The 144,179-nt window shown below is 39.8% G+C and overlaps 3 protein-coding genes and 1 long non-coding RNA gene across 7 annotated transcripts; 2 read left to right on the plus strand and 2 right to left on the minus strand.

Moving 5' to 3' along the window:
• Positions 1-25,772: 25,772 nt before the first annotated feature.
• On the minus strand, positions 25,773-27,832 carry KCNA4 (potassium voltage-gated channel subfamily A member 4). Its single transcript, XM_054200995.1, has one exon. The coding sequence runs from the start codon at positions 27,830-27,832 to the stop codon at positions 25,844-25,846; it is 1,989 nt and encodes a 662-aa protein (XP_054056970.1). The 3' UTR covers positions 25,773-25,843.
• Positions 27,833-40,986: 13,154 nt separating this feature from the next.
• On the minus strand, positions 40,987-110,357 carry LOC128909388 (uncharacterized). 4 transcript variants are annotated; one of them, XR_008466359.1, is made up of 6 exons: positions 110,195-110,342; positions 107,436-107,517; positions 104,927-105,094; positions 102,188-102,292; positions 47,902-48,042; positions 40,987-47,113 (listed from the first exon to the last, which is right to left on the minus strand). It is a non-coding gene; the product is annotated as an uncharacterized LOC128909388 (long non-coding RNA). The 4 variants fall into 4 exon arrangements; XR_008466360.1 differs by having other exon boundaries at positions 40,987-48,042; positions 110,259-110,357; XR_008466357.1 differs by having other exon boundaries at positions 40,987-48,042.
• On the plus strand, positions 76,874-78,140 carry FSHB (follicle stimulating hormone subunit beta). Its single transcript, XM_054200996.1, has 2 exons — positions 76,874-77,032; positions 77,649-78,140. Exons 1-2 carry the CDS (start codon positions 76,874-76,876, stop codon positions 77,883-77,885), a joined length of 396 nt encoding a protein of 131 aa, XP_054056971.1. The 3' UTR covers positions 77,886-78,140.
• A 216-nt stretch (positions 110,358-110,573) lies between the features above and the next one.
• On the plus strand, positions 110,574-117,861 carry ARL14EP (ADP ribosylation factor like GTPase 14 effector protein). The gene is made up of 4 exons (XM_054200673.1): positions 110,574-110,741; positions 112,123-112,625; positions 113,595-113,725; positions 115,191-117,861. The coding sequence occupies exons 2-4, from the start codon at positions 112,203-112,205 to the stop codon at positions 115,417-115,419; spliced, it is 783 nt and encodes a 260-aa protein (XP_054056648.1). The 5' UTR covers positions 110,574-110,741; positions 112,123-112,202; the 3' UTR covers positions 115,420-117,861.
• The last annotated feature ends 26,318 nt before the right edge of the window (positions 117,862-144,179 follow it).

Consider the following 144,179-nt stretch of genomic DNA (forward strand, 5'->3'; position numbering starts at 1 on the left):
AATTTTATTTCCAAAGCTGTGTTAAAACTTTGATATTTGTTTATGATTTTGCAATACAGGCTGAATAAATTATAGCCATTTATTAAAACTAAAATACTGAGATAAAATAAAGAAAAAAACTAAGACCAGGAACGAGAAAAGAATCCTTTCAGATTTGAGTGATGTTCTTCGCTATAGTTTCTTGGCACTAGTGGTTACTTTCCAATATATACTGACATCCTTGTCATTATACCAAGAATAACAACAAAAATATTCTTCCCTTTAAAGCCACCTATGAGTCTTGTGATCTGATAGATGGATAGATTCCTTCAAGGCAGAGCCTGAATCTCCTTAGGCTTCAACTTTTACCAGGAGACCTGTTTTCTCTCGTAATGAATTAACCTGCTGTTTACTTAAGCGAAGAACTAGATATCTTAAATGTTCGGGGCATGTCGGAAAGATATTGCCTCCCAACATGGTAAAAGAAGCAAATAAGAATCTGCTGGCAAGCCGCTCCGAATAGATCCCAGGCAGCTTGTCTTGCGATGAAACTTTCACTTCAATAGAAGGCTGAATATCAAGGCTACATAAATCCCTTTTATTCACACAAGCATGAGTCGGTAAAAACCGTCATCCTAAATTCAACCGCGGAGACCAACTCACTGAAGCTTCAAAAAACTTACCTCTAGCCTTCTAGCATACAATGAGTAAAATGCATAGGAATTATGTTCATGACCATGGCCAGGCACGGCAGTAAAGGCGATGCTGAATTTCAGCATTAATAAACTATTAACACTAATGACTACTAGGATTTTAACAGAAAAATTATTTTATTTAGAAGACTTATTAACAAAAACAACAAAACATTGTTCAGGAAACTGAATTAATGTTGGTCCACTGAAATAGCAGTTGCACAGTTTATTTCATTCCTGCCAATGGATCCAAAGTTGATAAGATCCCTCAAGCAAACAGAATCCTGAGGCACAACTGAATTTAAATTTGAGTACAGGATTATGTTCAGTCCACTATTTGATTAACTTAATCCTGATCTTTAGAACTGGCTTCTTTCACCAAGTCATTCCAGACCACTGAGCTGCTGAGAAATAGAACGCTTCTGAAAGTGGCAGTTATAGACAGAAAAGAACATTTTCCACTCAATGAAATCCATGGGCTTCCTTAATGTATGCGTCCAACTGAACTGATTTGATTAAAGTTTTGTTCCATTTTCTTTTAATTAGCCAGGGCAGCTTAAATTAATTATTAGTCTTATGTATGGAAGCAATATCAAGAAGTTCCATGCAGACATCATACAAATACTTAGGAAGCTTAGGAAGAGTGATCTTGATGAATGGACAGTAAGGTGGATAGATAACTGGTTGAAAGACAGAGCTCAGAGGGTAGTGATTAGGGGAACAGAGTCTAGTTGGGGGTCAGTGACGAGTGGTGTTCCCCGGGGGTCAGTACTGGGTCCAGTCCTCTTCAATATATTCATCAATGACCTGGATGAGGGGATAGAGTGCACCCTCAGCAAGTTCGCTGATGACACAAAGCTGGGGGGGGTGGCTGACACACCGGAAGGCTGTGCCGCCATACAGAGAGACCTGGACAGGCTGGAGAGTTGGGCAAAGAGGAACCTTATGAAATTCAACAAGGGCAAGTGTAGGGTGCTGCACCTGGGGAGGAGTAACCCCATGCACCAGGACAGGTTGGGGGCTGACCTGCTGGAGAGCAGCTCAGCTGAAAGAGACCTGGGAGTCCTGGTGGACAACAGGATGACCATGAGCCAGCAATGTGCCCTTGTGTCCAAGAAGGCCAGTGGCATCCTGGGATGCATCAAGAAGAGTGTGGCCAGCAGGTCGAGGGAGGTCATCCTCCCCCTCTACTCTGCCTTGGTGAGGCCACCCCTGGAGTACTGTGTCCAGTTCTGGGTGCCCCTGGAGTACTGTGTCCAGTTCTGGGCTCCCCGGCTCAAGAAGGCCAGGGAACTGCTGGGGAGGGTGCAGCAAAGGGCTACCAAGATGATTAGGGGACTGGAACACCTCTCTTATGAAGAAAGGCTGAGGGATTTGGGTCTCTTCAGTCTGGAAAAAAGACGGCTGAGGGGGTACCTTATCAACACTTATAAATACTGAAAGGGTGGGTGTCGGGAGGATGGGGCCAGGCTCTTTTCAGTGGTGCCCGGGGACAGGACAAGAGGTAATGGGCACAAACTTGAGCATAGGAAGTTCCACCTCAACATGAGGAGGAACTTCTTTCCTTTGAGGGTGGCAGAGCCCTGGCACAGGCTGCCCAGAGAGGTGGTGGAGTCTCCTCTGGAGACACTGAAAACCCACCTGGATGCGTTCCTGTGCCACTTGCTCTGGGTGACCCTGCTCTGGTAGGGGGTTGGACTAGATGACCTCTAGAGGTCCCTTACAATCCTATGATTCTATGATTCTATGAAATACGAAATTTAAAAAAAAAAATGTTTAGTGTAAAGATTGTCCAATTGAAGTTACAAAGCAAGATGCACTGAAATGTATTATTGATATAGTTTCATTGATAGGAATTTTTACATGTGCAATCCACAGTTCAAAACCCGGTGCTTTAAAAGCCATCATGGTCAGGGCTGCATAATAACCTCCACACAAAATTCCATGTAATGATGCTGGGTGTTACGTAGTAGGGTAACGCTGTGCAGTCACTAGCCCGGAGCAGTCATCGCTCTCCTCCTGACTACAAGGACAGAGTCTGTACATGAACCTGGCTCAGGGACAGAAAGGCAAAAGCTTTCAGATATCCGCCTCCAGCATCTATTTGCATAAAGCTAAATACAATCTAGTACACATTTAGATAGGAGTATGTTCTGAGTGACTCAATCAAATTCCACTGAGCTATTCTCCAATGTAAATAAAAGCAAAATCTGGTCTAAATTGTCTATGTGTTGTCTATGCTGCTAGAAAATACAGGCACTTCTCATGGACAACTGGACTGTTGAAAGTTCTTGGCATATTTGTTCATTGTTAAAGCCGTTAAATATGCTGACCTAATTTGTCTTTGATGGTTACATCACCCTAAGACAACTGAGGACATATCTCACTTTCCAGTGCCACTGTTCCAAGCTGTTCCGTAGCAAGCCCCAGTAGGTAACAGGCACTGTGCTGCACCATCAGAGTCAGTGCTGTCTGAAGAAGAGCTGTATATGTTGTTTTGGCCAGAATAAAAATGTATCTGCAAATTGCCAAAGATTCAGTGGTAAGAACGAAATATCCTCTTTTTTTTAAGACAAATACACGTAAGAAGAAAGAATACTCTCCCCCTTGTTGCACACAGGTACAGCATTTCTTCTTCTTTCTATCAACCATGGCTGTTTTGTTTCTTTCTGACTGGTGAGCCAAAGTTCCAAGCACAGCTTTTAAGTCCTTTTTCCACCATAGCTGCTATTTTCTTTATAGCAGAAGAGTTTACTTGGTGGATACAGCAATTCTGCTTTGTACTGTGGTAGCCATACTGTACTATATATTGTAGCGCACAGCTTGCTTATTTTACCGTAGCAACTGCAGCCAGATAGCTAGTATGTTAAAAAATACTGTCTCCTAAAAGAAACGAGATAGAATTAGTAGGACAGGAGCTGTATGCTAGTACAGTTTACAATTAAGCTCACATACCACACTTGTAAATTAGTAGGAAGAGGAAGCACAGCTGACAATTAAAACGTATTGCTTTTAACGCAAGAGGCTCTCTTACATGTGTTCTTCAGCATCCATTCTTTTCCTTTCAGTTTGTACTGAGAGCTTGGCATTCCAGGCTGTGAAGTTTAAAAAAGCTGACCTTGAAAAGACAGTCACATTTATTTTTGAATGTTAGTTTAGTTTCACACCCTGAAAGTGGCTTCCTGCCTTCCAGATTTTGCTGAGCGTTGTATGACCAGCCATGCCTGAACTCGCTGCACAGCTCTCTTCAGGCCGCACCACAATCATTAAGGACCTATCCATTTACGGCCTGAATTACAAAAAAAGTCTGTTTTACTAACCCATGCTATGATGCTAATCGTCTCCACCCTCCTTCATGAAATGATGATGTGCTCGCTCACACACCTTACTGCTTTTCGAGGTGGCAGGCCAGCTCCTCTGCGGCAGAATTTTTCTAAGATCTTCCTCAGCATTGGAAAAAGGGCATTTTTACCCCCCCCCTAAGCTTCATGCAGTGCTCTCACTGATTTCACACACAGGTAGGTATTTCCAAGACCCACCTAGGGGGGATCTTTTTCCATGAAAAAGCTGGAGCAGTCTAAAACGCTGCACGCACCATGCAGAAAACGCACAGCACGGTGCTCCCTTGCAGCCTGCTAAACCGTGAGAATGTCTCTTCATTAAAGCAATCTGTCGGGCTGACATTAAGGGCGAAGGGGTTGCTCTATGCCAACATCAACTTGTAACATTTCCATGAAACCTCCCTAATAACAGTACTATTACTAGCTACACAGTAATTTTGACAGGCATTGCAAGAAGCGAAACCATGAGTATATATACACAGTGTTCTACAGGGAAATGAGGGATTGTGTCAATGATGTTGATACAGCTGGAGTTGTGAAATATGTACATTACTCAATGCAGGCGTTAACTTCGTGCTCTCAGACTTTCCCAGACACTAAAGGTGCTGGGCTAAAGCCACTCAAATACAGACAATTCCCAAAGATGGCTGTTCAAACACAGAACACTGTTCCAATTCCTGGTGTTTCCAGCTAGCTGAAAGCTCTGCACATTTAAGCATTTGTTTCAGACAGCTGTGAAAGAATCAACAACACATTGCATGTTAGTTTATATTTCTTTCACACATATGCCAATTCAGAAAGGCTTACTTGGAAAGCATTTCTCCGTCTTACAGAAAAATCACTTATTCACAGTTTGAATGGACCTTATCCTCCATTTAGCATCACAGTTAACGTCACATTTAATCATATTTACAACTCCACTGTCTTTAACAGAATTGCTCCTGATATGCACTAATGCAGCTCACAATTAGAGAATCAGCATATGACATAGCAAAATCGGGATACAACAGTTTACCTATTCGTACCTGTGAGATGACCTTTTATAACTTATCGAATGTACAGTCCAAGCTTATCCCAATTATGAAGTAAAACACGCTCACTTAAGCGTGAACTGAAGAATGAGAAGACATAACATAGCTGGAAAATTATTAACTTGCACTGGAGGCACTACCCATTACCTACTGGTGCTACAGAGCAATATTATTAAAAGAAACTGCAAGAAATCCCCCTCCACTACCAAATTCTCAGGGAACAATTACTGCATCTCCTATGAGGAAAAAAGGAAAAGTAAGCGTTAATGACCATGTTTCTGTGCCAGACTGAAAAAAAACTGCTGCTGCTTATGGGGCTTTTTTATTTGTTTTTCACTGCACATAACGCTAGAACGCATATTGTGAGATAATACTGTTATGTCAGCCCTCTCGTAGAATCACAATTTCTCCTCAGCTAGCTGCAGTATTTACACGGATTTATTAGGTCCAAAAGTCTGTACAAGCTTTTCCACAAGCACATTCCCTCAGTAAAAATCAGGCATCTAAAAGTTTCACATAACCAAGGCACGTGAGGTAGGAGAGAGCGGTACAGGAGCTCATGCTGGAGCAGCTTTAGTAAAGCAAATAGACTTCAACAGTGTTGAAACTGCTGGTACCGAAGGCATCAGAGTCCAGCACTGCCGTGCCTTCTGAAGCACTTGTGTCAGGAATCTTTGTGGGCAACCAACAGCATTAGGAAAATTAGTCTGACATCAAAATGAAAATATTTGAAAGCAGGAAACCTTATTGAAAAAAAGAATAAAAATCAAGTTAGCAGTCTCCCTGTGGCTTAATGCTTTCCTTGTGCAAAGGACTTACCTTTACAACTCTCACTACTTCTCCCGCTCCCACACACGCACGTTCAAAGGCAAAACACGCTTGCAGTCCCCCGGCCTTCGGATGGTAAACACTGCAGACACCCGAGAGCTGTCTGGCCAGGGGGACGGCACGTGCTGCATCCCCGTCCCGCAGGTGGAGGCGGCGTGGAGGAGGCGTACGTGGCTAAGTGAGCTCGCTCCAGAAGGCACCGTTATTCAATGGCTGCAGCCGAAACGTTTGCCAGGGTGACAGCGCTGAGCTAGTGCTCTTACTTGGTTCGTTCTTCAGCAAAGGTCTGAACGTAAAACACGCGCCTCAGAGGAAGGGGAAATCTTGTGATACTTTTAAAATTAATCTCTTGGTCCTTTAAAAGAGATTCCAAATCATCAAGGCAGCCTGGGGGGTGTCATAAAAGAGGTGCAATGTGGGACTAATGCATCACATCTGCAAGGATATTGAAAGCAGTATTTTTATATGTTTAATTTTCAATAACCAGAAACTGAGTCAACAAGCCATTACGTTAGTCCCTTGTAAAGATGCAAACATTAGAAATCAGGGCTTTCAGGTTCATTTGTCTTTGGCTCGTGATGAAATACTCAGTGTGCTTGATTCTTACCCCAGGTAGGCTGGTATGAGTTCATTTAACTCCACTCAGTTAAATGGAGTACCGCCAATTTATGCCAGCTGATAGTTCAGGACCGTGGTCCTTTATTAAAAGGGCACTTCTAAATATCAATTTATTTTGCTTAATAAAATCAAATGCTACGCTATCTAGCACAACATTTTAGCTTGGCAGAATAATGCTTTTAAGTACACGAGGGTTGTAATTCTCCCCATGAAGGCAGACCGAGCACAGAGAGATCCACAGCAGGTATGAGAACTCAGCTCCACAATACTGACAGCAAAACACTGCAAAACCTCAACGTGGTAAACTACACAGAACACAGGCACGGAGCCAAGCGTGCATCCTTTGGAGATCTCTGTATGACATACAGAAATATGAGAACAGCATGTTCTCACTCATTCTAGCAAACTGGCACAGACCCACTATGAATGGAAATTAATAACTACTACACCCAAAAAAGCCAACCAATTTTTTAGCCATTTTACAGCTCCCCATGCTGCGCCAGTACCTCAGACAGCCCAAGAATAATAGTTATTGGAACCGGTAGGCAATAATAAATAACATTCAGTGGGTAGCATCAGTTATGATATGATTTAATACTGGGCTGAAGTTGCTTTCAAAACCAAAAATATTTATCGATAGCTGGCTACAAACATTGACAACAATCAAACAGTCAGAGAATAAAAAATTGTTAAGAGTTTTCTGGACAGTGTGGTCTTTTTCAAAAGCAAATGCATAGCAGTTTCTTCCAAAGCAACTAGAATAACTGCTGAAGCTGGTGTTTATAAAGTCTGAATAAACTTGACACAAATGGAAAAACTCTGCTTTCAGTCACACACGTACAGCCACTGTGAAGCGGAGAATTTGTCCCCAAGGGAACATACCGTGCCAAAGTAGGAAAGGGCCTCAGAGGCAGAGACATAATCTAACGGCACCCAGTTCTGTTCTCAGCTATACCCAGGTAACTGTGTTTCCACAGCATAAAAAATCATGCCACTTCTTAAAAACAATCAAGTCAAAGAAAAAAGGGTAGTTGAAAACCCAGCGTCAGCTTTTTAAGGAAAATCAAGGGGACAAATACCGTTACAGACTGATTAAAGATTCGGGTAAATAAATATTGGTAGCATTTTTTGGTGGCATTTTTTGGCGGCATTTTTCCCTAACTCTAGTCACACTGTTGAGACATTCCCAAGTTTAGGCAGAAACTGCAAGGTGTTTGTAAGGAATAGATGAGAAAATTCATCCCATAAGGTACAATCAGATTTCTGCCAGAGTATGCAGGAATCGGCATCAATCTCCTAAAAAACACTGGAACACAAAAAGAAAGACATAGAAGAGGAAGAATCAGAGGCAAGAGAGAGGAATAAACTGCAGGAGGGAGTTCAAGTTAAAGCAACAAACGATTTACAAGCATATCCTGTAGAACTGGAAAGCCAGAGCAAAGCACTTCATGTCTTCCAGCTCCATCTGTTTAATATGCTATATATGATATATATATAACATATATATGCTATATATATGTGCTACAATTCTCCTGTGTTTGGCTCTATATTCAGCAGTTCTCCAAAAGTTTTTTTTTCTGTATTTTCCTCTTGTTCATTCTTCAATACTGCAGACCTTTTTCTTTATTCTCAAATCACTCTTTCAGCGCTGCTCTTAGCTCTTCAATTACTGGAATCTTTGTTGATCAATTTTAAAGGCGCTCAGGGAGCTCATAAAATTAATTTTTAAAATCCATCTTTCTCTTGTAAATTAGCATTGCAAACATTCATTCATTCTTTCATTCATTCTACTACTTCACTAGTCTTCTAACGAAGAATTTCCTGAGTATACTCCACTTTTTGTCTAAATTAAAGTTGATCTTTGGAACTCTTCAACATACTGTTTTTTACTGCCTTGAATGTGAGCCGAAAGCACACAAAACTGAGCTTGCCTCAACTTTTACCGAGTTAGCAAGAAAAATTCTGATTCCCTTTTAGAGTCTCTTAAGAATGACAATGCAAGACGAACACTCTGCAGTGTTATAGTCCAGAGATGTGAGCCTCAAAACATTCCTGTGAATTTGAGAGGTTTTGCTGAATCACGAGGATTCCTTTCAAAACACCTTTGATCTTCAAAACTAGAGGAAACTTAAAATTTAATCTGTCCTTTATGCTGCAACGATGACTGCCTTCACCGGCTGACACAGCAAGTGCCATAGGCACCTCGAGGGCTTATAAGCCACCTTGACGCGATGCTGAAGTAGAGGGGTTGAAGCCACAGGTGGGCCTCCTCGCACAGCCTCCAGCACTGCAAAGCAGCCCTCAGCATGACATTTTCAAATATCAAATACAGACAGGGCAAATTTTCATTTTAAATAACCCACAGCGCTATTGACAGCACTGGATGCTGCCCAGACACTAGCTGCCAGGATCCCTAAAAAGCCATAATTAGCCTGATTACTCAGTAAAATGATGACAGTGATAAACTTGCCAATTAGCGGTTATTCAAACACAAAGACCTAAAGAAGAACGACTGTTTCACCAACTGGCTGGAGTATGCCAGCACTGGAACTCCAACAAGCAGAAAAAAAAAAAGCACTGCTCTGGCTTAGTTTGGGAAAAACAACTCCCCAAATGCCGTTAAAAGGTGCAGAAAAAAGGAAGCAGTAAGACTCCACAATTTCCTGGCAACATCCAGCCCCACATGGATGAGATCTCAGCATTAACTTCTCACTCTGGGAAATGAGTGATAGAGCTCAACAGTGTTAGAAATTTTAACATAGAATCATAGAATTGCTGAGGTTGGAAGGGACCTTTAAGATCATCGAGTCCAACCTTTAACCTAGCCTGACAAAAGCCACTTCTAAACCATGTCCCTAAGTGCCCCATCCACCCTTTTTTTAAACACCTCCAGGGATGGTGAATCCACCACCTCCCTGGGCGGCCTGTTCCAATGTTTAATAACCCTTTCAGTGAAAAAATGTTTCATAGTACAGTCCATCAGCTTCAGTTTATGAAACGTTTCTTACTGTAAATGCAGAGAGTATCATATTTAAACCTACTGCCAAAAGATAAGACAGTCTAATTTAAGAAATCGTATTTCGTTCCATTTAGCTTGTACTGCCTAAACCAGATCCACCAATAACTTAAAGTAGCTGCATCGCCTTCCTCCTCAAAACAAACTTATGAAAGTAGTTCTGAAGCCAATCAAGAAGAATCAGGAGCCATTAGACTAGTATGATTTTGAACTGTCTTGTATGTCATCCTCTCTAACTCTTCCATTCACACACTTCAGAGTAAAGATTACATCTGTGGCTGACCACAGTGAATTGCTCTTCTATCCATCACGCATGCATATTTCTTCCACAATACTACACAAATAGCACTTTGCAGTAAATTCACAACAGTTTCTGACTTTCCTGCTTCTGGGGTCACTCTTCCTCACACTTCCAGCTTCTACCACCTACTTCCCCATGCTTTTGCTGAATGACTGAAGAGCTCAGCGCGAACGGGTTTTCTACAGCCTTACAGCAGCGTAACGAACAACTGAGCGTGGCCCAGCAAACCATGTAACAAAGTGCTGCCATCCTCAGACGATGCACTTTACCAAACAGATAGTCATCAGTATTTGCTAGTCTACAAGTGGGCAAAAAATAAAGCATATTGATCCCTATTGCATTAAGTATCTGGATAAAAAGATGCCGCATAAAAAAAAGTGATGAAGACACTATAGCCCATGCTTCCTAACATCCAAGAATTAATGCATAGAGTTGGGTGGGGTTTTTTAACAAAAAATATTCTGAAGTGTAGGTTATGGTAGAAAGAGACTACAACACGTAATCTACGCGATGCGTGGAAATACACAAATATCATAGAAAAACATTTTTAAAAGGTTATATAGTTTACATATACAAACTAATCCAACCTCCAGCATGAAGTACTGCAGCATTACTTCCATTAAATGAACAAAGCTACCAGAGGCAAAGAAGAAGCCACAGTTATGACTGAGAAGTTACTAACGGTAAACCAGTTGTCATTGTATCTATCTATCTGTCCTTATTCTAATAATTATGATCTGGTAATAAAAAAATACTTCAGGTACTAAGTCAGAATAAAAACTCCATGCATAAGCTAGAGCTTGATTACTACAAGACTATTTCCAGTACAAAAAATGGAGCGCAGAGATTTTCTTCAGTCAACCCAGAATTTTTTTTGCAATACCTACCCTTAATTAACAATCTTTAATCACAAGTTGCATTTACACTATTTATGTTTTCTGTAACTAAGCCTCATTCTAGAATATATACTTTGTCTGTGAATCTCTATTCATAGAAAAATCAATATCTAAGCCATAAAATGCAATCTCTTATTTTAAATAATGTAATGGCAAATGCTAACTCAGGATGACCAGTAGCTTCTCCCATTTAGTGACATCAAACACAAAGAAACTATACTTGCATTACATTTCCATTGGTAACAGAGACATGCCAATGGGCTGCCTTTCACCCAGAAGTCGGTTCAAGTGTATTAAAACTTTCTGGCTAGAAGAATCAGACACCATAATCTGTGCCCATGACACTTCTCAACTGTGCATTAGCAAAACTGCACCAGCAGTACATGTTTAAGACACGCAAGGACGAATGCCTGTGCCCGAGTTAGAGAGAGGTTAGGATGTCTCTATCAGGATGCATGTTTGTGGTGTACATGAAAAGTTTAAAACAACGGAAAGGCTACTTTTAATCTAAGCAGGGACTACAGACATTTCTAATCAGTATTTAACACTTGATCATCACCAAAAATTAATCAGAATTTTCTACCCAGTACAGACTGAGAGAAGGTAGTACAATAAGCTTTTTTTGTAGCCAGAAAAAAAAAAAGTCAGAATTATCTCAACCACAGGAACACTCAGTGCTTTTTTACCATTGACTAGTTTGTCTTTACATTTTAAGGATAAATTTAAGGATGTTTTAAAGTATGTAATAGCAACCAGCATTAACACCTATTATTTGTATTGGCTTTTTATTTAAAAAGAGCAATTCTTTTCTTTTGCAACTTATTTCAAGATTCAAATTCTTTTAAGTAGATAAACATCAGTATAAAACACTGTATTATTCTGTTTAGAATTTCACAGTTTGCAGCACCGGGCAAAGTAATTCAGTAAATTTAGAAACTGTCCACAATAACAATGAACTACATATTTAAGCCATCTTGCATCCCAAGCAGAACACATTAGTGAATGATAGCGCTAATCAGAATGCACTAAGGCTTGATATTGCTTTTCATAATTAGAATGATTTTTGTCAGTCATTTTAGGCCAAGTATTTAAGACAGAAAATTAAAAATATTATAACAACCAAATTCCTAAAACCCTGCAGGATTTCTTTTCCTTATTTCTCATGAAAGTCATTTTTCTTGTGTATCTGCATTTCTCTGCAGTCCTCACAAGAACGGCATCATAGCAAGAGAACCAGTACAAAAGACTGACTAGAAACAAAAGTAGAAAGAGTTTCTCTAGCTAGAAACCTTTGTCAAGATACTGAATTCATTCTTACGGCAACAGCCATCATTTTCCAAATCAGATTTCAGCTATTCACTTTAGATAGCATTTTACAATTGCTCTTGAATCTATTTATATTCTTTGACTACTCGTTCTTATAGTTAAGTAAAAGACACCTGAAAATAATTAGTAATGCTATTCTCACTGGTTTACTGTAAAAGAAACTGAACATACCCAATGTAATTTGTTCTCTGCTAAAATTACACTTCCATGGTTAGTTACTGAGTTTTCTTATTAGGTCATATATATTTAAGAACACTGATATCCCACTACTTCGTTTTACTGACAACGGAACATTACCTCTCCCTGTTTAAGGCTTTGTATAAGAAAAAAAACCCCTAACATATAGAAATGCCTGTCCAACAGTCACCTCTTAGGTACCCAAGGGCAATTCGGTTAAAAATGCTTGCAGATACAGACCAAAAAGGAAGCAACCCTCAAGAAACAGGGCTGGTTGTAACAGCACATCAGTTTGGATTAAGAAGAGAAAGTTCTAGCTAAAGGAAAAGGGAGGACTCCTCACCTGGACTGTCATTTGTGGAGTCTGAACTTCCTTTCGTCCCTGTGAGGAAAATCCCTGGCAGTTACATACTCAAGTCCTTTTAGGACAAATCCTGTTACTCTCACATATCTGGAAGAGTTGGCTGTTAAGTGACAAACAAACAAAACCCGTTATTCTTTAAAGTCACATGTAAGTGGGGATTGCCTACTCTTCCAGCACTGTCTCTTCTAGTCCAGAGTCTCTGCAGAAGAAAACAGGAAAGATGGAGTGGACTCGGGAGCAATAGGTAGAGCATGCCCAAGTAGGTTCATGATCTCAGCATCTCCTCAGAGAGTCCTCCCTTCAGGGCCCCTGTAGTCATGGAGAAACCCTGCCAATAGATAGTACTGGTGGTGTGCTGGCCTGCAAGGAGCACCACAGCCTTTGCAGAAACACATCATTTCCGAGTGGGTCACTTTATCACTCATTACTACTTTGGGTTCGTTAAATTTGAAAGTAGCTCCCTGGCCTCTTCAATGAGTGGACATAATATACACTACTCTTTACGTAATAACAAGAGAGAGAGAGAGATTATGAATGGAACCTCCTGGATATTATCATGGTAGATTATAATCAAATCACTAATTGTTTTCTCACAATTTGATGTACAGCACCATATAATATTTTATGTCAATGACAGCCAGTCCACCAAGAGGTTTCCAGTGAACCACACCACACAAAGCAGTGATAAATATTGAAGTCTCAGAACTAAGGCTGTATATGATCAAATCACTTGCTTCTAGGGAATAAAGCTTTAAAACAAACTCTGCGTTTACAAAATAAATGGAAAAAATCCCCATGAACTTAGCAAGAGCAGAGAGAATTAGCAAGTAAGATGAGAAATTCTGCGGTAAATTTAACTACAGCATTTTCTTCATTTAATACAAAACCTTCTTTGTATAGGCTGAAGATATAAAATATTACTGTGTATATAAATCTCAAAACTGAAATAACTGTAGGTGGTTTGGAACAAGTAAATGCTGTATTTATACAATAAAGCATTCAGGAGGCACTTGGCAATATTAGTCAGCCATTGAGCAGGTTCCCTGCACTCTCGTACACTGAATACCTGCCTGCATAATTATGGCTTGTTTTCGTGACATCTGGTGGGGAAAAAATATCACACCTGATATGAAAGATACAGAAATATTTTCATAAAAGAAAATGTGCCAGTGGAAAAGGACTGTTCTGTCCTTTTCATAATAAATAGCCTCACATCAGTAAAATCCAGTCATCCTAAAATATCACTATATCAGATCTGCAGAACAGAAAATAAGTAGGTATGCAATCACACACAATTCCCCAAGATCCATAAAATTCAATGATGTCCTTTAGCTCCTTGTGTCTATAGTAAATATAAAACTCAGGTAACGTCAAATGCATCCAGATGTTTGCTGTTAAGTAAATCAATTTATCATTTAAAGATCTAACCTAACAGCCTACAGCCTTCATTGCTTAGGGGCATTTTATATATATGCATAGTCCTAATAAATCTCCTTGTGAGATGTACTGTACACATTATTCCTAAGAATAAAGTCTGTAGAGCAAACAGGAATAAAGTTATAAGTCCTTCTCCTCTGTTGTCTTCTCAGCGTCATTGTATTAGAGTACCAAACCTTGCTGTCTACAACAGTCTCAACAGTACGGAAAAAAAAAAAAAGTGAATCCGAATTAAAATTAATCTAAAGTGGGAGGGGGCACTGTTCTTTGCTTGTATTAAAACAACAGGAATGCAGAGCAAGAAAATGCCCTTTTGTGGTTTGGTTTTCCGTTTAAGAAAAATAAAAATCACTTCAAGAAAACATTCCACAAACGTCAGGTTATTTTACAATAGCTGATGAACAGGTGTAGAAAAAATATCCCTGCAGCACTGCAGTGGCATTCAAAAGGGTCTGTGTCATCTTAGGCCAGGAAATAGTAGAGATACACTTCATAGTGATCAACACAAACATCCCTCCCTTGTATTCCAGGCCAGGCTGCTCCAGGTCCTCAGCAAAATTGTTTGGAACTGTCTCAAATACCTGAGCTGTCCTGTATGAGCTGTGTCACATTAACATCCGCATAATTCCACTTACATCTTCTGCATTACTGACCTCCTACCTCTCCCAAAAACACAGGCTACTTTTATATGGCCCAATATTGAAGCCAGTGGTGTGAACAGAGATGTGGCCAAGCTCCAAACCTTAGATTCCTACACAACTCTGGTTCTAACTTTTCAAGATCAGGTTCTGCAAAATGCAGCAGATTTCCATATCTTCATAAACAGGGATCTCAATCCTGCAGAACGTCGTGTCCTGCTTGATGTCTATTTCTGTATTTAGATTTACAAGGCAATTTATACAGTTAAATAATTTTTTTTAGATTTTTTTTTTCTCATGGAGCTCCTGCTTGTCCGTATGGGTTGGAGACAACACAATTTTGAACATGTTTCTGTCATAAGTATTTATTTGGGTAATAACATCTAGTAAAACAGAAACATGATCCACCTTAAGTGATTTCGGGCAAGACCACTATCTGTAAATCTATCAGGAAAAGAGAGAGGTGTCCGCACTTTCAAAAGAACAAAGCAAAACTTCTCCACAATCTGAAACACGATGGGTTACTGCAGAAGTAGAGTAATTCCTGTCAAGTTCTCCTTAATCCTGGCATTTAAACGCACTTTCCCCAAGCGCGTGAAACTCATTATCAATGTGAAAAAATACAGTCTCTGATACTAGCCGTATCAGCTTCATTAATCTGCCCTCGGCATTTTTTCTTGCAGCGGGTGAGCAGACAGCATAGAGACCTGGAGCAATGCAACAGAACCTTTGCCTGTCGGACCGGAGCAGTTGCTTCTGCTGTAGCAGCAAAGGTGCAAACGGCACCCCCCGGCAGCTCTTCCAATTCACTAAAAGTGGGACTTCTGCTGTAGCCCGTCCTTCCTCTAAGGACTGTGTACCACTGACATACAAACCACTGCAGCCCTGCCTCAACAGCAGGCAGTCACAGGACGTCAACCGCCTACTTATAAAAAAACAGTTACAAATGGGAAAAAGTCTTTAATCCTTTACAATATAAAACACCAGTCATCCAAAATGGGAAGGTTCAAGATATAACAATTCAAAGACTGGAAAGGATATAACAACGGACCTAGCTCTGAAGGCAGCTGTGAGCCTCTTTAATTAACATTTTTAACGGTAGTTACTGAAAAACAGTAACAAAAAACTCTTGCGTTTGCTCACAGTATGTTGAATTTGTGAAGTTTTCTGTCATTCTAGACTCTTTTATCCTGGAAAGCCACGTGAACTACGTGTTCATCACAGAAGAAGGACCCAGAGAATGCTCACAGCACTGCACCAAACACTGGGTGTTCGGAGAAAGCCGAGAGGTTGCAGATGGCCTGCAGATGCTCAAGGAGCCCCTTCCCAAGGGGAAGAGGAAGAGGATGGAAGGCATTGCTATATATTGACTGCATCTTTTATTTCAGGTTTTTAATCCACACAATTTGGAACGAATGGGGAACAAGGGAGTTCTCCTTCCCTGCTTTGTATTTTCATAGCTTATGACTGTCCCTCCCCTGGGAGTGCCAGTGGGCTGGAGAGGTGATGACGGTGGTTGAAGGCTCTGTGAAGAAGCATGCCTTAGGAAAAGAGGTGGAGTTTTGCCTTGTGATCCTCAGACCTTAACAAACCTCGTTGTTTGGTCTGACAGGGACTCTGGAATTCTCCAGCACTTTTGAGTCTGCAGGAGTGGATGGTCCCACGAAAACTACTCTGTCAGAAAACTCTGCTTCTCAAATATGTGCAGTTTCCCATCTGTGCGCATAAATATGGGAAAAACCAGTCTGGCTTTGTTTGAAACTATGACATTCTGGGTCCAATCTCCTTTTCAACAACTAGTCATATTCAGAACTTATGTACAAGCCCATAAATCACCTCCCACCTTTGGCAAATAGAGTAAGTGGAGAACATCATCCCAGCATATTTTACTACGTTAAGTTCACATGAGGCTAGAGGGTTACTTCCCCCCCTTCTATTTATAAAACATAAAGGAAAACAGGATTTGGGGTAAAAATTAGTAATTTTTTAGACACCTTCTTAAATATTTCAACCACTATCATAATATGATAGTAACAGAGCTGATATCTTCTAATATATACACGACAAATTTCTAGGTATTTCCTATGGCTGAGCACGTTTACCAAAAACCAACATCTGCAAGAGTTCCAACAGTGACACTAGCTATTTATTGAAAGCACAGCAAAAAACCTAATTGTCTCAGTCAAAAGTTTAAAAAGTACTGCACGTGCCTCTTTAACACCTTTCTAGATGTCAGTCCAAATCAGAACATCGTTAATTATTTCCCAGCTTCCCAGAAACAAATGATAGCATCTTTGGGACCCATCCATTCAACAGCTGAAAAACGGCTTTGCCTTTGAAGACATTCTGGCCTATCAGCACAAGTAAGCTGTCTATAAAAAGCAAGCGGCAACACAGTTTAGGAGAATAATCGTAGATGTAACGGCATCAGCAAAGCCAGCAATATAACGTTGAAGAAATAAGACCTGGGGATGCTTAGGAGCCAAAAATCAAGAGTAGCGAAAAGCTCAACTATTGCTCAGTGTTTAAGGCTCTGAAAAATTTACATTTTCAATTTTGGCTGGAGCAAGAAGAACCTTGAGCCACGACTGCATCTTAGTAGAACAGACCTAGACCTAATAAATATGGTTACCAGCAAATGCAAGGTTTTTGTCAGGGCCCAGAGTGCTCTAGTAAGTCTTAACGGTCCTCAATAGCCTCACCTGGTGCCCCCACCCACACCCCCTGCCTATGGGTCCAGGAGACCCATTTAAACCTCATCCTGTGCCTTCAGCCTGCGCCTGAGCTACGCTGCAGGACTGAGCTGTGGGCTGCCCTTGGTGTCCCCGCCGTCCTGTCCTGCTCCCTCGTTCAGGGCGGTGGGACAGACCCTGGCTGGCGAGGTCCCAGCCCTGACGGCTGCGTGATCGCCCTCAGCTCCTGGCTCCCCGGCCCCCAGGAAGGAGCCAGCCCTTGCTGCTCCCTAACACGTTTTGTGGGGGTTTTTTAACCAACTCAAATTGCCATTCAAGTTATGTGTGTTTTCAATGTTAGTCTGACATCAAGAGAAGCTTTTCAGGCATAGAATCAAGCCAAAAGTATGAGGAGTATTTCATTAGAAAATGCTACCATCTAAGATGTCTGACTATTAAGCAACCCTTTTAAATCACATAGCTTTTTTTCAAATGCCAGTACAACCAAGACTCTCCTTGAAAACATCGTGGATTCTCTGGTCACCTCTATTAGGTGCAGTTCAAAACTACAGAAAGCCACAGAAATCAAAAAGGCTGAAATATAGCTAGTTCTTTCCTCACAAAGAAACAAAATCAGTACAGCCAGCAGGGCAGACATTTTCAAAAATTTCTAGTGGTCTGAACGTCTTAATTTCTCGGTGCCCAAAAATGAGACAATTTAAAATGCACTTTTTCTGCATCAATTCAAAAGTAAATCTCTTTACAGTCAATCGATTCTAGAAGTATTTTCTTGTAAGACAGGTTGAAGAGCAACAAATTAGTACTATTCCTTTTCACTAGTGTCTTTTCACATTTTCTACGTATTTTAAAGCTAGGAAAAATTCTAATCCTCCATTAAGCTATGAGTAACAAAAAATATTTTACTAGCTAGAGAAAACATTTTTGCCTTCCAACCTATCATATTACTTATTAGATCAGGTGTTCGCAAATTAAATAGCACCAAAATAACTTCTTCTACAAGATACTCAGACGTGTTAAATCTTGCTGTTCCTCTCTCTTACCAAAATCCTTATAGCATTTTTGTCCTTATTTTTGTGATCCGTAAGTCCTGAATAATAACAGTGCTTATAAGTAACTAATAGAAATAAATGAATACATAAGTAAATCCTGAAGTATAAATTGCTATACGATACCTCTACTCCACTCTCTTCTTGCTTCTTGCTAGAATTTATCTGTTTGTCATTTAGCACATAGTTAAATATGAAGATTCCCTTTAAACATGCAATCAAAAATCTTTTCTACTCTTTTCCTGTGATGAAACCACATTTTTCTCAGTACGTGTATCTGCCGCTAATATTTAAGAAAGACTTTAACAGAAAAGCTACTATTCCTTAGCCTCCTTTAACCTAAAAATATGCAAGATTTCTGCTTTATAATAATGCCTTGCCATTTTGAATGCAAAGAGGGATCATCTTCCTTCACACTTGAGACATTAAAAATATTCAGTGTCTTAAATTCCTGAGTAATTCAGGGCAAATTGAGGGCACCTTGAAAGTATAAGCGCATTAATGAAACAGAACTTGTTTACCCTAAAACGTACGGTCTGTGGAAGGTATAATTTGTTGTAATACAAATATATCTTATTGTATTTGGACAGAAAAGCAAAAGTTACCTTACTTTCATATCAACAGTCCTTTGCAGTTTTTTGTGTGCAGGCTCCCTGTGCTACTCAGGCTCCACTGTGCAAGAAGAAACTGTCACTGAATGACACCCTGAATTCATTACAAAGCTGTACCGACAGGGAGACAACAAAAGGCAGAAATTAAAGTTCATTCACATAGCGGATGAACCACATCAAGGACAGGGATCATGGGCTCTGACTGAAAACACACCTTCACTGATCTAAACAGAACAGAAGTGAGAAACGCGGCTGAATCTACAGTGCGGGGGAAGAGTATACCACAGTGCATCCAACAGGCTTTGTCCTTCGCTTGGACAAGGCAGAGGAGAAAAAGGAACGTCACCTCTCCGTGCATGTGGTTGCATTTCTTTCCAAAGCATATCGTGGGGCGTTGCTCACCTAGCAATGCAGATAAACATTTAGCGAAGCACTTTGGAGCATCCCTCCTCCACATTGCAAGTCTGCGTCATAATCATATCCATATAAACAAGGAACATGGAAAAGCAATTGTCGTCTCGGTTGTCATATACTGCAATGCTAGGTAGAGCACAGGCCACTAGTGACACAAGAAATTTTAGCTTACTTCCATGCAAGAGCATTGGACTCAAAGCCAGCATACTTAAAATAAATTAAAAGTACAAGAGTAATAATGAACAAGTCTCATTTGATTTTCTGATTGAAAGCTACCGTTCATGTCCAAGATGATAACTTCAGCGTCAGTGTATGTTCTCTTACTGAAATGGCTTGTATAAGAAGCATTAGGACTAAATAAATTTAAAAAAAACCCTTATCTTATCCTGACTGCTAAGAACAGAAAAAAGCCTCTCTCTAAAATTAAAGACACCTTTGACATACCTCAGTGAATCTCTCTATCATCCTCCCTACTCTGAACACAAATGCCCCAGGAACATTCGAACAAGAGATTGAAAACAGAGAGACCTAAATCTATCTTGAATGTGTGCTGTCGACTTCCTACGCTCCTTTGGGAATACTGTAACACTTGGGAAACCCGCTCCACGACGGTCCTCCTTTTGACCCTAACACTTGGTCCCAGATTCAGGAAGCATTTTGCAGCCTAATTCCTAATGAAATGAATGGAAGTCAGGTGTCTAAAAGTACATTTTGTGAGTGTGGACCTGAGCCCCTCTGTAGCTTAGGAACTAGCAGGCTCCTCCCCGTCTAAAAGGGTTCCACGGTATTTCAGAGCAAATAATTTAAAAACTGGTTTGCACTCAGATAGGATAGTTGCGGTAGGAGCATGGATTTACCAGACAAGCTAAAAATGTCACCGTACCCTCTCCCACCCCTCTTGCTGCCGCCTGGCGTAACGAGTATCTCCCCAGTTGCACCATGCAGGAGCAGGAGCTGACCCAAGACGCAGCTCCTGCCGCTCCTGAGACCCCAGAGTATCTGGAACAGACACAGGCATGACGTACCTCTCTTGCACTTGTAGATCTTTTCAACCCATTTGCCCCCAATTTGCTTTCAATGGCAGTACCACAAACGCACAAGTGAAGGAAAAAAGTTTTTACTTACCTACTTTCCCTCAATTGGAATCTTTTATCAAATTTTGACATGTAATTTAAGATTTCTCTTCTTCCCTTCTTATATACTTATGTATTTATTTTCCAAAGGACCTGTTGCAGAAAAAGGTCTCGAGGTACATTATAATTATACAGAAAAGGATTAAAAATAACAATTAATTCAACCATCTCAGTAGATAATGCTTTAATGAGTTTTTCCTTCAGAATTAACGCCATCGGAGTTCTGAATACACAGAAAGCATGGAAGCAATATATAAAGTTTCATGTTTGTACCTGGTTGCCAGGTAAAAAACATTTATGCACTTTAACCCAGAATTAATTTGTCAATCGTTTTTTCCACATTAGATGATCTCTGTGGAAATGAAGGAATGTTCATTTTTTCTAAAAATTGCCAATTTTTCTACAAGCATTTGTTTCAGAGGTGCACAAGTACAGTAAATCTATAAACTAGATCTTACTCACTGCAAAATCAGAAGCATTTAATCATTCAGTCATAACAACAGGAAAATGCGTACCCTGTCCCATGTCTCCAGATGTTACAGACTGTTATTTAGGTTTATTTAATAATAAGAAAAATATGTAACTTATATGCTGGATATTGTAAATTTTATTTTTTTTTTTTTAAATCTGTGCTTTTATTTGTTACTGTCTCATGTCAATTAATATTTTTTAAAAAAAATCTAGGCCTGTATTTATAACTGGACACAATGACAGTAAAAGTAATAAGGAACCAGTAAGAAATAGAGGAAGCTAATGACATAGTCTAAAGCACCATGAATAGTTCATATTTCATTTGAGGACTACCAATAAAGTGTAAAGCTTATGCTAAAAATTCATTTATACTCGGAATTAGTTTTACAAGTCTGGGATCACCAGAAAAACACAGTTCATTCTTCAATGCTGTGCAGGAAAGACCTTCCACAAACTAGTTACACATGGAATAGACTTTCTGATACTTTGCTGGTTTTCCATAGCGCATTTATCCTAATATGAACAGGAAGTATTTCGTATTCTTGGGTAGCTTAGCACTGATTTTTCATATCCCAAGTCAAATGACTGTCAACACCTGAAAGCATACTTGACAGGAACTTTCCACGTCAGGAGTTACACGATAATGATCCTTTATTCAAGGTTATGGCCTGATCCCAAACTCTTTGCACACCAGTATGATGCAAAATCATTTTTGCATTCCAAAGCGATTTGAATAGTTTTGCTGACTTAAAACACATTCAAATCCCATTTTTATTGACCACAAGAAATCCATAATGCCTATTAGCATCCCCAAACACCAAGAACGCTGTTGTCATGACTTAGACGTAACCATGATAGCAGTGGGGTTTTTTAACTCCCTTGAGCTTCCAAATTTATTCCGCATTACACGGTCATCACAGAAATAGACCCCGCAACAAAAAAAACTTCCTTCAAATACAAATAAAAAAATTACACTTTCCATCAAGTGGAATTGGCCTCTTGTAGTATCATTCTGAGAAGGCTGAACTGAACACTAAAAAACTTCACCAAGAACTCCCTTGACAGCGAGACACAACACTTCCTTTATATAAGTTTCAGCATCCAGGCTGAAATTTTCAAGGAATCAATGGAACATCATAGAACTCCATGACTTTAATAAAGAAAAAAAAAATATATAGATCTCTGAAGTCAGGCATTAACTCCAATACTTCAGCTGGCAAAACTCTCTCCTTCTGAGTCTGGCCTTGGCACTTAAGATTACTATAAAAAGACTTACGAATTTCTTTAAATAAGTGCCAGCACGCAGTTAAGTATCAGCCTATATTCAAAATCTGATTTGATGCTGCTGTGATTCCATGAATTCTAATGGAACTCCTCCAAATTTTTTCACCACTGCAAGTGAACCTGAAGTATCAAAATCTCTCATTTTGCATTATTTTTAGCTGAAATGTATGTCAATGTGAAATCATTTGAACTACATTAGTAGAACTAAAATGATCCCTAGTGTAACTCCATTCACGTCAGTTACATTAAGAATGCATTTCACCACCATAATTTAAAATGTAAAATGCTCAAGTGACGATGAAAGTATTTTTCTGAGAGTTGTCAGTATCCAGTAACACTGGGAAAGCTCTGACAGAAGCAGCAGTAGTAATTTGGAGCCATAACAGCTCAAATACAGCGTTTCCCTGGCACACATTTTCAACGGAAGTAATACTTAATGGAAATTTCTGTTTCTTGTTAAGCACTTGGGATCTTTGGGTTTCAGCATGTTAGGGGCAGGACTCTGGCATTTTCAAGCTGTGTTGTAACTGACTGGACTGACGGGTAGTTGAATAATCAGGTTATAAACCAGCCCAAGTAAAGGTTTAAATTCTTTCTGTGGTTCAGAATGGTCTGCCAAAGTGATAGCACAATCTATCGTTAAGCTGCAGCAGTTGTTATTTATAACAACACATTACGTAGGTTTACACGTTGCAGGAGGCAGGGCAGGCTCCGCTGTTACCGTGGGACAGGTCTCCCCAGTACTGCAGTACGTAGTGCCAACATGCCCAGAATGCTGCTCTGCCAGCTGCTACGAGGCCCTACAGTGAGACCTTTTCCTTCAGAGAGTAAGGTACTGCTATATGACCACAGCATAACGTAGACATCGTCGCGCTTGTTTGAAACTAAGAAGTTGCGTTCTGATAATAGAACAGCTGAATGACTTGCTGGAGAAGCTACTACTTAAGCAGTTACTTCGTGCCGAGCTCCGCATCCACAGTGTGAACGTATTCTAAGAGTTACTCAAAGTTTTCTTCCTTCTTTCCATTAGACATCTAAAATGACACCTTTTATAAAACACCTTCCCTTTCAACCAGGCAATACTGCAAAGACCTACTACTTCTTTTCGCTCAGTTCTTTATTTACCTAGTTAGTATTTCTTCTACGCCTACATTCTTGCCATGAGCCCTGGTATTAAATGGTCTCTGGTATTACACAGAACTACTAGCAAGCTAGCTTACAACAGAACCCTTGTGCTCTTTACATCATAAACTACTAGCTGTTAAAGAAACACTTTCAATTATGGATTTTTGCCAGATTTTACAGCACGCTCATCCTCACTGTTGATACTGCCCCTGTAGAAAAAAGTATTTAGTATGTTTAACTCATACGAGCTAGAACAAAATGCAATGTTCAATTTTGGCAAATACCTATGTATAAAATTACTGAGTTGTTTCATTCAAAACATAGTTGGAATTAATATCATCACACTAAAAAGCAGCTTTGTTTAACGCTTCACATCAAAAATACAGTGAAGCCTGCCCTATGATTTTAAATTAGGAATCAAGACATTTACACATAAGTTTTGAACCGGGGCTCAGCACAACGCAGTCTTTTGTGTGTGTCTTGGGTTTTATTAGTTCTTCTGCAATGCAAAAGAGGACAAGCAGAGAAACTTCGAAAAGGAAATTCACAGAAAATCCACGAAGGCAAAAATCAACCATTACAGAAAACCCCATGTCTATGGCTCTGTTCAGTACCACGGGCTGCGGCACGCAGCAAACAATGCTTATCTGATAGATTATGCATCATGTTGTAGGCGCCCGATTTGGACTGCTTTTATTGTTGCTTTTCAGCTCACTGACTAGTCAGTCACTAACTAGTTCTCCCCCTGCAAAAATCCTCTACCCGGCTTCAAATTAATATTGCAAAACTACTGTAATTCCGTAGTGTTGGTAAGCCCCTTTTTCTCTCATAATGGCCTGTCCCAGCCCTTAAAGTGCATATGCCAACTTGGTTCAAGTTTCATAATCTGGAATGTTCCACAGTGCCTCTTCAAAAACAGTTCCAGTTTAATTGTGCCTTCCCTAGGTAATTATAAGTCTGAAAAAAATGCCTGTTCTGACTCTATTATTTACGTTGTACGCAGCAACATCTTACCTACTTCAATCTGGAGTCTGGAATGTACTGCAGGCCAGACCATCTTTACCTACCTTAATCTCCTAGGAAGGGCAATGGAAGTTTTTGACACAGAGTAAAATACAGCTGGTCTAAGAATCAGTGAAAAGAAATTACAGAATGTTTTCTCAAGGACTGCATGGGACCCAGCATGTTCATTTTGAATCCCAGAAAGCCTATTTTGGATCTTAAATGTTGCTTCAAATACACATGGGTGAAAGCTGTAATTAAGGGAAAATGCAGTACCAATAATTGCATGTTAAAAGTTAGCAATTCTCAATTGTCAGTACTGTAACAACTGAATATCTTATTACTTCTACCTTCTCCTCCCATACATTGAATTTCTTCAATACTGACAAAGTGCACGTACTAATCATAGACTACGAATGTTAAATTAACCAGGAAAAAGATATGAATCGGGATGGTATTTCTGGAGGGCATCAGTAGAAAACACTGATTTCAAATAATTTTGATTATAAAATTTTACTTCACAATCCTTTTCCAGATCACAGATGTTCATAATTAAAAAGAGTATGGAGTCGATGTAATGTTTCGCCATCAGCATCACATAAAGAAAAAAGAAACAATAAAATATGATGCAGAATTCACTCTTCCAATGATTGTCATTGAACTATTACATTAGTAAACATTCACAGTATGAAGTCTCTTTCGATATATCTCCAGCATATAAAGTAGTGCAAAAAAGCATTCCAGTCCTTTTGCCTTTGCAGTCAGACCAGGTTAAATGATTCTCTTACTTCATTTCTTTCATTATTAGACAACAAATGCTGCAATGCCTCCAAAGAGAGTTATAAAAATAAACAATTTCTGGAGGGTCAGCAGCCTTTTCAAAGTAAGTTTCCAGTTAAAAACAAGCATAATAGATTTCAAGAAAAAAAATTTAGATCTATCTTCTGTAGAATATCTTTTTACAATAAATTTACCATTTGAAAAACAATGACTATGGTATCCAATGATTTATGGTAGCTGCTATTAAAGCACTGATAAATAGATAAATGACTACCAAACTTCATTGCTTCTTACATAGTAAATACCTCTGAATGCCAACTTTTACCACAGAGCTGTTACTAGTGATGTCGACAGTTCATGCACCCACTGTAAAACTGACTTGGTTTTAATAAATTTTTCAGCCTCATGTGCAAAACACTTGCATTCTAATAAAAATATAAAGTCTGAAATTATATCAGATCTAGCAATCCCTTCCTCAAGTTATACCACTTACTTGATATGTAATCCAAGTTTAGCAATGCTTTTTATTTGTATTTAACCATTAAATGGCATACTACTGTATGCTGTGGACTCTTGTTTGCATATTTCATTATTTTCACTGCACTCTTTAATGCATAAATGTATTTGGAAACGTTCAACATTACACATCAGTTTCCACAGAATTTGAATTTACACAGTTTTTCTTCTCTGACTCACTGCTATTCCCCGTGTCCTGACTTTTTTTCTCCTTTACACAAAGAGATTCTTTAACTCCTTCTTCCATCTCCAAATATTCTGATTTATCCTCTGTGGATGAAGATGACGAGCTTCTAAATTTCTTCAGTAAATTTGCTGGGAGGTAAGGGCAACTGACTGCATTTTGCATCAGCTGCGTTTGTTCTTCATTCTCAGTCTCTCTGTGGTAGAAATAGTTAAAATTGGAGACAATCACTGGCACTGGTAAAGCAATGGTTAACACTCCCGCAATGGCACACAGGGACCCAACTATTTTCCCACCCACAGTTATGGGTTTCATATCCCCATAACCAACTGTAGTCATGGTCACTACAGCCCACCAAAAGGCATCTGGGATGCTTTGAAAATGGGTGGCAGGCTCATCAGCTTCTGCGAAGTAAACAGCACTGGAAAACAAAATGACTCCAATAAAAAGAAAAAAGATGAGGAGGCCGAGTTCCCTCATGCTGGCCCTGAGCGTGTGACCCAGGATCTGCAAACCCTTGGAGTGCCTGGAGAGCTTGAAGATGCGAAACACCCTGACCAGACGGATGATCCTCAGGATGGCAAAAGACATGGCCTGTTGACCGTTACTGCCCTGCTCCTGTGCCAAGTCTGTGCCCAGAGTAATGAAATAAGGCAAGATGGAGACAATGTCTATGATGTTCATGATGTTCTTGAAGAAGTATGCTTTGCTTGGACATGCAAAGCAGCGCACTGTAAACTCAAAGGAGAACCAAATGATGCATACTGTCTCTACAATGAAAAAAGGGTCATTGAAGATGGTGTGCTCCCCAGCATCCAGGTGAAGTGACTCATTGGAAAGCCCCTTCCCTGAGCTCAGGGACATGATGAATTCTTTGTCATCTCTGAACTCTGGCAAAGTCTCCAGACAAAAGATGACGATGGAGATCAAGATGACCAAGACAGAGACAATGGCAATGCCTCTGGCTGGACTGGAGCTCTCTGGGTACTCAAACAGCAGCCAAACCTGCCTCTTAAACTCATTCTCCGGCAAAGCTTTGTCCTCTTCCTCTTTGACAAACCCTTCGTCCTCCCTAAACTTGAGCATGGCCTCCTCCCCAAGTTGGTAGAATTTCACCTCCTCAGTGAAGATGTCAAAGGGTACATTGACTGGCCTCTTCAGCCGACCACCACTCTGGTAGTAGTACAGGATGGCATCAAAGCTGGGCCGGTTCCTATCAAAGAAGTACTCATTCCTGAGAGGGTCAAAGTATCTCCCTCGCTTCGCTGGATCACCCAACAATGTCTCCGGGAACTGAGCTAATGTCTTCAGTTGGGTCTCAAACCGCAGTCCTGACACGTTGATTACCACACGCTCACAACACTCGTACTCACTGTAGCGAACAGAGCTGTAACCCCCAGGGCCTCCACCATCATCAGGTGGCTGGTCCGAGTATGAAAACTCATCCTCCCCATAGTCATCACTGTAGTAGAGCTTTCCTTCTTCCTCATCGTCTTCATCCTCATCTTCATCCTCCTCTTCCTCCTCACTCAAGTCCTTCAGTATTCTCTCTTCAGAACCACTGAGGGGCAGCAGCTCAGAACAGGGGAAGGAGGCCCCACAGTCCCTGCTGCCCAGGCGGTGGCTCCTCTTTTTCCCTTTCTTCCGCCTCTTACCACTCTGGCGGTGGGGCATGCTGCTGCGTGACGCGTTCCCACCATAAGAGGAGGATGCACCTCGACTCTGTTCCTGATGGTAGTGGTGATATGGTCCACCTCCACCTGTCGCCCCACCTTCTACTGCTGCTGTTGCTGCTGCTACGGCTGCGGCGGCTGCGGCTCTCGACTGTGCCAGCCGCTCTCTCTCTCGGGCCCGAGCTTGAACTGCGTATCCATAGGGCATGTGGCTGTTGCACCCAGAGCTATCCGCACTCACCATTGCAACCTCCATTTTGCAACTGGTTTTTTTTTTTGATAGCTTAATGCAAAAAGGTTTTCTTTTATATATAGTATAACCTTAACTTTCACTAGAGAAAGTTCAAAGCCATTTGCATTTGGAGGACAGTCCCTTGGACATAGAGCAGAGCAACATACTTGTTACACGGAATCTATGTTTTGGACAACCACAGATCTGCATTTTCTTATTGTCCAGAACATCTGACACAAACTACTGTTTTGCCAATAAGAAAAGATGAAACTTAACCAAGGAACAGCTGAGGCCTCATTCTTTCATCCACCAAGCCCCTTTATTTTCATTTATCTCCCGTGGCTGACGCAGATCTGATCAGAATCATGACTACCTTGCAGGCTACAAACACTGCATTCAGGAGGAAAAAAATATGCAAATCAGAGGGTACCTGCTCTCCACAAATGGTTTTAGTTCATCATTGCAACCAAATGCAAATGCAAACAAATTCCTCATAATTTGTTCCTGGTAATGCTTTGGCCTAGCAATCTTATTGTTTAAAATCATTACTCGGGGAGTTGAAGTTAATTCCAGCCATCACTTCATCTACACAGTGAGGAGGTCTTTGCAAATCCTTTCTTCAGCCTGTCAACAATGTCTCAAACCTGGGAGCAGCACCCAGGGCGTCAGCAGCAGTGGTAAGAGGAGGAGGAGGAGGAGGAGGAGGAGATGAAGACTGAGAAACTGGCTCTGAGGTCCCCATAGGAGATAAGGGAGTGGATGGGTCACCCTTTGGTTATGGTCATGCAGAAGCAGCACTTAACCTGAGGCACATGCACAAACACACAAAAATAAACAAAACAAAAAGGGAAAAGATTGGATTGTTTTCCTAAAAGGTCACACTGATCAAATGAAACTGTGTCATCTATTACCACGCTATTCAAATCTTCCCCTACCCACACTATTCACACTTCTACATTACACACACACCCACATCACATGCACAGAGATTTTGAACGACTCCGTGGGTAAGGATGTGGGTGGGTATGTCATATATATATAGACAGAGATACAAAATCCCCACCCATATAAGCACTTGCATCCATACACAAACACATGCATGCTTCACCAACACATATAAACACTAATAAAAATGCTGCAATACACAGTGCATTCAGGTCTTTGAGTACATACGTAATAGATACACCTACATATATCTCTATGAAATATTACAGAATAAATGTATCTACATAAAGAGCTTTTGTTATATTTGTAGAAACACACAGGATGCACGAATGCTACATTTTCACCTATAACTGATTTGTGTTTCAATCGTAATGAACATCTCACTGAATTTAATTCGGAAACAGGCACATACAATGCTCACTCAAGTGAAAATACTGTGATATGATATGTCAAGAAAACACAACTGCAGGTGCACTGAAGCAACATCTACATGCAAGCACACCCCAAAATACACACACCCCTCCCCTTGAAACAGAAGCCTCATTTATAGCTATATCTATTAATACATGATAGAAGGTGAATATGAACTATTAAATGACGCTATTTTTAAAATCAGACCTACGTGTCATGCAGAAAAGGATCTTAAAAACGCTATTATACTTACTGTTCCTAGGCAGAGAAATAGCAATGCTGTCCTTGCTAGTGTAAGGACCTGGTGAGAGCAGTCCTGAGGAGGGGGCTATGCCAACTGATGCACAGTTGCAGGTGTGTATGGTCAGTCAGCACCACAGGTTGACGAGTTATTTTTCTCCCTTCTTGCTGGATGCATCAAGAGCACCAAGAGCGAGCCAGTGAGGCAGCTTAAGCTGGGGGCACTCTGCACAGCCACAGACGCTGCCTCTCGCCCAGGCATTTGCAGAAAGGCAACAAGCAAGAGTCTTGTTCCAAAAGGGAAAAAAAAAAAAAAAAAACCAAAACCAAAAACGAAGGCGGCGTGTTTGTGTGTGTGTGAGACAGAATGAATGGATAAGCGCGACCACTGGTCTCTCCAAGCCCAGCTTTTGCAGTAGATTTGTAAATCAACACTAAATAATCCGCGTACTAAGCCTGTTTCCACTGATGGGAGCACAGGGTGCCGCTTCTTGCAGTTTCTCCCCCAAACACGTCCAGACGGCAGGGGCTCAGCCAGCACCCGCCCGCATCATCCACTTGTTGTGCCGGGTTTTGGTAATGCTTACCAAAAAATTAAAAAAAAAATCAAAAACAAATTAATAAAAAAAAAACCACCAAGAGGAGAAAGCAGCTCTCTACTAGAAAGCTTTTCTTGCCTGTTGTTTTGGTTTTTTTTTTTAAAGCTGTGGCCGGCGGTCGCTGCGTGCCGGAGCGGCGGGGGTGCTCCCGCAGCCCGCCCTGTTGCTCGGCGGAGCCGCCGCCCGCCCTCCCCGCCCTCCGCGCTGCCGGGGCCGCGGCCGCCCCGCCGCGCCGCCCCGACACCGGCTCCGGCTCACCGGCGGCCCCTGCCGGCCGCCGCCCCGCACTGCGCCCCGCCGCCGCTCCCGCCGCCCCCCGCGTCTCCTGTGAACGACTGAAAGCAGTATTCCAATGCCGGATAACGCCCAGGCTGGGTAACCTTGTGCTCAAAGCAACGCTTACAAAGCCCTGGCTTCTGGTTTTGGGGGAGGTGGGGGTGTTCTTTTAAAGAAGAAAATGACATTGTTGAGGTGGGTGAGGGAATTTCAAAACTAAGTGCAGACCAAGCTTCCCGGAAAGAGGAAAAAGCTGCCCCCTACCTCCGCCCTGCTGCTTCGCTCGCCCCAAACCCTCCAATGGTACAAGCAAAGCAGAAAACGATTCCTTCTGCTCCTGCCCAACACACCCGGGCCAGCTGCGCCCATCATGCAATGGAGCCAAATTAACTTTTACTCCTAATTCTGTTCCTACACGGAAAAGTAGGTCCTGGTTCATGAATAGGGTACCGTTGTGGATTTGCTAGGGTTCTAACACCTCTGCCAAAAATGTGACATCTTTGTTCCCGCTGTCTGTAACACAAGCAGTGTATAAACTGGCTATTCCTTCTGCGCCTAGAAAATCCAAACTGTGACTGATTCCACTCTCTGTAAGCGAGCACCATGAAAATGCAGCTTGGCTACATTTAACATCACAGCTACAATTCTACCATCTCAATAAAACTAAGTGTAGGCATTCCTACTTAACGTGGAAAACAAAAAGGATTTTGGTGCTTTAGAGCCCTATAGCAAGGATCATAGCTAGGATAAATCAAGAGCGCACTCGCTCCAGACAGTTTGCCTCAAGGTGTCTGCAAACGGAGGCAAATTCAACACATGCAGCGAGTTAGGCATTTTTTCATTGCTTAGGTCAAGTCGTTCTCTCCAGTCCAGCATAACAGAGAGAGCCTGAAGACCATTTCCCTTCAGATCCCTAGCAGCACAACCCAGGTTATCCATGTTACCTCTCTGTCTCTACTGCCGACCTGCTCCTACTCTTAATCCCATTCATTTCAGTAGGTGACATATGACTATATAAGCGAGAGCAAAGGACCAACCAAATAAACATACAAAATGTCAGGCATCAAATCAGTTCATAAACATCTTGTCAAAAGTACTGTGAAATGTACAAAACGGCAGCTGGATCTAACCGATTTTTCAACAATCACAATCCTTCAAGTTCTATAGTCAATATAAAGTGAAAGACATATCGAAATTCCTAATGTCACCCCAAACTCCATTAAAATACAAAGTGGTGTCATCACAAGAGCAGTCCAAAATTTTGATGCTCCTGGATGGAATTTAAAAACATTCTAGAAATTCACTTCCCGTACCAAAACCCAGATTCTTCTGCAACTTGGCACAAGAACATACCAAAGACAGAGATCAAACCCTATTATCGTTCAGTCAGAAGGACATGTACGATGCCATAAAAACAGAAGAGATATCATAGGTATGCTTTTTAAATTATTAGAAACACCTAGACTTATTGCTCCTTCGGTAAAAATTAATTCGAGGGGCATTTTCCAGCATTCAGTCACTTCGTTCTCTATGAAGTGTTGTGTTGCTTTTTATCAGTAGGACCTGAACACTTTTTTTATTCCTTTTTGAGATGTTTCAAGGGCTTAAGACCAAAAAAATTTGCTTATCTTGCTTTTACCTTTCTTCCAAAGTTTCAGATGCATTTTCTGGTCATTGTCTCATGTGACCACTAAACTGAAAATTCAGTGGATATCTGAGTATAAAGAAAGACAAGTTGAAACAGACCAATCACGTTAGTATGCCTTTTTTGATCATCATTATTATTTTCAGTTTAATAGCTAAAGCATATTCTTGAGGAAGGATAAATAAACTGTGATGTATGATGGGATACACACATAACACTGTTAACGGGAGAAGCCAAATAGCTTTTTTGTACCTTTTTTTAAATCCATTCTAATGTGATAGGGATCACGTAACTACATGCAATTCAATCTAAATCAGAGGTCTTATTTGATCCAATTTTTAACTGATTTAAAAGCAAAAAACAAGCTTTAAGTATTTACAGATGAATACCGTGACTCATTTCATTCAGATTTGTATTTTCATAGTATTCAAAGAGCAATTTTTTTTTAAAAGATATTACATTCCCTCTGCTCCTTCATATTTATATGGGATACTATTATTGGTAGAACAAAGAGAATACGTACATGTCATTATCTTTGCTAGTACTGTATTAAGAATATTATAGCATAGCAAAGGTTCTGTAAGGTATGCTATCACATAGATTTGTTCCGTTTTACAGTAATGTGGAGGAGAAATAAGCATTGCTATTGCTTCTCTTTGCATACAGTGCCAGAAAAAATACACAACAATTTAACGCATTTTCATGCAAAGGGAACATGAGATGTAAAAAGCCTAATTTATGTTGCTATGCCCAATATTAATTTCTGCTACCCCCCAATTGCTGCAATTCACACCGGCAGAGTCTGGCCTCAGTCCAACACTAATCTTCCTGCTGTAATCAAGAGCTCTGGGCAGCAAATAAGGCTGCACTACAGCTCAGTACTTAACTGCTCTTCTAGACTACGAATTATTGTATTTCTCTTTTAGTCGTCTTTTTTTACTCTTCTGCTCCTTCCTATGCTTGCTTCACTATAATTTCTATTAGCCTCTCAACGCAACTCAGCCAACTTCCCAGAAGATCAGGAACTCCTTTCAAAACAAGTAAAATGTTGCAGCAGTGGGTGCTCAGGATAATCAAGTGAAAAGACTACGGTTGCTATATCATTTCAGATGTGACGAAATATGGTTCAAAACATGGTTTGGTTTTTTTATTATTTTTCCCTGCTGTTCTTAGTTGATTACAGTGCTGGAGATCCTTAGGTACCAAAGTAGCAATGAATTCTTGTCTCCACAACTAGGTTTTCTCTCCCAGGCTTTATATCGCTTTAGGGAGTTCATATTTTATTCATATTTTACTAACCAGGCTCAGTAAGACGCCCCTGTCAAAGAATCTGGCTCGAGTACTGTTCTTTTGAATATGACTGGCACTATTTAACGAGGTACTTAGCAGAATAAAATAGAGCCTATTCTCAGTTTGTTCTTATACACAACGTATATGAATAGCACATCTGTTCATTACTGGTACTGCAACAGGCTAATCCAAGGAAGTTGACACTCCAGAGAACAGCAGGCCTTTTGTACTTTCTTAGGAAAGTACGCAAAACCACTGCCATTTACCACTGAATTTAGGATGAATAGCAGTAAAAATACTGATGATATTTATGTTTGAAGACTAAGTTCTTGTACCGGAGTATGGACCCACTCAGAAACTAGGATAAAAATACCATGTATGGTTTACTTTGCGGCTTGAGTATTTCTCCATGCATTCTGGGCAGACTCATATCAGGGATATTCTGGAAATCAACAATAGCAAAAAAAAAAAAAAAAAAAAAAAGGATAGTATGGAGAGCAAGCATCTAAATAAGGAACTGCTTGAGAATGGAGAGACCTTACTTATATTCTTGGTCCTACTCCAGGTTTCCAAGATACCCATGGCCACATTACTCGTAATGCTGAGCTCCCTTTTCCAGCATATTAAGGATAATTTTCCACCTTTTTTTTTTCTTCCCCTAACAACTTGTTTTTATTTAGAACATAAGAACTTGGATCAGTCAATGCCCCTTCTTACAGATATGCCAAGTAGTAGTGAGCAGTGTGGATTTCCAGTTCGGATACTGTTACTGTAATTAACTCATGAAGGAAATGAGTTAGATTCACAGAATTACTAGAATTACTGTGTCACTGGATTTGCTCCATTTATGTATTCAAGAATCAGTGTATTATTCTGAATATGCCATTTTCAAACTATGCTAACAGTAAATGCAATAATTATAAAACCTGGAAATATCAGGTGCTAAATTCTGGCTTGCATATGTTTTTGTCTAGGTCACATAACATTATGAGGGCATGGCAGGTTAATTTCTCACTGGGAGGTTACCAGGAATACTCTGGAGGAAAATTAGGTAGTGGGCTAATATTTAACATAGCTTTGCACTATTAAGTTAACCAGGCCTTGCAGAACAACTGGAAGGAACATCTGTAGGACAACAGATCAAATTACTGTTAAAATCATGAAGACTTATTAGCTAGAAGTTCAAGTATCTTCTGCTTCAGGAACATGCAGTAGCATAAAGAAGCATGTAAAGAAAGGAATTTTAGATGTTCAAGTATGGCATCAAACATACCTCACATACAGCTTTTTAGGTAAAAAAAAAAAAAGGGTATTTCTATGAACTCAAGATTTTTAGTAGATGGATGTTGCTCAAGTTCTAGCAAATATATTTTTATAACTCTTATTTATGAAAGTAGCACGAAGGGACATGTGCATGAAGGAACTGCAGGATCAAACTAAAAATAGTGGATACACCATTGTATCTGTAAAGCTCCAAATTGCACTAGAAGGGTCCACTTACACTTATTATTACGCTTAAATTAGGTGAGAAACCTAAATTTACTAGACTAGAACAATTCCTACTAAAGATTCTTATCTATAACTACAAGAGTTACATGTTTCACAGCTAACTGTCTTGGTCCATAATTTGACGGTAATCATATATGGCCTCCAGAGGAACCTTTGGGTCAAAATCAGCATAGTCTGCTCTGGCATCATCTTGTCACCCTACTGACAAATAGAGAAGAACCAGGACAGACACCAGATGAGACTGGTGAAGAGAGAAGCAGCAATCAGACTTCATACCCTTCCCATTAGGTAGGTCAACAGGGCAAAGAGCACAGCCATTTTCTTTTGGCCTTTAGAGGTGTGTGCGAGGGAATGCTTTCATGCCACCATTGCACTAGAGGATCATTTTCCTCCTGCCATGATAAAGATACAGAAAATTGCTCCATTTTTTAAGAGGAGACTGATTCTGACAGATCCAAGTTCATGACGTATCAGAAGTATGTCAGAGTATTCAGATATGACGCAAAAATTTTGATTCCACTCTTTTCCACATGCACACAAACACAAACCCTGGAAGAACGTATGGGGTTTTTTTAACCAACGTTGATAGCCTTGCATATCAGAGAAAATGTAAGCAACTTTAACAATGAGAACTATGTTGACAAAAATGAGAATCTGTTCAGCCTTATTCCTAGTGGCTTCAAGATGAGATTCACATGGGTTCTAGATGCCTAGAAGTTTTACGTGCCACATGTACTGATCCACATGGGAAAGATTATAAAACCAACTGTTCCTAAATAAATTATATCCTCATAAAAGTTCATTAAACCTCTTTATTTCAGAGATATTGTTGTATGATCTCAGGGGTGTACTAAGCATGAAGTTAACATAGAAAAAAAATGTTCACAGCTTGAATAAACACAGAGAATTAACCAACCTTGGCAGGGTGTAACAACAGTTATTACTATACAAGTCTGGAGAAAAATAAATTCTTGAGATTATCAGATGAAATAAATATTCTTGAGGCTAATTTTGAACTAGCAAGCAGTTTAGAAAGAATCTTATGGTAGCCTTTATTTTGGTGTGAGGTAAACATATAGTTTTGTTGTTGTCAGTGTATTTACTGAGGAAAACTTTTCCAGAATGGAAATGCCCTTTCTCGAGGGTTGCCACTGAGAAAGAAATTAGTTTGGGGACCAGAGACTAGCTAGGAATTGAGAAATTAAAATAGGTATCGGAAAGGCAATATAAAAATTGCACTAATACTGTTGTATATATGGAGATACTAGAAGTAGCTTGGAAATTACTCCCTTGAAGGAGACCTGCATTTCAGGACATTAAGGATCATTTACAGTGATGCTTGGGAAAGCTAAGGTACAATTAACACAATAAAATAATATACTCCTTATGTCAGATCTAACCTGTTGAATGAATCATCCAGCCTGTTGTCTTTTCTTCAGAGAAAACAGGAAATAGTGTCCTGGAAATCACATGCTGCCCTACCAGTGTTTCTCCTCATGTTCGGGCAGAGCTGTCACAAGCAGGTGAGGGAAGGAGCTGCAGCCAGAAGCACCCTTTCTGTGTTTATGCATCTGGGCAGGTAAAGCTGTAAGATGTAACTGGCATAGCCTCGTTAGTACAGCCCAACACAGAGTTCCCAAAAGTGGCACCTCATCCCTGCAGCCCAACTAAATAGTTTCCACACAGAGATCAGATATAACCTCTAGAGACTTGATATTCTTTTGTACACTGGGGACAGAGTTAATTCCTGAAAAATCCCTAGTTAAAATTAGCTCATTTCTACCCTACTCCTATCCCAGGACAGTCAAAAACCCTCCTTATCAACCCTTAATTTTAGAGAAATCTTGTGGTTCTCAGCTGCAGTTTACTATAGCAAATTTCCTCATACCTGTGTATAAGTTTGGGAACTCTCATTGTGTTATTAAGTGTCTCTGGGCATTGCTTCACTGTTGTTGAACAAAAACAGGAGCAGTTTTCATACGGAGAACAAAAACTAAACTAGTTGTTTATGAACACAATTACCATTCATATGAGATCCTGAAAACTGAATTAAACTTAGCTCTTTTAAAAATTTGGCACTATACCTGTGTCAAAATTCTGTGTCAGAAATAGAATGCAGAAATCCCAGCCCAAATGTTAACCTCAGCATGGAAACCTTGGGTTGAAACTCTGACTGAATGCGTTGCTAAACTCAGCGTTAAGTATGTGGATCTCAGGGTCCAGGTACTTCAGAACTTTTCAGTCCAGCACAGATTAATTTCTTTTCTATATTGAAGTCAAAAGCTTCACCACATTGTTCAGGATTAGACCTGCATAGCTAATTAGTTGGAACTGGAACCTTTAGTAACTAGCAGATAACTTGCTCTGTGGGATACAAAGCTAAGTGTATAATTTATTTAGGAACAGTTTATCATATTCCCCATGTAGATCTGTATAAACAGCACATAAAGCTGTTAAACATCCAGCTCCCATCTGAATCCACTAGGAATCAAATTGTCACCGTAATTCTCCGAACCCATTGACTAGAAAGGTCTAACGCTGAAGAATTTGGTGAGGTTTCTGAGCTGAAGGTGAGCTAACTAGCCCTCTGTACTAACTGAAAAGGCCTAATCTACCTAGGCTCTTAGATCCCCTTACTTGACTCTCAGCGTTTAACAACACTCCCCATAGGAACACAGTAGTGCTTCACACAAGGGATTGTTGATGTGTCAGTTGTGAAGACATCCTCTGCACTAACAGTGCTGTGAACATTCACCCTATGCCTCTGCACCACCCTCTCAACATGCTCTGAAATGGATTAGTTGACGAATATTGTACACAGCCACCAGACTAACAATATAGCAGTTTCTATGCACAAGTAAAAATAGTAACTTCAAGCCAGACCAAAGCTATTCCCGAAACAAACAAAAAAAAATCATGGTCTGTTGGCTGTGTTGTCATGCCATTGTCCTAATCTGATAAATCTCACTAACATAAAGTTTGGCTTTATCTTCGGGGTCTCTTCATAATTCTTCATAATTCAAATGTACAGATACGCTTTATTTATCAATACAAGTATTTGTCAAAACAATGAAACTTACCAATTTAACCCCCACCAAGAATTTTCAAATGGAAGGTGTTAAGAAAGCCCTACAGTGGTTGTCCTGACAAAGTGGTTGGATTGCATTAAACAATGCAGCCTAAGAAAAGGCATCTGAGTGACATAAGTGTGCGTGCATTATACCCGGAGCTGAATTCTGTACTCGGACCTCTTTAGTACAGTTATTTACATACAAAAAGTTTAACTGTTTCAAGAAGCGTCTAGTACTCCTCCCTCTTTTCTGCAAAGTGGAAGTGATCCATTTGCAGTGCGTGTGTATGCACAGGTATGTGGACACCCATATGCCCCTGCATATGGCACCCAACTCACTGTTCTCTGAGGGTTTCTTTTGTGCATCCGTGGAGTTATTAAATGACAGAGCATGGTGTGTGAATCACCTGTGGGAAGAAAAACATTACTCAGGAAAATACAGCATCGTGCCTTAAATAATCTTCACTTTCCTTTACACATATGGCACGAATTCCAACATTGATTTAAACAACAATACAAATCCTTTCTGTGAAACATATCTTAAATTCTTAATTTGCATATTGATCTTGTTGGCAGTGGCAAAGGGAAAAACAAGGGTTAGCTGAAAATCAATCGAAAGGTGGCTAAAGTATAAAGCCCAGTATAAATCTGGAATATCTAAAGGTAAAAATTACCATTTTAATGATCAAAAAGCGAGTAGATCCTGATAATAGCTTTCTCTGAATACAGTCAAAACAAATCCCCTGTTTTATCCACAAATAAAGAGCTTTTCTCACTGCTTGCATATGTAAGAGTCCATTACCTATCTTTAGCTAGGAAGACAGATAAATGAGCAACTACCAGCTTCATGGGGTAATTTATAAAGTCTTGGTTCAGCAGAGTGGGAGTTCTAAATGAATGTTATTTTACATTTGAGTAAATGCCTGACAGATCAGGTTTTTTATGCAATTCTGGAACTTTCTTTATATTAACAACACAATCTGTCAAAACTATTAGAAAAAAAAAAAAACACTGGTATAAAACGGTCCGTTATCTAGGGAAATCATAATTGGTTTTCATATCAGCTTTCCTTCTTAAAGTACCCAAATGAACAAAGTAGATAATTGCAAAGTTCACAGAGTAGCAATTATATTCTGACTATAGCAATCAAGATGCTGACAAACTAAAGACCCTCTATACACATAAATAGGCTGATTTTTGTTTACAGGTGGCAAGAAAGTGCACCTTTAAAAGATTTTTGTGCCATCCCTTAATTCACTCTGCTGAGATTTACACAATTTGTTTGTGGCATTTCAGTACTTTCTACACACTGCACTGAGACTCTGGTTCAACAAGGTAAATAAACGTGTCTCTTACTGAAAGGAAGTGATGACTTCCATTGCCTTTTGTGGACCAGTAGATCCTGATGCTCCTTGCTGAACTGTGCTGTAACTAACTCTTAACATATATGGATCTTAGTATCTTTTTTCCGTTCTCTCTCACATAATGGGAATTTGGCTATAGCTGTTTTTATGCGACTCTGTGTAACTTAAATCATTCTTACCATGCATTTCCACTTCCTCTCACAGTTAGGTTATTTGCCCAGGCATAGCCAAAGCAGTCCAGTTTCCACTGGGCCCCGATATACAAACTGGCATTCGGTAGGTTTTTGTTCCAGCAGGATTGTTTGTTTCAGTCTTGTATTAAATCCAAAGTTCTGCCTCTTACTTCACCTTGCTATGTTTTAATGATGATGAGAAAAATGTTAATCCTTTAAAAAAATAAAAGATTACTTGCTTTGAAAAAATCAGAAGGATGACAGGACAAAGATACCTACTTTCTATTTTATATTTAGCATCAAAATATGTCATCAGTCACCTGCAATTTTCTGTCTTCTGCAGCTTTTGCTAAGAAACTAATATTTATTAAATCTTTGCCATTGTCATTAAACTACAAACTTTGTCACTTCTTTTGAAAAGACATTTTCCTGACTTTCAGCAACTTTCCTCATTTTCAAGGAATTACTCATTGGATCTTTGCCACCTTTCTTTCCATGTTTTTCTGGGGCAGCATAATGAAACAAAATACATAAAACATAATATATCCTACATTAACAGAAAAAAAATTAGTAAAAGATACAAACTGATTCTCAGGCTTTACATTAGCAAAAATTCCAAACAATTCTCAGGTGCAATTCTCTGCCCCTGACTATTCTGGCAGAACTGAGAGGTATTTACCAGGCTGGAGCCTACTCACTGAAAAGTCTGTAAAAATACATTCATTATTTCTGTGAACCTCATGGTAAAACAATGCCAAACACAGTCTGAAAGGCAGGATTTAGAAACAACATCTTCCAAATATGAACAAAAGTGCCCTGTTTTTCTGACAGCACGTATCAGAAAATCCTGGGAAGAAACCCTACCTTAGAAAAACATAATATGTGTGCCAAACTTTTCTCCTTGCCAGTAGTCAAAGAAGTTCCTGTTTTGCAAAAGTATACAGTTCTTTTAGTAAGCACTTTTTTTTCTGCTTTCCTAAAATGGCCAGCACTTAAACCTATTCTGTCTACTGCTTGTTTTCCATAATTAAACTCCCTTTTCATCTCTCTGGCAAAATGTAATTCCCTAGGGATATAAATCATGTAATGATTGGGCTCTTTCCACCCTTACCTCTTATCCTCAGATTCTTCCTCGGTTACAGCAAGTCTTCTTCCCTTTAGGTTAGCCTCCTAATAAAACTTTTTTTAATGCTAAATCTTCATTTCGTATTACCCACAGCCACAGTTCTACTAATGCTTCATTTAATGCGTTGGCGACACTGGAAATCTCAAGTTTTACTTCTACAGCCGCTTCGATAGCATTATTTTTGAAGGGAATTGACACATCATGACAAGGACAGATAACATTTAACCGTTTTATTTAGTCATCAAGGATGCTATTACTCTCTGTTTTTAAGTAGCTTAACTCAGCAGTACAATAGTCAAGTATCACATTCAAGCAAAGAATAATACCGATTCAATTTTCAATTTTTTTCAACTGTTCATGGTGAACTTACAAGTCATAAGGGGATGTTTTACACACCTTTGACATTTCAATGGACCTCAACAAAAAATAACTACAAATAGCTATCTCCATACTAACAAAAGCAGATGAAGACAGTTGAAACCTTTATCTGATAAAGTTCATCCTCACCCAAAGGATACTCTTGAGATCCGTTATATCTGCAAAAGAATACTTTTACTGCACCAAACAGCAAATCATGAGGAAGAAAAATACAGCTGTACAGACTAAACCAAAAAGACTGAAATGCCACAGTGAAAATATAGCAAGGCTTCAAGACTTTTCCCAAGAAATTGTGCTATAGCTCTTTGAAACCAGCACAGCAGGGTAACAGAACCGGCAATACAGCTATCCAGAAAATAGGCTATGAAAACAGAAAATGAGAAGCTACCTTCATGAAACTGTAGATTTCTCCTCTTGGTGTGAACGTATTTTAAAATACAACATATATTGCTTACATGGGAAGCGAGAGTGACAATATCAGCTGTCTTTGAAACCCACTAATGAAAAAGAGAAGTGGTATCAAAATTAGAAACAACCCAAGGCTAAGAGACCCTGTGGACGTACTATAAGTTTCCACATTCACAATAGATTTGTAAGAAGTGGATGGGTCCTAATGCGCAGTAAGTAGGACTACTAGGAATGACAACTGCATATTCTTTTTTACAGGACGGCTATTATTTTCACGCAGTTAAGGAACAGATACACTTTAAGCGAGGCACATTAAGCTGCACCAGGGCTGCTTTATTATAAACTCTGACTGGACCAGTGGAAGTCACTCCTGCATGAAAAAAACGCAGAAACAGAAGTCTGGCCTACCTGTAGCAAGGCAGTTTCTGTCTGCAGTTGTGCTTGGGATTAGGATTTTCAGAACAAAAAAAAAAAAAAAAAAAACAAGAAGAAATAAAAGGAATACTTTTAAGTATTCATAGTAAGCATCAGCATAATTCCTGTATTAAAGAAATATTTTGTTTTGCTCTTGCATTCAACATTGTGAGCCTGTCCTCTGTGATTCACTTTTTGGCTTCGCCTTGAGTAATGAACGACTCGGGTATCACAGCTACTAGCACTCTTACAAATATTTGAAGAGTGGCATTCCTAGGGCTTCATTTCTGAAAGGACTCACAGATTTGTCCTCCTTGGCTACAAAGTTGCTCAAAGATAGCGCTTTCGACAGATAGGTTTTAGTATGTTTGACTTGCTGACTCCCTTAAAAATAAACTGCCTTAGCTTCATAGCACAGTTCATTCACAGAAGCTCCCACGTGCTTATTCTGCCCTCGACAGAAACTGCCAACCATAAAACCACACAGCATTTATAGGACCTGTATTGCATCTGATACAGAGCAGGTGGCAGAACTTCTAGGGCACAGCACAGTTGGCTTTTGTGTTACATTAACTTGCAAATTTACACAAACTGAGGGCACAGCTCTTTTCCTAGTGAAGACACAAGTGCCAATTTTGTTGGCAAAATGTACAAAGGGTGACTCCTCCCCAGTCCAGTCTGTCAAGTGCCTACAGTCTACCACCTCTTTTTTTAACCCAGGATTTGATTCTGTCTCCATATCTCTTGGCTGAAATTGATTTATGATTCAAAATATTAAAGATTTCTCACACGCCAACAGTATTCTGTTATAGTGTTGCCTGCTACAGCATTTGTATGGTAGCCTAAGGATCTCAGTAAAGCAAGATTTAGAATGGTGAGGTAGTATTAGATAAAATAATTGTACCATATCTAAAAGAAAATGGGAAGTTTTTTTTTAAAAAAATATGCCCGTGAAAGAGTTTATGTGCCTCTGTCTATTTTCCCAACCATTTCCCAGTCTAATAAAATACACTAATTGTGCCTGCAAACTTTAATGTACAAAAAGCATTTTTGTGCATTGGAGTTGATGTTTTTCCATTTCATCCCCTATCACAGAGTATCCACAATGATACTTCATTGCTTTGGTGTTTTGTTTTCCTCTTCTAGCTTGTGGCTATGTTATCCTCTTCTAGTTCACTTCCTATTTATGACGCTAATTCACAGATACACAGAGATCATAAAAAGACATATGTGCCGAGATACAACCCAGAGAGTAAAATAAGGGCCAAAAAAAAGGTTCCCTGGGAGAGCATTTCTTGTACAGTTTTAGAAGAACAAGATGCCGTATAATAGAAAGTCTTGAAGGAAACGTCACATGATCCCACAGCATTCACTGATGTACAGAAACAAGCAGAGAGAAGCAGAGCAATGATGTGGTGAACCTTTTAAAAGAAATCATGGATCAAGATGTCACAGAAATAAATTCCGGCTGTGGTCATGAACGCAAGGAATGAAAATACAGATTGACTGTGGAGAATGAACTGGTACAAAAAGGAGAGAGAGCAGTGACTCCAAAGATGATGTATTCAGAAATTCAACAGAGAGGAAGGAAGTCATTATGGACAACTCCGTATGCATTACATGAGAAACCCTGTATGGGCTAAGTATGATTGGAGAAAAGAAGAAATCCTCAGAAACTTTGAGTCTGATCCAAGTACAAGAGTAAACTAACAGAAATCTGGTCTTTAGTGATGCAGTTAGTATGACCTGGCAGCAATTGGCAATCCAATTATAATCAACATAAGCACAATCATAAGGCTGTTGCCTTATGAGTTCGCTAGGGCTACAAGAAGCACATCTTACTTCAAACCAACCCATTCAAGGATAACTGTTGCAGCAATATTAATAGTGGTATCTCCAAAATTCTTGTTTATTTTAGTCTTTAAAAGATAAGACCTTAGGCAGCATACTATGGACAGAAACACATTTGAAAGACTGTAGCTTCCTCATGTAATGACAGAAGGACCAGGGATATTATTTTCATCCAGACTCTCGTTCCATTTACATTTTACAAAGCCACTGAAAAAAATGACATTCCAGTTCTGCAGTCTTTGCATCACCAAAACTCCCACTGTGGTTGAAGGATTTTTAGCAAATCACAAATGCTCAGACCAAAACAGACTAAGTAGTTTTAAAAAGAAAAGTGTTCTGTAAAGTGATTAATATAGAAATCCTCCTTCACTACTTTTTCTGATTACCTAGAATACTGTGCTATAATGCAAAAAAAAAAAAAATTTAAGTCCATCCAGATATTTGGCAGAGCAGCATATAAACCCACAAAGTTTGGAAGAACATAATTTTGACAAATTAAAGTGGTTTACTTAAGTATCCTCAGCTGCTAGACAAGAAGTCAGACTAACAAAACGGCCTTTCCGTGAAACAGTTACTAGAGGCATTTTTCATGATCAAATTATCTTTTCACCGTAAAGGCTTCCTACTGATTTTTGTTAAGAGCTCATTTTTCAAAACATAGTCATGTATCATACTGATACCTGTTTATTTTAGTTGATTTGGCTGGAAGTTTGCTTTAGCATCTTAATGAAACTGTATTCATTGTGGGCTTTCAGTTGTGTTCTTGTGCTACATATATAGCCCCTCATTCTTATTTCCCTTATGCACTTTCTTCCTCCTCAATTTGCATGGTTTGCTTGATGAAGCCACTCCTCGCAGCTGAACTGAAGTTCTGGAGGACATTCAAACTTTGTATATAAGTGGGCGTGTAGTTTTGCTCACAAAATACAAAACCATTCATTACCTCTCACAGGACACTCACAAGGCAAGCACCTACAGTAGGACACCTGTTGGGACAATCCTTGTTATTAATACAGGCTGGGGGATCATGTGATAGAGAGCAGCCCTGTGGAAAAGGACTTGGGGTACTCGTGGATGAAAAGCTGGACATGAGCCAACAATGTGCGCTTGCAGCCCAGAAGGCCAATCACATCCTGGGCTGCATCAAAAGAAGCATGGCCAGCAGATCCAGAGAGGGGATTCTGCCCCTCTACTCTGCTCTCGTGAGACCCCACCTGGAGTGCTGTGTCCGGCTCTGGAGCCCTCAGCACAAGAAGGACATGGACCTGTTGGAGCGGGTCCAGAGGAGGGCCATGAAGATGATCCGAGGGCTGGAGCACCTATCCTATGAAGACTGGCTGAGAGAGCTGGGATTGTTCAGCCTGGAGAAGAGAAGGCTCCAGGGAGACCTTATAGCCCCTTCCAGTACCTAAAGGGGGCCTATAAGAAAGCTGGGGAGGGGCTGTTTGCGAGGGCATGTAGCAATAGGACGAGGGGCAATGGTTTAAACTAGAGCAGGGAAGGTTTAGATTAGACATTAGGATGAAGTTCTTTACAGTGAGGGTGGTGAGACACTGGCACACGTTGGCCAGAGAGGTGGTGGAGGCCCCATCCCTGGAGGCATTCAAGGCCAGGCTTGATGAGGCTCTGAGCAACCTGATCTACTTAAAGATGTCCCTGCTTACTGCAGGGGGGTTGGACTAGATGACCTTTAAAGGTCCCTTCTAACACAACATATTCTATGATTCTATGACTTGAGATAATGAAGCTTAATGGGTTTCCCAGAATGAAAAGATCATTACTTTGAATACAAGAAAAACTGTAGGCATCAAAAGACTTTGATGGTACAGCATTCATAGGGTGATTCTTAGTTACTTACATGGCATTTGTTGCTGTAATATCACCTCAAAAATCTGCAAGTAGTTGTCTTTACAATATTCCTCTGAGGTTAAGATGTCCTATTGAACCTCATCTTATAGTGAGGGAATTCACTTACAGGGAAGCTAAGTGGCTTTCTGCAGTCATAGGAAGCTGTAACAACACAGACCTATGTCTCAGTCAGAAAGTTTATCTTTCACGTAGTATGGCAGTACCCCAGCCATGCAGCCACTCACCTGGTTTAGTTACTGATCACGGGGAGCATAAAACATGAAGTACAATGGGAACATGACCAGGACTCAGACTCCAACCCAGTCCTAGTTTATGACTGTGAGGACATAGAGCAAACTGAGATTAACAATTCTCCTTAGTTTCTAACCTTGGAAAATCAAGCTGCTAAATTCTGAATACACTGAAAAGTTTCTGTGAAATAAAAAGCAGAGCTGTGAAGGTGTTAACAGCTTAAATAAAATGACAAATCCAGGAAATTACTTCAGCCTCTCCAGCCTCTGGGTTTTGGCTTTCAAGGACTGTAGGTCTAGCCATTTTTGTGTATCTATAATGTGCCCCATACAGCAGAATCCAATGTAGCACAAACTATTTAAAAGATAATATCCTCCCTTTTTCCCCCCAAAGAAAAAAACATGGAGAAACCACCTGTGGTACAGAGTGAGCAGACTGCAGTGATTTTCTGAGACCATTGCACCACTCAAATGTTTATTCACCTCTGAAAAGAAGCTGGCAGCCTTTCAAAATTACTTTCTCTGGTCTTCTAATCAGTCCCTTACAGACAGGAATGGAAGAACAGAATCTGTACTAAAAACATATAAGGAGCCATATTTTCTCTCTCTCTCTCTGAGAAGAGGATGTGAAGGCTGGTGGTCTGAATCCCAGTCCTCCATGTGTACCACACGGATCAGACCTGGCAGGCAAGCAGATGGTATGTGATTTAACCAGTTACAGTGAGGAGGAACGCGTGCATGCAAGAATAATGCATCAGCCCTAATTTCTGCTGGTGCAACAAAGAATCAGACCCTCAGTGGAAAGATAACAAAAGAACTGTTTGTCCGTCAATAGCTGTAAAACAGATTCATAGCAAAATTCCCATGACTCTTCACTGCATTCAGAGTAAAAGAAACAAAGAAACCTTTTGGATTCAGAGGGAACTCTACCCTCACATGAAAGAGGAACATGTGCTCACATATTCCCTAACGCTCTAGATATGGGTCCTAAGAGAGTAAAAATATGCTAGATTGTTCTTTGAGAAAGAAACGTTTCCATACATACATAAACTTTACGTGAACTTTTCTGCTGTGGGAAAGTGTTACCTTCTCCAATAAAACAACTCACTCTCTCCCTCTCATGTATATTTCCCCACTTTTCCTTCCATCTTGTGATAGTCCAGTTTCCATATAGCCCAGCAGACCCTGTAAATCTCAGGTAGGACTGGGTTTTTTACGATATATTTGTTTCTAGATTAACCCCAGTGTCCAACTGAATCCCCCTCCAGGCCCACTGCAACATACATGAATTGACGTGATAGAACATGTGAGTTTTATACAAATAAGGAGTTTTCAGAATTTTTCATGCAATAAGAACAATAAGAAAGTATTTTCTATTACAGGAGCATCTCAAAGCCAGCTCTAACCATCAGGCACTGAAAGTGAAATGAAAAATGATGGATCATGCCACAAAGGGCTCACAAGGGCAATATAATTGCAAAAACAATGCCGTGTGGATGGAACAGATCTGGAAGAGAAAAGGGACATACCAGATAACAATAAGCCAGCAATTAATTAAGAAACATTAGAGTATACAAGCTGCCCAGTCATTATCAGATTTTCCCTGTTAGCCTGAGAATAGTAAGTTTTAATAAAGTATATTAAATGCTATTTTCTTTCAGCTGTTTATGTAGTTGTTGACCTTTTTAGCATGTTACAAAAGGCAGCAACAGGCCCTTTTGTTGTAGCCACTGCCGAAAAGCCATATATTACAGATTAATTTGGAAAACTGTACAGTGGCTGCAGGTGTGCAAAACATTTGTTAAAGCTGACATATTGAATGGAGTTACATAAATCCGCATTTCTAATGCTGACGTCTAAGTAATATATTATTTTGTTAAAAAATTGACTTCATTACACGTTATCATTACAGTGATGCTGAATTCACTTTCATATCCATATCATGAAAGAAATACAATTTACCTAGTGTTTACAAGTTAATTTTGTTGTGTTTTCTAGCTATAGATTAATTACTCTTTCATCAGTGTTAGATAGTATTTTTTGTGATAGAGCATGCTTCATTAAAAGGTACAAAAGGAATTAAATGTGAGAGATACAGGTTTAGATTATAATTAAAAAGTATACTAATTTATTCCATGAGCAGAATACCAATTTAGGTTATTTTCAAGGTGGGATCATTATGTATCCCCAGCAATTCAATCAAGGTAAAACCTGATTTATATATCACATTAATAAGGGTACCATAAGGTTAAATATTACAGAAACTACTTATTTATGTTTACAATTACAGCTTACTATCAAGCTCCAGTCCCTTTTTCAGAAGGTTTGTGACACAAACTTGAGAAGCTTTTTATAACATGCAGGAACTCCATCATCTTCAGAAATTGGAAAGTAATGTTGTCTACGTTGCCAATGAATGAAGCTGAAGATGTGACCCTGTAACGACACAGATAACAGCATGGTATGCTCAGGAAAACGTAGGACCATTTCAATAAACCTGAAAACCAATAACAAAGTGAGCTGCGGTGAGTCAAGGCTTTTTCCAAAGGATTGACTGAAATGTTCTATTTGAACTCCCTCATATAAACAGAACTATTTGAGAACTAACAGGTAAAAATCATCAGACTAACTGGTAAAGATGTCAAGATGTTTATTCAGCAGTCATAACATTGATAAGGCTTAAATTCAGCAAGTAGAAACAGAAATCTAACTGGATTACCACTCACCACATCAAAAACAGGCACAGAATTCAAGCTTTTGAATCTGTCTCCTGAGATGAACTTAAGATTGATTAGTTTCCACAGGAAAGCCAACGTAAAAAAGATTAAAAATTTCAGTGGAGAGGTAGGTAGCAGGCACAAATCCTTAGTAAAAAACAGCATTTAATCTTCTTTTTAAATAGAAAATGTTTACTTATTACTTATATAAAAATTGCTTGCTTACTTTGCTTGTATTGTTGCATTACAAAGCAATGAATAAATCAAAGATGTCTCTCTTATGCTACCTTTGTTTCTCTACACCTTAATCCTTTAGTCAGCCTGCCAGATGTCGCATATATTCTTTAAGCTCAGAAAACTACTGTCTGGGGGTTTTTATGTTTTGATAGATAGCCAGAATGTATATATGGTCAGAATATATATATCACATGACTGTAGAGCCCCACAAGTATGCTTTTTTTTTTTTTCATCACAGTGGTTGAGTGTTTTTAAAGTTGGGAAAAAACCACAACAAGTTATAAGGAAATGCTAAGAGAGAACCATGTATATCTACTCTTGATTTCTACTGAAGTTTTCTGGAGCCACATATACAAATTCATTTTTGATTTTCTCTCTACAAAGATTCATGCAGTTAAGTTTTACTGACACGAATCTTCAAGAAGACTGAATTTCAAAATCATGTGGGCGTGTAATTGCAGGTATTGAATTTTGCATTTGTTCACATAAATACATTACAATAGAAGTTGTATCTCCTATACTTAGTTGAGCAACTGTAAACTAATCAGAGTTAGAAGATCACTTGCATATTATGAAATTTACCCCAAAGATCAATGTCAGCACAAGGCCTACATAGCTCCTAAAGTCTGCTATTGCCCATGTAAGGACAATCTCTTATGTAAGGTAATACTATTTTTGTCCTACATTTCATTTTTAGGTGAAGGACCACCTAAAAGATAACTGAAGATGAAACTGAAAAAAAAAAAGAAAAAAAAAAATCTTAAAGGACTCCAAATCTTGGAAGTAAACGATATATAAACAACCAGTAGTATCTAAAAATTAAAACATTCCTAATCTATCCTCAAAATGGACTGAATTCTTCAGGCTGTGTGTGAAGTGATCAATTTTTAAGCTAGGTTCTGTCTATCAGGCCCTTTTCTACTTCAGTGGTAAAACTTGCATGGATTTCAGTAATAGTACCTTTAACGTAGATATTCTTAAAAAAAAAAAAAAATCAACAAGATTTTGGGGTGTCTGTTTATATTCAGTTTGATCATTTATGCTCGGGCTACTTTCTCTTTGAACTCTAACCACACAACAAAGCATTTTATACTCATCTGATTTATTCTTAGATTGTTCCTGAACTAAATGTAGAAAAGAAGTAACAAGTGCTGCACTGAGAGTTTATTATAATCCTGCTGATTTGATGGACTCTGAAACAGCCACTGTGAATGCTAACCTCTCAGGATTTTCAAATTCCATTTGTGCTGAATGGCCATGATGCGGATTTGGAATTCCAAAGTATTTACAGGTCTTTTTTAGTTCCACCTTTATCCATTCACTTGACTTACACTTCCTTTTCTCTGATATATATGCAATGACAGACAAAAAACTTTGAGTTTAAAAAACTAGGAAATCTTGTGGCTCTTGGAAAGGAAAACCATACTACTTCCCCCGAAATTGCTTTGCCTCAATAGCTACTGGATTGGCAAAATTCGTGATTTACTCCTCTGGTTACTTACTGGAACTTCTGAAATTATGTAACACAATGGATCTTTTTGAGATGTGCATCTTTTTCTTCTCCCACTTAAGTTTTGCAGTACTGTTTTCTTGTACCCAAATTATACACCACTATGTGGAACACGTAGCAATTGAATAGTACCACTCAGTAACAGCATAATAAATTCATCTCATGGGTTCATGCCATTAATAAAACCTTCCTCTACCCTCCCATCCCTATTCTTTTTTTGTGGTAAACCAAGAAGTATTAGTAAATACATCTAATGTTCCCACTTTGTCATTTTTTATTTATAAATCAAGATTTGATGCTTGGAGTTTTGAAACCAAGTTTTAATCTTCAGAGACACAGGCGTGCCTAGTGCCTATCAGAAGTAATGGAAAGTTTTCCTTCAGAGGAAAAGATGATGGCATTATTTTTTAATTAAGTGTTTTGATCCTATATGTTCTGGTAATTAGACAACTTCCTCAGAATTCTTGCATTTTTCAGAATGATGCATCTTACAGAGGTTATCATCATTTATAAAGATTAAGAGTATATCCATTTAAAGAAAACCATCTAGGAAAATTTTGATCATTGTCAGAAATATATAAATACGTTCTGTAATCAAACTTTAGACTCACATATATTACCACTTCGAAATATTTTTCTGCTACTTGTAATCAAACTCCATTTTGTTGTCCTCTATTACTTTAAAGCTGATGAAAATGTTAAACAATATTGTTCAACCAATTACTCGTATTTATTTATAGGGGGTTTCCAAAATGAGTCAATGCCTGCTGAAAATTTAAGTTAATTATGTGGGGAGGTTTCATAGTATCATTACTAACTCAAATATTCCAGTTTGGTACTGAGTTCCACTGATTATAGTTGTAAATATAATTGATTGTGTTCCTCTTATACATATTGTTGCAAGTAGAGATACGTTACACATGGCAGGTGATGACAGGACACATTTTAAGCAACAGCCTCAGCTATCTAACCTATTAAAGAGTCTTCATTCCAGCTTACTCTTCAAACTTTATGAGACCATGTGCAAAATGTGTCAAAATTGCGGTTTTGTGAAAGGGGAATGATTGCTCCTTGTTGTAGGACTGAGATCACCAACACGCTGACAATTACAAGATCACCCTTTGTCATTCCTGACCGATGCCAAAGTATTACCTGGCTTGGAATTTGTTGTACATTTTGAAAAGGTGCAGAGGATATCACTAAGATGTCACTAATAATTATTGTGTGGTATGATAGTGGAAAAAATAAAAAGCACCACAATGAGGAAAAGAGTTCACAAAAATGATGCAAATACAACACCAATATTGGAAAGCCATAAGGAGCCATTAATGTTCTTTTCTCCTCCCATGCTACAGCGAGCTGGTTTGCTTTCAGTAATAGTTTATCAAAATTACTAATTGCCATCAGAAATAAGTCCTGATAGATGATTCATGGGTTCAGAGAGTTAAACAGGCATGTTAGTTATGATATTTAGTTTGTGCATAAAAATATAATTTAAAGGGCTTATCTAAGAATGGGTCTTAACTGTGCACAAAAATAATTTCTAGCACTCTGGAACAGTGGTTTTGCAAGTGTAGATCCCATCTGTCTAACAACAACAACAAAAAAAAAGAACTTTTTTTTTTACTAATGAGAATTAATTTCTTGGAAGATAACGGAACCATTGTCTTTGGAGAATCATTTACTTCATGTAAAGAGATGAGTTGAACTTCAGATTAAATTGATAATTTATGATTGCGTGTTCAGACTGCTAATCAAAATGAAGAGGAAAAAAGTAAGGAAGAAAGAGTGAAGGTTTTAAATTTTCACAGCTACCTTCAAAAAGGACACATAAAGCTTAAGTCTGAAAGCTCTAGTTTCATTTTGTTCAGTGTCTTCACAGAAAAGCCAGAATAGAATCAATGCATAAATCAGAGAAGAAAACAATACACCTCCCAATGACCTTCAATTCAGATAGTCGGTTGATTTCAGAAGACCGCACACTGTGAAAACTGATACTTCCAAATAAATTCACTCCTGTGAGTAGTCCCATCGTATATATTAGTGTTAAGTAAACAAAATTTCTTTTTAAGAAAATTGGAAAAAAAAATCACGCAAACATTTTTTAACAATATCTTTTCCTTCAACTATACCGAAAAGTTAACCAAAAGTGAGGGTTTTTTGCAACGTCAAGCTCAAAAAGCTTGCCAATATAGTCAGAATTGAATTATATTAAATGAAATGAAGATTTGTCTGGCTGTACCATATTCATTCTGTGCTTCAGGCCTCCAGCCTGCCATCTTTTTGTAACAGTCCTAAGCCTTTTATCTTACACAACATTCCGTACGTAACCGCAGGGCTGGCTGTGTCTTTACGCATACAGACACAAGTGAAGCGTGCTGCGTGTGATGTGCACTGCCCTAGGAGGAGCTCAGGGAGGGATCGGGCATGACTTAGATAGAAGTCTTTCCCTCTTTTCCACTTTCTGGCAGAGCCATAGGTTTAAACCAGACTATATTTTTAACAAATTATGTCATTCTTGCAGCAAGCCGGATGCTTACATTTCCCCCCCATACTTGCTTACTTGCAGACATACTTCACACAGCAGGCGTGTCTACTTTGCAAAGAAGTAAAGGTCCAAGGCTTTTCTCAGGTTCGGACTCTTTTTGTTTACATACTTTCATGTTTACATGGACTGAACACCAATAAAAATGTTACAGGCTTACACATAAGCAGATACTCCAATCAAAACTCTTCCTACGCACTGTGAGGATGATCTACACCTGACCTGCATCTATCCCAGCTGAAACCAGCACACTTGGTCAGTTAACATGAATGGGAAGTACATAGACCACAGGCATTTTTGTGTCTAACTTACTCTTGACCTTGCAGTTCATCATCATATAATTTTCTTTCCCAGATCTTTGGACTAAAGTGTTTTTTTCTTTAAAGAAATAGTGGACAATTTAGTGATAAAAAATATTTTTAATTACTGTGATAGTTTTCCAAAACTGACACTTTTTTGTGTTCATTTTTGTCCGGTTTTAATGAATATTCATCATGAAAGCAGATGGGTGTGTTAGAATCTAGAATCTTACTCATATCGTCTGACTCAAAATTTATTCATTTACATTCATATTTTACTATATAATCTTGAATTTTTTAAATACACCATTAAATGTTTACTTAAACACAGAAAACCGTGTATTTTGTATTCCTGATCTGAATAAAGGCTCATACCAGTCTTCAACATTTGCATACCTAGGCTTGCTTATACTGATTAATTGGAAAACCTGTCAAAAGAGCCTATTTTCTCACAATTTTTAAGCAAGAAAGCCCTGAAAAACAATCTACATCCCCATTACAATGCAGCATATCTCCCATGTAATGACCTCTGATGCAGGAAAAGTAAATCTGTTTCTTGGTGTTCCATTAAACTCTGTCAAATACATGGGTATTTAGGATTATGTGCTAATTGATGTAGTCATTTTAGCTACAGTCCAACAACGTCAAGTTAAGAGTGCTCTGGAATTGCGTGTTTACAGAGCCAAATTCTGATGCTGCTGACAGCAGATGCTTCAATAGAAATTCCTAATATCTGGCAATATTAGAACTCATGGCCAAAATACCTCTAGAAAGAGAACACAATGCAGAAAGCAATACCAAATAGAACTAATTTTTTTTTTTTCCTAAAGAATAAGCACTGGAAAACTGGCCTTTGGTGTTGAAAGTTCCCCAATAATAATCTGTACCCAATATTGGAGAGATATATGGGTCAGGTCTAATCATTTCTTCTTGCTATGAATATAAAAAATAACACAGTTTCACACTGTGTAAAATTATGGTCTAAAGCTTCACAAGTGGTATGGAAGATACACAATCAGTGGACTATTAAACAATGCAAAATATGAAATCAGATAATCAAAGATTATGCTGTAATGGATCCCAGATTCAGCAATCACGCTAGACACAATTTCATTAACTGTGGGAGGCTATGTAAAACACAAGAATGGACTACTTTTCAGATATAATACATAATTTTATTCAGAGAGAAAAAAAAATCCAGCTCTTTCTGACCACTAATAACAAAACACATCTCAGCATTCTTTTGATATTTATTGCTATTTTTGGATGTTTATGAAGAATTCTGTGAATATAATTCTGGATGCAAACCTCAGACTCAGCATGCCAAAATATTTTAAGTATATAGATTCTATTATGTAAAAGATAACCTGTCTAATTTTCCTTGGCATAATTTGGAAATGGCAAATCCCAAAGTTAACTTTTTCCTCAAAGAGAATGCAATCAAAGTTAATAGCTAACCAAGACTCTTGGACAAGTTATGGCAGTATCTAGATAGGTATCTAGTGTAACAGTGAAGATTGAAGTTTTGGAGTGATTCTTGGCTCAAATAATAATTAAATCACCCAAGTAGAGTTACTCCTCTCGTAGCAAGGAAAGGAAAGGAAATACTCATTACAGTGAATTACACAGAATTACCCATAGATACTGTACAGCGGCAGTCAAATATGACCCTATTATGGAGGGACATACCATGAGTATAACACCCATCAAAGGCAACAGTCTTCTAGATCACTACTGGAGACTTTACACTGAGCTGTCTAGAAGGCCTCCTCTTTAACTCACAGCATAATTTGAACTAACAGAAACAAAACATGCAGTTCACCAGAATAAACTGTCTCAGAAAGTCAATCAGAAACAGTCTTTTGGGGAACTATGACTAAAGAAAGCGCTTTTGAAAAACTAAAGAAATGCAACTCTACTGTTTTGTTTCCCACAATGAAATTCAGTAAGGTATTCACCCTCATGTTCCCTGGAAAATTCACTAGAAAAAGCGGACTCACAGAAAGAAGATTGTTTTTATTCTTTGTCCTACTGACGGAAAAAAATTATTTCATTCTTCAAAACTATCAAATCAGACAGGCAGGCTGAAAACCTTAAAAACGAAAAATTTGATTTTTTTCTTAAACGAAATATTTTACACCCATATATAGAACCATGTTCTGCACTTACAAGCTTTGGTCTGATTTTATATTCTGTAACTCGGAGAAGAATTAGGGTAAACCATTACAGTGAAAATTTCATTCCTACCTTACAATTAATTTGATCGCTCATTTTGGTTTCTCAATATTTAATGTAGTTCTTTCAAAATATACTAATACAAGAAGTGATTAAGTGCAGTGTTGTTTTGTGCATTTCCTGTTACACAGGAGGTTTTATTAATCATAGAATCATTAGGTTGGAAGGAATCTAAAGAGTTCATGTAGTCCAGCCTCCTGCCCAAAGCTAAGTAAGACCAGGCCAGATTGCCTGGGGCTTCGTCCAGATGGGTCTTGAAAATCTCCAAGAACACAGACTCCACAAGCCATCTGGGAAACCTGTTCCAATGATTAATTATCCCATAATGATTTTTTTTCCATATACCTAATCCAAGCCACTCCCTGTTTCCACCTATAAGCACCGTCTCATTCTTCCACCACTACAGGCCTCAGTTCAGAACCTGGTTCCATTTTCGTAGTAACTTCTTAGGTATTGAAATTCATGTTTGTCTGTTGATAAATGCAAAATTTGTACTTGCTCAGACTTCAAACAGAATAAATGTCAATGCCTATAAATGGGAAAGATTACGTTGCATTCAATTTTACATTCTTACCTACTGATATTTCTAAATATTTTGCACAATCATGTTTATATTTTATGAATAATTTTTAAAGTTATGGGCTTTTTAAAAAATAAAAAAGAAAAGGGGGACAGGAATTTACGATTTAGTTTGAGTGACAGATCACAACTAAAGACTAGGTAGTCTTTAACTACCTTAACTTAAAGTAGTTAAACTACTTTCAGTTTTCCCATTACACATTCCCCAACCTAGTATTGCTATTCCTACTCATACGACAACACCAGTAGCTGGGAAGAAAGAAAATATATCTTTAAATATATCTTTTGGAACCAAAGGCAGGACCCTGGCAGAGCCTTGGCTTAAATAATGCCCCAGCAATTAACAAGACAAAAAGACAGAAACTGTTCGACAAATAGTAAACAGATGGTCTTCTGAAGGGAACTTTCACAAACATTTTCAAATCGTTATCAGAGAGGGATTATCTCAAAGCATCCATTCTGGGTACATTCCTTTTTCCATTACATTGTAAAGAACATCTCACAAGCACAGTTACTTCTGGAGCAGCAGAGCATCTCGGAGGCAGATGTAAGCTTTGCCATCATTGGATACTGTGCTGCTGTTTTACTATTTACATGCTTAGAAATTCAATGCACTTACATTCCCCTGGCCAAATTGTTAGAGTTTATGAATTCTTTCTCCATTAATATTTTGTACTTGTTTTAGTGACAGAAAAGCATCCTTGAGCCTGCAGGTAAAACTGAATCAAAGTTTTAAAGTGTCAGAGCTGTGATAAAAGCCTGGTTCTTTAGCAACTATTAAATAATTAAGAGGTTGCAGCAGCACTTTGAAATGGCCCTTGTCAATGCTTGGTAATTTATTTTCATTTCAACACCATAAACCATGGGCAACCCGCATTTCTAGTGTCATTTGAGGACATATTGTAAAGTTCTAATGCTGTTTTGAGGAAAAGACAAAGAAAATACACTGCATTAATAAAGAAGTAAAAGAAAAGTCTTTCTAGTTTAAAATTAGATTCTACAGCTAAAGTTCATTTCCATTTCATGCATTTTCCGTTACATTTTACTATAATGAAAATGAATCTACTTTGTTCTCATCAAACATGAACAGACTGAGAATGAAGAAACAGCACGTCTTGGTTTAACACCCCATACCCTTTCCACTCTTTTCCTAGTTACTGCAGCCCAACCCCTGAGAAACTGGTGAATTTCTATCCTTGATAAGGGAAGGACAATGGATCATTTTGATATGTCTCTGTAGGCTCTGTGAGATAATAAGATGTGAGCCAGCAGAGGAGCAAGCACAGGGTTGACAAATGCAAGAACACATGAATCTTCAAGATAACGGGAACTGCAAAGCTCTTTGGGGGAATTAATCCTTTTCCATTCTGGTCCCTGTAAAAATTCTCAATGTTCTGGTGTTTTCTCAAGTCACTGACTGAGGACAGCTTCTCCCTGGGTATAAACCATTGACTTTATTTGTGCGTGTCATCGAGATAACTGCACATTCAATTAGCCATAGAATTCTGCATGTAATGGCTTGCATATTTGTAAGGTGCCAGTTCTGCAGGAAGTCAGGAAATCTCCACAGAGGTCACAGGCATCAGCAGGGGATCCTTCTCATGGCAGATGGCTCCACCCAATGCTTCTCTGCCATTGTTCACCAATTCAGGGCAATACAGACAGCCTTCCCTTTTAGGAGTACATTGGAATTCAAAACAATACACTGTGGCTCCTACAGACCCAATAGCAATTTTAAAGAAACAAAAGAAAGCCTAATTATGTCACCTAGTTTATATTAGTTACTTTATGGCATCAGGAATGGGAAAGACCTATCAAAAGCTCCTTTTTTTCTATTCATAAAACAAGATTTTCCTTCAGCTTTTGAGAATTTTGAATTAAAGTGTCCAGCTTTCCATGAACGTTATGGAATCATAGAATTTCTCAGAGTTGAAAGGGACCCCTAGAGATCATCTAGTCCAACTCCCCTGCTAAAGCAGGATTGCCCAGAGCACATTACTCAGGACTCCATCCAGGCGGGTCTTGAAGGTCTCCAGAGAAGGGGACTCCACAACCTCCCTGGGCAGCCTGTTCCAGTGCTCTGTCACCATAAATTTTTTTCTCATATTTGATCGGAACTTCCTGTGTTCCAGCTTGTGCCCATTACCCCTCGTCCTGTTACTGGGAACCACTGAAAAGAGTCTGGCACCATCCTCCTTCAACCCACCCTTTAGATACTTGTAAACATTAATAAGGTCTCCACTCAGCCTTCTCTTCTCCAGGCTAAAGAGTCCCAGCTCTCTCAGCCTTTCCTCATAAGGGAGATGCTCCAATCCCTCAGTCATCTTGGTTGCCCTATGCTGGACTCTCTCCAGTAGTTCCCTGTCCCTCTTGAACTGGGGAGCCCAGAGCTGGACACAGTATTCCAGTTGTGGCCTCACCAGTGCAGAGTAGAGGGGGAGAATGACCTCCTTTGACCTACTGGCCACACTCTTCCCTGTGCAGCCCAGAATTCCGTTGGCCTTCTTGGCAACAAGGGCACATTGTTGGCTCATGGATAATTTACTGTCTACCAAGACCCCCAGACCCTTTTCTTCAGAGCAGCTTTCCAGCAGGTCCACCCCTAACCTCTACTGGTGCCTGACATTCTTCCTCCCCTGCACCTGGGGAGGAAGAATATCAGGCACCAGTAGAGGTTAGGGGTGCACTTGTCCTTGTTGAACCTCATTAGGTTCTTCTCTGCCCCGCTCTCCAGCCTGTCTAGGTCATGCTGGATGGCAGCACGGCCCTCTGGGGTGTCAGCCACCCCACCCAGTTTGGTATCATCAGCGAACTTGCTGAGCATACGCTCTGTCCCCTCGTCCAGGTCATTGATGAATACGTTAAACAATACTGGTCCAAGTATTGACCCCTGGAGGGCACCACTGGTTACAGGCCTCCAACTCGACCCTGCTCCATTAATCACAACCCTCAGAGTCCTGTCACACAGCCAGCTCTCAATCCACCTCACTGTCCCCTTGTCTAGTCCACACTTCCTCAGTTTTCTAAGGAGGATGTTATGAGAGACAGTTCAAAAGCCTTGCTGAAGTCAAGGTAGATGACATCTGCTGCTCTGCCCTCATCTAACCAACCAGTTATAGCACCATAGAAGGCTATGAGATTGGTCAAGCATGATTTACCCTTGGTAAAACCATGTTGACCACTTCCAATAACTTCTTTTACAACTAAACCAAAACTAGAGGAGGAACAGATTCAAGTGTTTTCATTCTTAGGCCATGTTTGATTTTTTAAAATGTGAAAACTAGACCCACAATCCATTCAAATTTTCATCAGATTTGTTTGTAATGAAAACCAAATATAGCTATGAAGTAACTCCACTTTTTCAGTCTTTTCCGATAGAGAGACTCAAACAATTGTTGTAGTAATCTTAAATAATGCCATAAAGAAAGAATCATAATAGAGCAAGGCCTTTTTAGCTTTTTTATTTGTTTGCTTCTCACTAAGAACATGGTTAAAGATACCTTGGCAAAGGACAGTGACGCCTCAGTTCAGGCAGAATTCAAGTAGGAGCATACAAACTCTGGAAACTGAAGTAGATTGCTATAAGCCACCACAAGCATAAAGTAACTGCCCATTCTTCTTTTTCCCTTTAAGCAAGCATGGAAATCAAGGTCAAACTCTCAGGGGCAAACGTTCAGCTACTGTCAGTCAACAATTCGCAACCTCAACACTGGTATGCTGGCTACCCCAGTTGATGATACCACTCCACAGCTTAGAAAATATGGAGGCTGAGAAACACTCGGCTCAAGCATTAGAAAAGGGAGAAACTAATATTGTTGTCTCCAAACTTGCTAAATCATATTGTGCACTTGCAGTCCTTTGAATTCAACCTTCTGAATTGAAAAGAAACCCTAGTGGATTACTATTAATTACTGTAAGAGTGCAAGTGGTACACTACCCACAAAAGCAAAATGTTCTTGTGCTAAAGAAAAATACTGCTGCAATGACATCTAAACATGCACAACTTACCTTGAAGAATTTCTAGAAAATAAATTACTAATTTTTCCTCTGAGCTAAGGCAGGTTTCATGGGGTATCAAAGTTGCACATAGATCAGGACAGTAATTGTAGAAAATAACAAGTGCAGTATTTAACTCTAATTGAAAGAGAAGCAAGTCATTCCTAATAAGACAGGTTTGAGCTAACTTCATATCCATGCCCACTATATGCTCAAAACAAGCTTTAATACAGGAATCCAATATATCTGTATCAGGGAAAATGCTTTTCTGATATCAAAGACATATGTTCCCTTCCCTTTCCTTGTCTCAATTTTTTTTTTCTCCTAAAAATGAGGTAACATGAACCAAATACCTTCCTTTAGAAGGAAAGAAAAAATGTAGCTATTGCATGGTTTATAGCTATGTTCATCGCTAAAGGGCTGATCAAAATTTCTTCAGAGGAAAACTGTGACAGCGAAGGCAGATCCCGCACCAAAAATCTCAAAATAGAACTAAGTTTAGGTGACATAATGATGAAAGGACGAGGAGAGGAAGCTGAAGACAATGGAAAAAATAAATGAAAGTGACGAGTGGTGGTCTGCAGACTTAGCACAGAGGAATTCAGGGAATAGCACAAGATGGTACTGTTGGAAATCAGAAACAGTAAATCTGTGCAGGAAGATCATTAGAAATACATTAGAAGCATAAGATACTAGTAACAACTGAAAGACCTATGTCTTTATATTCTCATGGATGCAGCCTCAGTGAAAGGGTCTTCACTGAAATTTCTTACACAAGAAACATTTCTGACCTAAACACTGTAATGCATAAACTACATTACAGAATGGAAGGTAATAGAACTATAGCAAGAAATGCAAACACCAAATTTATAACATTCCTTAAATATTGGTCTTCCCACATGATAAAGAAAAGTGATGGATATTCACAAGTTACTTGTTCTTTAGTCAGAGGAATATCGCAGAGGAAATATCCCATTAGAAAAACAATCTGCCCAAACCCTTCCTTCTTAAGGCAAAAAAAAATTACTTCATTGTTAGAATTATAGTAAAAACAAACTACAGAATAGTAAAATTAGTCTGATTGGGAGACTGCCACTCTTCTTCTGCCACTTTACAGCTGCAATCAATGGTATGAAACTGAAGGGACTGTGAGCACTGCTGTGAAAGTCTCCCAGCTACAGAAATTATTCTTCCTTCTGTCTGAAAGCCACCTGTAAAAACCTAACTCAAAGACTAGAAACAAGCAGACAAGAGTCTGCTACAATATGTTCCTACTAATAAATATGTCATGCTGCCTCCTAAAGCCCAATGTTATTTCCAGGCTAAATTTATTCATTAGCAGGTTCAGAATCATTTATCCCTCAGCCGACTGTGCCTTAGTTCAAGCATTTAGCCATCCTTTCACATGCCTCCCACTGCATTTATAGAGAGAAGACACATCTCTTTCAGCTTTATTTTGCTTGGCTTACCAAAGCAGTTTTCTTGGCCAATGTCTACACTGTCACATTATATAGCCCTGTTCCAGACTAGCAATGCACAAGCCAGCTCTAGTCCTACAACCATAATCTCTGTGAGCATCCTACACTGCCCATGCTAATGAATTACAGGCAAAGTTCTCCATTTCCCATACTCATCCAAGCAATGCACATGCTCCAGCTTAACTTCATCTGATTTAGCTGACCTGTACCATACACACAGTGTACCTGAGGAGGTCTTACCAGTACAACAGCATCACTAATGTCTCCTGTTCTATAAACCTGAGCATCGTGTTTGCCATTTTCCCTGCCCTATCACTGCTGAAACATAATTATCTTGCAGCTGATCAGTATACTCATGTGTTGCTTCTTGTCAGTCATTACACGCTGATGAAGCTCTGGCTGATAGCAGAAATTCTTGCAATTAGTCCCTAACTGCATGACCTTGCAATTTAATACGGTATTTCATCCTGTTTCTATTAGTTCACTTCAAATTCACTCAGCCAGTTTCACCTCATCTTTGAATCAAATTATGTTTTCCAGTTTTAAGACATCAATGAATTTGCCTAATATTTAGAACAGGGTAAAAATGAAAAAAAAAAAAATGCGTAAGATTGATGCTTCCACTATTCTGGACTCTCTCTTTCAGACCACTAATTCTTATCTCATTAAAATTTTCATTATTGCATTGAATTTTTCATCACTTCACAATTCATCTGCTACATGCCACCTTTCCCAGCTAAACAACACTTTACATGGCAAAATACCAAATACGTTCCTGGAGACCTTATAAGTAATATCTGCTGTAGTCTCCTTGCTTATAAAAGAGTCAAAATGAACAAGGTTCCATCTTAATTAGCTTGTTGTTGTTTCGTTATTATTTTCCTTTATGTTTTTGCTTACTTTTTTGGTTGATAAGTTCACAATCCTTGCATACTGTTAATTCAGACTCATGGGTATTACAGTTGTCCACATGTTTTTAGGCTGGGTTGTTCGTGGGGTTTTTTTAAATATAGATGTACAGTATTTTTGTATACCACTCCAGTTTTAACAGACTAAGTACAAGATCCTTGCTAGTAGTAATTTCACATGCCAGTTTTTCCACTGTTTCAGACTGAAGTCTAAGTATGTTGAGTATAACGACTTTCAAGGTACGTTACAAAGTTCTTTCACGGAATCACGGAATCTTCAGAGTTGGAAGGGACCTCTAGAGATCATCTAGTCCAACTCCCCTGCTAGAGCAGGGTTGCCTAAAGCACATCCCTCAGGGCTGCATCCAGGCGGGTCTTGAAAATCTCCAGAGAAGGGGACTCCACCACCTCCCTGGGCAGCCTGTTCCAGTGCTCTGTCACCCTCACCGTAAAGAAGTTTTTCCGTGTATTTGAACGGAACTTCCTATGTTCTAGCTTGTGCCCATTGCCCCTTGTCCTGTCGCTGGGAACCATTGAAAAGAGCCTGGCTCCGTCCTCCTTAAACCCACCCTTTAGGTACTTGTAAACATTAATCAGGTCCCCCCTCAACCTTCTCTTCTCCAGGCTAAAGAGTCCCAGCTCTTTCAGCCTTTCCTCGTAAGGGAGGTGCTCCAGTCCCACAATCATCTTGGTTGCCCTTCGCTGGACTCGCTCCAGTAGTTCCCTGTCCCTCTTGAACTGGGGAGCCCAGAACTGGACACAGTACTCCAGTTGTGGCCTCACCAGTGCAGAGTGCCTTTTTTTCCCCAAAGGCAGTCATAGTAAAATTGTAATTTATGTGAATGGGAGATCTTTTTGGTCAATTGTTGAGATTTAAACAAAGGACATGGATTGTCTTAATTAGGCAATAATTGGATTTTGCTTTTCAAACAAATTACAGCTTTATATCATAAGGAAATAAATTATGTGAGAAAAATGACTGCAAGTTTTAGGTGAAAAAGTTTATTATAGCCTTTGCTCTGCAATGAACTGCAGTATACTATAACTAAGTGGAATTACTGTCAATGAAGCAAACCTTTGCTTTTTTACATTTTTTTCCATCTTTCAGTATTCATCAGTATCTGATATGTATGAGAAAAAAATGGGAATCTTTCCTGTGCTTCAGAAACTTCTCCCATAAACTTACCATGTTGCTGTGCAATACAAAATTAAGGATAATCTCTCAGCTAACAAAGCAATATCTCAACAATTGACCAAAAAGATCTCCCATTTCCATAAATGACAACTTTACTATGACTGCCTTTGGGGAAAAAAGTTTTATGAAAGAACTTTGTAACGTACCTTGAAAGTGGTTATACTCAACATACATACTTTGAGACGTACTTTGAGTCTAGTACAATGCTGTAAAACTTTCCCTGACACTCAGTCTACCCGGGTCTGAGATAAGAGTCATCTTCCAGGAATTAAATGTGGAAGAAATAATTGATGCTATTTCCTGAAAACATCAAGAATTCTTTTTTGTTAATGGTGACAAAAAAGAACATTCAACTATTTGAGTCTGGATCCCTTCCAGTTAAACAAAATTCTGACCTGAGCATGCACACTGGAAAACAGGTATACTATGTCATTTGCATGTAAAAGTGTGGGTATGCTTTTGAAATTTTGTGAGTCTTAACTGCTGCTTGTTGGGAATGTATAATTTCCTTCTAAAAGTTGTTTCCATCCCCATGGGATAGTGGATTGAGACTTGAGAATATCTGGTAGACATTATTGTTTATAAGGCTTAAAAGCAACGATTCCTCCTTTCCCCAATCTTATAGTACCCATGATAAATTTTTCTTCAGTCTCCTTATAAAGGGTTCCTAGATTATATAGGGATCAGTGTCTTACAAAACTATGTCATAATCCTCCAGAATTTCTGTTTTATTCTAAAAGGGTGTGGGAGGGAAGAAATTCAGCAGATAAGGGAGGAAAAAAAACATCATTCAAAATTCAGAACAGCTAAATAGGTCATTCAAGTCTTACAACACTCTCCAGTATCCAGGAGCAGGTGATGACATTGGTAGTCGGGAACAGAAATTAAGAATAGAGAATGCTGACATTTTTTGCAGAGTTTATAGGTGTCATGAACACTGGATTGTCTCTAGCACACGTGATGCTCTATGGGGTAAACCTTAAACACATTATCAAATGTATGAAGGCAAAAATATGTATAAGAATATGCAGAACAGCTCCATATCCTTAAAATACCTGCATTTCACTTAAATACTGCTTAGAATCCCTTAAATAGTACTGAAGGTAGACTAGTCCTCTCACTGTGGCAACAATCAGTTCTCTGATCTCCCTTCTGCATTAGCCAGTATTGGCTAATGAATCACGGTCACTTCAGTTAGACAGCTTCCTCTCTTATGTTCTGCAGAAGGTAACTAATCAGTTGATTTCATTAGCAACTTTGCTCTACTTATAGAAGTATGGTAGCACAGTCCCTGTGATCATATCTGAAGCCATAAAAAGTTGTCTATAATGGGAGTATGGTGTGGACATACGATAAAACTTTCCTTTGCTGATCCCAAAAGTACCTACTGAGCCTTCTAGTTTTTTGTAAAGTGTTCAAACCTAACTGAGGCCTGAAGCCCACCTCCTCACCTTTCCTGTACCCTCAGACATCAGCACAGATCTTAGGGTTCTCAGCCAGCAAGAGACCTGCCTTAAGCATTTTACCAGTTGTCCTGGTTTGAGATAAAACAGAGCCAATTTTCTTTTCAGTAATTTTACTTTTCAGTTAAGCCTCTTCTAACTGACTGAAATTAATGGCATATTTTTCAGACAGTGTCTGCTTCTAGAAGATAATGTCTGATGTTTACAGTGAATACCAAGGAATGGTATGCAGAGAGGCTCTCCTATAACAACCAAGGTCAGCTAACTTCGTTGTTTGCCCTGTTGGAGGGTCAGAAGCGGAAAGGCATAGAAGGATCACACCTGCAGGGAGAAGGAGACAGGACAGGTGACCCAGAACTGAGCAGTGGGGTATTCCATCCCATCTGCGTCATGCTCAGTATAAAAGCTGAGGGATCAAAGGGATCAGCCTCTTTCTTCAATGGCCACCATCCGAGGAGGACTCTGTCTGTTCCTCTGCCTTTGAGCCTAATCTGTGCATTCCTGAATCCAGTTCTGGAATCCAGTTCCTGTCCATCGCTGAGTCCAATCTGGGACTTTCCCAGTGCCTGCCGGTGATGGGATCATCACCCTGGGAGTTCGATACTGGTTTCATATATGTTTGTATATATCTCAATATTTTCTTATTAATATTAATTTCTTTTCTTTTTATTAATAGTATTTCATTAAAGTAGTTTTAGTTTACATTTCAACCCGTAAGTCCCTTATTTTCTCTCCCTTCTTTTCCGGAAAGGGAGAGAGAGATTAAAAGAGAGCATCTGTCATTTGTTTAGCAGCCAGCCCAGCCTAAACCACGACACAAGTCTACCAAAACCACAGCCTATTAAATTACCCATCAGGATTCCATGGGCTGCAATGAAGACACCAGTTCTCCTGTCTTCTTCAAAGACTGCATCTACGGCACTACCACATGATACATTTCCAGGCTATTTAGGAAAGGGCATATTCTATAGCAGAAGTCATTTTCTCTTTCAGTGCCCCACCTGCTCAGCTCTCTTGTGAAGATTTTATGTCCACTACCTATGGAAACTGAGATGTGAAGCAAAAACCTCTGTTTGGAGCTACTAAATCATATGTGGCTGGCAACTGTGGGATTTGTAGTATTTACAGGCACGCAGAAATTTTTATCAGATCAATGAATATATTGACAGTTTCTTTCAGAAGTATCGTTATGTAAAAGTCATTCAAAGAGAAATCAGAATTCAAGACGAGACACATATGACGAACATTTTTCTGAAATTGCCCATTAATCTTCAGGATGCAATAAAAAGTGATAAAATGTGATAGCAAAACAGAACGGATAACAGTGGACAACACCAACAAAATAGGAGGCTGCAAACCATTTTAATGCTATTGAAAGTTTCCTAGATTTTAAGGATTGAAAGCAAAATTAAAGTCTAATAAAAATCAGACTTTCATTAACAATCTGCTTGACAACATTACATTGGGACACATGCAGTACAACTTCAAGTAAACGTTACTCTTTTCCAAGGTTTAGAGACTAGTAAGATGAGTGAGGTTCCCTGAACAGGACATAGAAAGACCGCCTGATGTTAGGAGGAATGCCCCTCAGCCTGCAAGCTCTGCAATGAGTAGGTGGAAATGAGATGGAAAGGACCGCTATATATACATTTTTCTATAAATCTTCTTTCCTTATCCCAAACAAAGTGCATTAGAAGCAGGACTGCATTCCTCCTATCCACTTTCAGAGCAATTCTACGCTTAAGACACCAGCAGGAATGATTATGCTTAATGCTTCACAGTTTCAAGAGAAAGAAAAGAGAAGGCATGTTTTCTTGAGCACAATTCTCCATGCCTCTCATACACAGGGACAAGCAAAATGGCCTGAAGTAATTAATGTCACTGCATTTAATCACTGCTGTATTATCACCACTCTTACAGTAAGAATTCTGAAACTTCTTTTTGCCCCAAAGGCTTTACTAGATCTAGAAGGGACTGAGCACGGCAGGAATCTGGCCAATAGCCAGGAGGCTTAAAGTGCTGTTTCAGTTCTAAACTCTAGCATTTAGTTTTGCCTGCCGCAATGCTGTAAAATCTGCTTTAGCTGTGAAGTAACTTTCAACACGTGAACTTTTACTCAGGAACCACGAGATGGCACCACAAGAAGTCACAACACCTGTTCCATTATCAGCAACTATGATCTTGCTCATTTATATAATTAATAAAGCAATTGAGCAGGATTGTTTCTTTTTCAGGCAGTAATACAGAGATTACAAATGGATTTCTGCTCAGTGACTTTTCTATTCCTATAAAGCTGAGCAGCCAGTGTTTAGACTGATCCATTTCAAACAGCTGTTTCATACCATGCTGAAACAGACACAACATAGATCAATATTTTAAAAGGTGATCAGTGACCGCAGGTATCCAATTCCAAGGTAATTTTAATCACATTTAGAAACTCTTTATTTCACAGGCTGGCTCATTCCACTTGTCTTGCGTGACGCCTGCCCTGTTCTTTCCTCCCACAGCACCATTCAACTCCCCTGCCTACCCCAGTTCCCTGCCTGGCATCCCACACTCCCCCATTCCTGCACAGAGCTGCCGGCCAGGTGGACCTTCACTGCCTTCACCTGCATGGAGGTAGGAGAGGAGGATCCCAAGCCCCTAATGAGAGAGAGAGAAAATTAGTTTCTAGGGACCTTGGCAAGATAAGAGGGACTCCAGGATCCTCAAGGGAACAATGAGCAGTATTTTCTGATGTCAGTCAGGCCAAGACTCTGGCTGGAGGTTCCAGCCATCAAGTAGCTTTACTTTTCTGCCATAAGAAGGCTTTCCATCTTCCGACATCATGGCAGATACAGGAGTATTTACCCCAAAGGCTAAGCAGCCAATGCATCCCACCATAGCACAGTCTGGTGCAGTGCACGCTCTCAGTCACACGACGTGGAAGGCTCCTCCTGTCTATTAGGCCCTCCCAGCTATTTTTTTAATGCCCTTAAATAATAGAGTGCTTCTGATCACTATAATTCACTGAGCTATAATGGTGTTTCACCTTCCTGCTTCCTATCAAGAACAAGATTTCTAGGTTTTCCCTGTGGATTGGAGAGGGCATGAAAGGATGATATTATGTCATGGCATCATAAACTGCTTTGTGCACTTCTCTACCTCCAACGATCACCAAGGAAACATCATCAAATACAGAAGCCATTAACACAATACCTAAAATAACACACCTCCAAATAAGCTTTCTAAACCTCTATTTGTCTGAATAAACATGCTACCTGCGCAAAACGTGTTCCCAAAATGTGCTCAGCCCTCAGCAGACAAAAGATTCTCAATACCCTAAATTAAATGAAAGTGATTTTCTGACTGCTGTCACATTGTAGTTTTTTTAAAAGTCAGTGACATTAAGGTGCTCAGATATTTATTTTTCAATATCTCTTATCAATTATGGATTTTTTTCTGTAGTAAAATGACCACATGGCAGTGTCAGGTCAAATCCTCTAGAAACATGAGCAAAACTGAATTGTTGGTACTCAGAACCGGGATGCTGGAGTCCAAGAGCTGCTACCAGAAAAACAGAGAAATCTCAGTGTCTCAGTCTGGCTAATGCCAGGAAAACATCTGGAGGGATGAGATAAACAATTGTTTCTTCCACAAGAGGAATAACCCTAAGCTCTTGGTCTCACACACACTTCAAGCTCTGCCGCAGGCAAAAGGGGCAACAAGGCCATGGTTCTTCTCCCCTCCCTGGAAGTCTGCTTCTCTGCCACAGCCTGCTTTACTTGTGCCTGGGACTCATTCTGCCTGAGAACAGTGGCATTCCTACAGCACGGTTAATGAGGAGAGAGTATCATATGAACAAAAAAGGCAGAAAGGGAGGGAAAGGAAAAAGCTACATCCTTCACTGAGAACAGTAACCATAGATCCTACTAACCACTGATTTAGTTGAACAGCGTATAATTCTATACAAAGGAACCACAAGTTAAGACTTCAGCTCAAGCCTGAACCTACCAAATTCATACCTACTTTATTTAAAATAAAGCCTCTGGGTTTTATTATAATTGTCTGGAAAAATACACTTTCATCAGAAATTTAGCCAAATACAATACTTGGGGTTTTTTTATTTCATCATTCTGTTAATATAACCTAACAAATAAGGTTTGGTTTTCTTACTGAGCTATACTGGGCCGATACCTGTAAAGCTTTTTCTTTAAACTTCATCTCTGTTTCCTCATTAAAGCTCTGCAATACTGATTCCTGCAGTAGTTTCATGAAGTTTCTTTGCAAATTTGCAATCTGATCACAATCAAACTCCTACAGCTCACAGAGCAACTCCAATCCCCTATATTCTGTGTAATAACAGCTCCATGCCCTAAAATAAAGATTCCATAGGACCGCTGAGAAAAAAATCCTTAAAAAAAAATATTTAGAATCCCTAAAAGCAGCGAATATTGTAGATACAGCTGCTCAGAAAAACGTGAAAATCACAGCTGGAGGTGGCTATGGCTGTACGCATTCTTTTCAACCTACTTTTTCTTAAGCAATTTGACCTAAAAATTACTGCACTTGCAAAAAGAATATGGGTCAGACATCTCCAGCCTAAGACTTTATTTAGTAACCCAAATAAGATGGGCTTTTCATCCATTATCCAAGTGCGCTGAACTGCTCTGCATCAACTTCATCATGTTACCAATGCACACTGTCAGCAAGATTCAAACAAGCCTTATGTTACATATGATAGCAGTAGTTTGAAAATAATTAGCAGGTGCTGTTGCCTATGTGTGAATAAGGCACAGTCCTGCCAAATTTACTATTTTAGAAGAAATGCACATTTTTTCAGAAGCCATTCATAAAATCCACCATAGACATGTTTGCCCTGCTTCTTTGCATGGTTACAGAACATAATAGAACTGATGAATTTTTAAAGGGTCTGAAACATTGTCTTTTTTATTTCTACGGTTAAGAAAATATGAATGTGACAGATCAGTGAAACAAGCTACCTAGAAAATAATGCAATTATTGCTTACACAAACTACTAATGGCAGCCTTTGTCCTTTGGACTCAAGTCATTCTTTAATATTTCTGTCTTGAAGTACTATTTACATAAAATTAAAAAAAAAATGTTGTTATTGATAAAAATCTGTGTAAATTTGTTGTAAACATTGACATGAAAGAAAACCAGAAGGCCCCCTAGCTCAGAAATTGCCAGGTTTGCCACTAGCAAGTTGTGTCAATGAAGCTAAGTATCTCATCTTTCTCTCAAGCACTTACTTTTAGGAAGCATATGCAGTACCAAAGCACTCAAAATGCAGTCAAATTTGATTCGGCTTTTCAAATGAATATTCAGATATGTTTATTTGTTTTTCATTTCGGTTTGGATTTCAAAATTCAGTCATCTCCGGATTAATATGGCTTAAGAGAGTAATGTGCTGATAAGGGTCTTTAGGAATCTAAGATCACTGTCCTCCAAAACATAAGTCTAAAAAAAACCCGACAGATTTTTTCCAAAAATTTACCATTTCTATGGTAATGGCAAATGACAAATTTCAAATTTGTTGAAAACTTGCTCTCCCTCTCCTAAGATGATTTCAATGAAGTTCACCAAAACCCGGGTTTCCTGCCAGCTTTCTCATGTGACTGCTCAGAAGCCTATCAAGCTGGGTTGCTGAGGATATGTAGTATGCTGATCCATACTACATTCCCAAGGCTGGGGAATCCAGTGCTTCCAGTATTTGCAGCTGCCTAGGCAGTCCACGTGCATGCTCTGGCTTCAACAGACATAACCTGAGACAGAAAGACAGCAACCTTAAGCAACTCAACAATGAAAAAGGCTTTCCTTCTACAGGGAATTTCAAACTTTTGGGGTTTCTTTTTTAAGAATGAAATGAAATTTTAAAAAACAAACTGGTCTTCCTCTCATGGATAGTTTTGCTTCCATTCACACTGAATTCTTCTGCTACTTAACAACCCGCGAGTCACAAGCAAATCCAGAGAGCTCTCCGCTACGGCTCAGTGAGGAAGATGACAACACTTAGTACGGTTCCTTCTTTACAGGCACACACACGGCTCAGTGAGGAAGATGACAACACTTAGTATGGTTCCTTCTTTACAGGCACACACATGGCTCAGTGAGGAAGATGACAACACTTAGTATGGTTCCTTCTTTACAGGCACACACAGGCACCGCTTGAATTAGAGTGGAACAGATCTGGGCATGTCTCTGTACTCTGTGCAAGACCAGCAAAACCAAACCATAAGGAATCATATCAGATGCAGCCTCATGCCCCTGTTTCTAGTTTCTTTAACTCGTATCCTCATAAAAGTATTTCTGCACTTTTGCTATCAACAACATAATGGCAGTCCCATACAGACCCAAGAACTGCTCACATAAGAAAAAGGAAAACCCAGCTGCTGGTTATATATTATAAATATATTGTCCATCAGGTCTCTCCCGCGCTTTGTCAACTCTTTTCTAATATGACTAATCTATTTTGTTAAGACCATTAAGATGCTTTCTTGTCCTTGTTGAAAAACACCAGTTGTACCCAGAAAGCCTAAATAAAACAGTAGCGCTTCAGGACAGTCACAGGATCAAAACTGCTACCTATTCATACACAGAGAACCTATTCCTAGAAAAAAAATTTTCATTGGAAGAATAAAATACTTAGGAACAAAGTGAGGTGGTAAAATGAAAGAATGATAAAGAAGAAAGGAAAAAAAAATCCAAACAAACATATAATTTTTAAACTTCATTTGGTCTTGAGCAGAATCTTAACATACACTTCCTAACAGATACCACTGGAGTTATCAAGTGATCTTACATAAGAAGCCAAGATCACACCGTGGTTTTACAAGAGCAAACAGCTGGAGGCTGTAAAAATCCCATCACTAAAAAGGGTAAGAAAATGCAGCTGGTTTGTATATTCAGAAACATGGTATAAAAATCAGCCATGAATGAATTTATATCATGTGAGACAAAAACTACAGGAAAAATAACGGGATGACAGTAACATAAGCATCTGTATTGTTCTTTGCACTGTTCTGTGTTTAGTAAACACTTTTCAGAAGGATTAGTTTCTGCTGCTGTTGACTGCAAGCAAGATTTTCACAAGACTTAGAAAGACTAACAGCTTGTGTAGGTTTTTGGAAACATGGGATGTATAACCTTTGCTCCAAGTAATGGAACCTCGTATCTCAGAAGCTTTCTAAAATTCTGTGCTACTAAATACACAGTCAACGCATTCTGGTGTTTTCTTTATTCTCGAGGGTGAAGTAGTCTGCTTGCATATGAGTGGATATATGAATTCTTCAGTAATGATTAACTCTTTAGCCAGCACTAATTAGTTTCAACTATCCAGCTATGCACTCGACAGGCCCAAGCTCCTTCACAATTCTGCATCAACAGTGCTAGGAAATTAAAACAGTATCAGTAAAAATTGTACTGAACGACAGTGACCAACTACCCAATGCAGTTACCACTAGAGCCAATGAGGGTCTCTCCAATGACCCCAAAGGCATATAGACGGCTAATGCAATGACAGAAATAATCTCCCACCAATAGTAAGAAACAAAAACAACAAAAGAGAAAAACAACATTCCAGTCAATTTACTTAACCCAGGCCTGTGCTGCGGTGCTGTGAAATAGCAACCTCGCATAGGGAGTCCTGAAGCACAGATGCAGAAGCAATTTGCAATCTGTATACTTCAAGGATATCAATTTAGTCAGTCACTGGGTAGCAGCAATAAGGTATTTTGCTTTAAATACCTCAGGTTAAATTTGGACCTGTGCAGAAAAACATTTGGGAAAACACAAAAAAGAGGAGAGGAAGGGTACTCAGTCAAGACAGGCTCTGGGCAGAAGAAACTTGACACAAGCACGTGTTACATCCAGTATGATGGCAATGAAGTGAACAACTCCAAACTTTGGACCAAAAACTCTTCATTCTGTTCTAATCCACAGAAATTTAATTAAGCCATAGATTTAAGCACCTTAAATGTGCCTTGAGACATACTTTCAATGAAAAACAGCTTTCAGATGCAGAAACTATTATCCTCAGAAACATATAACACGGCCTTAAACATGTAACCACAACCATGAATCTAACAAACCTAAAACCACATCCCTTGACACTTTAAAAAGAATATATCAGAAGCTAAAGCTAGTCCGCAACTGGAATAATTTACAGATAAAACCTGTCTTTTATATCAGCCGTGTTTTTTCCATTAAAAGGTTCAATACATCTTCTATTAGGACAGAGTCAGATTTATTACTCATGGTGTATGTTGCACACATATAACCAAGTTTTCCATACGCACTTTGACAGATGCTGAATTTCTCTGAAAAATCTAAAGTACTTCCTTTTAAGCAAGGCAGATTTACAACTTGCAGTAACACAATTGCTAGTCTTACCACCACTCCTCTTGAAGAAAGACATTTCATTACTTTAGGACATATAAGAAACCATAGCTTTCAGTCCTGTATTAGATGCTATTGAAAAAGGAAAAAAAAAAAAGAAAAAAACAAACCACCAACAAAAAACTCACTAAACCACAGAAGAAAAAAAACATTTACTGTTTAGAAGGGAAACAACAACAGAATGTGTCACAGCAGTTCTAGTCCAAGTGATTAGAAAGGGCAAAGCAAGTGCTCTCTTGTGGCAGCAGTGGTAACAATGGCTTGCTAGGTTACAACAGTAAACAGTCCAAGGGAAATAGCCATAGAATACAAAAAAATAACAATATAGAGAAGCCTTTTGTTTCCCCAAGATGCCACTAAGGCATTAACACAGCCATGTGAATCTGACGCTCAAAGGTTGGAGAGTCTTCATCTACAGACTACCTATACTCTCATGAACCAACTCCTTGTTCACGTTGAAGACCAGATCTTCCGTTATAGCATTTGCCAGATTCCCCCACTCACTTCAATAGGAATACAGCAATCTCCGTTGACAGAGGTCTTGGCAATTAAGGGCTAGCTATTCCAATCCAGCTCTTCCCAGTCATAATGCAATTACATTATTCTCTAAATTGAAATGTAAACTATTTAAAATGGAAAGCATTTCTATTTCTCAAATAGATACCAAACACAGTAACACCTACATATAACATTCACATATATGTGAAAATTACAGCTTTCTGGATAAATAACATTTGTTATTCCCTTCACAACTACCATAACCTTTTTTTTTTAATCTAACGGAATATAAACTTGAAAGTATGACATAGTTAGCATATAAACATTTCCCAGAGGTATGAACTGATAATCTTCAAAAAACCACATACTTCCACAGCTTCTTGCCCATCATGAGAAATAATTCCTTCAGCGTATCTTTCTGATGAAAGGTTACAACAGAATTAAAGTCAACCAAGTAACAACTCATCAAATTACCACTCCTCAGATGATAGACTGGTGATTAATTGATTTCAATTTGTAGCTTTCTGTTACCATGCAAATGCATATTCATGTATCCACACAATGAATTTAGCAGAGCTGGTAGCTGGAGAACCAACCTAGAACTGATGATTACAGAAACAACTGCCCTTGAAGTCAGTGCAGGAGGAAATCTTCCTGTTAAAAAGGTTGTATTGTGTTTACAATGTGGCTTCATGAACTCTTCAGTGAGAACACTATGTGATGCATTCCCTGTTAACCTCTCCCCTCATTCCCGCTCCCCAATCAATCCCATCAATTACCCTGCTACAGGTGTTCATTTCATTGTGGAAAAAATTGACATAGATTAACAACAATTGGGTTGGTTTTTTTCCTTTTAATCAGAATGTGGTGAGGGAGCTGAGTGGGCCAGAACAAGGAACTAGGGGAGGGAAGAAACAGCATGGCGGGTGCTAAATTTGCACTGCTTGTGAAACAATGGGTTTAGTGAGTGTATATGACTTCCTCAAACCATGAAACAGATCATTGCAACTGAAAGATTAGATTTTTTCTGTATCGTCCTTTGCCAATGAAGTTAATTTAGTTTTCTTTAATTTGCATAAATTAGTACTTAGAAAAGGACAGATCCTCAGTAGGGATATAATAAATTGTAATCAGCTTTTGTCTGGCATCTTTGGAATTAGTGATTTACAGCAAGTAAGACTCTTCTCTGAGTAGGCAGACTCTGTTGACACTAAGTGACACAAAAGACCATTATCAAACAATCAGAGTTTATATGAGTAATGAGGATGTCTGCTTTCTTGGCTTCTTTATAAATCTAATTGAGCTGCATTGTCATTCAATCAATCAAAGTTATTATTCAGGGGATGTCCAGGAAAAATTTGTGGATCACTTTCTAACTTTGGTGTGATAGCAAATTCATTAACAAATTAAGGTATTGTGGACTGGATGGAAACTGGAACAGATGGCCAGTCTGCAGGACCACAGGAAGGTATGAGACACTTAAGGGGCTCATTTGTAAAAGCCATTTTGAAAAGTATCCCGTCTGCAGGACAACTAATAAGCCAGTGAGAATTTCTTTTCATGATAAAATGCTTTTAACTCTATGTCCTTGCCTAGTTTTCTTTTGTGGATAGATTTCTGTAAAAGTCAGACTGACCATAATAGAACAGTCATAACAAAGCAAGACTGGCTGTTCTGGGCAGATGCTCGTAAATACAGTGCTAGTGTGAGTCATTTTCCCCAGAAGTGATATGTGAAGCTCAACAAAGTTATTTCTCTGTCATTATTCTGGTGAAGAGGCACAAATAACTAACTTGGGAACTCGGGAAGTGAGCAGTGAGCAGGGGAACACTATTCGTAGAATCTTTTATTATCGTGACAAACTAAGGAATGCATTCAAGTTGAGTTTGCATGGTTGCCTGTTAAAAATATTAGCATTTTCCCTGTAACATGACAATACTTGATCTGAGATTACTGAAAACACAGATCTGGAGCTTCATTATGACATCTTTATAGTCCCGTGCCAGAATACAGACATCCCTTACATAAGTTAAAAAAACCATGACCATGTGACAGACAGGAACCAGGACTGCATATACTGGGATAGAAATCTGAATTTTTAATAACCACAGTGGTATTTTAAATGGTAAAGAAAAGTGGAGTTACTCACAGATTAACAAAAGTCACACTACTAGCTTTCTTGGCCCACAGATCAATAAACAAGTACATATACTGCTCACTGGGTAAGACCCAATTCAGAGAAAAGCAATTAAGATTGATACCCCGAAAAACTCAGGAACATGTTCATTAGCCAAGAAACATTCTAGCAATGTCTCTGCTATGAATTACCAGAGGACCAGCTTGCATCCCAAGCCTATCAGGTTTGAGGGCTGACATAAAACACAATTAAAACACCTGAACTTTTCTTTTTCAAAAAATAGGCTTCTCAACCTTCTTTTGAATTGTGGAATGGCTCAGCTATTTCTAAATGCCACTGAATCAAATCCAGTGAAACTTCTAAAAAAACATTGTGACAGTAACCTTCACCATCGCTTCCTAAGTGTGTTTTGGTTTTCTTTTTTCCTCTTAACAAGGCTTGATCTCACTGTCTGGCTGAAAATTAATCCGCTTTCACCAAGTACCAAACTAATGCTTGCTGCATTAATACACTGTAAATCCTCAAGGTATAAATTACACACGATTTAGTATAAAAGGTAAGCATAGGGCTTTCTTTTCACTGCAGCTGTTACCAGGAAGGCAAGTAGAATACAGGTAAGTTTTCATCAGATCCTGATCTAGAAATCTTTTTTCAAATTGCAAACACTGTATGTAATGACTTGATTCTGAAAAATAGATTATCCTTTGCTTCTCTCTCTTGCTTCTTTTTCTTTCTCCTTAAAGACAGGACAAATTTTTTGTACAGAAACTTAGATAAAAATATTTAATTGAAAGCAGTATTGTGCTCCACTATCATTATTCTGCAAAGATTGCTGACATGCCATTTCAGCCACTTAGGAAAATCAAACTCCTTTAACAATAAACATATGGATAGATCTATGTAATGGCCTTATCCTGTGTTCTCACTGATGTTTCTGAAAGCTTGCTATTATAGAACCACTTGAGGATAATGTGAAGACTCAGTTTCTCCCTGTTTCTGTAATTATTTCCTGTTGAAAATAACTATACCCGTTTCTTCAGGATAGATGTATTTTTTTTGCTTTATACACAGGATGAAGACAGTTAATTGTTACGTGCTTTTATTTTGCTGGAAAGCAATTTGTTGCAATAGCTGTCAGCTCACCAATATTACTATAGCAGTGGAAAGAGAAGAATGTGAATTCTGTATTACAGTGAACGCCACGTGGTGCTCAGGATACTGCTTCACAAGGGTGAGAATCTTAAATTTAATTTCAGGCACCGGAATTAAATATTCCAAGTGATGTATAAATAACCCATTTCTCCAGTCCATAACGAACACCTAAGCAGGATGAGGCTTGTGAAAGAACAGGCTGAGTAACTGCTAGGCTATTTGACAGGAAAGTAGATACACAGCCAATCTGAACCACAAAGGGAAGAGTGAAAAGATGCTAGTAAAATTCAGATCTTTAACTGGCTGCACGCATTATGTTTATAATGTATAAACAGACTTGAAAGTATTACAATCTGGATTTCTGCCTTGTGTTCAATTTGTGGTTGCAAACAGATACAATAAAGCAGTCATTACTATGTAGACTCCTCTACTTTTCCAACTGATTTGAAGAATCAAGCAATTGACCTGCAAGATTGGTGATGATATGACACAAATTTGCCATATCGGTCCTCCTGAAATGAGAAATCTAAGGCTCTAGGTGAAATTGGAAGAGTCTGATCCAAATTCTTTTGATCTCAGTGGGATTTTCCCACTGGTTTAATTAATTCTCACACCAGGTCCTTTATTTTATAAAAATTTGGAATTCTACCCCATAACAAATTTCAAAATAGGTATTTCTTTCTTGTAATTTTCAGGATCCAGTATATAAATATCCACCAGTATCATCCGTTCAGCAAACATGTACCTTCAAAGAGGTTGTGTATGAAACAGTGAAGCTCCCTGGCTGTGGTAATCATCCTGAATCTTTTTATTCATACCCGGTAGCTACGGAGTGCCATTGTGAGACCTGCGACACTGACAGCACTGACTGCACTGTGAGGGGACTGGGGCCATCCTACTGTTCCTTCAGTCAGAATGGAAGTAACCAATGAGGGCTACTTGAGATGGCAGTTCGGCTTTAAATGTTCACTTCTAAATAAAGGTACTGATCGGGCTTAAGTGGAAGATAACAGGCAAGGCTATTTAGAAACTGACAAGATTGAAACAAAGATATTTTTTTTTAAGGCCAAAATGGAGAGCTACCGACTAAACTTCTCTTCGGGCCTTCCCTACTTATCCCATCAGTTTCCTTAAAATCATTTTCATAGGTCTATAGAACGCTGCTTCCAATTCTTTCTGCCCTTGCCTCCTCCTCTTCTCTATTATACCTTCATTCTTTATATTCCTGTATTTCCACTGCCTAGTTCATTTAGCTTATTCTATGCTATCCTACGCTTTCAAAAAGTTCCCAAGTTCCAAGTCTTTATTATCCCTTGCTTTCCATCTCTCCTCAGAACGCGCTTATTTAAAAAGCCTTGCCTCACTGGTCTTCTTACAACGAAAATCTGTGCCCTCACTTACTATTAGTTGGGCTGTAAATCTCTCTCAGATGAGACCCTGACTTCTTTTTGGCGAAATACTTCATATAGCCATTATGCTCTGTAAATAATAACAGCATGTTTAATTAAGAGCCAAAATCTTTGTTCAAATGTTGAATGTCACCCGAACCCTTATGCTTTTTCAGTAAGGCTTGTTAGATCAGGCTCTGTGCCACAGTAACACAAATAACATGAACTCTAGCTCATACCTGGATAACTTGAAAAATTAATCATCAGCTGTCTACTTTCACCTGAGTAAACATATCCTAAGTTAAACAATTCTGAAAATTTTGCCACCTATCAGCAACACTGGATTTCCTCTCATTATGCAACAGAATGAGAATTTTTTTAACACTATTTAACACAGGAGTCTCAAAAATTATTTAGGGATGAGTCCAGAGGCACCTGATCTCAGTAGTGCAAACATGCCTTGAAAGTAGTCATTTCTGAGAATGGAAGTTCATAAAGTTCTGCAGCAACCTAATTCTGCAATGGCCAATATGAAGTTGGGATGGTCTGGGAGCAAGCTGGAGGACTGACTGAATCAGAATGGAAAATTATTTCACATTATGGGGAAAATTATCTGAAACCTACAGAATGAACTCCTATCAGGAAAATGAAAAGATACTATTCTTCATCAGAAACAATATCACCTACACAAACACAGAACGGAGAGCAACTGGTTCAGCAGCAGTTCGGCACCAAAGACTTGGAGGTTACACAAGCTAGGTATGACTCAATGCTATCATTGCTGCAGAAAAGTGGGAATGTAAGGAGTAGAGCCTACAAGACACAACCTACTTCCACCACTCAGTTCAACACGATGAGGGCCTCAGTTGAGTTGTTATTTCCAGCTTTGGACACAGAACTTCAAGGTGTTGAAAAACTGGAGAAAATCAACAGAAGAGTAATAAGAATGGAGTGATGCCTAAAAAACATCCTAGGAGAAAAAGATTTAAATAAATGCGGTTGTTTTGCTCATGGGAGGTAACACTTAGGGAGGGAAATTAGTGGAACCTTTTACATGCTTGAAGACTGTTACAAAGAGAAAAGGAACAGTCAGTTCTCCATGTTCATAATGAACAGAACAATTAATGAAAGATTCAGAGTAGTCTAAATCTTCTGAAAGGTAGAGACAGCTAGACACTGAAACAAATTGTCCAGGGGTTAGGGAAGGAAGGAAGGGAGGGAGGGAGTGGGTTCTGTGGAGCAGAGACCGCTACAGGTCTTCAAGAACACATTGAACCTGTTAGAAAAGAGAGAGAGAAAGTTAATTTGCCATGAGTCAAGGGACTGAAGTGGGTGACCTCTTGAGGTTGTGTGGCATGTCTGCTTTGGAGACACTTACAGATATGTTTATTTGAAGGGAATTTGTCTGTTACTCTGGATCTCTCTTATAATAGACAATAGATATTTTAACTTATTTTATTTTTAGCTTTTGTACTGAAAGATATTAGTTCTCTTAACTTAATTTTATTTATAAGATTAGTCCACATGGACATTTTCTTTCATCTAGTGGAGTTTCGAAAGTGGTAAAGTAATAAGTAAATCAAATTGCCTCTCACACATTTCTGTTTTAAACACAAGTTGCCTTCTGTTAAAACTAAGGATATTATTCGTATAAGGAATTGTTCCATTCTGGATGAGAGAATTTTGAATTAAAATTGCAAAACAGAGTACCTTGTGGTAAAAAAGTATGGGAAAAGTTACGTTTTCAAAATAGATCTGTAAACACCTGTATTGTTGCTTGTACATTTTGGAATAATAAAAATAACTTTGTTGCACTTCTGTTATGTATGTCTTGACATGCCGACTAAAAAACTTGAGAGTCCACCTGCCCACTTCACATCAAATGTTTTCTTCCCCCCCATAATCTTTTTCATGTAACTAATACACCCACCTGAGCCATATTTGCATTATATGGCCAAATCACATCAAACAAAAGACTGGTATATTTCAGCTTGATCCAGTAACGCGATGATTAAACATAGTTGTAACACAAAAGAACCGTGGATGAGAAGAAAGTTTATCATTAATATTTTATTTAAACTATAGGGATTAGAACCTCTCCAGAGCTGTGTCCACATCTCTGTCACAAATTAGCTTGCATGTGAAAACAAAAATCATACAGCTCTCATTTCATCTGTCAGACAAATGCATCACTCGTTTTCATTTTGCAAACAAATCTCTTCAGAATCTCAAATCTAAACCAGTAACTAATGTAGTCAAAAGATTGTTGAAGTTAATATCAGAATGCTAGCAAAAAAAATACTGATCACGCATCACTACAAGCTTCCAGACTTTCACACATCTTAGGTACAAACCCTGAGACAAATACCAAAGATGCAAAGAAAAACATGCCCTCCATACAAGCACTAACCCCTGCCAAGGAAATTGTAGCCTTTGGGAATACCTCTTTCGAACACCGTCTTAACCCCTGTCCAGTACCTAGATATGAGTTCTACCCAAATCTCTTCCATAAAGCTGGCCTTTTGAAAAATGGGTATATCATACATCAAAAGCTTTCTGCTTTTCCAAAGATCAATGGGGAACAGCAAACAAATAATTTATCAAATTTATCTTCTTTTTCTAATCATAAGTGATCACATAAAAGGCTCAGGAAACATCTAAGTCCCACATGAAGTCTTGCTGTTAACATCAGTGAGTTTTGAATGCATGCCTCCATTTATATGAAACTAGCGTTGGTATTCTGTTCTGAAGTAAAAATCTGTTCCAAATCATGACAACAATTACTTGTTCTACAGACTGATGGCAAATATTTCACTGTCAGTAGTTTCACTGACAGAAATTCAGAAATTCTTACAGATAGCTGGCCTGTCTTGAAGATATCTTGGAATACCTTTGATATTTTGCCAGACTCTTTTCATTGGTTCCCAGTGACAGGACAAGGGGCAATGGGCACAAGCTAGAACATAGGAAGTTCCGTTCAAATACATGGAAAAACTTCTTTACAGTGAGGGTGACAGAGCACTGGAACAGGCTGCCCAGGGAGGTTGTGGAGTCCCCTTCTCTGGAGACTTTCAAGACCCGCCTGGATGCAGCACTGAGTAATGTGCTCTGGGCAATCCTGCTCTAGCAGGGGAGTTGGACTAGATGATCTCTAGAGGTCCCTTCCAACTCTGAAGATTCTGTGATTCTGTGATTTTGTAAGACAGACTTTGACTTTATCTTCTCAAAGTTCACTTTCCCTTCAATGCCAAATAATCACGTCATTAAACTTACTTTTACATCAACATTCTTTCAAAAGTTTAGTGAAGGTACATGCAGGCCACGAGTGTGGTCTGAGGTCCAAATCTGCTTCGAATTATTACTGAAGAAAAATAGTGAAGAAATAATATGTATGCGCTTTGCCTAGCTCTATCATGACGAATGAATGGGAACTCTGTCAAAAGGTGAAAGTCTCAGTATGACATGCTACTCTAAATACTGAATTGGCGGGTAAGCTTTTAGAAACATTCCTAATAGGGTCAGAAGTAGATTTTCAAAAATTCCTACCATGGGCCTAACTCTTTCCATTGAAATCAATAGGTAAAATGCTTTTCAACTTCAATAGAACTATTCTGCCAACAGTGAACTTTTCAAAAACCGCGTATTAATTCTATTTTTAAAGGCAGAGTCTGCAAAAAGACCTTACATGATGCCAGACTTTACCCACCAGCCTACAGACTAACTTTAGAGGCAGTAAAAACTAAAATGGACTGAACTATCTATTTATTTACTCGCAGTTAAGTAACATTTTCTCGTCTTGCATTATCCTGAAAGCAGCAAACCTGGAAAACTAATTTATAATCCCCTGGTGAAGGCATACAGCATAAACACAATACATAGTGTTGAACTGTCCCTTAAAGACCTTTGAGAGGGACACTTAATGCAGATTCACTGTGTCGTAATTAAGTTTTTCAAATACTCAGATGTATAGATAAACTGCATGAAGATTATTCATCTCTGCTGCCACATCTGTGGGTGAACTAATACTTTCTGTCATTTATTATGCAGACAGTTTGACCTTGATCTTATGAGTGTCTGTGCCAGTAGTACTGGAAGCTGTCCAGACATCAAGATGGGAACACGAAGTGCAGGAGTAGTATTCATAGTCCTACTAATTGAAATGACCGTTTAATCCCAACTGCCTTTTTAGGTAGAAAGCACACCCTGATTTTACAGACAGGTGAAGAAATACAAATTCCTCACCTTGAAGCCATTAATAAAGTATCAACATATTAGCATCACCCCACTGTTGTCAATGCTCAGCTATTATTCCCTGCCTAAGTTCTGTAAACCATTCCTTCTAGCTTAAAACAGGTTTACACTTGCTGTTGTAATTTTAGCATATAACTGGGTTCACAATATATTTTTTTTACCATAAGCAAGAAATATAAATGTCCTCTCCTTCTATTAACCCCATTAACGAATAAGAATTTATTAGTCATCCACAAATCCTCAGATAAATGTAGCCTGAGACAGGTACTTACAAATAATAGGTGGAAAACAGGTATGACAGGACTCTGGCTTGTCCATGTCAAGTTGAGGCTGCACTTGGGCTATTTGAATGGGAAGAAGACAGTCAGTGGAGCATGGCGTTAATATGCTGTGCTTCCCCTTCACCCTCCCACCTCAGCAAGTGCATTTTGCTTTGTCAATATGCAATATTTAGCCACACACTTAATTTTCATTAAAAAATACAACTAGCATCTTAGTTGAAACTAAAAGAAAAACAAAAACAAAAAAAACCAAACAAACAAACGAAAAGAAAACCCTACAAAAAAAGAGAGCTAAGCAGCTAACCTGAAAAATTCATTTGGAGATGGCAGCCTTGAGATTAGTGGTTCCCCTCCACTCGGGCAATGGGATCTATAAAATTTTTCTGTGTATCATCTCATGTTTCTCTTCAATTTATGTTATTAACATTAGCTATCAAAGCCTTGGTCTTTCAACATGACTTATACTGATAGACATTACAGCAGCTCACAAGGCTGCGGTCTCTGGGAAATATAGAAAACAAGACAGGAGCAGGGTTACAGAAAGGACATACTTTCAAGAAATCAAATGTCAGTGTTTCATTATGTGTAGGTGGGGAAGAGAAAGAATTAACTAGCTGTGCTCCACAGTCATTAACCATTAGTTTTCTTTCATGTAGCAACTCTGAGAGGCAAGAGGCAAAGTCTTCTTACTTTACACTGATGACCCCTTAATTCACTGAAAAAATACTGGGGGGAGGTTTTGTCACATGTAATACTTGTATAGTATGACATTATTCTGTATGAAAAAGAAAGGTAAATTCTGGATCTAGTATCTTTAGATTACATCTGGCTCTAGTTATATACATTGAATAATACTATTGACAGAGATATTCAGTCCAAATATGAGTTTAACCCCTAAAATATGTCCTTCTTAAGATACCAACATTCAAGACATATAAGGCAATCTAGCATTATCCAATGGCTTGTAGACAAACCTTTGAACAACTTAAGGAATACAATTTTCCTCTCGCTTCACGTGCTTACATTTATAGTTTCATTCAAAAATTACGCTGTCTTTCCTTATCTCCTCCTCTCATTATACAGTACCGGCAAGTCAGAATGTTTTTGTGAGTGCCGTGGGAATTCCCAGTTAAAATAATGTGATAAGGAAGAAAAATGTTAAGAAGTCAGTAAGAAAACTTTTTTTTACAACACTGTCAAAATTTATGTCACAGTCAGGCAAAGGGTTATGGATCAGATTTATGCCCTGGTAATACCTGCCTTTTCAAACAGGTGCTTAGAATCATCAACAGCTCTGTAACACAAAAGCAGCGCACACACTTCAACTAGACCAGTGACTGAGAAATAATAAGGCAGCTTAAAATTAATTCTGCTCCCACTTCCAAATAGTACCAAAGACAGCTCTGCCAAGCAATGGATCTGGAATAATCAGTTAAATTTCTTTCCTATATTATTTCTCCTTTTCAAATAAATATTAGAATCTTCATGACAATTCTAAATCACATTTGAGCTAATGCTTTAGATGGGAGACTGATTTATACCATCAGTGTGAATGGATAGAAACTTTACCAAACTGGCTTTGTTTATGCAGGCTAGCCTCAAGACAAGTAGATCCTGATCTACAAGTATCTGGATGTGTTCATATACTTGGATTATTATGTCTGGAACTTGAAACCACTTTACACTGTTCAGGGACAATAACCAAATCTATTCCTGTCTATGCACACTGTAGTTACTTAGTATTCATTATTCAGCTTGTACAACACATGGGAGACTGTCACTGTATTAAGCATTTCTCTAAGCAGATTTTAGAGACTACCTTGTCAAATTCCAATATCCAGATAATAAATTCACTGGAGACAATGAAGGTGCAGCAGTTTGACAAAGACTCAGTTTACCTCAATACAAGCCCCAGACACCACCTCTAAGAACAAGCACTGTAGTTAATAGAAAGTGTATTGTCTGCAGTGGTCTTCTAGACTCATGAGAACCACTCCAAGAATATTTATTTTCATCTATTTAACACTATAATATTTTAGAACATTTATTTTAAGACTATTAGGATAGCTAGTGGGATTACAGAGTATTCTGACATAGCATCTGAAGATCTGTTTATTTTTGCTTGTACTGTGTAGACCAATATCGCTTTAATAATCAAAAATAAAATAGCACAAGCGCAAGCCTGGGAATGAACAACATTACAGCAGAATAACTAAGCCTCAGTTATGAATTTCAATGCTTCAGGGGTTAAATACTCAAGGGTTTGTGATGCCCTTAAATAATTCAGTCTACGTCCTTTCAGTAGATGTCTGATCCATTAAATATTCACTAACACTTTGAAGACTGGAATAGTGTCAGATCTCAAATTAGAAAATTTCCTTTTCATGTCACTCTTGCGTTAATTTCTGTCATATTATTTCAGGTTATTTGCCACATGTCAAACTAGGTAATATTAATAGCATAAAAAAGGATCTTCTCTTTCTTGAAAGAAACAAGCAATTCTGCTTTTGACATACACAACCCCCTTGACTTCAAAATAGGAAAAGTGATGTGCCCAAGGATATGGCAATCCATAAGGGAGACTTCAGGACCTCCTGACTTCTCACTCCAGCAAAACTACATAAAAACACAGTTTGAGGCATTATATAATTGGTAATATTACTATACTACACCAGTTTATTAAAAATGTATCCTCATACTTGAGCTCAAAATAAAATAAAAGCTTTCTGGCCATGACAAAAGGAAGAAAAAAGGCCTAAGTGCCAAACCGTAACCCTACTTCTAGATGAAAAGAGCCTCACGTAGACCTGCCAGGTTTCAAAAACAGAGAACTGAACTGGGAAATCCCTTCAGTCTTGGTATGACATCACTATATAAATCCTTGTTATGTTATATGGCTCCAAAAACATTACACAAACAGCTGTTCAAAAGCACTGAAACAAGATCTTTCACACATCAGGAACTTTGTGTCATAATTGGATTCTCCTGCTTGAAATATGTTACATTCTTGCAGTGAACATGTCTGTGCTAGGTAAAGGATTTCCTGCTTACATCAGCTGATTTTTAATGAGAAATCCATGCAATTTAGCTCTTCTTTCAATTTGTGAATTATTTCCAAGTAGATGTTGATAACTGTTTTGTTTGCAATGGATAATGCCACCCAACAACACTACAAAGCAAGATGACTTAGTCACATTTCTTCCTCATATCAGTGAGGGGGGACAGTAAGGGACCTATTTTCCCAATACATTCCAACTATTGTGTGAGTAATGACATGGCAATAAATATTGCTAGCCTGTTTGTGACTAGGACTTATTACTGTGAACCTGGACACGCTGCAGAACATTTGACAACCCAAATTTATGTCAGTGAAAATAAAGAAACTAAAAACACTAGAGATTTCACAGGTAAAACAAATTTAGTAGTATCACTGTGGCACAAAACAAAAGACCCTCAGACATTGCAAAACAATGAGGCAAGAAATCAATCACAGAATCAAAAATGTTACCAGCAGGAATTAGTTGCATAATACTCTCTAGTCAAGCATTCCCTCCCTTGCAACCTGGTTTGTCAGGTTTCCTGCGACAGGGAAAGCCTAAGATGTCTGAAAGAGAGGTATTCAAGAAACAGGTATTTCTTAAATTTCACATCAGTAGATTTATACAGATGGAGAGCAACGTACAGCACAAGCTTCTTCCCAAAAGAAAACAAGGGATAAAGGAAACTATAAATTTGATGAATTAAACAGAAATGGACCATATCCTCACAAAGAGACTTTTCATTGTTTATCAACTGTTACGCAGTTTAATGACTGGTTCCAATGACAATTACTGCATCTCTGACTCAACAGGTATGGACATTGAAAAATATATCATGCTGGATCCAACAGCCCAAGAGAGACAAGGCTTCTGCAGCTCCATACGCCCAGGTCCAACCAGCAGCAAGGCTGAAAACATACGCCCAGTAGGCATATGCACAGAGAACACATATATACATTATATTACATATATACATGGCTGGCGACACAGATCAGCCCCCCCCCCCGCCAGTGGCTGGTACTTGATTTCATTCACTCCAGGACCTCCAGTCACTGGTACGCAGGAACATGGCCCCTCTGGAAGACAGGACAGACCATGCTGATCAGGTGCAAGGCATGGCCAGACAAGCATACCAACCAGTGAGCTGTCTACACCACACCAGATCTTTTTATCCCCTTACCTTTTCCCATACTTGTTGCTCCCCAAATCACCTAAATCTATCTCTTTCCCCACCTTTGATTTTTCCCCTAAACATTCCATAATAAGACCTGTGCAATCCCTAAATACTCTTCCCCTGCATCCCATAATGTGTCACATATCCCTAAGTGGCGACCTCTCCCGGTCTGAAAGGTGCTCCAGTATTGACTCATCTTGATGGTGTTTCACACCTGGAAACTGGGGTTGAGGGGGGCAGTCCTGAGGAGGGCCCAGACAGGGGCATTGCTTCCTCTGAGTCCTTAATTTGGGTTCCTGCTGTCTCTTTGTGTCTCTGTGCTCCTCTGGGCTTACAGAGATGAGCCTTTGATGGGGTGACAGCTCTCCTGTGATGGGCCTGCTGGTAGTTGAGCAGAGCATTACTTCGGCACGCCCACCCACCATTGTCTCTCTGTGCTCCTTTCTGGGTGTGCAGACAGGCTTCTATCATGTAACGTGAGCCAGTAATACAGCTGAGTATTTATGAAACATCAGTTCATGCTGTTCACACTTACTCAGAAGTCAAATTAAAAATGCTAGACATCGTCTGTTTGTTAAACACAGGGATGTATACAGTCTCTCTCATGAAGCCAACTGTCATTACCCTCTAGGTCTCACTAGGCTTGAACCCCACGATGCTTTAATTGTTTAGCAAAAGTCCAAGAGAAGAATAGTCTTTCTTTGGCGTCAATTTAATGCATCAAGGATTGCCAGCCAGACAAATCTTACTGCCCTTTCAGTCTCTTAATTGATGCTCAGGATTTCAAGATGTGTAAGGCTTTTATGTAAAAATAAAAATAAAAAAAACCCTACTTGAGTATTTTACATTTGTATTTAGAAGTTTTAATGAAACAGCTGCTTTCCTCTTCTTTTCCTTACCACATTTTCTGGCTACTGACAGTAGCGCAGAGAGGCATTCTTGCACATTTTCGATCATGACGTTGCTAACTCTTATCTACTCCAAAGAAAGACTTTTGAAGAGGAATTCTAGTCACTTCTTCATGTCAGTAACTTTGTTCTCATGATGTAACTCTTCACATGATAAGCACCTAAAATCACAACTACTTTTCCAAATTGTGTGCATAGTGTTACACTCACCTTATTCAAGTTTGCAGATTCAATGTTTCAGTATGCATATATCCAGTTACTCAGTAGTTTTGCTCTAATGCAAACTGGATGCATTCTCACTTTTGGGCACACATAATGGCACACACAAGTTTGAAAGTCAAATTTTCAGTAACTGATAAAGGTCAGTGATGTTAGGTACCAAGAACCATCATTAGTCATCTTCTGCTTAAGATGCTAAGCGGATGTTCTCGATACTGCCTTTGACTCAAATGCACAACAGCATGTGTCTTTTTTAAAAGTCCTCAGCTGAAGGACATATGGCAAAAGCTAGTTAGTGCACGGCATGACTATAAAATGCTCAAATTCTGCAGTGAAGAAGACAGCATAAAAACCTTCTGAAGGACTTACAACTCTGGTTCTCTTTGGAAAAAACTATGTTATATGAGTAAGTCCCTCCAGATCAGAAAAAGGTACCATAAAGTTTATAAATAAGCTATCACTGATATTTTTAAATGCTTTTTAGCTGGCTTTCCACCTCTGCTGAGCACAACGCTGAGTCTATTTTACTGCTCTTTGAGCAAGAATAAAAAATATAAAAATGAAATTGATATTGTGACAAGAAGAAATGCACATATGAGTAATGAAACTCACAAAGTCTGTTTTCAATGTAGAACAAAAGATAATTTCCCCTTTCACCTCTTCAGCTCAGACAGCCTCTGGCATTTATTGAGCTCAATGTTTTGATTTCAAGTAATGTTTTTCTTTGCCTGGATGAGAATGACCTTCATGTGGCACCTGCGCTAAAGTAAAATTCATTGGGAAACCAAGGCCAGACAGATTTTCCTGGTGAACACTTCAAGTCTCCAAAACAAATCATGTTGTAATTCTTCATAGCCAATACTTTCAGGAATGCAGCTTTAGTTATCTAAATTAAAATCTCCACAAGTCAGGTTTTCTACATCTAATTTACTCTTTAGTACACTAGAATGTCCTCAGATAGCTCAACAGAATAAGCTATGAGTCTGTGTAACAGTTGTCTGAAGTGAGGTTCTGAAATTCCACCTAGCTTGTAAGACTTCCTGCATTTGAACAGTCCTTTCTAAATACATAGTTCTTTTATGAAAGAGACAAACTCTAAATGACAAACGGGCGTTTCAACATAAGAACCATTCTCATTTGCCTACATAGCATTAACAGCAGCAATGAATTCATGCAAATCAAAGGTCTTGTGGCTTCCCATTATCTTTATGATACAAGTATCCTGAAGTCTATTCAACTCCAGTGTAATTTAAAAACATTTCTGGGCTACGTCCCTTTCAGGGAAGTTGACAAGAAATGAAATTCCCACATATGTGGGAATGCCTTAAAACCAAATATCTTCAAATGTTTGAAAACGAAGCACAAGACTTATAAGCGAGGATTTAACCCTGAAGCACCATCTGCAGGACTGTATATGTTTTCCGAGGTCATATAAATTCTGTCAAATTTCTATCAATCACAGGCATCTATTTAGATGTTTTAGTTGTCCTAGCTTCCCACAAAAGCGATATTGTATGTCCTTTCTGGAAAACACAAAACATAGACACACAAAACATACATCTGTTAAGTGTAACCCTTAAGAAAGATAAAGTAGATAAATTTTAAGATTAGAAAAACTGACCAAGCAGCAGTACATCAGAAAGGGAATCTCTGAGTTCTAGTGATTGACAATGAAATTATGACTCAACCATATATTGTTGCAGACACGTAAAATCTCATCCTAAGATCTATTAATAGGGGACTAAAACAAGCTATAGAACAGAGGAAGAGGGTTTTTTTCTCATTCCATCAACACTGGTAAGTTTTCAACTTAAAACAGCATGCCCAATCTGAGAGTTTCCCTCTTCAATTACAAGGTTTCTCAGAAACTAAGGCTACATAATTAAAAACTTAACAAAGATTGACTTTACATTCAACAGAGCAAAGTAAAGCATATATTCAGCTGCAGATCCCTAAACACAATGCGTGTACACCAGCTGTGACAATCCACTGCATACTCTTCACTTATTTAAAATCAAGAAAGAGCATACTCAAAAAAGTGGGGGTAAAGAATGTAGAAGAAAAACATTTTAAATGGTGCTTTTCTACATAGTTCTTATACTGGATTAAACCCAAATTATATTTTGAGGACTATCTCTGATTTCCGATTTTTATTTTTTTTTTAAATCAAGTGTATCTCAAACTTCAAAAATGGAAACATAGGTCCAGGCACAGGCCTAACCTGAACAATCAGACAGCAATCTCATCATATTTTAGTAGTGTGATTATTTATTAATAATTATTTTAAAGTGAAATATAATATCTATAAAAGACTCTTTGAAAGCAGAAACAGTACGGAAGCTGAAACAGTCCATTTTCCTGAACAATATGTCAGTAAAACAAGGAGCAGAGCAAAGCCTGAGGTTGTTTTTAAAAATTTGGCCATAATCCTTTTTCACTCCCACCAAAAAGAAAAGTTTCAATAGCTATAACATTCTGAAACAGCTGTAGTACCAGATATTCTGATTTCCAAAAAAAACCCAAATCCTGTCTATAAGCAAACTACCCTTCAGTTTCCAGGGAAATACTCTTTAAGTGGGGATGGCAAGATTCTCCTTGAATAGGATACTATGACAGTATTCTCTGACTTTAAAATGTACCCCAGCATTAGTCATAAGAAGTTAGATCCTTTTTATTTCAATGGATAGGGATCTTAGCCTCGGAATCTTCCACTGATCTTTCTCATCCTGTCGAAGGCTCAGAAAGACTGCAAGCTGACATGGTTCTGGAGGGAAAGGAATTTTCCTTTTAATTCCCACAGGTCTTTTTTAGGAGTCCTACTGCTCTCTGAATCAACCCTTACAGTATTCAGAAAATAACCTTATAGAAGCGTCTCAAACAGTATGAATAGCTAGGATATTAATAACTGAAAAACCTCTTTCTCAGCTCACAGAATGCTAACAAGCAAATTAGACTGATTAATCTGGTGATTTTACCCCACAGACTGTTTCAGAATATTTCCAAGGGAAGTGGTAAAGACTCAATTTTTGAAATCCTATCAGTCTTAGCCATTGTGATGGATCACCGAAATTAAGTAGCATAATTCTTTTTCCGCTGAAGAATGTTGAATCCTACAAAGAATCTTTTGGGCACCACTAAGTATGGGTATAAATAGGAAGTTCCCCATGTATGATAATTTCCACATAAAGATACCATCAAATAAGGGCAGAGAAGCATACACAGAACAATAGAGATACCAGGCCCACCATACCACCTCAGCTGAGAGGGCATTTCATATTCATAGAAACAATATTTACCTGTTTACCTACTTTCACTCAAGTGAGTGATGCAGTTATTGTGTACTAAGAATGCAACAGAAAGTCCGTGGAGAAGTACGCATTGCTGTTTGATCTATACTATAAATACCTTCTGCATACATTTATGTCACGTAAGTGTATCATTGTGTATGTTTTAGCTGCAGAACTTCCCAAGAACATGCCTTACCCCAAGTGACACTGTGCCACAGTGACACATTTGACAGAAGGAAAAAATGAAGATAAAGAATGTTTATTTGTCAGTGATTATGTTAACATCAAATAGTAAAAGGCATGGAAAAGTAATAATCTTCTGGACTTTTTATAGATAATAGATTTATGAAGAATGCTGCTGCCTTGCTTGCCAATCTAACTATAGCTTTGCTCTTTGCAACCTTCTAATGACTGTCCCTTCTCTATTGCATTAACCATAAGCTATTTGCCATCACTTTCAGACTCTTTATGATTGATCCTTCCTACCCATCATCTCTCATCAAGTATTTAGAGGCCTCCAATCAAGCTATAGTGACAGCTTCCATCATCTAGCTGTTAATTTTCCAGACAAGCACCTCTATACTTTCTGTCAAGTTAAGAGTTGACATATCCAAAAGGCACTTTCTGGTTCTCCTTTGTATCTTCCCTTAAAATTCTCCTTTGCTATGATGCCAATAAGAAGAACATTGTGGTGTATGAAAATAGACACTTAACATGTTGATCAAGAATATTAAATTGTCTCCTTGACAACCTGTCTATAAGAACCTTTATGTTATTTTAAAGCCATGAATTATTTACTCCTCTTGATAATGCTTTAGAGCTTGGTGGTTTAGTCTGTCTCTTACGACAAGGCAAATGTGCAGGTCTCCCTCTAGGCTAAAGGGAAAGCACTCACCAAACACACAAAATTTGTTACTCGTTTTAATCTACAGTAATATAACAACAACTCCACAAGATGGCATTACACTACACCCAGGTGGAGCGATACGAGGCACTGGCACACGCTCACTCTCTTGACCGCTTATTTTCAGGAAAGATTCGGTATTTATCAAATCATCTGTAAACAGCCAGCATGCAGAAAGCTGACATCCCAATCCCTACTCTTGAAAGTAACATGAGAAAACATAAAGGAAATGGAAACACAGAACAGTAAAAACTACATTTTTTCCTTTTAGAAAACACAGAGTAGTCACTTCATAGATGATATTTTATACAGAAAAAACTGCACATGAGCAATCTATAGGATGCTATAGGCTTGTTGTCACTGCAGAATCAGTTCAATTACATTCTGAGCACTGATACTCACTCAGTTCCTACAATTCTCTAGCTGAAGCAATGTTTTTCACTCAAGCTGACTGGCCCATGAGGGGTGCAGGCTGACATTTAAGTATAGTGAAAATTAGCGTAGCACTGAAATAGCAACTCAGCCTCTCTGTGCAGCTAATAAAAGTATCCAGCTAGCTCAAGAAATGCAGTGCAATTTGATGTTCTCCTGAGAGTCAAATAAATTCCTCTTAAATTATTCTCAGTGCAAATGATGCATACTACCTCTGCATTAGCAACATGGCATTATGAGATTTCAGGGGCCCATTCCAGATAAGCCAGTACCACACCAAGATTAAGACAGTATCTTCTCAGAGGCTTTGCCAGAAAGCAGTCTTGAAGGATGCATGCAGAGGCTGAGAGATAATTCCACAGCAGGAGAAAGATCCTATGAACTATAATATCTCATAGACTGAGCAAGATAATCTAGGCAGCTAGAACTATTCCAGGTCTCTAATTCTTCCTGCACTATTTCCAGATAAAATAGATTTGGATCGGAGCTGTCACTTGTTTAGACATTGTCCTGCTCAATGGTACATAGAGTCATGGAATCAGCAGTACAGTGTGCACTAAACTCCCAGTGTCATGAGAGTCTCATATCCCCCAACAAAAAAAGCACTAAAAAAACCTAACTAATGTAATCTACCTCTTTCCCAGAGATCAAGTGATAGGAGAATCTATTAAAACAAATACCCATGGCAGCGTCTGCTTTATTGTTTCATCTGAAGCACTGTAGGCCAGATGTAATTCAAAGCCACCTGCTGACTTCAATGGTCTCTGGATCAAGCCTTAGCTGAGGAAGAGTTTTCAGTTATCTCTTTAACAAGGCACTTGGTTGATTACCAGCCCTCCTGCCTGTTACTCTAATGGGAATGCTTTTATTTTTATGCTTCCCAGGGCAGCAGATAGGCTTGTACAATCATCAGCAAGAAAACTTAAAAAAAAAAAAAAAGCAGCATCCACTAGTGTAATTACATTGCCCAGTTGTTACGGAAGATCCAGTAACTTCACTGGGGGCAGATCCTCATTTCCAGTTCAAGCTATCATCGTAGCAATTGAAATGCTGATTCTAACAGAAAGGTTGATCTTTTAGAGTGTGGCTTTCTCCAAGTACCAAAAAAATACTGAGGTTAAAAAAAAAAAATAACACAGAAGCCAACAGTGTGAAAAAGTAATAGTTCTGAAGACTTTCTGAACTGAACGGAGGTCAGGGAATCTTAAAAAAGAGATTGCAGAATTTCCGCGAGCTGCAACATACAATACGACCTCACTGCTCAGAAGATATTTGTTGGATTAAAAAACACTGAGAAGGGCGTTAAGGGGATATCAGTTAGGAAGAATTAGAATTTTGTGAAAAGGACAAACTACATCTAAATACAGCAGCACTATATTCCCCACCAGGAAGACTACAATTAGTGTGTAGGGCGGAAAGAATGGTCTGAGGCCATTTTGGGTAGTAACGTAGCAACCAGCCTGAGTCGCTCACACCAGTCTAGCCCTTATCTCATGCTATGCTTCCAAGAAAACTATGTGTGTTAACATCTTTCTTCCCAACTGTAGTGGAAAATGATGAAATGAAAGTTGATACAAAAGGCTGGACAAATGCAATGTGTCTTGCTTTCTGAGGAATAAACATAGGACTAAAGAAGAAAACTGCTCAGAATATTTCTTCTTTGCGACTATAAGGGTCACTTGTCACACTTCAAATTGATATGGTATGTTTTCTGTAAATTCATAATAAATTATTAGATTTTATGCATTAGATGTCTCACGAGAAGATCTGAATTATTTTGCAAAGGACCAAGCTTAAATTCTCATGACCATATTCACATCACATTTATGTTGCTATAAATCTAGAATAACTAAGTTTGAAAAACTTTTCAAATTACATTTGACTACTGGAATTCTGCCCTTGGCTGCAGTGGCTTAAGCAGTCCTTAATAAAATTGATACAGAAACTGAAATTAACATTAAAAATTGATGAATCACAAGATGCTTAAACTAAAGAAAACGTATCTCTAAAAAGTTTGGATTTGCGTGTGTGTGTGTTTGATAGCACAGAAAGCCATAAATGCCTCTTTAGATTTAATCTAAATTTAATTTTATTTGCATTGTAAAGAACCAATGAAAGGTGCCAATGATCAAAAAAATGAACTGTGGGTTAGGATTTAGGGCTAGCATCATTATCAAAGTGCTGTTCACGTGGAAAAAAGTACAAATCATGTATTTCTACTTATAAGGTCTGGCATCAGTCTGCTATTTACTCCATATCTTTTTATGTCTGACAAAAAACACACTTTCACTATCTGTGCCAGAGAGTTATATCCAACAGAAGGCTGAGCTTGAATCTTCAATGTTTTACATGCTGTAAATTACCACTTGTGACACTATAGCTTGATTCTTAAGTTTTAAAATTGGGCCATGGCAATCAGAAAAAAATTTATATTTTAGATGTAGACTCTTGACTGGGATTTTTGTTTTGTCTCCATTACACTACTACTACAAATATTACTGCTCAGAATACTGTTATACTTAAAAGAATAGAAAGGATGATTTTCACAATGATACAATGTTGTGATTAAAAGTACCTCTAAAGATGAAATGTAAATGGGCTGATATTACTTATTCCCTTTGAAGTTATCCATGCTGCCTGTCACGCAGAAAACTTCTCATTCACAAACCATTTTTTTTCCTTTCTGCTTCATCATACATTTGATATTGCCACCAATAGAGAAAGAAACCGATACTGTTCCATAAATTATGCATCGAAGGGTCAAGTCTGTTGCCCCAGGAAAGACAGGACAATAACATCCCTTAATTTAACTACTGTGCATACAAGAGCCTTTCTTGCAAAGAAACTGTTGTCTGTGCTGTCTCAGCATGGATCATCCAGTTAGCAACTCAGAAAGAACTCTGACAACACACTTGGAATACAACATAAATTCGCACTAAGAACAGAATCGGGAACAAAGAGGAGTAACGGTTACTCACTCTAGTTTAATACATATGATCAACACAAATGAATAAATCCACTTATTTTACAGAGGCTTTAAAGATACAGATGAAATCTATGCTAAAATTTCATTGTCTCTAAAGAAAGTTGTAAGTAAACCTAATTTTGATTACCCCGAAGAATATGCAACTTCTTCAAAAGTAACAAAGCGACAGAAAATAAAACTTGTTCTATATATGAGCAAGCAAAGTCTACAGCTAGCTAAAATACAGCCAGGTACAGTATAATCTCATTCATGTTTATAACACACATGTTCCAGCTCAACAAGAAGTTTCGTGTTTGATCAGGAATTATTTTTTTTTATGTTTTAATAAATATAGGAAATAAAATTGAAGGACCTTAAAGATCCCTTCTGAATTTATCATCTTTGACTCTATGAGCCTATTTATATCTGTGAAAGACAATAAAAAAATCACTAGCAAATTCAAACCGCCTATTCATTCACTCCTAATACTCGTCGAGTCCTTTTTTTTCAGTGGCCACCAAGCTTAACCCTTCAGATAGCAGGCAGTGGCTTTTATCCTCCTTGAAACCTTTTTTCAATAATTGTAAATAACTGCAACAGAAGAAAGTAGGAGTACTGGGCCCAAATTATTACATTCTAGCAAAACAAGATGATGTGCTGACATTTCTTTCCCTTTAACAACATAAATTATATGACATTATCTCTCTCCTGCAATTGATGTTCAAATGAGTGACTGGGAACATAATGGAAAATATAATTATATGGGTATGGCAACACATAATTAGTAGGGTAAAAGTGGTAAATCTCATGTAAGTACTGCAGGCCAATCCAAATTGTCTGGTTCCTGGTATTTGAAAACCCCACCCACCCATCTTAGTAATTTGAACTGAATATTTGATTGCAGATTCACTCTAATAACCCTCTTTAGGCTTTTCTTGGTTTCCTCAGAATTTAGAAATAAATTAATTTGTCTATTGGATAAATATCCACCCCTATCTGCTTTGATTGCTGCATATATGTAATGGACTTTTAAATTACAATTTTAACCTGATCCTTCTTTTTTATGCCCCCCTTCAACGCCATGATTTCTGTTTTTCTTTTTTTACTACAGAACACTGAAATAAACTTATTTCATAAAGACTTAAGTAGTCCCAATTAATTTATCACTATATCTAAAATGCAATGATAGTCATAATTTTCTGATAATGCCGAATACCGTTTCACAAGTTTTAAACATACCCAGTTTAAAATCTAGCATCACCTGGTATAAAATGAAACATTCAACTTCAAATCAGAAATCTACTATATATGTAACTGCTGATGCCTTGATTTTGCAATGTGACACCACATGGAATTTTAGAGCATCACCAGCAAGAACTGAATGGGAAAAGATTTGCCAGAAGTGCACAGCAAAGAGGTAACTGCGGTGATTTATCAGCTTATAGCCAAGACTAAGCATGTTGCTCTGGGAGACCACAAAGTAACACACTGATGGAGTATCAACACGTGACTGCTGACACACCTCTGATTTGTTCATTAAGGACAAGGCCTGCAAGCAAAAAGTCAAGTCACTGCTTCCATCACTTTCATCCCTGTAATGGGTCTTGTATAACGCATCTCAAGAGCATTTGAGCTGGCTTCTCTTGTATTCTTGGCCCTCTCCATTTGTGAACTTTAGTGACATTTCTGAAGACCATAAGAGAGGGAATAAAGTAAAGCTTGGCATATTGAACCATAATTCAGTGCTATCAAAGATTCCGGCACAAAGAGAAATCATTCTTCTATACAAACTGCTGCCAACAATTGCTTTTCACTGCTACAAAAAGCTACAAAAGCGTTCTACTCAAGGGCAAACAGATCCTTGTGGGGAGACTTAACTAAAAGCATGATTTGCACAACATTTTGAAACCATTTGAGGTGTAGACTGTTAGTACAATGAACAGTCAGAGAACAGTCAGAAAATTTTCGCTTCTGTTTGAATTGCCGTGTTTTAGCAGCACGTACCTTCTTCTTGAGTTTTCTCACCCCAGTTTGTTCATAGCCAAAATGTTTGGGGTAAAAATTGTGTGGATCAAGACACTTGAAATTTAATTTCTTAGCTTATGATTATGTAACATTTCAATATGAATAAGGTATTGTACAATTCTGTTTGCAAATTTCATAAAGTCCTGTGAAAAGCTCAATAAAGGCCCCAGCCTCAGCCTCTGTTTTCTCTAATACAACAACAGCGTGATTTATCTTTTCTTCCCCCAGTTCCGAGCATGCATTATTATTATTCTCAAATCCACAGCTAGTTATCTCCAAACTGTTTTCCACTTGCTGCCTTGTGTTTTCTTGAAGCGGTTGTTTTGACTAACAAGAGTCTTTGTAGAGTTTGATACAACCACTGGTCTTATCTAATGTTTTAATTCTTACATGCCTATATTCTGGGCTCTCAGTGTTCATAAAACGGCACAAAAACACAGAAAAAAGTGCACAGTTGGTGATCAGAAGAGTATTCTGTACCACCTACTCAACAAATGACGACTACTTCGTAAACTAAAGGGAAAGCAATCACTGTACTGAGTTTTCTCATACTCGCTTCCTAAGGTGAAAACATATTACTTTCCTGCTATTTTCCCTGTTTTAAGAAACCAGTATACCTTGACTGCCAGAAGGACCAAGGCCAGATTTCTTATACATTATGACTTTATCAAGTGAAATTAACTAGAGGGGAAAAATTTGCACTAACTTCAGAGGTCTGGTCTCTTCTGTTACCACCATTTATTTTGCTTCTACCTTTTTTGCTGTTTACATCTTTCTGTTTCCACCCTTTCTTCCCCAGTCCCTGAGTCTTACTATCTTGCATTCTCAGTTCATATCAAACTTAGGTTCTCGGTCAGTCCTCAATGTTCCTCCATTTATTCTGTCCCAGACCAGCTAGTCTCTCATGTTTTCTTACATTATCTTTTCCCCTTCTGTTCATCTTACTAAATTCTGGCATAAATTCTTTCTGCTCTAACATCTGCTTTAGCTTCTCTGAGCTAAACATTTTGCAAAGCCCAGAAAGTTTTCCCACAGGGTTGCCCTGTACAGGCATCAGCCTACTTGGGCTTCTGCTTAAAAAAAGATATTTCAGACACCACTTGGTGCTTGGGGAGACAAGAGCCTGAAAAGGATTGGATAGTATATACAGTTTTTCTATGCAAATGACTATAACATAGCACATTACCTCTTTTCTATTAGTCATGGTGCTATCTGGAGAGTAAAGAAACATAAAAATAATTAATAACCATCCTAGTTGGTGGCATAAATAATCTATTCCCATGCAAACGCAAAATCTTTCTTCTACTTTTTTATGTTTGCCATTATTTTCTGACGGTTTCCACTATTAAAGACAAAAATACTAAATCAGTGCTAAGACACAAAACCACACTGAAAACAAACCGTTAAATACAAGTCTGACCTAACTCCAGAATACTCACCCTGATCCAAGCACAGTACACAGTGACCATATTTCACTTCAGAAAATTAGCTTCCCCTCCTTCAGCAAAGAGCCACCAAAAGAATGTAGCACTGTGTTGAGTACGAGTTACCTCATGGGAACAAACACAGAACAAAGCAGACGCTTTTGTGTACTTCACTGCATTATACCACTCCTAAGAGTTTGTGGCTACTAAAAGAAAAAACACATTCAGAGACATCTGATAAATATAAAAAACATGAATTTATGAGAAGATATTCTCCCAAGACAGAAAACTGTAATTCCATTGCATGTCCCTTACTTGAGGAGCCACTAATCTGAGAAAGGATGAGCCTGCACAGTGGGGTCTTTCAAGTCTCTCTGCATTTTGAGAAGATTCAGATTAAAAACAACCGTAAAGAGGCTGTATGGACATAATATATGTAAACTTCAAAACAAAGGAAAAGAAAGCAATATAAAACACCATAAATGTAGAGATTACACAAAAGAAAAGGAAATTACACAAAAGGAAAATAACATTTCAGTCACAGTCCATTAAAGTGCATAAATAAGGCAAAATGACATGAATTCAAGGTGACAAATGGCCCAAATGTTTGTCTCCTATAGCTGGAGGATAATAAAGACAGGAAAACAAAACAAAATAAAGCATGTACAGAAAGGAGAATATTCATAGAATCACAGAATCATTTAGGTTGGAAAAGACCCTTGGGATCATCGAGTCCAACCATCATCTCCACTCCACAAAGTTCTCCCTTACACCATATCCCTTAACACCACATCTAAATGAGTCTTAAACACATCCAGGGATGGTGACTCCACCACCTCCCTGGGCAGCCTATTCCAGTGTCTAACCACTCTTTCCGTGAAGAATTCACAGAAAAAACATTCGTTTCCAATGTCTGAAAAATCAGCCTTTTAACTCCCCCCTTCATAAGCCTGAGAAGTCTTTTCATTAGCATACTTCACAGTGTCACTACAAAATATGAATATTTTGTAACTAAAATTAATGTATGTAACTCAATCCTACCCACATTTCTTTAAGCACAACCGTGGGCTCTGCAAGCACTTCCCAGCTTCCAGATCCTGACTACATCAGTGGCCACCATCCCATCCTTCTCTTTCAAACAAACCCAGACACGGTTAGAGCTGTCACACATTCCAGCAGGTCCCTCAGTTTGGACAATCCGAGACTATACCAAGCACACCGGAGAACATTCTTGCTCTGCAGTACGGACAAGACCCTCTATTATCTGCATACAACGTGTGAACTTTGGTATTCAGGTATTCAGTTTACCATGTACATATAAAAGAGGATGTAAGTGTTGGGAATGGGAAGAGTATCTTGCTTACCAAACTCTTAAGATGATTTATGGCCCTTTCTTAAGTCTGCTCTTCAGAGGTCTTGGAGAAACAAACACCCTGAACCAATACCCATAAAAAAAAATTCTGAAGTATAATTTGAGAGTGAATGTTCAACAAAGATCTGATTCTACAGTGGCACTCTAACAACATGGCAGTTCTGCCCAAACAGTAAAACAAATAAAAGATTAGCAAAAGATTTGCCTCATCAGAACTATTGAAAATGCCATACATGAGAACTTAAGAATCAGATATTAACTGCATAAGAGAAAAAGGCACCTGCTCCTTTGAAAATAAAAACTGGGAAAGTACCAGGAGATTTGTTCAAAGCAACTAGCAATTGTGTTACAATGGGAAACCTCCAATGATGTATAGCTGAGTAGATACCAGCTAGACAAGCAGATAAAGAGAATTTTGTTCACGCTAAAAAATGAGAAGCTGGAGTCTTGATGCAATGGTATTACTCCTGATATCAGAACCGTTCTTTATACTTCAGGGCTGCATGAAGCAGATTTCAGAAGCAGAATTAAACCCATGACATCATGAAATCATCGTTTCCTTAGGATTTCAGTCACCACTAAGCATGTTTTTATCAACTATGCAAAAGCATGTACACTTCCAAACATAACCAGATTTGGAGGAGGTTGGATGTCTCAGTAATTACAAAACATCTCAGTGAATTTAAAAGAAGTCCCTACCACCAAAAAAAAAAATTAAATATCTTGCTGACGACTAGGAGAAGAGATAAAAGCATATTCTATCCTCAGTCGCACAGAAACACTGACGATCCTACAGAAGTAAAACATTAACACAGTATACTGACAATAAAAAATTGGTACTAACAATCAAAGCATGAATAAACAAGAAGGAGCAAAGCAATTCAATTGTCTGAGAATGGCACAAAGCTGTTCCAAAGTAAGAAACTGAAGAAAATCCACAGAATCACAGAATGTTCTAAACAATTTACTAACTATTAAAGTTCAGGAAAAACTGTGGACTCTGCAAATATAAATTTACTTAAATGGTGAATATTTTTTTTCCACAGTAATTGTGTTTATAGGGCATAGTAAATTCACATTATGACACAAGAAACAAAACCTCTGAGATATGATAGTGACAAAGATTTCTTAGAAAACAAGGAATGCTTATATCAGAAATATTATTGGGGAAAAGCAGAATTTTATCAGAAATCAACCATCAGACTTACATGCTGTGACTGCCTCCAAGACAGACAGGAGAAAACCTTTACAGCTAAAATGACAGCAGGTCATTATTGTGAAACTAGTATGCAACTTACCCAGGGGAAAAAACTGAAAAAGAGCACTGGAAGTTGGTAATGAAAAAAGAAGAATATCAAGACATGAATAAGTAAACTCGGCTCATGGTATGAGCTGCCTTAACAAGCCATTTGAGGATATTTTAGAAGTTGTTCAGACATAGTGAAAAAAACAGACTCTGGAACCCTGGAATCTCAAAGCAACTCACTACTGAGCCTGCACCCTGGGCCTAAAGCAACTCCAGCTGATCCAGGGAACCAGGGGTTAGATACACACATAGGACCTTACCTCAGTGCTTTGACAGCATGTGGTGACTCACTGAGAGGCCCTAATGACCAGGACCTTCCTCTTCCCCTCAGCTACAATGTTGGCACTGGAATGACACTAAAAAACCTAGAGAAACAAGAAGTCTCAATGAAGTATACAATGTCATTCCCTCCTCCCTCCATAAAGAAATTTTAACTGCATGTTCCATGGTGTCACCATCTTTCTTGGTCTACAGCTTTCAATAAAGGCTTAAGAGGAAAATTTCTCATGTGAAAAAAACAAGCTTATAATTACTGTCAAAACTAAGAAACTTTTCCTAGGTCGTCTTTAGGATAGTTACATCTTTTCAGTTTGGTAATAGCTTTCTTTTGTCAGTAAAGCTGCTGGTATTAACTCATATTCATTACCTGAGATGTCCTCTTTTCAGTATGTTACTTGGAGTCAATAAAAGCTATAAAGAAAACTGCTGCTGTAACTTATAAACTACTGTACAACACTCTTGATTCACTGTAGATTGACTGACTTGTAAATTGGTTTGTTCCAGCATAATAAGTAATAGTATTGGTTTGGTGTTGACACTAAAGTACATCAACAAAGTGATCTTACGTTGGAACATGTTATACGGTGTGTTTTGAGGCGGGGTGGACGACACTTGGATTATCTCCCATAATTTATCAGAGGCTTTCCTGTTTTCCATTTCAAAATGACAAAGGCAGAGGATAAAACATCCAAAATCTGATTCCTTGAACATTTTAAAATAATACAGTCTAATACAATACGTAATGGTTTTTCATTGGTTTTTGGAAGTTAAAAACCGCTATGTTTAGACTCCGATTATTTGCAGTATTTGATGGTACCTACTAAAAAACCTATCAGTTGCAGACAAATGCACCATTTTCTCTCCAAATACATAACGATGCAGGAAATAAGAGAACACACAGCGTGTTTTTAGGTCACTGATTTGTCACAAGGCTATAGAACTACTGCACAATGTAACTGTCTCCCATGCTATAAAACTACTGGGCAATGTAACATGTCTCAAAGTAAAAAAAAAAAGTAAAATCATTCTCTAATGTAACAATAGAAAGTATATAAATAAACTTGATTTCAGTTAAGATTTAATGGGATAATTGTCTCATTTCTATAAGGATTTCAAGGAACCATGGCAATTCCCATAGCTACAGTTGATGATGAACAGTAAGTCATGGAGCAGAATGCTGTAGAACTGTAGAATACAGTTACAGAATTGTGGGTAGAGTCTAACTCCTGTAACAGAAGAGGCCTGGAAAGAAAATCTAAGCTCACAGATACGTTTCTTTTTGGTGTAGGTATACACCTAGCTGCACTGACCATTTTAATACCAAGACTTTATATTCTGCAACACACTTGATATAGTCAAACATAAGAGTCAGTTTCTGACATTCCTTGTCACAAGCATTTCAGCACTCGCTGTTCCATGAGCGTAACCGAGGAAGCGTGGTAGAATGGATGCATTAGGAACAGCAAGCTTAGTAAGTAAAGGTACTCTTGCAGAAGGGCCTCACTAAAGCAACAGGCTATACTAAAGTATGTGTCCCCTATGAATAACACCAGTACAACTGCACCAATAAAACCTTGCACAGGTGCCTTTGGGGACATAAGTCTACACTGAGACTTGCTCGGTGCTATTCTTGCTTTGCTACTGAACTGCTTCAGGATTTCAGCGCATCATTCAACTTCTCTAAGTGATATTGTTTAGGGCCTTCTCAATAAGGTAACAAACTGATGAGTGTTAAGATAGACATGATTTGCCCTTGAAAACACCCTTTTAAAATATATTATGTGTCAACTACCCATAGTATCAGAAATACTTTTATGTCAGTATAACCATGTCAACAGAGTAAATCTTTTCCTTGAATAAAAATATCACAGGAAATTTTCTTATACATATACACAATCATGCACAAGAGTTTCCAGGATATGGCTAATAATCACTAGCCATTTGCGCTGAATAGGCTTTCCAAAACTAGGACTTTAAACTACAGTCCTCGTCAATAGCTGATGGCAGCTATACAACCAATACTCCTAGACCTGAAAACTGATCTGTCCATTTCTTCTCCTCAACTTTAGTGTTCAATTAAGACAGCCTTAGAGCTTGCTGTCTGTGGCAGACAAAAGAAATGCAGAATAACCATGAATCAAGGCCTAGTGTTTAATTGGAAACAATCATGCAAGGCTTCCTAAAATGATGTATGACCCATAAATGCACACTTACATTCTGACATAATGCCCATTCACAGGCATGTATTCATTATCTGTGCTGTTTGCTTCCTTGGATGTAAGAGTGCATCGGGAAGAAGTAACAGATAAATAGACAAACGCTTGAGCATACACCAATGTGAAAACAGTATTTTTCCCTCTTTGATTCGCCAACTGTCAGATTAACAAACCCCATTTTCCACCAAACCAAGCATGGAGAGGACATTTTTCTTAGCAAAGGACAAATCCTAAATTCCTTGAACACCCTGACCTGTTACCAGTGAGTAAGCATTAACTGGTCTTAGGTCTGTGCAAATATTTGTTGCTCTCTAAGAGGCTAGGAAGTGGCTGAATGAGATTGCTTTTAATAACAGCAAAAACTAATGTCTCTGCTTTTTGAATCAGAAATAAATTCAATAACTTTACAGATGGGTAAGGAAAACTTCTGAAAATCAGCACCATTTGAGACACAAATGTTAGAACAAAATGCTATCTACTGGGGCTTTCTAATGCGATACAAACCTGGCAGAGAGATGCTGCACCAATTCCAAAGGACAGCAGATATCCATGTTTCTAAGCACGTTCTCTTCAGCCCCGAAGCAAAGAACACAGTATAGCAACAGGGTGATGCTACATCATCTGTGAAGTTGCTGAAACAAGAGGAGCAGATTGGAAGTAGCAGCCAAAATCCTGCTCAACACAAAAAAAAAAAAAAAAAAAAAAAAAAAAAAAGAAAGATCTCACTGAGGAGGCAGACAGAACATTCTGGGCAATAAATTTATAAAGACTACCAAGAAATCAGCCTGGAAAGGGCAAAAGATTCCCAAAGAGACATCCCAAAGCCAGATGCCAGGAAAGCAGAAGATTCTCATTGTGACACGGTGAGAATCAAAGTGTTGAGGGGATTTCAGGGTTTTTTCCAGCCTGACAGAATAGAAATATATTAATCAAAAAATGCAGCATGATATGAATCCAAATATACATCATCTGTGGGTCAAAATTTAAATGCAAATTTTGAAAACAATTCATAATTTTTATAATATTGCCAAATTAAAATAAAACCAAACCACAACCAGGCCAGAAAGTGATTTAAGACAGTGTATGCATGCTTTTATATCCATATCTTACAAAATAAAAGTTATTATCATGTTACAAAGTATCCTCAGATACTGTTTAAGATTTCTTTATGGTGATATACAGACTTTTTGACAACTTTAAGATTTGGTATGAAAGAAACAGTTCTGTTGGTGACACGTCATTAGCTCATGACTGATAAAATGCAGCACTTGACATCACATTTTTTACAAGGGAAAAATCATGTGGGCTACTTATTTACAACTCTGTTTAGGGTTTAGTCTTTATGCTCGTATTTGAGTTTGTGTGGGCAAAGGCATGAAGGGCATTTACCCTTATTTGTAACAAAATGTATTTATTTAGGTGTCATTCAAATGAAACTGTAGTTTCTTTTACAGGGTAAAGACAAGGCAACTTAACAAATGGGAACACAAAAGAAAAAAAAAATCTTCATTAAGATTTAAAATTTCGTGTCATTAAATATTAATCTTCAGTTAGACAACATAAATTCAACAGCAATATAATAAATTCTAAAAGGTCCTCTTCTTTCGCCCTTCCATAAACTAGTGTTTTTGTTCCACATGCAATATTTAGACAGGTTAATACTTACTCCCAGAGTGTAAAGTTCAGTCACAAAAGAAAGAAGCCTCCTGAGCTGGGGATCCCAACAGCATAAGGGTATCTACAAGGTGTAAGAGTGGCAGCTTCCAAACACAATTTAGGATTTACTCCAAATTTGTCACCTGCTTTCTCCCATCATATCTTTATTTTTTATTATCAAGAGCCCAGTAATCCTTTCAACTGATACAGCCCCCTTGGGTCTTCCTACTCCTTATGCACCTTCAAAGGATGTGAACTGCACCTCACACGGGATTTTGCCCCTTCACACTGAATTTACTGGGGTATTCCTTAATAGTAAAGGTTTTCTTTTTTCTATTTCTGACTAAATGCTCCCTCCCAAAGCTGTCAGCTTTTTTCTTTCTCTTTTCCTGCAACAATCACTCTGTCTCTGACTTTATGTTTTTAAAAAAGCACATGACAATACTTCATAAGAAACTCACAGAAAAACTCAAAGCAGACAACATCTATACCTACTTAGTGTTCCCGCACATTTGCTAGGAGCTACACACATTTAGATGCTTGCCTAAAAACTAAGAAAGAAAGAAACAGGATCTCTGGTTGTAACAAAAATAGATAAACTAAATTAGATGCTTTTTTCTTATCAAATATGCCATATATAATAATAAGCAAATTTTGTTTTCATTTAACACTTGTTTAAAAGAGACACTTCATGAGATACAAAGGTTCTGTACTAATGTAGTATCTTAATCTGTTTCATTTTAATAAAAAAAAACAATTTATCAGCATCCTCAAATTTGCTTAGCTTACAGAAGCAATTAAATCAAATCTCTGACCTATACCAGCATTTTGCTGGTTTCTAGGCCAGTCTGCCTGGATATTAGGTAGTTAAATGGATGAGCTGTAGGCTTTTAAAACAATGCTGTTCATGTGCAAGGTAAAGTTATGAAAAACTTAAACCCCGGGTAGTGAGGTAGTGCTTCCAAAGGAGAAACTACCAAAAGATTTACTTTCTGTGTTTTCTCAGGTAATCCTCTCCTGTAAAAACTTCTGCTTGATTATCTTTGAAATTGAGCTGAGCTACCTGGAATTTGTACTGTACTGAATACGGTGCTAATATCATCTTTCTTCTGAGTCTATCCCTGTGTTTTGCAGGTCAGTAACAAATCTGCTACTGCTTCAAATTCTGGAAAAATCAGGGCGACAGAAAGACGTAGCAATTTTTATGTGATTATATCTGTCAATACTACTTTATTCAATCTTACATGTAAGTGAATTAAGGCACACACTAATCACTGAATCTTAGCAAGTAGACCAAAACTGGATTTAGAGAGTATGACATCTACTACTCTTTAACATGAAATTCATTAAAAATTACCTTGACATACATATTCCTTTGCAGCACAAGCTCTGACAGTTTTCAGATGCACTCATGAATGAAAACGGCACATGCAGTCAACCTGCACTGGCAGAGAAACAAATTTAAATTCCAGCCCAGCATTACCAAAAATATATGAGAATATTTTTACCACATCTAGTCTAGCTCATCATGCTGTTACCTTCCATCTTCCATATCCAGAATCCTTTTACTCTAAACCCCAACTTCTCCCTCATTAAGGAACAATTCTGTTTACATAGATAAAAGCTATTGTGATCAACCAAAATCAGTCTAAATCCATGGATGGCAGACATGTTCCAAGTTAACAACTGAATAACCCAAAATCTCTTATCTAGTCCTATACAATCCGCCTCACAAATTGACACTAACACTGAAAAAGTGAATACACACACACACCTCACTGCTCCTCCTATATTTATTTAACACAAATCGATGTCACAACCTGTATGTCAAATATCTCCTCTCATGAATTATTCACCTTCATTAATTCCACACATTTCATCCTAAGCAGTACAAGTCAGCAGAGGAAGCCTCATTGAAGCCTCCTTGAATGATAGCACTTCACAGTCTCTCTGTCATCACTGAGCCAATATATGACTTAAGTAATATATGTGGAATTTGTAACGGCTTTTTTTAATGGTCAGATGGAGAAATGGAAAATGGCACAGCCTACACGCTGTTACTGTCGCATTACAATTAAAGCTTTATATTCCTCTCCTTTAGATTCCTGGGTATCTCCTGAAGCAAGTCTAAAATTATTTCTCACCTCCACAGGCTTTTAATTATTTTCAGACAACTATTCCACCAATTCTTCAACACTGGTGCAAAAAGCTATATAAAAAGACGTCCTGATTTACAGTCTTGCATTTTAAAGGGATACAAGCCATTTCAAAATTGTATTTCTACCTGGAAATATCCTTTCACTGACCTCTTTACCAGTACTGACAAAGGCTACTGTGAATAACAGACTGCAAGAGAAAATCCCCCACTTTGCTGCTTTGGATCTCACATGCTGTTTCTAACAGTTGTGCCTAGTGTTCAGTATTTCATTATGCTCAGATTTTTTTTTCTAAAAGCAAAACATAGCAGAGCCATAAAAAACTACTACTAGGCCTCAAGAAAGTTGTGTATTTAAAACTTTTTTAGCTTAAGTTGCCTACATATTTTAAGCCAGTTGTTTTGCCCTCTAAGGCAAATTTAGTTTCTTTAAGGCTTGGCTAATATTTGCCAAATCCAAGATTCTGACATAGCTTCAGCTTAAGAATGATTCCAATGAAATGAGGCCCCAAAGCTGTTTGAATCACAACTTTAATCACCTAGACCTACACCCAAGTATCTATGGTGAATCAAGACTGGCTTCTATTACACTAATTACTACCCTAGCCCAGTCCCAAAATTGTTTATTTGTTTAGAACTGTCAGCTGTTATACTACCCACCAGCTGTGTCAAGCCCCAAGTAACGGGGACAGTATTACTCGCTATTCTGTTACTATATATTACTTTCTATGGCTCATTAAAATTATTTTTTTAAATTCATGCCATGCCTTTTTGTATTTGCTCTGACTATAATTCAGCTTTCTCACTATTACCACCCACTGAAAACCTGCTGGAAAGCCAGATAGTAATTATTTAGTTATAAATGACTGGGGAGGGAGACTTAAGCCTCTAGCGTGACTAACTGGGTGGCCTTAATTTGCTACTGATGTTATTTGGGCTGTGATACGCTGATGTACTATTGGCAATAGCTCTGAGTGGGCAGAAACATACATCAGATGATCTCAAAGATCTTTTCTGCCTCATCGTGTCATAACTCAGCAATATGCAGTTATTGTGCAGGACAGGAGCAACACAGGTAGAGCAGCCCAGCGCCTAACAAGTCTGCATGTCACATCTTATTTATGAGAAGGGCAACGTTTTCAAAAGGCTATCCTGCCTTTGAAGAGGTTTGGAAAGAACAGTCACTTCCTCTAAAAAATTCTGGGTTACACCTAATCTGGAAAGAGAGCAAGCTGACTGAAATAGAAGAAAAATATTCTCGTCCAGCACTTCTTTCTTGCAAGCACTAAAACTTGAAAGAGATAACCAACAACTACTTTGTATAGGCATTAAATGGTAATTTAAGGCTTACTTTTAGCTATCACTAACAAAGCATCAGTATTATAAATTTAAGGTACTTATTAGTACATCTATGTTGTTTTTTATCATTATTGTCCCAAAAACTCCCAAGCAGGGTGTGGTGTCACTACCTAGCTTTAGAGCAAACAAATAATAGTCACAATTTCATACCTCCTCCCTGAAAAGATCCATTATCCTGAAAACATTATACAATTAAAAAACAGACAAACAAACAAGAAACCCCAACTACGTAACACACATAAAGGACTTTTGAGGGACATTCTAATGACGGAGAAACTGTTGGGGATTTTTTTTTCCTGCCTAAACAAAGCAACAGATATTCAAGATTTCTGTTTTATTTCAAATAAATAACGGCTTCAGTAGCACTGACTTCGGGGCGGGAGAAGGGGCAGTAGTGTCGCGACGATCCTGGAGGAAAAAACAAAATAATTACTTACTCCCTGATATTGCCCTAATCTAGTAACACTGAAAGCTTTCCCCACTTTAATTAGCTAGGCTCCCTCATTAAGCACCCAACGACAGCCGCCATGCTGCGCCCTCTGCGGCCCCCACCGCCCCACTGCAGCCGCCGGGGAGGGATGGAGGGCCCTGGGGACGCGGACCTCCGTTTCACCGCTGTTTTTCTGTAGGACATTTACACCTGACGAGCTGAACAGCCCCACAAACCCCTGTGTCCCCGCCGGATTTTCCCCCCCGGATTTTCTCCCTCGGTGGCGGCGGACGCCGGCACCTCCCCCTCTTCCCGTCTCCTTCTCCTTCTCCTTCTCCTCCCCTCACGGCCCCGAACCCGCCTCCGCCTCACACCGCCTCACACCGCCCCACACCGCCCCACAGCGAGGGGCAGCGCATGCGCAGCGCGAACCCCGCCCGGCGGTGCGTCACGTCGCGGACTGTACGGCCGCGCGCGAGCCCCTGCTTGGCCACGTGACCCTCCTCATCCTCCCGCCGTTTGGCTCCGTAGCGGCCCATGCCGCCACTCTCCCCCGCCTCCAGCCGGAAGTGCCGCTCTGACGCGCTCGGCGGTTCCGCTGCTCTATGGTGAGGTGGAGGGCAGGCAGAGGGAGGGGCGGTTAATGGCTGCTCCCGCTGCTGCTGGGCGAACGCAGGAGTTCGGTGCCGGCGTCCCGGCGGAAGAAAGTCCGCAGCAAGGTACCGGGGCAGCCTCCTGCCCGCGGCGGGATGGGCGGTGCGAGGCGACGGGCCGCGCCTAGGCCGCGGAGGGCCCTTCCCGGTGGTGGCCAGCTCAGCCTGGGCCGCGGGCAGGCCCGCTGCTCGCCTCCCGCCCTGCTTTCCGCCCAGCCGGCTGCCTCTCGCAGGGTTCGTGTCCCCCGCAAAGGCAGAGGAGCAGCCGGGCTGTCCGCTGGGCTGACGCGCGATTCTCAACTCGCGGCCCTGGCCTAGGCTCCCTCACCGTTTGGATGAGGGGCTGTGGTGCAGCGCTGTGCATCCAGCGCAACGTGTTCGGACAGGGGGTCACATCGGCAATTTCAGGACTGATCTTTCCCTTCCCTTTCCTGTCAAAACTGCATTTTCCTCCGTCCTTTGTTTCTTCCTGCAGCAAGGAGCTAGAAACCTGTTGCTGAATCGGTGCTATTACAGCAGGCTTATTTCTGCACAAGCCTGTCTTTTTCATCGCTGTCTTCTGCTTTAGTTTATTGTGTTTGGTGTGGTAAACACTAACTGATGATTTCACAGGTGTCAATACAAACCTTCATTCGAGTACTTGGTTTTCAAAGCTTTTTCCTGTTTCCACCAAAGAGAAATCAAAGGCAAAAAGCTGTGTCTTCCCCCAAGGGAAGAAATTCCTCTGAAGCTTCTACCAAGAATTCTCACAAATCAAGTGGATGAGATACAGAACTTATATCACCAGCATACTGTTACTTGAACAAAGTGTGGCGAAAGACTTGATGTGCACTTTCCTTCTGTTTAACATAGGGGTATTTCAGGTAGTATAGTCCACTGTCAAAACAGATGCCTGCCAAGGATAGCATTGTAATAATTACTTTCTGTTTTATAGAAAACAAGTTATTTTTTTAATTAGAACATCTTGCAAGAGTTCTGATTTCTAATACATCTGCAAATTTTGAAAATTCAGATCGTTACTATTCTATTGACCTAGTGTGCTTCCTCATCCACACACATAACCCCCACCTTCCACAGCAGGAATCAGTCAAAAATACACGTTTGCACTTGAAGCAAGCTTGGTGCGTAGCCCATAATAGACCTCTTTGAAATTAGCTAAGTTGTTAAAATGTTAACTCAGCTGTAGTGAGCTTAGACTGTACACAGTTCCAGTTACCTTGGTTTGAAAGACAAACTTTGTGCACCTAATGAAAAAAAGATTAGTTCTGAGTATAGCTGGTTCACTAAGATGGTAATTCCAGAATTAAATTTAGTGCATTTTTAGTCTTATCTAGACTAGAAGGCTATAATTTCTTTACATGTTTTTAAAATTACTTAAACCTAGTCTGTCTAGCTGGTAGATAAAGGTTTGCAGCACAAATCTGATGGATTTTAATGCTTTCTCTAGGGTCATCTTCATAGAAACTACTGAAGACTTCAAAGAATTCATTTGAGACTAAGTGAAATAAGTTGTTCTGATAAAGTAAAATGGATCCTTGTTCAGTTGGAGTTCAGCTTCAAGCTACCAACGAATGCCACAGGATCTTTTATACACGTCATACTGGCTTCAAGACTAAGCAAGATCTGTCTTCGTCTGATCTACTGTTACTTCAGCTTAGGACTGGAATAACCCTTTCAGAGAGCAATACAATCTGCTTCCACCACGCAAAAATTTACATTGAAAGATTTGAAGACTTACAAAAATCATGTTGTGATCCCTTTAATATACACAGAAAACTATCAAAGAAAAACTTACGACCGATTGACTTAGATGATGCAACTTTTCTAAGTGCCAAATTTGGAAGACAGTTTGTACCTGGTTGGAAGCTTTGTCCCAAATGTATGCAGATAATAAATGGAAGTGTGGATGTTGAATCTGAAGATCGCCAAAGAAGAAAACTTGATTCAGATGTATGTATATGGATCAGGTTTTCCTTCCTCCCTCCCCCGCCGCCAAGTTCTGCAAGCTATTGGAACTGGGCTTCATGCAAGTCCTACATATAGAAATTAAGTTTTTTGATAGAAATTTGAAAGAGTGTAGTCTTTTAGATGTGTGGGAGTTTACTGTATTTAAACCTTTATTTGGAGGACCTTAAAAAAATCCTCTTCCCTAATTTAATATTGTGGCCTTTTAAATTCAAATTACCCTGTCTGTTAGGGTGACTAAAACTCAAAAGTTTATGTAAATACCAGACTGCTGCTGGTATTTTAAGCTATTACTCAAGCCTTGCCAAAAACAAGCTTGTGTGCTTAAAACTGAACACAGCAAAGGTTGTTCCTAAGGATGTTGAGAAACTTCTGGTTTAGTCTCTTCTATTTGGAAAAAAAGAAAAAAAAAATCCACTTTATCAGTTCATTACGAAGTGAATCTGCATTGAGGTGAACTAAGTGTACTCTTGTTGTGGCTGTCTGAGCTGTGAAGGCCATGGTGCTTGTTCAGACAGTAATAAACTGGTGTGGGAGGGTAATGCTGTAAGCACTGAGTTTGGAATACAGCTTGGACCATGTTGGATGCATTGTTCAAGATGTAGCAAAGCAGAATTGCATTCTAGACAGTGTTGTCCCTTTCAGCCCAGGGACTTTTGCTCCACTGTACTTTTCAATTACATGTCAGTATGATTAGGAGACTGGTAGGGGACAGAATTGGAAAGCATTGATTAAAACTACTACTGTAAAGCTTGTATAGTTTGGTTTTGAGACTGGTACAATTCTCCAGTATAAAAGTTTTAAGACTTGAGTTGTTGCTCCTGAGAAATCCAGTGCTTAGAGTTGAGGTCAACAGTTTGCCTAAGTTATTACAATATCCTGGTTTGACTGGACATTTTCTATGAATTTAGGTTTGTATTTGTAATTAAATGTGATTTTCCTGTCTTTGTTCAGGGGCGTACAGCTAAGGCTTTAAAGTCTCTACAGTTTGCTAATCCAGGACGACAGACTGAATTCACTCCTGAGACCAGTAAGAGGGAAAAGAGAAGGCTGCAAACAAAAAATGCATCATTTAATTCAGACAGGTGAGCCGTTCCCTGTATTTACATTATCTTTAACTTTCACTTCAAAATAAAGTGTCTTTCCTGGTCAGTGTCCTTGTAACACTAGCACTTTTTATATGGATGTTTGTGTGTTTATGGATTGCTTTTTTGGTACTCTCATTACTGAGATAAAACAGAAGATAAAGTGTTAGCATATAATCCATATTTCAGGCAATTAGAATACAAACAAGTATTTGGTAAGGCACGATAATGCTACACAGATCGTAGATGAAGGTATTAATTTATGCATAAACTAAAGTTACAATATTAGGCTAAATTTGAATATATTAAGATCAAGTAGACTACACTTAAAGTATTGGAGTTGTCATCTTTCCATAAACTCAGTATTTCCACTTTTTAAACAAAAGTGTGCAAGTTAGGATCTTGCCTTCCTTTTAAAACAGGAAGTTAGTGTCCAAGTTGGACAATACTGGATAACAAATTACAGCCTTCTAATGTGACTGATTGTAAAGTCACTCTTTCTGCAGAGGAAAGGTATATGCAGTAGAATTTTGCCTGTCATTTTCCACTAAAAGTTTGTACCAATTCAGTCTTGTCCTAATAGGAGAGTGATAGAAATCCCAGCTTTAACTAGTCATACAATATTTGTTAAAACATGCGAGAAAGATCACATTAATGCCTTTCCCCTGCTCTCCACCTAAGTTTAACCTTACAAGACAGAAACAGACACTAGTGTGCTGCTCACAAACTACACATCCTTTTCCCCCTCCATTTGTTTCTTCTACTCAGTTTGGGCACAGGTTGCAACCAGGGAAATTTTGTTGAGATGTTAGGAAAACTTTTTCTATGATGTATGTAGTAAAACGCTGGATCAAAAGTGACGTGGCATCTCTGACAGCAGAGCTATTCAGAACTCAACTAGATGCAGCCCTAAGCAACCTAATTTCAGTTGACCTGGCTTTGAACAGAAGGTCAGGCAAGGTGACTTCCAAGAGTCCCTTCCAAACAGAGTTTTTCTGCGATTCTGCAGTTTAACAGAACTGTTAACAGAGATGAGTAATGATAAAAGCATAAAAAAATTTTAAATTGGGATGTGCACACCCTAAATGATTCTGTATGACCACCTTTGAATTACAGCTAGACATTAGAAAAGAAGAGTAAATTAAGGGAGCGTTTCACATTATCTGAAAGGTAATCTGAACTTTACATCCTATAACAAAGAATGTTCATAAGTGCCTGAATAACCATGCTATTGAAGAAATAAAACATTCCCCTTCTTGAAATTATTTCAAAAGCACTGTAGTGGAGATACAACTAGGACTGAGAAATGTTGTCAAATACAGTAAGATATATACATCTTTAAAATTAACAGTGTCTTAAAATGAACACCTGAAGAAAGCAAACTTCTGTCCACAACCATTGTCAGCTTGGCATCAAAACAGGTGGATTTTTAATACGGAAGTAACTGTTGTTTTTCATTATACAGGCAAGTTATACCAGCCAAGAGTAAAGTCTACGACAGCCAGGGACTGCTGCTTTACAGCGGGATGGACCTCTGTGATTGTCTTGATGAAGATTGCCTGGGATGTTTCTATGCTTGTCCCAAGTGTGGCTCCAACAAGTGTGGAGCAGAATGTCGCTGTGACCGCAAGTGGCTATATGAGCAAATTGAGATAGAGGGAGGAGAAGTAATTAAAAATAAACATGTTGGTTAGTGTATATGCACATTGTTTATCCTAAGTAGGTATTCCATGCTTTGATTAAACTCAGCACGTTCATCATTCAGTGGTTTAATAGAAGCCGTTGAATTTATCAAGATCCACATGATTCATGTGGTCACTTTTACATTCATGGAAACAATCATACTACTGTTTTTTCATACTTCAGTCTGCCTTGTATTGTTAGTCATCTAAGAAAGTTCTCATTGAACAGTCTTACACTGTATTTAAGTATAAGGTACTACATTTTCATGTGACAAACCCTGAGCCATTCACCATTGTTTCATATACTGTTTTGTGGAGTGTACCATCTCCATGTATCCCTCATTTTTCCTTCTCTCTTTCAGGATCTCATGGTTTTGAATTTGTTTTATGTGAAACGCTCTAAAAGTTCTCAGTGAATTTACATGCAGTATTAATAATGCTCTCTGCAGTGTTACTAGTCAATGCTGTATCTTCTGTAGAGTATCCCAGCTACATCTGATAAATTCAATCCTGTTCACTTAAATGGATTCAGAGGCATTTAGGAGTTGAGATCCCACCCAAGTTATTGGAATTTCAGATCATGTTATTCTTATGAATTCAGGCCTCACTGTTAAAGTGTTATTAAACTGTCAAGGCATTGAAAAAACATGTTAAAGTACTTAAATACGGTACTCTTTTGTTGGTTTCTGTATAACACAATTGAAATAGTTCTGCTGTATTTGTTATCAGTCTGTAATTGGATTGGACTGGTACTTCAACAGCCCTTTCCCTTTTTTTACTACTTATTTGTTCTTAAGGTAAAGGTTTACATGCAGCTGAAATGAATGTCTGTTCCCAAACTAAAAATATCTACAGTGCTACAAAAAAACCACAGTTGAATTGAAATTATGTTTGGTTGATGCATTATCCTATCCTCACAACATTAAAATTTTACAATATAACAGGATTTATGGAAGAGATTTTATAATTGAAATCTTGGTAACATTAAATGTTAACCCTTGGTATTTTTGTTGCGTTTTGGATAAATTTCTTATTTCTGTGATAGACTTGGAAGATCTGCATGTCTATTGGGTCACATTTATTAAAGAATACTGTTAACTGTTGATTGCTGAAGACCCACTTGGTAAAGTAGGTGGACCCTTGTGAACCTCAGGGGGTTCAATAAGGCCAAGTGCACGCTCCTGCACCTGGGTCAGGGCAACCCCCAGTATCAATACAGGCTGGGGGATGAAGGGATGGAGAGCAGCCCTGCTGAGAGGGGCTTGGGGGTACTGGTGGATGAAAAGCTGGACATGAGCCAGCAGCATGTATTTGCAGCCCAGAAGGCCAACTGTATCCTGGGCTGCATCAGAAGAAGTGTGGCCAGCAGGTCAAGGGAAAGAATTCTGCCCCTCTACTCTACTCTACTCCCACCCGGAGTACTGCATCCAGCTCTGGAGCCCGCAACACAGGAAAGACAGACCTGTTGGAGCAGGTCCAGAGGAGGGCCACAAAAATGATCAGAGGGGTGGAACACCTCTGCTATGAGGACAGACTGAGAGAGTTGGGGTTGTTCAGCTTGGAGAAGAGAAGGCTCCAGGGAGACCTTATTGCAGCTTTTCAGTACTTAGAGGGGGCTTATAAGAAAGATGGGGATAAAGTTTTACCAGGGCCTGTAGCAGTAGGACACAGGGCAAAGGTTTTAAGCTAAAAGAGGGTAGATTTACACTAGATATAAGGAGGAAATTTTTCACAATGAGGGTGGTGAAATACTGGCACAGGTTGCCCAGAGAGGTGGTAGATGCCCCATCCTTGGAAACATTCAAGGTCAGGTTGTACGGGGCTCTGAGCAACCAGATCTCCCTGCTCATTGCAGGGGAGGTTGCACTAGCTGACCTGTAAGGGTCCCAACTATTCTTTGATTCTATGATACGTTTTTGTAATCTTGCTATTTGTTTAGAGTGTTTTCTTTTCTGGTAAGCGTCATCAAGCATGCATCGCTAAAATCCAAAGTTACACTTTGAGTTGTACTGACATCTGCTGGTCCTAGTGAAGTATAAGCATCAACGACATCCTTATTATATCTGCTATGAAAATAAACAGGCTTTCTTTTTTTGGTCAGAGCATTGGCTGTTCTGCCAATGGAGGTCTCTCTCATTGGCCTTTCATTCCAGCCACGTTTATGACAAGAACCATCATGTGAGTTTATTTAGGGAAAGCAGCACGCTCTTTACACTTTTCCAGATAGCAACACCACAACTAAATAATACCCATGGCTCCCCTACCTGCAAGTGGCTTTTAATATGTTTTACTTTGTTGACTATAGAGTGTGCTTGTCCTGACATAGCAAGTCATCTTGTGTGCTTGATCCATGTTTGTAACTGTTTCATCTCTTAACCAACCTTTTGAATTACATGAAAAAAATAAATAGATGATACCTCCATGAAAGCGACAGGGGGAAAAGCTGGTCCAACCTTGTAATTTTTATGTATTTTTTATTTTAAGTTACACCAGAGTCAGCAGTACCCATTGTCAATAAACTTACTTAACAGGCTTCCAACTGTTTAGTGAATATAGTTTACCACTTAAGTCCACAGTTAGACTTTGGATTCAGTAACTGTTACAGCATTTCATGCTGTAACTCCACCATGGAGACGTGGTGGAGCCTCCAACTCTGGAGACATTCAAAACCCACCTGGACGCATTCTTGTGCAACCTGCTCTGGGTGACCCTGCTCTGGGTGACCCTGCTCTGGGTGACCCTGCTCTGGGTGACCCTGCTCTGGCAGGGGGGTTGGACTAGATGATCTCCAGAGGTCCCCTCCAACCCTATGGTTCTATGATTTCACTGAAGGGAAAGGGAAGTCTACCAGTAGCTTAAATTGCTTAGAGCATCCCATTATTAGAACTGTATTTCTCCATTAAGTCTCAGAAAAGTTGGTGTATTCAGTCTCTCATTTTACAGATTCACTAGTCCTGAGTACTTTCCCAAATCAATCACTCAAGTTGTTTCCTAACAAAATGCATAGGGCTGCTGTGTGACTAAAAACCCGCACCAAGTACCAGGTACTGCTGATTGCTATAGAAGCTACAGGAGACTTAGGGGGTTTTTCAGTAAAATGGGACTTTGTTGGTTGTTCACATGTCCTGCTTACATATTTAGGGCATTTCCATTTAGCTGCATTTCCTTAACATGCCTAGGTTGTAGTGCATTATTAAGTTCAATAGTATGCTTTTATACACTTCCATGTCTCCCTCACCTATTTTTCTGTTAAAAGACATTGTTGCAAGTCAAACTTTACCATCTTACTAGGTTTAAAATGCTTACAGCTATGAATTTGTCTGATTTTTTTTCTGTGTGTTTTTATAAACACCACACAAGCTTATGCTATCAGCATAATACAAGCTATTTTATCATCATCTAAAAGCGATTGCATATTGTTCCCAAGAGCACATGCAGTTCCCCATCTTTCAGAATTACTCTACAACTACGCCTGTTAAACGGTCTGTTCTTTTAATATAGCCAAAGGAAACAGCTATTTTCCATAAAAGCCAAAGTTCCTAAACCAGGTATAATAACCACTTTAAACTCTGCATGCGTTAAAGAGAAAAGCCAGCTGCAGATATACCCCCATTACCATATTAAAACTCACCTTTTGATATTAATTGGTGTGAGCCTGCGCAGACAGGATGCAGGAAGAACCACAAAAACATGGATGAAACGCAAAGAATAAGTTTCTTTTTCTTACCTTGCCAACCAGGGGATCTCCAAAGCAGCACCCGGGCAGAGGCACACAAGTGGGGACACAGGCGCCACGGAATTCTGTCCATTCTAGAGGATCAGTGAACCTGCTGTTTCCACATGTTTATCGAGGATTCACACAGGTGTAGTTTACCACTGTGCTTGGATCTTTCCCAGGGCAGGAATCTCAAGCACGTTCAACAGGGCACCTTTAAGTCTATCGCAGGTCTATGTTACCTAAACACAGATGTTCTACTTGTCCAGCACACAAGGCCAAAAATTAGTATGATATATGCATTTTTTTCGACACCTCATCTGCAAGTCACTTGAGCATGTTTACAATCCTCCATTATTTTCTCACATTCCACCCCTCAAGAGAGCTGAGACCACTGCCACTGGGGCTGGCAAAGCTGGAGATGTCCATTTGGGCTTGTGGGATGTAGGGCAGGGTCATTTACAGAGGCATGCAATGCAGAGGAATAAACATCTCTCTACAGTAGTGCTTTGAATCAGGTGTTCCACTCACCCCGTCGGGGAATCAAACCAGCCAGGCACCACCAGTAGGTCATTCCATTTGCTGCATTAAGTCCTGGAGATGCTGAATGTTGTCCTCTACACTGGCCGATTCAAAAGACAAAAATCAATGACAATAAAAGAACCTGGTTTATGAATAACACACATCCCATAGATCGATTTGAGGTTTTTTTGAACAGAAGCTCCAGATCTGTGATCTGTTAAGTACAGTGTTACGTACTGTTTTGGTTTCTTTCTCACAGACAGCAAAATTCACATCAAGTTTAGAACATGGTCAAGTTTAACATCTTCTAAAGTCAGTGAGAGCTCTCCTGTGAAGACCTTCTGAGGGTTACCAGAGAACTTGGGGTCGAGGTGAAAGTTTCAAACTGATAAAGCATGCCCTGGTGTCCCGGTTTGAGGTAAAACAGAACCAACTTTCTATTTTGTAATTTTACTTTTAGCTAAACCGCTTCTAACTCTCTGAAATTAATAGCATATTGTGCAGAAAACTGTTTTTCTTTTGATCATTAAGTTCATAACTCTTAGAAACTAGCATGAGGAGACTCTAAACTTTTTAACCTCTTGCCTGACCATTCAAGACATCAGAGACAGCAGAAAGTGGACAAACCTACACAAAAAGAGTGATTTTGTAAACCTAGAAGTCAGAATTAAAGCCTCTAAAGGAAAAACAGAAAACTGAGTTAAGGTAACTAACTTTTTTTTTTTTTCCTGATTTAAGACCAGGTTTAATGTTCTATTTAGCCTTTTCGTACAGGTGCTACCCGTATGAGCCAGAATGGGCCGATAGACAAGCGCACAAGAGCTCGCCCTGAGCTCCCGCAGTGACACAGCTGCACAGAGGTTAACTGGTCAGGTGGACACCCGTCACTCGCTATGTGACAAACAGCTACAACTTGCTGGAATCAGCATGAAAGCCTTCGAGTTCTCCCAGTCTCATGACAAAGCATAAACATACAATTTCCAGTTTCAGTTAGTTTTCCTCTATAATTAACATTTCGCGTTTTTGGTCACATTTGTGTCTCAATAAATGCAGAGTTTCAGCATTTTTAAACTGATTTCTCAGTGTAGGATGTACAGATGTGCAGTAGCTTGTCCCTCATGATCCAGATAATTTTTCCCAATAATTCTTCAGCAAACATTTTTAACGTTTTATTCACCTTTATACTGATTTCTAACCAGTTGATATCATATGAATGACAACTTTATTTAAGCAGGCTAAACAGTCGTCTCCATTTTTAAGTTATACATGCTTTTAAATCCTACTAATAGTAGAGGAACAGTTTATTAAAATGATTATATTTTTATTTAAAGGTTGTTAATTACAAGTTGCATCTAATATTTACCAACGTGGAAGCCATAAATGGAACTACTCCCATATTCATTCACCATTATTAGATTTCAAATGAACATATCTCCTCCAAGCACATGTTAAAAAATATTGTAGGGAGATTTGAACGGTTGCGATTAGACTGCCCGTTCACTCTTTGTAGGGGTTTTGTTGGAAACTCGTTGTCCTGCTCTGAGAGAGGGTTTTTACATTTTAAAAGTTCCTCATAGCCAGCAGAGGGCATCAGCTTACTGCAAACCTGACCATGAACTTCTCCTGGTGCCCCTCTTCCAGCTGCATCCCCAGTCCCCTGAGCAGAGGGTGTTTCATCATTGGACAGGTTCAGGAATCGAGCCCAAGACAAGAGATGCATTACCCACGTCTATAAGGTTGAAATATAGCAGGCTCAAGTACAAGATTAGCATTTAAAAGTAAGCAAAACTGATTTTCTTTTTGGTCTTTATAAAAGCTTCTCCCCTATCTCCTCTCCTCAAATACTTTGCCAGTTGTTTGTTCTTTAAGTAGAGATCAACACAATTCTTCATAGATACATTTGCAATTTACAGTGTTCACTAGGAAACCTTGGTTTAAAGCTTCTACCTGAGGATTCCCTTGGAAATTCAGTGTCGCAGAGCTGAGAAAGCCACTCACAGCAGGGTCCTGCGTTCCTTAGCAAAACAGGAGACTTTCTGACTTCCACACTGGCGCTACTGCCAGGGTGCAACACGCAGCTGGAGGTCCGCCTGTGTCCTGTTCGCCAGACAAACAGAAGAAATACTGTGGCAGTATTTTACCAGAGTAGCTACAATAGCAACCAGAAGAAGCCCAGCATAAGCTGTGGTAGGCCAGGGTGGGGAAAGATAAGGGGGGCAGCTGGGGATGGGAAAAGTTTCCTTGGGTCTCCTACTAAGTGGTGAGAAAATTGCCCTAATTCTTCTCTTCTTCCCCCAGCTTCCTTTGGCAGCCTTTCACATGCACTCACCAGCAAACTCAATCTATATGGCACACTAAATGACTTGTCCTTCTAGGCTCTAGTTAGCAAAATGTTAACAACTAGACTGCAAAAAACCTCAGTTCTCCATCTCCCCCACAGGTGACAGCACTATGTGCTATAACCTCCCCAGAGTAACCAGTGACTTAGTGTCCATGCACAGCCCCAGACTACAACCAGATGCAAAAGCAATTCTCTTCCATCATCCTCCAATTTTCGCCTTGCTATTCTTCTATTTGTTCTTGCATTTTAATTGATAACTCTACCTATTTTAAATTGTTAATTTTAGCTACTGAATTAATGCCATGAAGCAGACAACATTGATTTCCATTAAAAAAAAAAAAAAACAACACACAAAAACAAAACACAAACCAAAATAGTCCCAGGAAGCACCAACTAAATTTCCCAATTTGAGCCACTTTCCAGAACCATCAGAACTTAAAAACTTCTCTGATAGAAACCACTGGGATCCTATTCAATTCACAGATCTTAAGGCCTCTTAAGTCATCTAAGAAACTGGAACTAAGGATTATAGTATGTTCTCCAGATCGAGAAGAAATAAGCATCATAATCTGATATATATATATAAAGACTACAGAGCAATTCCATTAATGCAAATACTTTGCTTAAAGGTAGAAAATAAAATTTTACCAACTTCCAGTAGCAAAGTTTCTTAAATTCAGTGCTTCTCATTCTAGTTCATCCTTCCCAGGAGTATCTGATAATCCAGATGCATTCAGGAGAATGAGTTTTCTCCTCACTTCATTTTCTATTGCACGTTTGTAACACAAAAAAAAATCTGAAACAAGCATAAAAATCCCCCCCTATCAAAGCTCCAAGCTGCTCTTTTCCTTCTGTTTTATAACACCGCGGTGCTCTGGCAGGTGACTGCCTTGGCAGTTTCCAATCAGACAGACTGGGTCCTGCCAGCTGAATTCAATCTTGCTGCAACCCTTCCCCTGACAACCTGCTCTTCTTAACAGGTATTAATTAGAGAGATTACATTTTGACTTATCTTATTCATTTATTATCTTTGTGCTGCTTCCTGGAAGTTTTAGCTCAAGCTCTAAGAAAGGAGATAATCAGAGTTATTACCCGGTTGAATACACTTGTATAGGACGCCTAACCTCCAGGCAGACTCCCTAAACTGCACAGGCTCCTCAGGTCACCACCAAAGGGGCCCCAAATCTCAGCTACACTGTTCCATCACGCCAGTTTGTCTACGCGTTTGATTGGCAATAGCAGGCTCTTCTGTCTCATTAGTGAACCTTAACGGACTTCAGTGAAATTGCTCGGGGGGTAAGCAGGCCGAGCAAATAGATGGGTTTTGCACAAGTGAAATCATAGAATCATAGAATGTTTTGGGTTGGAAGGGACCTTGAAGATCATCTAGTTCCAACCCCCGTGCCCTGGGCAGGGACACCTCCCACCAGACCAGGTTGCTCAAAGCCCCACCCAGCCTGGCCTTGAACACTTCCAGGGATGGGGCAGCCACAACTGGCAACCTGTTCCAGTGTCTTCACCACCCTCACAGTAAAGAATTTCTTCCTAATATCCAATCTAAATATCCCCTCTTTCAGTTTAAAACTGTTACTCCTTGTCCTATCACTACAGTCCCTCATAAAGAGTCCCTCCCCATCTCTCCTGTAGGCCTCCTTCAGGTCCTGGAAGGCTGCTATAAGGTGTCCCTGGAGACCTTATGTGTCATGATGAAATGCTGAAGCGGACGGGACTGTTTGGACGAAGACACCATTCACCCTCAGCTGTTATGTGTGCTTTGGTACTGACACAGGAGCAGAGACTATGCCCCAGATCCTATGAACTTAGGATCTTAAGAAGCCACCGAGCCCCCCCAGTGGAAGGCAGCTACGGAGCAACCATCAGTGTACATCTCAAATAAATTCTGCTGCTAGGGCCCCAGAACAAAATCTTTGGGTAAGATTTACAGGGCTGTCCCCTAAAGACCAGATCTGGAGAAGCCTGAAGTCCCTACGAAACGATAAGTGCCGAATGCCTGGATCTGGGCTTAAATATTTGGGCTTCCCGTCGGAGTTCAGAGTCAGGCTTGGAGATGGGGACAAGGCAGCAGAACACGGAGAGGTAGAATAGATAACTTCTCCCATGCTTTCTGTTGGATGTGGTCATAATGAACTAGCTGGGTAGAAAGCCCAGAGTAATTAACTTCCACTAATGAAAGTTGGTTATATCTCTAGGCAAACCCAGAATTTTACTTTTTCTCCAGAGAAGGTTTTCTTCCTACTGTTGTGTTTTGGGTTTGTTTTTGCTTTTGTCAAAAGAACAGAAAAGGCACAATGTATCCAGCCTAGTCTGTGCCAACTACCTCTGCTTTATCACTCCCCTGTGTTAATTTCTTGTCTGTGAACTGCTGACTCTTTGAAGTAAAACGTTGGGCTGGATCTGGTTTGGAGCAAATGAGAATGCAGGGCCACTGACAAAGGACATCCATCATAGGCATCGCTGCAGAAGACGTCTGCAGTTTCTCCTCCTCCGGTGTGAGAGAACTGCAACATCCAGCTCCACATGCACGCACCCCCATCCCAACCGGGTACCTCCATCCCAAACTGGGGTACCATGCTGAGACACGGTATTCCTCATCTACTGTCTGAAAACATACCGATTCCTTCATTTTAATTAATGTTTTTCCTCCATAATGGCAGAACCTAAGCCACTAACTTTGGACCTGTAATTTATTTAATTTTTAATCTCCACAGTGCCCCAAATGGTCCAAGGCTGATTCAGATCCTGAACCTCATCAGGTAGTTTTTACTTCTTCCAAGCTCTTCTTTACTTCTTCTTTACTTCTTCTGAAGCTCTGTGTGTGTATGTGTAAGGGCTTATAGGACTGTATATGAAGTTGATCCAGCCAAACCAGTTGGAGCTCTCCTCTCAGAAATGTGTGCAAATGGCATGGTATAAGTTGCCACTGGTCAGAGTGGGTTTGTTTGAATCTGCCCGAGAAGGAAGGTGTAAAACCACTTTTCTACCTAATCTCATGTTCTGTCCTCTAGGGTATGAGTAAAGGGGACCTGCCTTTCATTGACTTTCATTGGCCTTAACAATTATTCAGTAGTTAACTGGAAGGCTGGAAATTATCCTTCTGCATCTTCTGCTTCAATGTAATCTGAAAGGCCCATTCATCACTCCATTACAGCTCGTAGCTGGCTTGCTATTTTGATACTACCACGTGCAAGAGAGAGAGCTCCTGGAGGAACGGAGCTGCAGCTCTTTTCCGCTTTACATCTCTCCTTTCCTCTGATTCCACTAATTTTGCAATTTGATTTTTTTTTTGAGTGAATTGAAAACCCGTGCCTACCATCCAGCACTAGTTGATGATGCTTCTCACATGTCAGAAATTGCTACTGACATTTCAGCTTTATTTTTCCCCTTTCTTTGACAGTATTATAGAGAACATTTATATTTGAATAAAAGGCAAATAATGCATGTCAGACTACGCATCAGGGAATGTCAAATTGTTTTTTTCCAATTACAACTTTATTTCAAATAGGGTAATGCAATTAAAGGATAATTACTAGAAGTGAAAAGCCAAGGTTATGATCAGAAATGGTTACCCTTTCACTTCGAAGTCCTTACTAAATAAAACATTCCCGCGGGGCAAGTTACTCCGCATGTCTGCAGGTATCCAGAAGAAACCAAATGTCCAGCGCTACTACTAGAGCAGCTCTTTGTGTATAAACTACCATATTATGAAAAGAGGACAAATATAGATGGCTTTATCACTGGTTAATAATGGCATAAATTCACACCAGGATAAGATATTAACACTATATTAGTAGTGTTTTAAAGGCAATACCATAACATGCTTTTAAATAGTCGTGGCAAACTGCTATTATTTCCTTAATATTGAGCTGTAGTTTGACTTCTTGTTTCTTTGATAAACTATCAGGAACAAAATAGAGAAGAAAAAAATAATTATGTAGTTGTCAATGCTTTGTTGGGTAGTTATGGAGCATGTTTATCAGGGCGCTCCAGGGTAGCCCCAGTGAGGACTGGGGGAGGTTTGTGTCCCCAGCAGAAGGGATTTGGTGTGACAGGCGAGCTGCAAAGCGGAGCCTTCGGGCCCCGAGTGGAAGCTCAGCCCACCAGGGAGGTGCAGCATCCCCCTGCTGCAACAGCCGGCCCCAGCTCCACGCTGCAGCCCTGCAGCAACACAAACCAAGCAACACCGGTGGCGTGGCTCCGGGTTTTCATTCCTGTGACCCGGGCCAAAACTGAGCTAAACGAGTACTTTTGTACTGCATCCCTTTAGCTGCTTGCAAGACCACGTTCACTGTCCTTTCAGATGGCAAATCTACACACTCCACCTTAATCCCTACCAGAGGGGACCTCCTGCCTTCCTGCGTCCTCCTGTGCCCAAGTGGGACCAGCCCAGAGAGGGGTTTCGGTATGTCCTCTCCTCTGTGGAGGGAGTTTCCCTCTGCAGTTTGGCTCTGTCATACAAGGAGTGTTGTGGTGAGCCAGAAGTTTTCCAAAGTTTCCTTTTTCAGCGCTGCTTTTGCCTCCATGGGGAGAAATACAGCCTTGCTGTATTCCAGCTCACCTCAGGGTCCGTTCGATGGGAAGCCGGTGATAGAAGTAAAGCCGTGCAAACTACAGGGAGCTAAAAATTATTTTCTCGTGACATGAGCATACATCATTAACTAGCATGAAGCATTAATTAGCATTGCCCTTCGTCAGCCCCCTATCACTGCTGGTACCCTGGGGAACGGGGCTTTTTTTTTCAGTTGGGCTCAGAGGCGGCTAAAGGGGGATCTAAAAGCAGCCGATAACTATGGGAGGGGTAGTTACAAAGGCGAGGGTTCTTCAGACCTCATGCAGATAGAGTCGTGGACTTCTGCCTTTTAAAAGTTTGAAGCTGGTGGAAAAAACTGCCTTTGTGCGGGAGCCTGTCCCCAGGAGCCAGCTGGTGTAAGGCTCGAGCGTCACAAACCATTAGTGAGGTTTTGCCAATATGTTTTATTTAAGTGCATGAAATAAAACAGCAATCCTTTATTATTAGCTGCTTTATTTGACTGGTAATAGTGCCTAAAAGGGGCCGGGACTCCAATTTGCTTCACTTTGAACCGCTACTTGCTGTGAGAGCATATATTCTCATTTTCTACAGGAGTGTCAGTGGGACAGTGACTGAGTCTTGATCCCGTTTCGTCCGTCCTCAACTTTTTTATGGAGGTGGCTGACAGGCAATGCAAGCTACATGTAAACTGCATAATGAGAGCAAGACTGACCTTAGTAAATGTTCAAAATTAGTGACAGCTAATGAAAAATGCAATGTCTGTAAACGAGCACGCTAGCTTTCCTTTGCCGGGCTCCACAAACTCACGGTGTCTTCTCAGCAACCAGCTGCTGAGCCCTGGGGAGCGACACACCTGGGAGCCTTGAGGGGTTTCTAACAACCTTTTTGTCACAGAGAATTCCTACGGTGGCTACACGGTCTCTGGACAAAAAGAGAGAAACCCAGCAAGGCAGGGACTGCTCTTGTGGAAGCTGGAGCTTTTCAAGTGAAGGAGTAATTCAAGAGGGGGCTGGCTGGAGGCAGAGGGCTGGGGAAGGAGAGGATGCTCAGCCGGGCACAGCTCTTCATCCCCCTCTGCTCCTCTAATGAGAAACCACAAGGTGAAGCTGAACACATAGAGAATTCATTTCGTAACATTAATATTTCAAACAAGCCTGTAATAAAAATTAAAGATAATATTCATTTCTAAATAATTATATTTATTAAATGATAGCTTTATTTCAAATGTCAACCTTACTTCCAGGACATTTATTCTGCCCGCGTGCCACCGTACCTGAGGCAGACAAAAACGCTCCTCTGTGTACAAACTAGGTGAATGGGGCAGAAAAAGGACACCGGGAAATAATGATCCCTGTGGAGCAAACAAACAGCGGGCGAGCAGCCGAGTTAAAGCGTTTCCCTCGTTCCCTGGAGATATGTCCTTATCTCAATAATTGGAAGAATAATAAATAAATAAATAAAATGTCTTATTTAGCTGTGCTGTTGTTGTCGGAGTCCTTTGTCTGTAGCGTAGTCAGGAAAAACTTTTGGATTGATCTGGAGTGCACAGGCCTATTCTCTATTAAAGTGTATTAATGCCAGGTTCTGTGCAATTAGTGAAAAGTCAATTCCCATTACTAGTTAACAATATTGAGTATCTGCTTTCTTTAATAAAAAGCTATGTCCAGCATAAAGACTATAAATCGATAAGCAGCCGCTTTCTAAATCTATTCTGTCTCCTGCAAAAATGCAGGGAGAGCGCTGGCATTCGGAAGGTAGAATGGATTTAGGAGGCGATCGCTGCCCTCGGAGAGCTGCATGCCTGCTGGGGACCCTGCCATCACACAGCCCTGGCCACAGCAGCGTGGCTCCTGCCGTGACCCTGCGCTGCTTCGGTAAAGCCCTTGCCCATTTCTAAGCGGCACTACAATCCTTATGTTCATTTAGCAGCATCAGAGACCGGGTTGGCAGAAATCCTCCACGGAATGAAGTCTTCTCGCAGGGTTGAATCACATATATGCTTTGTGATTCAGCAGCTGCTGCAAGTGCTCGGCTGAACCTGGGACAGACCTTGGAGGTATCTAACAGCTCCTACCAGTGGTGGCCAGGGTAGCCAGTGTCCGCTGTGGACAAGCCCTATTGTCAGGGCAGCTAAATCAGGCTGCAGAGTCATAGAATCATAAAATCGTAGAATGGCTCATGTTGGAAGGGACCTTAAAGATCATCTAGTTCCAAGCCCCCTGCCATGGGCAGGGACACCTCCCACTAGACCAGGCTGCTCAAAGCCCCATCCAGCCTGGCCTTGAACACCTCTGAGATGCCCCTGGGATGGGGCATCCACAGCTTCTCTGGGCAACCTGGGCCAGTGTCTCACCACCTTCACAGTAAAGAATTTTTTCCTGATATCCAATCTGAATCTACTCTCTTTCAATTTGAGGCTGTTACCCCATGTCCTATCATTACACTCCCTGATAAAGAGTCCCTCCCCATCTCTCCTGTAGTCCTCTTTAGGTACTGGAAAGGGCTATAAGGTCTCCCCGGAGCCTTCTCTTCTCCAGGCTGAACAACCCCAACTCTCTCAGCCTGTCCTCATAGCAGAAGTGTTCCAGCCCCTGATCATCTTCGTGGCCCTCCGCTGGACCCGTTCCAACAGGTTCATGTCCCTCTTGTGCTGAGGACTCCAGAGCTGGATGCAATACTCCAGGTGGGGTCTCACCAGGGCAGAGTAGAGGGGCAGAATCACCTCCCTCGACCTGGAAGATCTGCAGTTTGCATACAGCTGTCACCTGCTATTGCATATTCGCTATGTTAATTCCACAATTGCTTTTTGATAGAACTCCATCTCCCGTTGTAGGACTTGCAGTGCTTGTGCTGGAGCAGCTGCCCGGGTGGCAGGCACCTTTAATCCTCACGGTGTCTAACAGAGCATTCCACAGGTTTCATACTCAATTTGCTCACCTTCAGTGATCGCTGTGGCAGACAGCTGAAAGTTATGCCGTCATTACAGAGGAGCAGCAGAGAGAAACTGCTCCTAAATATGCTTTAGTAGTGCTGTGTCCTAGGACATTTTTTTCATCTTTGTGTATTTATTTCTATTCTCATTTGACGGTACAGATATTTGGGACAGTAACCAAGAGCCATCTGGGTTTCTCACCTCACAGGAACCACGCAGCCCACGGAGCTTGGCAAAATAGAATCACAGAATCATAGAATGTGTTGTGTTGGAAGGGACCTTTAAAGGTCATCTAGTCCAACCCCCCCTGCAGTAAGCAGGGACATCTTTAAGCAGACCGGATTGCTCAGAGCCTCATCAAGCCTGGCCTTGGATGTCTCCAGGGATGGGGCCTCCACCACCTCTCTGGGCAACCTGGGCCAGTGTCTCACCAATAACTTACACTGTTCGCACGAGGGGATGATGTCTGACCAAATTTGGTCTTCTGCTTGGATTTGCGTTATGTGGTAAGGACTTCGGGCTGGTGGGCGGACGTCTTTCCAGTTGTAATGGAAGAAATTGCATCCTACTGTGATGGCAGAGATTTCTGCGTGGGAGGAACACCTGAATGCTTAGCTGAAAATCAGAAGGAGAAGTGGCAAAGGTCTCTTTGGTGCCTTTAAGCTTCTGTTTGCAGGTTTCAGGTCTGGTTAGCCTTCAATAAATGAAGAATATGATTAGAAATTAACAATAAAAGTGACTAAAAAGGGATGAAAAAAAGCTTGAAAAAAAGCCGGGTAAGAAAAATGAAAACAAAATAAGAATTGGGGGAAGAGTGAAAGAAGATTCATTGTTTTGCTCCTGATACCCGAGGTTTCTTTGGAAACTTTGTGGGAAACCTTTCTTCTTGTGGCCCATGGATCTGCAGAAACCCAAAGGCTGCTTCTAGGAAGTGAACAAAAGCTGGCTAAAAGACGGCTGCTGTCAGTAGCCTTTTATTTGTTAATGGCACCTGCAGAACCAGGGGGAAGGGGAAGAACTGGGGAGCAGAAGTTGTTAAAGGTTGCTAAAGGAGAGAAAATGTATTTTCTTTCCGTACAGAGAAGCAAGGAAATAAAACTGCTTTGCCTGTGTTAATGATCATTTGCTAAATATCCGAGCAGTTGGGCTGTTAGTCAGAATGAACGTCAATGAAATTCAGACATGCACAAGACTATTTGTAGAAATTTGAGTTTTATAGACACATCGACAGTACTTTTTCTGAGAGGTATTGAATTTTGATTTAGCCGAGGAAAAGAAATTATAATATGCGATTTAATTACACAATTGTGACTAACACTTTGTTACAAATACTGAGTAGTGAAAATGGAAGCAAAATGCAAGCTATCTGGTAGGTAAACATTTTCTTTTAAACTGTTGACTGAATCTGAATAATAAATAAATTGGGGAAAATTGCAATCTGCTTGTGGAAGTTCCAGAAAAAGAAAAAGGAGCTAAGCTCATAAGGTAAATTATTAATGTTGGTATATTCGCTTTGCTCTAGTTATTTGTAACATAGGAAATGTGATTTGTGTGTGTATGGCATTTTAATATTAACTCAGTTGCCAGCTCAGATCTAAAATAATGAGACAGATCCAAGTCTTTCATTTCCAGAGAAGAATTTTTAATGCACGTGAAATCAATATGACAAAAGATTCTGCCCGAAGAAAGACTAAAAACTGAGTGTATCTGTAAAGCCTGAGGACAAGGGGCTTCGGACCCGCCATTTTCTTCACCTGTGGTGCGACAGATGCCCACACGCACGTTGAAGTTGGTCGGTAAGAGGATAAAGATGTGTGCTTTCACCTTCGTGTTCAAATGCATGCTGTGATCTTATCTGCAGCTGGTTTGATGAGGAGCATCTACAACGGTATAAACAAGAGTAAAAGCCATCCCAAGCTTAAACACAGCTGCGTACAGCTGCTGGAGCCCGAGCCAGAGTCACGAGCTAGCGGGTGAGGGCTAACATCCTCAATGGGACGCTGGTGGGGGAGCCGGCATTTCAGCAGGAACGTTGCACAACCTCTCTTCTTTCCATTTACAGCTCTTCCTTATTATTCTTAAACACAAAATTCCAGTCCCCCTTTTTTTTTTTACGCTCTCTATAAATATCTTCAATTACAACAAGTGCAGGAATAACATTCTATTAAAGGGAATCGTAAATTACAGCTGTATTTTTAGATTTGAGCTTTTTGTTAATTTGGTTTCAATGTTTCCCAGAAACACTGTGATTTTAGTATTTGCAGCTGGTAACTGTGGGACAACTCTGGGCTCTGAAGCCTTATATTTATATCCCGGCATACAAACAGACCCACTAACACTTTTCAGGCTTTGCTTTGCCAATGTGTCTCAGCCTGAGAAGGACCATCTCTGGGACTGAGAAGGTTGTCCAGAGCTTCATGGACCCATCCAAATCCACACAAAGGCAAAGTTGCTTTGCATGTTGTTGAAGAATCATTTGCACTGAAAAAGGGATGATTTATCTCATTTAACGTCTGTGGTTTAATATCAGTGCGTGGGAGCAGATGTACTAGCGATGCCCGTGAAACCAAGCATCACAAATGAGCAGGTGACCTCTCCATGTGCCTTTGCCTACCGATTGAAGAGTGCTCAGAGTGAGGTCCTTCATCACAGCCTCCACTACTTAAGATGCTAACTGTGCAGGCAACGTGGCTGCGAGCCCTCGTGCTGACTCTGGGGAGGCCACCAAAACACCACCCAAATACACTACGACACTACTTGATGTACTGAGGCCTCAGTGGGGCCTGAGGCCATGCTGGCTCCATCGCTCGACTCACATGAAACCCCCATGCTCCTTGGTCTAAGAATCCTGATACCAAAGTGCAAGCCAAGGTGCATTCAAGTTTCCTAATGTTGAGCTGTGAAATGCTGATGGTCTGAAAAATCTTAAAGGCCATAGCAGTAGAGATGAGGAGAGGATCTAAATTTTGTTTGGGTACCTAAAATGGCTCCTGTTGGTGTTTCCGTGTAAACTATCATTGAAATTGCTTTGGGGATCAAAGGGAAAAGGCATACCGGGGCTCATCTAGCTTTGAAGCTGCCTAAAACAAGGAGAGAACCCCCTTATTTTATAGGGAGGGCAGAACTTCTTTTGGACATTGACTACAAAGCTGGGGAGATCCCTCAAGAGAGTAGAGGTCCTCTTGGGACTGCCACAGCTTGCTGGTACTGCTGCGGCTCCCTCTCTCCCATCTTTGCTGAGTTGCGCCTGGTGTATTCGTACCAGAAGGGGAAGGCTGAACCGGAGAACAGGCTCAACCCCGCAGGTTGGCCAAGCTCCCCATGCCCCTGTTGAACACCATCCATGTGAATAGGAATGGTCGTTGTCCTTGCAGCCCTTCTGTGCTCAGCCCATTGAAGGAGGACTTGAGCCTCAGGGTGGTCGAGGTCACTTATGGCCTTTTCAGAGACCTCTGCAGCATGGCCTTGCTACGGGTGTGAATTAAGCATAATGCACAAGGGAGGAAAATTAGGTCGTAAGAAAAGCTTGGACTTATCCATATTCGCTGTGGCTATGACCTAGGCTTTTGGCTTTTGGCTTTCGAGACATGGGAAATACAAAGCACTGTGTATAACCATGCATCTTGCTGTAGCTGATTATTTTAGATTTTGAACCAGTGGTCTGCAACTCTTTCTAGCATCATTTAAACAGTAATTGCAAATGAACTGTCGTAGTATGTGGTCCCTTTCTAACAAAATCTGCAAATCCGCATTTTACAGGTCTGCTTCTTCTAATAGGGAAAGCAGGAAACAGTACAGTCTGCAGACTTGAGGTACTGGAAGTAATTTTTCAAAATGTAAAGCTTACTGCATTACCGATTTCTATCAGCTGCAATGGAGTTGCTCCTCAACATCAGTCCCATGCCCGGTGGTTAGAATTTGCAGGGCTAAACCACACCGAATTAACTGTGTGGTTAATCTCGTGGTGACCAATAGTGTCATGAGAATGAAATATTACTCATCTGGTCCAAAATCTGCTCTCCCTGGGACACGTATGGCAGAAACAATAGCGAGAGTTCGCTCTTTCTTTTGCAACTTGTTCAAGGCTTGTGCCAAGTCCCCTGGAAGGATCATCTATGGGCTTCAGTGTGTGAAAATAGCAGCAGCGTTTGGCAAAATTCAGGTCTGATTTTCATACCGCAGAAGGATAGCGACTCTAAAAAACGCCTTTTTATTTAATCCAAGGGGTGCTGGACCAGAGGTGAAATAGCTGTGGAGTTCGGTCCAGCATCTTTCTGGTTTATAAGGCTGGCAGGGATGTGCAGCTCGTATTGTCTTGGGGTGGATCCAGCTTTCAAACTGAGCTGGTATTGCGGAGCTGCCCTGCACAGAGGCCAGGAGTTTGCTGGTTTCTTAAAGGCTTAGAAGTTTCCCCTCTTCTTATTTTCCACTGACTGACTCTGTATTCCCCAGAGGCTCCTTGTTAACAGCACAGGCCATTGCCAAAAATTAAAAATAAAATAGGAGGGGGGGGGGGAAGAGGCGAGGAGGGGTGGGAATAACAAGACATACCTGCAGCAGTCCTTGCCGTATATTCCCTCTGTGTCCCACCGACGGTGTCATGCGGAAGGGAAATTGTTCTATCAGTGACTATGTTAGATTCATGACCCCACCACAACCTTGAATTGGCCTTTAGTTGTCGCTGATGGGAACTGAAGAACAGCTCCTGTCGACATGATTGCTGCTCTCCAATGAATCAGAACACGCAGGGCACAGAGCAGCACATTAAACTAGCAACAGAAATATATCACTGTACTTTTATATAGATGTATTGCTTTTGCCCAGGCATATAAATGATTGGGCTATCCACTTATTTTTTTTCCAAGGACTATAAATTAAAAATAAGCTAAGGGTTTTGAAATTATGTTCTCTCTCTCTTTCCCCCCCTCCCCTTCTCTCTCTCTCTTCTTTTTTTTAAAGCTGGGTAGCTATTTTAGGTCTACAGTAAAACATTTTAAAGGTAATCTTACCGCCTATGTCTACTTGACCATCCTTTTTCTAAAAGAAATCTGCTACTGCAGTTCTGGCTCAGGTAATTTAACACTTCAGTGTGATCACACTAACTGTGTGTATCCCTGTGCTTCTGCTGCTAATGAACGCTCACAGGGCTGTATTTTTTAATTTAGTAAGACTAGTACCTGAAATGGCAAAATCTATGTATGTCATGTGTCGTCCTGTCCCCCCCCAAATAAATATTTAATAAAATACGATTATTTCAATATACCTTAACCAAAGGTCACTTTGACTTGAAAGTTAGTTTGATGTACAGCTGCATAATTTAATGTAGTGCCTCAAAAATTGAAATATTTCACCATTAAGCTGCATTTAATTTTTGCACCTTTCTCTGCTCGCTGATTGAATCATCTTTCTAAATCCCCCATTTAATTCAGAGGTGATATCACCAAACTTGCAGAGATCAGGGTATGTTATGTCCCTTGCATATTTGCAGCTCTTTACTAACAATTTATCACTTACCAGCTTTGCAGCCAGATGTGGAAGGAATAAGCAAGCTGCTTCCCTTGCATCCTGCCCCCACCTTATGTTTCTCTGGGATGAAACGCAGAACAAGACACCACCCAGGAGTCCATTTCTTTATGGCAGGAGGCCGAGACAGGCGGGTGTCACAGTGCTTCTTGCAGTGGAAAGCCAGCAGCAAAGGAAAGCCTGCAGCTGAGCTTTGGAAACCCTCGCGCACGCGAGCAGCCCGTGGTCATGCAAGTGGAACCACTGACTTTCATGAGACAAATTTTTCCTACGAGCATCTTTGGGACTGAGCCTGCCAGATCGCCTTCTGCTAGTTTTTTGAATGTGTTATAACAAGACCTTTACTTTTTTAACTTCACTTTTCTTGGACTCGCTGCTAAAGAAGTTTGGTGTCAACCACGTGTCTGTGTGTCGGATGAAATGAATTTGCCGTCCGTCAACATGTGACCTGGTCAAAGAAAATAAATGAGCTGGTTACAGTTATTTCCCCTCAACAGTCATAAACACCGTAATAGCAATTCCTATGTATCTTCTCACCAAGCTTTGGATGATTGAATCCTTACTGTACATCCCCTACTCCCAAAAGGTATAGTAAAGTATAAATAAAAACCTGGCTGCATTACTATCTTTTTAAAAGACCAGTAATTTCCAGATCTAATGATAATATGGTCATTCGAAATTTTGAAGCTCTTAGCCAAACGCTATCCAGGATAGCAATGTTTCATCATGCCATGGTCTTGACAATATTTAAAAATTAGGTCCTTTTTGGTTTTCTGAGCAGCAAGTGTAATATCAAGAAACACAGATTTAAAGGCTTCTTAGTGTGAGGAGGGTGGGAAAGTGCAAAAAACCCCTAACCATATAAGTGCCTAGGAAGTAATGAGACCTCCCTCCTCCTGCTCTGTTGCCACCGAGCCACTGTGCTTTAACTCCTCAGGTGTTTAAATGCCTCCCAATAAATATTTCTAAATGCTTTTGGCATAGCCAGAGTTTGCTGAAACCTTCGGAGTGCTGTGCGCTCCAGTACCTAGCTGGTGTTGAAATCTTATCAAGGCCCACAATTAAGCCAGGGATTACTGGCTAAGAGGTGGAGGGGAGCAGCTCCTCCTCGTTATGTTTTCCCAAGAAAGGGAACTGCAGTTGTAGGAGAAAGGATTTACAGGGATGCTCTATGTGGAGACAAACGCTTCGCTCGCGTTGAAGGAAAGCGCGCAGATGGGGATTCAACTGTCCTTTGCTGGCCAGTTCGGGCAGCTCTGGGCAGCTCTCTGTTGAGCATGACGACTTCCAAAAATGCCAGAAGGCTCCGAGGAGACCTTACAGTGACCTACCAGTATCTTAAGGGGGCCTACAAGAAAGCTGGTGAGGGACTTTCTAGGATGTCGGGTAATGGTAGGACTAGAGGGAATGGATTAAAACTAGAGATGGGACAATTCAGACTGGATGTTAGGAAGAAGTTCTTCACCATGAGGGTGGTGAGACAGTGGAACAGGTTGCCCAGAGAGGTGGTGGAAGCCCCATCCCTGGAAGTTTTTAAGGCCAGGCTGGATGGGGCTCTGAGCAACCTGGTCTAGTGGGAGGTGTCCCTGCCCATGGCAGGGGGGCTGGAACTAGATGATCTTTAGGGTCCCTTCCAACCCTAACAATTCTATGATTCTATGACCAGTGAAGTCCAGAGTACTGCCCGGAGAGGCCAGCAGTCAGGCTTGGACTCTGCTCCCATGGTGCCACCAGCTAGGCAGACCAGTCCCCCCATGGATTTCATCCCTTCCAGAGCCCAGCTGAAAGCCCGTCCATGTCCGCATTCGTAGGGTAACAGATGCTGATAACCTATTCTGCAGATTATTATTTAAAAAAATGAAATAATTCTATTTCAAGAAAAAAGATACTTGCTTTGTGTGTGAAGGACTGCCCCAAAACAGCTGGCTCTCTCCCTGATACAGCTGCAATTTGCCACGTGGTCTTAGGAAAGTCAAGTAGCTGGTACTTGTTTGCTGAGCGGGGAAATCAGGAAGTTTGGGGCTCTTTTTTTTTCTGTTTTACAGAGCTGCTGTAAGTCTTGACTCTCTAATAGCTTTAACGTATGCTAATTGTTTACAAATTAGCTTTTGGGCATGACTGGTGCTAAATTCTAAGGCTGTGAGGCCAGCAAGTCTCTGCCAGCTCCAGGGGTGAGCACACCTACGTGTTCTTTTCTTTATTAAAATACTGAGTAATTCTCTAGTTTGGTCTTAAAAGGGAAGGGAAAAGCTCTCCTGAGCAGCCACGGAAAAGAAAGAAAAATGAGAAAGTATCAGAAACTGTCTCAAAGCGGGGCAGTGGTAGCCAGCGAGCAGTTCGGCTCTCCAGCAAGGTGCTCTGTGCCCAGGACTATTTACACCCAACTGTAACTCAAGTCTTGCCCCTGATCTTAAGCGAGGTGAAGTTTAAGTTATCAGCTGTCTTGTAACCGCCAGTCCCCAAACTCGGATAAACTTAAAATACTTCCACCCAATAAGTATAACTGGCACCTGAAGGACACGTAGAAAGTCATTACTGAAAGGTGCAAACTTTTCTCATAATAAATTAGTTTTCTGACTCCTTGAACGCTTTGTCAGCCCAGACAGGAGATTGTTTTATAGCGCGGCTCTGGCATGCTGTTTGCTTATTGATGTTATGAATGTCTGTGATTTTATTTAGGGTTTAGGTTATCGCCAGATGTTGAGATTGTAAAAGGAGGGGGGGAATCAAAAAAAAAAGTCTTGCAATGTCCTCGCCTGATCTACTCAACTCTTCCTCCAGCAGCGCACGTGAAGGGGAAGGTTGACAAATTTCTGATATCAAACCCAGCTGTCAGAACAACACGAGGTAATAGCCGTCCTTGTCAAACGCGCCAATTAATTCACCAGCGTGTCAATGTGGGTATAATTGATAGACTCCACAATCTGGCTGAGTAATGAAACTCGAAAGCATTACTAAGACCATTTCAGCTCCTCAGAGATCCCATAATCTAACCTGAGCTGTCAGCGCTGCCGTGAGGGGCACTTAAAAAAAAACAAACTCAAAACAACAGTTTTCTGCAATAGTAAGCAGAGGTTGCACACAAATTTTCATTTTAAGGGTAGAAAAGAATGGGAAATGAAAGAATATGAAACAATGGCTTAATACTGTGGAGTGACAGTTTTATCCAAATACTCCTTAAAGTAGCATAGAAGATATAACTAAAGGAATTGTTTTTCTGTGAGAATCGGTGTATTCTGGAGGTCTTTCTTTTAATGAGGGAGTTGTTTTTAGAAGAAAACACAGCCATTGTCTAAAAAGCTGCGGCTGTGGGAAGGCAGTGTCAACTCAGCAGGGTCACTAGCATAATCCTTTGTCTGACTTAGAGATGTTTGTTAAGAACTTCTAGAACAACAACAAAACATTTGCCATTAGAGTTCCCTGACTGCTGTGCTAACTCATCCACTTCCAGCGTAGATTTTGTTTTAATAAATGGTTTGAGGTCTTCTGGCTTTAGAGGGTGGGTTTTATATTAGTCACTCATTTTATTAAATAAAAATAAATAAATAAAAGCTTTCTTCTTTATCACCGCAGCACAGGGATAAGGTCTCGGACCTACAACCAGACCTACCATGGTGGCACGCGCAACCCAGAACAGCTCGGTTAGGTCAGCTCTGCCTGCAGACGAGTACTCATAGCCACGGACTCAACAACAACATAATAAAATACGGAATAAAATCTTCAGGGATAAATGCAAAAGCCATACACGCTAGCAAGACCAGAGCATGAAAAAGAAGGACAGTGGCTGAGCTTGGCTGTGACGACCCGGGGGTACTGCAAATGTATCCAGGCTTATCAGCGTCATTTAAACGCGCCTGAGAAATACCTGCTTGCCACAAAGCGCGGGGGCCGAAGCCAAGCCTGCTTCTCTGCACTCAGGGGTGGCACAAAGCATCTGCCTGGGGAGGGAACTGAGCCACCTGGGATTTTAATGCATCTGAGAGCCTGAAATAAGAAAACAGAGCTTCCAAGAGAATTTAGGACAGCGTTTTACGGGGAGGGACTGCAGTATTGGTTCTTTATGCGGTTCAGGAGATGATTGAAAGACATTACAACCACAGGCAATGATGAGAAGAGCAAGTGAAAAAGGATGGGTGATGCTGGGTAGCTCTGCTTTCCTGCTTCCTGGGATTTATGTACTTACGGATGAATTTAATACTTGGTGATCAAAAGAGTTCAAATAGTGGTTGTATTAATGATTTCAACATAACCTCTAAATCCCAGGATGGCAGTAGAAATCTTCGGCTTGGTCTTAATCTTCTGACACTTTTTATTAAGAGCTAAATTAAGTGCTGTTGCCTTATGATAAAGCAGCTTACGGAGTGTGAACTGTGGTATTGTCACTATAGTGTACGTACACTCTCTGCCCTGATCTCGAGCTCTAGTCAGACAGGCTAGATCTTTCCCAAAAGGGAATTACTGAAGGGGAAATCTCGTGTTTGATATTCTTTTGGCTTTTTTGTTGATACTTGGTTCATTCTTACCCGGTCTTTTTTGTCTACGGCTCTGGGTTTGCAGAGTGATGCACATTATTGCCTACGTTTGTCAGGGGGTGTTACTGCTGCAGATGTCCCTGAGGAGGAGAAGAGCCCGAGTCCTCCCATCCATGAAGACCGTTTTGGCCCACAGTCGCCACTCTTTCTTCTTGTTTTCCCTATAAAAGTTTGGTGCCTGTTAGAGATACCTGCGGGGCTCACAGCTCATACAAGTATTATGCATCTTGTAGCAAAGACCTACTATATTCTGGAGTTTAGGACACCTGTGATCTGCATTTTGTGGCCAAGGAAATATTAATATGCCTCAAAGAAATATGAGAATTATCTCACCATTACTCTTCTTCTCTTCCTCCCATCTGTTCCCTAAAGTATATTGATCTTTGATGTGCTTGTTTTCTTGAGCCAATATGAAGACAGTGTGCCTGAATCAGGGCTGGAAATAAGTGATATTTGAAGCTGTTCTCAAACCTCAAGACAGTTTATTCTGGCTTTGCTGTGTCAATCCCAAAGATGACTCAGTTTCTACATTAGGGGTACTCTTATTTGCTAATTAAAGGTAATGACATCCCCAAAAGACCAAAACTGTCAGCCCTGGTCTTCATTCTGGAGCTGTAAGGTATCATAAGATCCGACACCAAGTGCCTTGAATGAAGGACAGGGACTTTGGGGTTGACTTGCTATTGCACTCCCCCCCACTGCATTATCGGGGGGCTGTTAAGGACACTCCTATTGCAGAATCAGATTGTAATACAGAAGCCAGATAAAATCGTTTTCGTAGTTTCTTTGTCTTCCTTACACCAGGGACCCCAGAACTGGATGCAATATTACAGATATGCCCTAACAAGTGCTGAGGGCAGGCGTCTGATCACTTCATCTACTGGCCATGGTCTCTGGAATACAGCCCCGAAGGTGTTGGCCACTTTGGCTGCCATGGCACTCTGCTGGCTCCCCGTCAGCTCACGGCCTCCCACGACCCACCGCTTTCTTTCAGCGTGGCTGCTCCCCGGTCCTGTATCACGGGGTTAGTCCCTCCAAAGTGCAGCACTTCGTGTTTGTCCTTGCTGAATTTGGTAAGGCTGCTGTTGGCCCATTCCTCCAGTCTGCTTCTGTCCCTCGGAAACACTCCGAGATCTTTGGATCGAAAGAGAAATGCTAATGTTGTTTTAATGTTCCTATGCGTGCTGTGAGGAAGGCGGGATGTTACGCTGGCAGATCCTATTTCTTAAAATGCATCTAGGATATATCCAGAGAAGAAAAAAAAAAGAGGGTTGGGGGAACAAGGACACAGAGTATCTCTCCATGTTCCCCCACCCCCCCGACCTGAGGTTAGTTGAGTCCCTGTTTGGTATAAGATATATGGCAATAATATCTCAATGTTGTGGCCTTCAGTGAATGCAAGGTTTAAGACTTGAGGGAAAGATGTCCATAAATTCTCTGAGTGATGAATGGTTGGCAGTTTCATTTGAGTACTTTCTGCTACAGATGTTTAACATTTTTTTCCAAGGGCATATGCCAGAGAACAGAATGAGGAGAGGTTTTCATGGGAATACTTGCATCTCTCGTAGGAGGCAGGCATGGTCACCGTGGGCCAGAAAGTCAGGAAGAAAAAAAGTGGGAACGCAACCGGGTTATGGTCTTGGCAGAAGCCTGACAATAACGCGATGTGCTTTGCTGGGCAAGGTGGAAGATGCAACGTTCCCAGCTGGCAACTGCTGGTAACTTAATACTCCCAGACGGAGAGGGAAGGCGATGTGATATTCCCAGCTGGTAGCCAAGGCCTGCCGCGGTGCGTTCCCATCCGTGCATGTGGCTTCTCCATACAATGAGAAGGGGTGGGCGAAGTGTAATAAAGCAGCTGGTCTATTAGAAGATAAGCTTTGTGGAGAATAACACAAACATGCACAATCCCCTTAATCTTAAACTTTATTACCCTAGATAATAGGCTTTGGTAGTGACAACAATCAGTTGAAATGCAGAATTGTCTTGGCTCCCGCGGCACCTGCCGTGTCAGTCAGTCAAAAGCCATCTTCTGCCGCACAAAACGGTGGCTGCTCGGTACAAGCAAGCTGAAAGTTTTGTTCATTTATTTTGAAAAGCCAAGGGAAAGCTGGGCATCCTCCCTTTGCAGATTTAAGCGTGCACTCTGAACCTGCTGCAGGGGAAAGGCTAAAGCGATATGAAAGCCCGCTTTTCTTTCTTTCCCTCGGAGGAGTAGGAGCAAGGCGTCTTTTGTCCACTGAAGCCCACTTGAAAGAGTAGGAGTTGTTATTCCTGCTCTGAATTAGGTCAAGTTTCCCAGTATTCAACCAGCAAGAAGAAGGGGAAATACCATGAAATCTGTTTGTAAAATCTTTATCTGTGTCATTTGCAATATCTCTGACATTAAATTAATTTAATTATCTAAGGCACAGTTCAGAAGAAGCATCTCTCATTCTCTTTTTTGGTGGAAAACTCGGATCCCTAAAGCCCAATGCACACGTGCGATACCCACTCCTGTAAGCGGGCAGGTCCAGAGAGCTTTCAAATGAAAAGGCATTTTACTTTACAAATGGCCTTGGATTTATTATTTTTGCTGTTTTGGGTTTGTTTTTTTTTTAAGTTAACTTTTTTTCCACAGTCCTCAAAATATGAGCCAAAAAAATACCTGCTCACCACAAGCTCTTCTTTTGTTTAGAAATATTTCAATACGAACTTTGGTTAAAAGAATAACTACGAAGTGCCAGAGGGTAATTTTTAAATCACGAGAGACAAGAGTACTTCTAACAAAAAAATTTGTGCCAATTGTTTCAACTTTTTAGTGCCCTCTAACAACAATTGCAAAAGGTAGTGTAGGAGCTCACAGTGCAAGATATATAGGGTAGGAAAAGGGGCTCACTTAGGGAGGGGGTGTTTATACGGGTCCAGGCAGTGTAGTTAAATAAGTTTAAATGTTATGAATATTAAAGCTTGATCTAGTAGGTTAGGTTTTGAGTCTTAGATTTGCCCACAAATCCACAATCTTTCCCTTACGTATTTCACTATCTCTGAAGAAAGTGATGAGTGGAGATTTAAAAAAAAAAATTAAAGCCAGCAGCATTATTTTGACTTGCAGAACTATACACAGCAAGGGAGCAGAAGGTGCACTGAAGCCTGCATCGCTCCCTGCCTCTCCCCACAGACAGGAGAAGTTAAAGCCGAGCGAGACGAGGCGGCGGCGATGGCCCCAGCAGCTGCACGCAGCCAGCGGCGGAAAAGCAAGGTCACGGCAGACCAGATGCCGTCATGCAAACTGGGAAACAAGGAAACCTAAAGGAGGAGCTTAATGCCATCTCAGCGGAGCTTCAGGAGAAATGCTGCTCCGAGTCTGAGTCATCTCAGGTGAGTTGTCTTTGAAACTCAGCATCTGGTCCAAGCGACTCTGGGGCTTCTGACCAGCTCACAAGCTTTGTCGCCCTTGTGTCTCCGCGGCACCCAGACAAACTCCCCTCCTCCTTCCGATGGTTCCACTCCCCCTGGTAGACATCACCAACAAGACACCTCGGCTTCCTTTGCGACGCTGTATTGATTTTTTTTTTGCAGTCTCTCCTTCCCCAAGGAATTGACTGCACTAGATCAAATTAAGAACAATATGAGCATTTAATGGGGCTCCTTCAATACGATGAAGTTTGATTGCTTGAAGTTGAAGTTCATGATAATTATTTACACTGACAGCACCCTCACAGGCAATAAAGACTGACCCTTTCCTGAAGGCCTCAGTCTCTCCATCAGGGAATTATTTTGATCCTGCTGTGCTTACCTAGCACACATGCTTCCCATTAAATATGACAATGATGATCAGAGAACAAAATGTATTCTATTTCCATCTGAGGCCGGTATCAGAATTCTGATTTTGTTTCTGGTCTCCGTTAGCAAACAGAACTCCTGTGCCAGACCAGCATTAGCAGCACCGGAGCTCGCCCGCAGTTCTGAGATTAGCGGCAAAACCCCTGACTCTGCTGGGTGCGGGATCAGGCCCGTACCTGCTCTTCCGCAGCTCCACGGCACCACGTACAATCCGTCCGTGATGAAAATTGCAGCATTTCCTCATTGTCTATGAGGTTTGTCCTGCCTCTAAGCACGACTCTTCGAGTCAATAAACAGGTTTACCTGCAAGCGGGTATTTTTCATGAACGACGGAGAAGTTGAAAATAAATCTCTCTTGCAAATTCTTGAGCCCTGTTATTAAAAACCCGCCTGGCTGGGTGTAATGAAGACAGTCCTCAAAGTCTGTGTGTGTGCGCGCTGGTATCCCATAAAACCAGCTGCCTTAACACCTGCGGATGCTCGTCAATGCACAAAGCACCAACACCCTTTCATTTTGGTGAAACACATACTCATATAAAAGTGAAAACGTGATGCTGTTGTATATGTACACACATATAAAAACACACACATAAAAACACACACACGCGCGTAGAGTAGTCCTCCACCTGCAGCTGCTGTGACTGAAGCAGTTTAGCTCCTCAGCCCTCAGCAAAGGGTGCAAATTCACAGCAGCCGATGGTCTGCTTCAAAGAGTACACGAGGTAAGTAAGGAAAGAAGGCAGTTTTCTGAATTTTTGTTGTTGTTTTTTTAAATCTTTCCTCCCTCCACAAAACAGCAGCTACATCCATCCTACTTTTCTCCAGAGCACAAC

The sequence above is a fragment of the Rissa tridactyla genome, chromosome 4 (assembly GCF_028500815.1).
Source record: "Rissa tridactyla isolate bRisTri1 chromosome 4, bRisTri1.patW.cur.20221130, whole genome shotgun sequence".
In the NCBI taxonomy this organism is placed as follows: domain Eukaryota; kingdom Metazoa; phylum Chordata; class Aves; order Charadriiformes; family Laridae; genus Rissa; species Rissa tridactyla.

What these genes read in the sequence shown, in the direction of transcription:
- KCNA4 (XM_054200995.1), bottom strand. Translation starts at nt 27,832, where the DNA reads ATGGAGGTTGCAATGGTGAGTGCGGATAGCTCTGGGTGCAACAGCCAC.
- FSHB (XM_054200996.1), top strand. Translation starts at nt 76,874, where the DNA reads ATGAAGACAGTTAATTGTTACGTGCTTTTATTTTGCTGGAAAGCAATT. An exon ending in CAGGATACTGCTTCACAAGG is followed by an intron (nt 77,033 to 77,648) that starts GTGAGAATCTTA and finishes TGTAATTTTCAG; the next exon opens with GATCCAGTATATAAATATCC.
- ARL14EP (XM_054200673.1), top strand. Translation starts at nt 112,203, where the DNA reads ATGGATCCTTGTTCAGTTGGAGTTCAGCTTCAAGCTACCAACGAATGC. An exon ending in GAAGAAAACTTGATTCAGAT is followed by an intron (nt 112,626 to 113,594) that starts GTATGTATATGG and finishes GTCTTTGTTCAG; the next exon opens with GGGCGTACAGCTAAGGCTTT. An exon ending in GCATCATTTAATTCAGACAG is followed by an intron (nt 113,726 to 115,190) that starts GTGAGCCGTTCC and finishes TTCATTATACAG; the next exon opens with GCAAGTTATACCAGCCAAGA.